The sequence below is a fragment of the Ixodes scapularis genome, unplaced genomic scaffold, assembly GCF_016920785.2.
Source record: "Ixodes scapularis isolate PalLabHiFi unplaced genomic scaffold, ASM1692078v2 PGA_scaffold7__128_contigs__length_106722199, whole genome shotgun sequence".
Taxonomy (NCBI): domain Eukaryota; kingdom Metazoa; phylum Arthropoda; class Arachnida; order Ixodida; family Ixodidae; genus Ixodes; species Ixodes scapularis.
The window spans coordinates 51,714,688-51,845,386 of record NW_024609882.1 but is presented as its reverse complement, the minus strand read 5'-3'; the positions used below and the strand labels follow the sequence as shown (position 1 = coordinate 51,845,386).

Here is a 130,699-nt window from a genome sequence, read left to right as displayed (position 1 = left end):
TTCGTTTGACCTTAAAAACGGCCGCAGCCAACGCTACGATTCAATGAAGTCAACAAACGAGTGCCAAAAATGCATAATCACGGCGCTCGTTTTTTTATTACCGGCTAGATCAATTAGCCGGTAACTGATTCAGCCGGTAAATAGCTTGGTCGCGGTATCAGGACGCATTCACCGTGCGTGATTGATATGGTAAATCGTCCGGTGATAGCAAAACACAACAATCAGTTAGCACCGTGACAATGCAATTTTAAAGGCGCCCGATGAGATCCATAGGGTCGTATGGTCGGCCGCGATAGGACTTGAAAGTGAAACTATTTCATCCCACATTTGCGCTATTGCCATAGGGAAAATAAAGCATCTTTCTGTATGGTACAAATTAAACAAGTCCGTTGTTACTTTGGAGATTCATAGTGGCATATTATATGTTTCTGGTTCCTGACCCTCACATACTGGTTACATCTTGCGTCTTTCTGTACGGCACTCAGCCAGTAAGATTCAAAACCAATATTGCTTCGGTGTTCCTTTTACCAGATCTTTGTTTGACGGTGACCGATTAAGAATGCAGTCGCCAATTGGTCAGAGGTGCTCCAGCTTGCGCTGGAGCACTTACTGACCGGTTAAAATGCAGTAGGTTCCTCCAGCGTAAGCTGTTTGCCTTTGATAAGACTTCGGTGAACGCGGAGTCAAAGGTCAATGGAAGGCAACGAGCTGGCGCTGGAGGAATTCTTAATTAGCCCGTTGCCGACTATGTATGGTACCGACCGGTTTATAGCCAGAGTGTAAGTTCCTGGACGCAGCCTCACTGATTTACGAGGAACTATAATGTCCCTACACTGAACAAAAACGAAAATATTTTGACGTTTCGAAAATACGCTTACCCACAAGGAACAAACGCCGAAGCATCTGATGCAGTGGCAGAGCAAACTGGAGGCGCATCATGTTGTCAGACAGCACGCCGCACACTCTCACGCTCGTTTGTAAAGACTTCGCTGACTGGGGCTCCTTATATGACTCAGATGAAATGTTCACAACTGGAAGCGATCAAAGAATTTCAAGGTCTGCTGTCAAGCCTGATGTTGTCGAAAGCCCGGGGTCGACGAGATCAGCACTGCGAGAGAGGCAGACGCTTTCGTGGAAACAGCCTTGGGCCGCTCGTTTCGCTCGGATTTTATAAATAAACATCGCAATGTGGACAGTTGCAAGAGCTGCGCTTCAAGAGCTAGTGCCACCGAGGATGAAACGTGCTTTTGGTTTGGGCGCCGGTCACGCAACCGCGGGCACGCCTTAGCGAGGCTTCACTACCAGACAGACACACACGCCAGCAGCAACATGGCGACGCCCAGAGGTCTGAAGGCACTAAAAGCCGTAGTCATATTGCTAATACATGATACAAAAGACGGTCTTCAGTCATTGTGTGTATCTTCCTTGAATGAAGCTCCTGCCACGTTGGCCAGACAAACTATCCGCGGACATATTCGAAGCACACATATATGTATGAAGAAAACATGCTTCGAATTTGCTTTAGGCGAGTTTACAGAGAGGTATACTCTATAATTCACGTAATGCACGAGCAGTATAACTGCAGCTTTAAAGTTCAGGACACGAATTGCGCTCTGTTGTGAACAATCTAACATCCACCTACGATAAAGAAAAAGTATTGATAGCGTGCGACGAACGACGACAGATATCAACAGAGTGTACTTTCTTCGACAAGAGCCTGGACAGCCGTCTGCTTTCTGGAGTAGTACTTGCAAGAGGGCCGATATCGCTGGTTTACCTATATAGGCAGCGATTTTGATCGAGATTGTAAGGTCGATGACATGCCGGGCTTGCGGCGAAACAGATGAAAGCACCGAACACACTTACCTTTTGTCAAGGCTTACAATAATGGCATTCGATGGAAGGGTGGCAAGCGCAGGACAATACATTAGGGTGTCGACTACTTTTGTAGATTCTAGATATCGAAGGCGCAGCGGGTATTGGCTTTACGAGTGTCCACTGCGCCTCCTGTTTTGTTTGAAGGTGGTAAAGTTGTTTGCCTTGATATAGGCAGGTAAAATCACGGGTTTATTTCATACAGACATCATAAGATCACTTCTGAAAGAAGATTCTGAATGAGACAAGGGGATGATGACGTGCCAAGATGATTTCTGTGGACGAGAAAGGTTCTATTCTCGATGAAGCGCTTTAAACATATTGAAAACTCGCTTGGTTTCTAAAACAATACAGCTAAAAGCAAAATGCCATGCGTGAAGATGATTGAGGCTTGCGCATCACCACGTCAGGTTTCAAGCTGCATGGTTTTTTTAGAAACATCCTATATTTTATACTAATCTAGACCATGTTTTTGTTTCTCCATAGACCCTTTTCACGAGGGCGCCGCCACGTGGAATTGTCGTCACTTCCAGTATGAGCGAAAACATTGTCGTGCCGTCGCCACGCCAACCGAAGACATTTAGGATATAAGCGTAACCGTCACCCATTCTCGTTTTGCCTCCCCTCTATTTTTTACCATTTACAGTTTGAAGCGTTTTATTATTTTTCCGTCGCCCATATATACTGGATACGCCTATTAGGTGGCTGGGAACGAGGGTACACAGAAAAGCTCCATACACTAGCCAGCGGAGCACTCTTAAAAAAAAGGTTAGCAGTATTTACTAGCATAAAGCTAGTAACTGCTTGTCATATATGTTACTAGGTAAGTAGTAACCGTAGGTAGTAATGGTCAAGCTAGTAACGGTTACTAGGTCAAAAAGCAAGAACTCTTTCTAGCCTCAAAGTAGAACCATTGGTAAAGCCTGTGTATTTTACTGCCTCTAAATAGTAACTCAACCTCCCGACAGAAGACCGAAAACGCAACGAGTCATGTGATTTCTGGTGAAAAATAAAAGGCGGGCGTGGTTACACCACTTAAAGGGACCATGAAATGATTTTAAAATCGAGTTTCATCCACCGCACGTCGTAAAAGGTGTGAAAAGAAACACAAAAACACAAAAATAGGGAGCCAAAAAAATTATTTGCTATAGAACTTTTAAAAGAAAACTGCTCTTTTGCGCCTTCCTTCCTTCGCCTGTTCACTACGATGCATCCGCGGAAATGGAGCACGTCAGCCAAATCCAGGTCGCCTATTGGGTAAGAGCCTACCTCACCAGCACCGCGATCGTAAACAATAAATAGCCGGCGAATGTCTCCTAAAAGTTTTGTTAAATAATATTCAGATCCACATTTTGTAGCATAATTAGAGATGTGTGGCGAAAATTGCCAAATTTGATAATGCTGAGAGCCAGGCGCCATCTATCGTGTGGTAAACGAAGCAACTACTGCGCGTGCGCAGTAGGGCAGGGCCGACAGTTACTTGGGTGGCGGCCAGCGGCGAACGTTTATTTTCTTTGTTTTCCTTCCTCTCAAAACTCTGACTGACTGAACGTTTATTTTTCTACGTGTTCTTCCCGCGCGTGCCGACTTCAAGCAGCAAGAAAAAAGTACTTAAAACAGACCACGACGAACAAGAACGCTGGATCCACCGACTCCGACGAAGCGTACAGGCCTAGCAGGCATTCCGACTCGGCGCTGCGTTGCTTCGTCGCAAGACCGTCTGCCTACGATCGGCTGGCGTGCTAAATGGAATATGCCCGCGCGACCCTTGTGGACCCTTCCCGTATTATAGTTTGATCACTGACCTCAATTCTAGATTAAGAGGTGAGGTCAATCTCTTCCCCTTGTTTTCCGAGGCAGTGTTGACGAACACTCGTCGAAAAGGGACTCTCGTCGATTCTATCTTCTTGTTTTGTGTGATATAGAGCTGAAATAAACGCCGTATGGATTACCTTCGTAACACGGTATGTACACTTTGTTATTGGTATGCCATTTTTATTCTGACAGACTGCACGTCACTGTCGAGCTGTAACAGTTCGTGGGAGGTATACGTACAACCCCGGTCCAACCTTTCTTTGCCGAGTGTCGCGTCAGTATCGAGTTGCAATCGTAAAAGAACGGTCCCGAAGCGCTTACCAACAGCGCGAATACAAGACTTCCATCAAGCGCGCGCGTCCGCTCCGAGTGTAAACAGGTATTTACGTGGCTCTTGCTGACACTCGTAGTTCAAACGTATCTTTTTTAACGTCGGCTCGCTCCTGCATCTCCGAGGCCGCGAAAAACGCCATCTACGTCGCTTTGCAAACGACTGACACGGGCCGGCCCTTCTGCCAACAATGACGGGGTGGTTGACTTCTGGAGTCTTCACCGGAAGACTCGCTGCACTTCCCAACAGGCATACCGGCGTATGGGACTAGTCCCATGCTGTCGCTAAAGCGCAACATATCTCATTGAATTTCGCTCAGCTGCGATGCGGCGATGAGAGGCGCCGATTCAGGAAATACGTCGGTGACATCTGCGCAGTAAAACCTACCGGCGCACCCCAACTCGTTGCCGCTAACACTCCCATTCTCCTACTGCCGAGAGAACTTCCGGTTCCGGAAACGGTCTACGTCACGGCTTCTTTTGCGGTCAGTTGGAGAGAATGAAAAAGTCGATATTTCAATAATTTTTTGTGTAGAAGTTAATAAACCGAGACGAAAACGGATGCCTGTTCGGCATTCTGTGAACATTGACGGTTTAATGTAAAAGTTATCTGGAAAAAGTGAAAAGGTCATTTCATGGTCCCTTTAACACCAGACGGCAGGCGCAACAAGAATTAAAACTGGAAATTTGTAATCCAGGTGGCGTAAGTCATCTTCCATTTAAAAGTAAAAGAAAAAAAGAAAGCGATTATATAGTTCATTTTAACTCTTCTACATTTGCAACTAGATAGACATCTTGCACTCATACATTTTCAGCACCCAACTGATACAATGCATTCAACACAGATCCCATACAAATAAGACGAACACACGTGACACGTTTCTTCTAATCACTTTAAAGGGTATCTCCCTTGACTGCCCATGGGGCTTTTATACTGACCATTTGTGTACACAAACTTGTCGTCCTGCTTCACCACGTCGGTGAATAATGGGGAAACTATAGTGCTCATTTCGCAACAATATTCATAGTCAAGGAAGTTTTCAAGTGATTCAAGGCTTCTATCTCCTAGTAGAAAATAAAGGTAAACACGGCACTTATTTGTGACAGTCGATAAAACAACCCCCCCCCCCCCCCCAACCACCGGTTCTCAGCATCCATATGTCTCCGCTTCGCTGCATAGCAGGCGCCAACCATCTTTCTCGTCGGTTACGTTAATCGAAAATAAAAACGAATGAGGTCGCCGTTGGCGAGAGATTGCTTTCTTGTTGTCACCCGCGGTGAACGAAGGCTGTAATTGACGGCGAGTGCGACGGCAGTTGCACTTTTTTCGCACGTTGCGCGACAGCAATGAACGCCAAATTAATACCGCATGCAGCTCCCATCTTAATTTGTGTGCAGTCCACTGACGAATGCTCGCGTTTCTGGGAAATACACCAGCAAATTCAGAAAGACTCGTAGAATGCCAAAACATTTTATTCCCATTAGTCCTAAAGCTAGAAACACTATTTATGGCTCACATGCATCAACGGTCGTGAGAGTGCACTGTCACGACCAAAGGCAGCTCAATAAGAATCATTCAACCACCGAGCACACACAGACCGTGAAGAAGACGTTCTCAGTTCAAGTAGAAGCGAAGCTTCTTAAACGGCGAAACCTATGCCACTGAGCCGGCCGAACGATCGCCGTCGAGCGGCGGATCCGGTGACGAGTGTCTGCTCTTCACCGGCTCGTTGGAACTATCGTTGGAGCAGTACAGGTCCACGCACGCACTCGTCCAGTCAAGCGGATGAACGCTAACTCTGCACACCGACACGGGAAGACGAGAACAGGACAGAACACAGGGCAGAACCGGCAGGTTCAGATCGCAGAAATGAGCGTCTCGCAAACTCCGACTGGCCCAACTAGTGCTACTAAATAAGCTACGCTCGAGAGTGACGACAATTGACCATATTGTGGCTGAAAGTTATGGTGGCCAGTTATCTGAAATCACAGGAAACACTTTTCCGCCCTCCACAAATGTTTGAACAGTTCGCGACAGAGCAAAGCAATATTACATAAACTTCCTAACACAGTATCTAATGCTGAGGAAGTCGCACTTTTGAATCATGACGATCGCCAGTTGCGCACACAAGCACCAAAATGGCGGCGCCCACAAAAATGTCGGGAAACAGAGTGCCGATACTAACGTTGGCCGATACTCTGAGCGCAGCTCCATTTAGTGGCTCTAGCCCCAACCTGCTTGTCGTACAATGTTGCAAAGCGCCTTTTGTGAAAAAAACAAAAACAAAAACAAACAAACAACAACACATATTTTAAAAAATAGAATAATTTAAAAAAAAAAAACGTAATGAACTTTTTTGTCTTGGAAAACGTTGTTAGCACGTGTTAAAAGGCTATTTTCATCCCAGTTAAAACCAAAATGAAAATATAACCGCTCCCCAGAGAATGCAAACGGGAAGAAAAGTCAGAAGCCTCATATGGCCGTTGCATCAACAATGGCTGCGCTCGCGGCAGCGCTGGCTTCTAGGTCGTGTTGGAATAGAAGCTGCAATCGCTATAAAGTCAGCTCCAACCCTTAAACATACCACCTCCTCAACGAGATAGCGGTGCTTAGAGCGATAAACCAGTGTTCCGGTCTGTACTCAGAAGTGATCCCCCCCCCCCTCCCCCCAATGGCCGCTGCCATCGTACGCAAATGTGACTATTTGTCACGTGACCAAACTAAATACATGACGTCACAGGAAAGGTGGCAGCGCCGGAAGTTGTCGAATGCGTTGTTCGTTGACGTTGGTCTCGGCGAGTTGATTTCAGATGCGGGAGCCGTCGTATGAGGCTGGTCGTAAACGACTTCAGAGTTCAGCGTGGTCTCCCACGTAGGTATAACGTGGAAATACGGAGGAACGGTGAGCATTTCGCTGGTAATCGACGGGGATATTGCTGATATTGCCACGAAAGAGACAATCGGCCCTGCGTTGCTCGGACCTCGGATTGATTCGGATATCGCTATAGGATAAATTTTGACGCGACGTCTTTGTGCTCTTGTTGACCATTGGAACCTTTGTGGTCTGCAGTGAAGTGTGTGCAACATATGTGGATGCACGGTTTAGCTACGGTAATTGCGTGAGTTGTGCTTGGCAGTATACGTAATCGTGGTGCCGCTTCGTTCAAATTACAAAAGGCTCACTTTAGTTGTGCGGCGCACCGGAGAGATACCTTGAAGCTGGTAGTTCAGGTGCTGTGCCAGATGATGCTGTGCTGCTTCCTAAATTGTTCTGGCGCAGATGTGCACTTCCACGGAGCACAGGTGTCGCAGTTTGTATTGAATCCGTGTGTCTGCCGCACGTTTCGTCCAAACAAACGTTTTATCAACACTCGTTACGCAAATTGCAAGTTGTATGGACATTTCATCGCGCGTGTATTCATGGGGCGTGTGTTACCTACCCAGCCCACCCGTCCACGCCGCTTTGAGGCGACAGTCTGCAGCGGATTATTACCGAAAAAGTGGTCCCACATTCATTTCAGTTCAGTTCGTCCGTGGAAGTTTTAATAACCCCGAAGCGGAGTACTTTTTTCGCACAGGATGGCACCAAAGCAATGCAACTTCTTTACTGCTCAGGATAGACTCTTTTCTGTCAGTTTTGTTAAATTTTCACGGATGCTTGGTTTAGTCTTCTATCAATCTCTACTATTCTGCAAAGTTCCAGGCCATGCTCGGCTGTCATCATATGTTCTGTTGGAGGGGTTGGCTACTTTACCTTTAGCCCTTCACTCTGTGTGCACCCTGGCGGCTCCTCAACCGAGTTGCCCGACAACGGGACACGGGTGGCGGACTGTCCCGTGTCCTACACTCCCGGCGAACCGTGAACCAAGTCCAATCGCGAGCCCGGCAGAAAAACCGCAAGACGAGCGAGTCCCACAAGGGCGAACCCGTAAATATACCACGAAGAACCTGAAATCCGAGCCAGTCGCTGCTACCAGGAAGAACCACTGGAATTCGGTCCCCCGCCAGAGAAACCGAAGGGGACTAAGCCAAAAATGATGACAAACCCGTAGCAGCAAACCGCGTCCGCTCCCACCATTGTTTGCATGCCCGTCACACCTCACACTCTAGTTCCCTTCACGGCAAGGTGTACGAGGACGTCGAGGACTTTATTGAACAATAGAATCGTGTCGCCCGCCACAATGGGTGGATAGACGACCAGCACCTACAGAACCTATACTTGTGGAAGAAACGGCCTGGCACTGGTTTGAGAACCACGCATCCTTCTCAGTGTCGTGTGGAGTTTGAAAAATCGAGCTGAAACGCACGTTCGTCAGCCAACATCGACGAAAAAGGGCCGAATACTTAATGCGGTCCAGGACATGGCCCCAACGAGAGCATTGCCGGCTTCGTGGAGACTGCTTTGCAGCTGATTGAGCGCCCCCGCCGACCCTCATGCTACAGAAGACAAGAAGCTGGGAATCCTCATATCCCTCATTTGAGGGACAACATCTTCAGCAGCCTTGTCCGCAGCCCTCCCACAACAGTCGAAGGTTCATCGCCGAGGCTTCCAACATTGAAGGTGCACTGCATGCGCGAGTACGTCACTGTCAACTCTCCAGCGTCTCAACACTCGAGTCGTCCAGCTGGAACTTCGACGCCAGCCTCCCAGGCATCCGCGACATCATAAACAATGTTGCCTGGGATGAGATCAGGAAGCTGCTTCCTGGCACCAGTCACCCGGCTTTTACTTCGATTTCCGAGATTGTTCGGGAAGAAGTTCGATAGGCATTTCAACCGGAGACTTCTGCTAGCGAAGCGGCATCTGACGAACCATGGGTGGCTTACGCCGCAATGGCACGATGACCATCACCGGCTGCCCATTATTATGCCAATTCGACGAGGCACCCCAACGCCGCAGTATTCCCGACGTCGGGAACGACCAGTGCAGGTCCGCACTGAACAAAGTACACCGAGGAAGACGGAAGTATTGCGAACGGCCGACCGACGACCAGTCTTCTACCACCGCGTGAGGCCGACCATGCTTACCGGAGGTGCCCGTTCCAATGAATGGGTCTGCGAGGGTTCGTGCCGAACGACCCTCGACCACGTCTCGACGAGCGACCGGGAGACATTGAAGAGCATCTTCGGCGGCCTCTGTCTCTGGTGCCGACACTACCCGAAGCTCCTGGTTCCTATCATCTAGAATGGAGGTAAGCACGACACATGCTTCTACACTAAGTACGACAAAGCAGGCGAGCGGCAATGCGGTGACAGTTGATTTGGTGACGGTCGTCGTTCAAGGGCAATAAGAATTTGCCGACACCAATTATCTGCGTCCACTCCACGAAGCACCGGAATGGAAGTGAAGTAGCTTGGATAGCAAACAAACATTGCTGCCAGCCATTAAGTCAGCGGTACAGCAAAAGGCACAGCCATATAAGCAATACATGCCCGAACTGGCTACATTGACGCAGAGAACTACCAGGAAGATTTGCGGATTAGAAGCCAGCCCTACAGCTTCAATGCAGCAGATGTCAATGGCGGCACATGACGTATGACCGCAAGACGGCATCAGTCAATCAAAGTCGCCACTCGACCAAACTGAACACCGACGTGGCAGGAGCATCATCCGACAACAGCACGGGTACTACGACTGAACGTCTGACGCGAGATTGTCGCAGAACGAACTCGCTAACCCCTTACGTACTCATTTTTTTCTTCAAGGAACAAACAGCAAAATTTTAGTTTAGTTGCAATTTGCATCATTATAGGTGAAAAATATTTCCGTGACTTTTAGGTGTCATATCTTGCTCGAAATCAGGACTTCTGATCCGAGTCCCACTGACGTGCAGACGCCAAAGTTGATGGAATGCTTGCAGGATTCACATCGTTTTCATCACTCCTGTCACTGCCCATCAAACTATATCGTCCGATTCCTAAAAGTCGAAAAGGCTGAAGGATTCGTCGTCACATCTGCCTGAGCAGTCATTAAAGAAAAAGGTTTTGTATCTTTTTGTCGGCTAAAGGGGACCTCAGTACCAAAGTCATGTTGTTTTAGCATCAATACTCACAAGTGACTGCTCTTTTTTTCTTTTTTTGCTAAATGGAGCTTCTTTTTTTTGTCAAACAGCAAAACAAACGAGCAAACTGCCGAAAGTAAATAGAGTAACAGGGGTGGTTTAGTCATATTCAATAGCCGGCTAAACAAGCGCCGAAACCGTAACGCGAGTCACACCCGTGGTCGGGCTTCATGGCCCGTAAGGGGTGGCACGAGTGACACTCCTTACTAGAAGGCAAGGGGTTAAGGAACCGTTTAATAAGAATCAATAGAATTATGCAATCAAGTAGAGAGAAACCTCATTCATATATACTAACGAAGTATGCATCATATTCACACTCCAGCCTTTACGCCTTCAGAGTCTACACACCAAGAATTGTGTTCACTGCATGCGGTGGATCTTTTGGGGACAGTTGCATCTCTGGCCCCTCAAGGTTAATAAATGGTACAAAAAAGGGGCTCTACTTCTTCCACCTCGTTTGGTTGGCTCGCCTGAACTTGTGGTGCGTCCGAAAACGAACTCCAGTGATGTGAAAATGTTATTTATTCATTTATCCATGTGTCTTTGTTGGCATTGCAGAGAGGATACTTAAAACTATACTCGTGATAATTACATCATAGCAGACTGTCATTAATCAGCACAAAACGGGCCCAGCTACTGAAAATAAATATTACTCCTAAGAAATAATTACTTTCGTTAATTGTTAATTACAAAGACAAACACACCTCTAAGCACCTAGCAGAATAGTATGTGTTGATGCATTCTTGTAGAGCAGGGCATTTCATATACATGTGACACAATATAGCCTTTGCACAACCCCAGCAGGCAATATGGACTTTCACCAAACTTTTTTTTGGCGTAAAGCATGTGAATGGGCCCCCGCAGCTACTTTAGTTCGTTTCATCATAATTTGGCAAACGGCCAAGGGTTCAGTCCCAGTGAGCCAATATGCACGCTGGGGAGAGTCAAGTGACAACACATCATCAGAGTGCTCTCCTTCTGCAGGGATTTATCACATACCTTTACTCCGTCTCTCTGATTGGTTCGAGGGCGCTGTGGCAGTTGCCCTTTGGCAGGTTATGGCGAAACGAAATATAGAAAGCACACGCTTAAAAAGAAAAAAAACCTCTGTTGAAGATATTGAAGAAAATGGTAGTCAACACTTTGCAACAAGACTGCTTCTTCGGTCAAGGGGCGAACAGAAATACATCTTCTCTTGTCCAGGTAATTATAACAAGTAAATAATCGACCGACCAATACTACGCACTCTTGACAAAAAAAATATATATATATATATATCACTGCAATAAATCTAAGAAAAAAAATATGCAGTTAATCTTCTATTTCTGAGTTGCATTAAATTTAACAAATTGTTTAAATGACTGACAACAAAATAATAAAACAAACTCTGGGCGAAGGACGACATTTATTTCAACTAGCAACGACATGAATCATGTCGTTGCTAGTTGAAAGATGAGGCTGCAACTACCTAAGAGGTGTCTGATCATACACTGGAGGTAAGTGTGGACAATTGATACCGATCGGCAAGGTCAAGAGGTTACCAATACTAATTTCTAAGGAACGTCGGATGCAGTAATTTGTACACTGATCAATGAAAATGTGAAGACTTGCTAACAGTGTTCTGAGCTCGAAGGGGATAAATGAACTGATTTATGAACGTTAGTAAAGAACTTTTTTCGGAATGATTGGTTCGAATGCTTTGTTAGAGTTCGGGTGCACGTCACTTAAGCAAATGCCAGCTTTTCACTGAAACAAGAACAAAAACAAAACCTGCGGTTGAAGCAAATGCCAGCTTTTTACTAAAACCAGAACAAAAACAAAACCCGCGGTTGAAGAAAATGCCAGCTTTTCACTAAAACAAGAACAAAAACAAAACCTGCGATTGAGTGCGAACTTCCTCGCCAAACGTTGCTGAGATTATGCGGTTGCCTAGGGCTAAAACAACTTCCCCTAGGCCCTACATGCGACGCATACATTTCACATCGATTCTCAGACATTAAAACGTTCAAACAGAGCTGGGGAAATGCGAAACGTTCATGCTAGAAACACCAAAAGTTCTATCGATCCTCAAACACATCCGAGAATCTGAGCGCAACTACGGTGATACTTCTGATGCAGTCTCAGAGGTGTTCATATCCAGAGCGATCTTGCGCAAAAAGGGTATAAAGCCCCTTTGTTTCAGATCTTCACGTTCTACGTACGTCAGAGAGCACGAACAAGCCCGAAATCGTCGGCAACCTGCGGCACATCACAACTCCGCGCATCGAACAAACTCGCATCCACCAGCTCTGGGCGCTGCCATCATACTAGTGACGTCGCGGCTATTGTGAGGTCACGTGACGAGCAGTCACTTTTGCGTACATCATGTCGGCAACCCGGAGGAGGGGGGGTGCCACTTTCGAACTTCCGGTTTATCACTTTAAGCCCTTCTACCCCGTTGCCCTTCCTACAATATTTGATGATACGATTGTGTGTGGATCAGTGTTGGACAAAATACTCGATAAAAGTATTGAAGTTGAGTTACGAAATACCTGCTTTACAAAGTATCTAAAATACTACTCAAGTTACTTTCACTGTAAAGTATCTTGAGTAGAGTACAAATACTTAGAAATGTAATTCAGTTACTTTGGAAGATACTTCTGCATTGCATAATTTGAACCAACGTCAGTGACAACGACAATTATACAGATGCGAAAATCTGGTTTACCAGAATGGTTTATTAGCACGCAACAACACAAAACGGCAAATAAAACAAAGAAAAACATTGTAGGGCTATTTTATGCAGTCCAACTATAAGGAGTAGTATATTATCAGGAACGAAAAATGATGAGGCGGCGAATAACTGAAGAAACTAAACGTCTGATGGGGCGAACTTGTGCCCAAAACAAAGACTAGCGTCGATGTGGGCGAAACAACAGAATCGAGCACACAAAAAAATATATATCCGACTCTGGAAAAAAAAAGTATGGCTTGCTTTTGTATGTTTATACAGACTTGATGTCGGTACGGCTTCAGCGGATGACCGGTCTCTTAGCTGTAGATGAGAAATTTATCCAGAGCAGTACATCCGCTAACCTGGTGTTTTTGACGTGCACCACGCAGTAGTGATTAAACGAACGCGTGCCGGTACGAAACTCATCCGGATGGAAACCGGCAAGGGCGGTGGGCATCTAACCCAGGAGGTTCCCAGCGCAAGCTTTCGCTACCGCCATGTGGAGCACCTTTTGTACGCGCGTTGGTTTCTGGAACACTCGGCGTAGAACGTTTCGCGCGCAGAACATTCGTAAGTTGATCACATGACAAGGCTCTCGAACTTACAAGAATGTAAAGTCTAAAGAATAAATAAAAGAGGATTCCGCTCCCTGGATTCGAAACCGGGGTTAAGCGCGGTAACCAGGCCAAGTGCGGTAACCATTCGGCCACGCGCTCGCTCGGCGACGCGGGTGGCAATAGGGAGTTTTCGTAGATCGTTTTCGCCGTCCCGCAAGGCCCTCCGCAACCCGCTACGATAGCGGGAACTTCACAGTCAAGGCTATCGGCGCGCAGGCGCAGTAGCGACTTCTTCGTTGCGGAACGCTTAGCGGAGGGGGCAGCGCGGTCTACGAAAACTCCCTAATATCACTGATACACGTTACAAGACATTTCTGCGACAAAAATGAAGAGGTCGATTTAGCTATAGTGACATCGCTGAATATCACGTCCTGCGGCGCACCTTCGACGCATCTTTTAAGTATACAATTCATATTCCCATTATGTGGAGTTCACTATAAATGAAATTGGGATACGGATATGAGTGAATGGATAACAAAAAGAACCTACATAATAGTCACGGCAGTGGTCTCACCTTCTTCAAGTAGGTTGCGTTCAGAAAGGCATTCAGCGTTGGGGGACGCTTTGTTGGGATTTTGATAGATTATCCAGCTTTTAGTTCGTTTCCTGTCCGGCTCTCTGCTTATCAATGTTCGCTTACAGACAGTGTTCGCGAGAGAAATAAGTGACGGACTGACGACAAAAAGAAAATAAAAAAACAAAGCCGCGACGTTTTGCCGTTCCGGGTCAAATATAGAACAAAACAAAAATGTTTTTTTTTGTCCACTTTTTTTTTTTTGTTATTTTCTTGACACTCAAGTCTGCGTTGTTTTCGTAGGTCGTTTCTCGGTCTGCGTTGCGCCTCAGTGTGGCAATCCTAACTTTCATAAAACCCCCCTTTTTGTTTGGGGATTTTTCGCGGAAAACTCTAGGAAACAAAGCGCCTTTGGGAAGGCGAAGGGAAAACCTTTATTGTACGACCTTTGAGATGAAATATGAGTCACAATCGGCAAAAAAAGCGATATTTTTTCACGAGCTCAACCAAAGTCACCGTAGCTAATCGGAGTGAGCAACAAGATTTGGTAGCTCGAAAGAATATTCACGTTTGCTCGTGCCACGCCCACGCCACTTCATACCGAAAAACTCGGAAAATGGCGGAATGTCAGAAATATATTTGAGATATTGAGTGCAAGATACTCAGAAATGTAATTAAGATAGAGTATCAAATACTCTCGATCAAAAGTATTTGCAAGATACCAAGATACTTCAAAAGTATTTGAACTACAGTGTCTTGAGTAAAGGATTTGAGATAGGCACAAGTCTTGTGTAGATACATCCTCCTGTGGTTCGAAACAGTAGGTGCGTCGCTAATGCTGGCCGTCGGCGATGCCAACGTTACTGGAGTAAGCTCAGTTTCGCCGAGTGGTCCAGGTGGCGGTCACAAAAACTAGCGGCTTTGCAGTCGGATCTTGCTTCCCTGTCTCACGCGTCGTCTGCTACCACCGCGTTGAGAGCTTTCTTTTCTTTTTCTTTTCTTCCTTTTTTTACTTCCATGTGTATAATAGCAAAAAAAAAAAAAAAAAAGATGGTGAAGATGAAGTGTAATACACCACAGAGATCAGTCAGCGCATTGTGAGTGTTCTTTGTGCTTGAAATTTGTTTTTGTGTGCGTCTGTTTCCTTGCGCTGTGAAGTGTTAGTATGAATCAACAACTCGCCCAAGCTCAAGTATTGCTATTCAAACTTGGCGGGATAGACAATACGGAAGCAAGGCTCGACTGCAGCGCTGCTAGTTCTCGTGACCGCCGCTGAGCCCACGTCGCAGGCGGAGCTGTGAAACTGAGCTTGCTCCAGTAACGTAGGGCGATGCAGCAGATGCCGCCATCTTGTCCGAGCGTTTGGGTAGTATCTAGTAAAAAGGTAGTAACGGCTGTATTTACTATCATTTTACTACCTATCGCGCATTTGAGGTAGTAAATCGTTAGTGAAAGGTAGTAACGAACAGAAAAATGTAGTAAATGCTCCAGTTACTGACTTTTTACTAGCCTTTTCTTGTGAAGAGTAGGATAAGTATCGGCCCTGTTCTATAGGTAAGCGAACACTGAGCGAGGTAAACAAATATGCGAACAGCAATCACATTGAGATTTTGATTGCAGAACAAGGAAAACGAGGGCTGATCTCAAGAACGTGGCAACCAGTGGATACTTAAAACCTTTATGAATTAAAACACCAACAGCAACGAAGAAAAAAAAAACTTATCTGGTTTTCACATTCGAGACCAAAGTAATGACCCGTGCATGCTTCAAGAGGTGGCTGACAAATGAGCTTCGTAGAAGCTATGCCTCCTAAAATTAGGGTATAATATCTTCAGCGAAGTCTCAGCTCTGGTTGACTACTTTGTGCTAGGCTTAAAAGACGTTCCGTAAAAGAGACGACGCACGGGCATTTTCTTTTATGTGCTTGAGGAGTGGCGTTTTTTATGGCTATAGACCCGTTGCTCTGGGGCAGGGGGCGCGAGCGCATCCGCAAGACGCGGACATGTTATGATGGCTGAACCATCCAGGTGGCTATGTAACGTTCGATTTTGCACGTGCCACGTTCGAATGCAAGCATCCGAAGATGCGATAACAAAACCTCGAAAAAATAAAAATTTAAAAAATAATTATGCAGCTCGCGGCCACAGCGTCCCATTAAACATGCCTTTCATCTTTGCCTTCTTTCATAGCTTCCGCGAGCACGTATGTTTCACTTAACGTGATAGCGAAGCCGAAGCTACTCGCAAAAGCACGTCCTCCTGAAAGATGCTCGCACTGCACGATCGCGCGTGCTTGACAGGGACGCTGAAAGCTCGCAGCTCGCTCTTGTAGCCTCTGCTACGCTGGCACTTAGATTGGAACGGAGTAGAAAAAAACTCTAGTGGGGAAGCGTATTGACGCATGTTCGAAACCCGAGCCAAATATTCTATTTTGCTCGCCTGGAGCGCTGCTCAAAACTTGAGAGCTACGGGCCTATATAGCGACTGACAGAACGAGGGCAGCAGTGCATGTCTTTTGAACGCCCGGCCTCCTGACGCACTTTATGCCTTCCGCGTGCTTTGCTTGCGCGCGCGCGGATTCAATATGAACTGCACATCTTTCACTTTTATAGGATTTATTGCAGATATAATTGATTTTTTACATCGAGAGTTTATTGGCTTATTCGGTTGATTACTTAGTAGTTCTAATTACCCGGACAACATAACTCGTATTTGTTTTCGTCCCTTGCCCAAAGAAGCAGTCTTGTAGGAAAATGTTTGACTACCATTCCCTTTAATATGCTTTTGTTTTTCCAAAGTGTGTGCTGCCTATACATCGTTTCACTCTAACTTGGCAAAGGGCAAACGCTACAGCCCCCTCGAACCTCGGAGAGACGGAGCGAAGGTATGTGACAGATGTCCGCAGAAGGAGAGCACTCCGATGATATGATGTGACGTTCCTCTCTCCAACATGCATATTGGCTCACTGGGAATGTAGCGTTTACCGTTTGCCAAATTGTGATAAAACGTAGTATAGTAGCTACTGCGCTAATTACCCGAGGCCTTCATACTTTGGGCAGGCACTATGGGCATGTATTCGACAAGACGGTTATGTCATACATCTCTGTGAACTCAGCTGTGCCTATTGGACATAGAGTTGATAATAACCTAGAGGAAAAGGTCCCATGCAATGGGGCCACTTGGGAACGGCGGGGCGTAGATGAGGACAACGGCGGTCCCAGTTGGTGGTTCGGCTGGGCCCATACCGCTGGCGTTAATATGTACAAAGAAGCAGCAAAACATCACCTCTAAGGTTTGTACTTGTCATTTTCTGCCTTACTTTGCAGAAAAACCACTGGAATCGCGCATTGTATGAAACTAAATAAAGTTGACAAGCGCTCGAGCAACTTCAACTCGTCGCAACAAATTTTGTATGCTTTCGTTTGTCAATAAATTTCTTGTTTTTCCACTCGGGACCGCCGATATCAGTGCCCAAGATTTGTCCGTTCTTCTCCGAGTGCTGCATTAGTGTTCGACGTGAACTGGGGTCCATTCACGTCAAGTTTACTAGAACAACTCAGTTGGGAAAGCATCATAGGAGCCTGCTTTGAAAAAGTGACCCCAATCTGTGCTCGAGAACCCAACTAGACGCGATCACGACACCGCGCTTTCTCCCGCACTGGCCACTCCGGGAACTGCACGGCTACACGTACCGGTCCCAATCGAGTCGCGAAAGGGCCGGTAGCGCCATTCCGCAGCGGCATCTTGCGGTAACTACAAGATAACTGTATAAAGCAAGTTCCATGTTTTCACTTGCAGCTAAATGGCGGCTCTGTAATCGTATCTAGTTTATTCTAGTCTGATCTTGGTGGACGCCAGTTGTTCGGGCTTCAAGGATGAGTTTCCTAAATGATTTGTTAAAGTAACGCTGATTCACATGGTTTCCGCCGGAGAAAAATGGCGGCAGTAAATGTTGCTTGATGGGGTTTTCGAAATAGTATATTGTCATATGTATATGGAATATCCTGCTATATAACGGTTGACTTTAAGTGTGACGGCACTGCTCTAAACAAACCGTTGATAAGGGCGTTGTTATGGACGAATCCATGGGACTGGATTTTGCTTCGAAAAAGCTATCGGTCAAAAATCAGGGCATCGAATTTAAACGTCTAAAATTAATAGATGTAGGAAGCCTAGATTTCACACTAGCCGTGAGAGAAGTGCGCTGAGAATCGGATGTTTTCTTTGACTTACATGTTAATTTCTGCCCCAGTTTCTGGTTTATTTAACATGATTAACATTCACGAGCTCGCCTGCACCCTTACTATATTATCTCTGAGAACTATAACAATGAATGGATATAGGCTCGCCACCCAATAACTGCCAAAAATTGAATGTTGGTCCAAATCGCCAATGCCCGAGAGGAACCTCGCGGTCATGACCCCATTTTCCTATTGCTTGCCTTTGCGTTCTTTGTACCTAAACATATAGAGAGAGAGTAGACATACGTCATGAAGAAATTTGCGAAGACCAACGCGTTTAATTCAAGTTTCACTCTTGAGACCAATTTCAAGTTTACGACACTAAGACGAGACCTAGACCATTTTCAAACCCAGACACGAGAACGAATTCGACCTTTTAAAATATTTTATTTTGTTTTTGTTTAGGTGGAAGTAAACCATTCGATGACCCGCTATTCGGTTCCAGCGAAGAGGACAGCTGGCAAACACGGACTCAATATTTGCTGCGACAGAGTTTCACTTAAATTCAGACTACAGCCGATGCTACGCCCCGACGGAGCAAATCAAGTAGTGCGGCACTCATCGCCCTTGTGCGTTTGATATACTGATCACACGCATTTAAATTTTCCGCGATCCTGCGCTTTTTTTTTGTGTGCGTGATTGGTTCAGTTTGTGATGGCATACACACAATACAACGAGCTCCGTGAAAATACACTTTTAACTCTGCTTGAATGTTCCATCAGATTGTAGCGTCGGCTTCTATCGAACTTAAAGTGAAACGCAGTATATTTGTTTACTGATAGGAAGCCCATACCTTCCTAAAGACGGAAATCAACTTGGAAAGGCACTCGTCGTCAGCACTCTTGGTTGGCGTTGTAGCGTCTGCGCCATCAGACCTTTGGTGAACGACCTTCTCGTCGGACCCCATGTACACATTGGGAATCTTAGCCACGCACTTGGTGGAGAGTGTTCCGTTGATAAATTGGTCCTCACTGACCTTGAGGCGGAGTCTGCTGACAGACTTGAGGACGCCGTGGTGCGAAATTGAAAGGTTTCTGATTTCGAAGTCGGGAGGTTCGGCGGGAAGCGCATTGAGGTACCAATTGAAGTTGACCGCTGGCTTGGACCAGGGGGAAACGCAGTCGATGTCCACTGTGTCGCCTATGTTGTAATGCGTCCGGGCGTCTCTTATATATGGACCCTTCTTCGGTAAATCTGAGGGGAAGCCGAGAGGAAGGGTATTAGGACAATCAATGTACATAAAACATCTTATCTTGAAGTTACGTTCGAGTATATTGGCCAGCTCTGGTCTACACGCGCAAAATTTACTCTCTTAGAGGAGCACTGACAGGTCAACACAATACAGTTTTTTTTTATCATCCGAAGCGATTGAAAACGATGCCTGGACATTACCCTCAAAATTCGAAGCCTGGGAACTCAATATTTGCGAAGTAAAAAAAAAGAAAGAAACAGTTTTTATAAGCTGAATTTGGAGTTCCCGCGCGATCCGCGTCAGTGCAGTGACGTCAAAGATTGAGTCGTTCTGCAAACCGAGCTTCTCTCAACACCTCCGAACCATCCCGTCCCAAAGTGTCGTGTTCGCCCGCGTCCTGCGATCAACCGCTATTTTTCTGCGTGCCCTGTATCGCTGTGAGTAGACGACGCTTCACTTTCGAGTTTGAAGTTCTTTTAGGGCCCTATCAGCGATCTCATATTCTCTGAAACGGTATGAGGTTAAAGAGAACGCTCAGTGGACTTTTGTGAGCGACGTGGGGGTCCACGTCGCGCCGGTTCTGCGGGGAAATTTGCCCCGGCGGAGTCACAACCGAGACTGCGCTACCCAGACCCCAGACCCAGTTGTTTTGACCGTTTGCCGATTTCCTTTTCGAAGTCTGAGAGGTCGTCGGGCACCTAAAGAAGAGAACTTCCTCCGATACCCCGATTCGCCGATCATCCTCAGTGCTACATGTGCCCAGCGCAGCCGCGCCGCCATGTTTTCCTTAGGAGGATAAAACGCCAGGAGGCGACAACACTCCAGATTCCGATTTTCGGTATTTCAAAAAGAAGGACCATACTGCGTTCGCGATTGCGTTAAAAAGCATGTTCTACGGATGCCGCTAATAAATATTATAGGAATGTCACTTACGAAACTTGTAAATTTTATAATCGACTACGTGACAAATATAAGAAGCGATGAGGTGGGAAGAAAGAGAGAGAAGTACGCCAAAGATAAAAAAGTGCGCACGCGCGTGGAGAAATGTTTTTTCGCGTCGTGGTATTTTTTGTTTGCGTGTCTATGACTACAGCTTGCATCGTTTTAGACACAAACAAAAAACTACCTTCGGCATGTCAGTGCCCCTTTAAGGGTTTCATCAGCGGCTAACGCTCTTAGGCTACTGGCGAACACCTGTAATGCTAGAAATCTTTGCAACCCTCTATGGACAGTGTTTTTGGGAGCAACGAGTTTAAAAGCAAAACTCAGCTTGTGTGATTCTCGCCTGCGCAGAAACAGCCAATACAGATTCAGTAAATCAAGCATAAGAGAGGATTTACGGCATTGGTGACTGCTCCATAGACATGTACACTTGACAATTCAGACATTCATTCGCATTGCGTCTCACCGTCTCCGCATTAAAGAACGTTACAACTGGTGCTTTGTTCTAGTCCATATATTGTCACGAATGACAGACTACGAGGCAGGAGAAAACTCAATGAAAGGTTGAATGAAGGCGAACTTATTCTAAAATAAAAGATGCGATAACTGGGCGTCGATGTCGGCGTAGCAGCACGGTCAATTCGTTGGCGAAACACTCACTGCGTTCGGCGCGGCTTCTTTTGAGCCTTCCCTGGGTGCCTAGAACATTCTATCTCATCCTTTCTTGGAGTATATATACAGTCTGAATATAAACAAGCTACACGGCTCAAGAGTCTTTTAAAATCTTCTACTTACATAAAGAAAAAAAATGACAAGCAGTGATGGGGTTCGAATCTTGAACGGGAGCTAAGCGCACCACCTAGTTGGCTAGCCGCGCGCGCGGCATTACTCCCCCTTTAAAACACAATAACCCGATGTGTTCACGGGTACAAGAACACTTGATCGTGGCGTCAGGTTCACGTGGTCGGCAGCGACTCGGACGGTGACTGACGTCGTTTGGAGTTCCTTTGGAGGCAGACCAGGTGTCCGCAGCGTCAGTCTATTCTCTCCAAGGACGATGAAGGCGCCGTATTTAGAAAGTTCGTGCCGTGAATTACGTCTCAGGCACAGTGTTGTAGAACGACGGATGTTACAGAACACGTCTCGCCGTGAATCTCGACTGTGGCAGTGCACCTTCCGACCGGCGTAAAACATGTCCTCCGGCGGTTCAAATTTTTCGCCCACCCCAGGGTGTCGTGACTTTTCGGAGGCGGCGAGAGAGCCTCTCACTCAACACTGAGTAGTCTGCATTGGTGTCCACCAGCGCCGACGCGTCGTGGCCGTCGATAACTACATTTAGGTTGTTGGCCACCGTTGCTGGGGCATCGTTCCTATGTGTGACGTCGGGAGAGTGGTAGCGCTCCGGTGTTCTTTAAGGCTCTTTACTTCGGTAGTCTTCGGCAACGCCATGTCCAGGTGATGCCGCACTTAGTTTTCCCGACAGTAGATAGGGGGGATAGGCTGTCCCGACGAGACCGGAGAAATGGCGACAGCGCACGTCGAGGCGAAGGCGAACAGAAACCTCGGGGTAGAGTCGGCAGCAGGGAATTGGTTCGTCGGAGATGCTCCTCGATGTCGCTTGGTCGTTCCCGGGCTCAAAGGTGGGGTCGCGGGTCGCTCGGCGCAATATCTCGCAGATCCATTTGTTGATATGGGCACCTCCGAGACGTGGTCGGCCTCGCCGCAGTGATGGCACAGCGGTCGTTGATCGTCTGTGCGCCACACATCCGTCTTCCTTGGCGCCGGTTGTTCGGTGCGGATGAGCTAGGGCTGCCCTTTCGATTTTGGAAAATCTGTGGCGCTCACAGCTCACGTCGAGGCGGTGTCGAATACTGTCACGCAGCTGGTGCCGGTCTTCGAGCTACTGCGGCGTAGGTCAGGGTGTGCTCCTCGCGGACAACTTCGGCTATCGATAGCAAACCCGATTGCTTGGCAGCAGGCACGAGCTTCCTGAGCTCTTCCCAGCCAACGTCGCGAATTATCTCGCGAGTGCCTGGGATGCTGGAGCCAAGATCGCAGTTAGACAGCCCGAGGGCAGCGACGCCGGGTAATCGCTGGTAGTGACTGGTTTGGGCTAGCAGGGCACGCTCGATGTTCGTGGCCTTGGTGACGATATCTTTGACTGTTTTTGGAGGGCTGCGGACGAGGCCTCCGAAGATGTCTTTCACTCTGCGCATGAAGACCCGCAGCGTCTCGTCGCCTGTGGCTTTCAGGTCAGCAAGGGCGCTCAACGCAGGATATCTGCCACGAAGCTGGTTATGCTCTCGTTGAGGACCTAGGTTCTGGTTGGAAGTAGGTCTTCGGCTCTCTCGGCGGTGTTGGTTGACAAGCGTTCCCTTCAGCTCGTTCTTGAAAACGTCTCGCCATGTCAAAGAAGGCTCGTGACTTGCGTACCAATGCCTGGCAGCCTCCTCCAGCGAGAAATACACGCTTTACAGGCGCTGCCCGTCGGTTCAGCCATTGCTGCGGGCGACGCGTTCGTAAGGCTCGATCAAATCTTTGACGTTTTGGCATAGTTCATCGTGAAACGAATCAGTCGTCCGTTGTGCGACGGGCAGGTGAATGACGGCAGATGCGGCCGGGGTCTGCGACCGGTTGGCCATCGTTGTCTTCGTCTGCTTGGGAGTCTCCAGCAGCAGACCAAATTCAGGAGCCTTTCGCTGGGTGCGGCGGCTGGGCAGAGTTTCAGGTTCCTCGAGAGCGGTCTTCTCGCCGGTCTTGGAATTGAACTCTGTTGACGGGTACGCAAGGGCGAAGGAATAACCTTCGGCATAGAGTGCTACATCGCACTTCCACCAGGAGGTCATCAATTGCAGACAATCAGGTAGGAGAAAACTCAATAATCGAAAGATATAATGGGGGGTACTTGTGCCAAAATAAAGGATACTATAACTGGGCGTCGCAGGCATCGATGTCGGCGTAGTAGCAAGATTCAGAGCTGGCGAAAGACGGACTCCGCGCCGCGCGGTGCGGCTTCTTTTAAGCCTTTCCTTTTAGCCTAGAACATTTCATCTTGTTCGTTCTGGAAGTATACAGTCTGAGCATAAACAGGCCTACACGGCTCCCCAACCTTCCAAAATATTCTACTTACATAAAGAAAAAGAACAACAACAAAAGGTGGCGGGATATGACCCCGGCCTTCAGTGCGGGAGATAAGCGCGCTGCAGTATCACGTAAATCCCGATTGTATCTAACTCCAAGTAATATACCTCTAAGTACAGATAATTTGTACAAGCAAACATTATTTGACACACTGTTTAAAACGACCTCCGCTAAATCATTTTTTGAAGGGCGAACACCCGTCGAAAAAGGGTGCTCTCGCTTGACGATAATGCACGTTTTCACATCATTTTCACACCCTTAAACATATAAGGGTGTTCCTTGCGACAGCACCATACACTCTAAACAAAAATGGTATCACCTTGCACCCTTTTGTCCGATATAATGTACGCCAAAACTTCAGCTCGACGTACAGAGAACCTAAAGTCGAACAGACGGCCCCAAATTTTACGAGGGACTTGATAAGGGTGCGATATAAGTTATAACTTATTAAGTAACTAAAGTACGTATGAAAGACCACTGAAAGAAACACAGAGGTTTTGCAATACGGCCAAGAAAACCCCGGTTATTTTTTATTTTTTTTTTTGTAGTCCGTAATACGTACATTAGCTATTTTAATTAGTTGTACCACACAGTTATCAAGCCCCTCGTGAAAGTTAGTACCGTCAGATCGACATTAGCGTGCTATACGTGGAACTGAAGTTTTGGGGTGTACTAAATGGGGCAAAAGGCGTAAGAACACACCCTTTTTTAGAGTGTATTTTACGAGTAACTGTACAGTACCTTAGTGTGCATGCTTAATTCTGTCATGTGTTTGCGTGAGTGCCTGTGATTGCATGTGTTTCCTTCCTATGCTTTCCAGAATGCTGCACGGCATGTTCGTCCTATTTGAGTGGTTTTATAAATGAAAGTTCTGCGTCTTTACCTGTCACGTTAAGGATCCCTTCGCCGGCCACAACTTTAAAGGAAGGAGCGTCAGTGGAGACCTCGCATTGGTATGTTCCCCCGTTGTGCAAAGCCAGATGTTCCAGAAGCACCGACGACTCGTCACTTTCCGTAACCTGCACAGTGAGTCAACGCCGGCTGTCAACACAGGATATGGACGCAGAAGCACAAATTCGATTTGCTTTTTAGTAACGAGCGCCTTTTGGGGTATTCTCTGTGAACTGCGAATGAAGGGCAGCCCCACAAATACGTTGATATTGTGCCATTGCGTCGGTTTTCATTACTTTTTGTGCTCCATACTGCGGGTGCTCAAAAACTATATTCCTGGAGAAAGACGAGGTATGCGCCAAGATAGGGCCTGAAAACGTCAATTGTTAGGGAGGGTGCCCTCCGAGAATTGCGACGGCGGGAAGAAAGGGTTTAGGGAGGAGGTGTACACATGCGTGGGGTCATATAGGTAAAGGTTCATGGCAAACTTGAAGCATCGATGTCTGGTATTGCTGAAAATATACAATTTCCCTCGTCTCTTAAGAGAAAAAGAAGATAATCCCCTGCTTCATAGAGGTTGACTGGCCACGTGCTTTTGGGGGTAATAGCCGCGTGGGCACTTCTTTAAGAGTGCATGCATATGCCTCTTCAATACTACAGGTGAAGGGCAGGTAAAACGTGGAAGCTGGTAATTATGTTTTTTTTTTTGTTTGGTGGTGGGAGCGCAGTGTAGCACGCAATTTATATTCATAGGTAGTAGCAAAAAAGAAAGTATTTAGCCTATTAGCTTGCTCTAATCACAAAAACTGCAGATTTCTCTTGATCAGCTGAGAATTAAAGATTTGCATAATGTAAATCGTGCGGCATTTATTATCTATTAGGTCCAAACAATTTTTACTAAGTAGTGTTTATTCTTAAAGTACAAAACAAACAAGGTGTGGCGGTGTTTTAAAGAAAAAGAATGCGGTACTCTCCCCCCCCCCCCTCTCCAATAAAAGAAAAGAAAGATGCATGACCGAAGATGAGGAGCCATTTATACATTCGTGATTCCTTTGTCATGAGCCACTGTGCATAATATTCCGATTGGAAGTGCTGCTCGTTGTAAACCCCAGCAAGTGCTGCCTAACTTTATTGCTTTTGACAGAATACCTAGGTATATATTAATATATATATATATAGAGGTGGTGTCTGAGAAACCCAAGCTCAACGAGAAGAGATCTTATAGCTGCAGCTTTATGCTCTCTGTACACCAACATACTAGTTACAAACAAGCCTTTGTTTGCCCAACCAGAATCGGGTGAGGTGAAGCTTCTGCGCAAGCGCAGTGCCTACAGCAGCGCCACCGGCGAGGTGTGACTTCAGAGAACTGAGTTGGTGTATACCCGGAACACCACCCTCACTGAACTGCCCACGAGGCTGCTCCATTTCTCGGGAATCATACCACTTATCTTGTTTCTGATCTTATTAGTACAGAGACGTTTTCTAATTATTGGAACCATCGCGCATGCTCCCTGGACTTTGGAGAATTGCATGCCCTAGTTGTTTGTTCGTCAACAGGAGCACCGATAAAGAAAACGATTTCTTGAAAGGTGTGGTTGTGTTGCCCCAGTTTTAATTGTTTTATTCTTTCTTCAACCATGATTTTTTCTCGTACGGCGAAAATTGGCCCCGATAAAACATGAAACCCCTTAATTCAAGAATAGAAATAAACCCCGAAAACAAGGAACACTATGCATATGGAGGGTTTTGTGTTTTCGGGTCACGCATACGCGTGACTCAAATACTCAAAAAAGGGCTTTATAAAAACTTGGAAACGAGACAAAGAACGAGATTTTAAAGAAAAGAGCAGGTTCACTGACAGTTCAGTGAAGGCCGTGTTCCTCGTCAACACAAAATGAAACTGTAGAGAATTTTTCTTTTCTTGAAGTTTGGGTTTTTCTTGATTAGGGAGAGCTTTATTTCGAGGCTTTTTGGTTTTCGCCCATTTAAACCGACTTGGATGTTAATTATGATTTTTTGGTATTTACGATAAAAAAGAGAATGAGCAGAGCTTTATTTACAAGGTATGAAATGAGGTTGTTATAGATGCACGTACGTTTACCCGAATCCCGCTCAGTATAAAATATTTCTTGGGTGGGTTCTCGCTCGGGACGTAGCGAAAGAACTCGCGAGTTCCTTTGTACCACTTGACGGAGTAGAGTGGGGAGTCCCCGAGCCTGAAGCGGCAGCGCAACCTGGCGCTTCCTCCCGAAACGGCGTACGCCGGCACATCCAGACCGAGGAGCTGAACGTCACCCGTACTCGTGGCATCTCCTGCATGGGAAGTAGGTCGAATGTTACGTGAACATTTTGATCTTGTTCAATAATTGGTTCGTGTGCTACACCTTATCGCTGGAAGGCTGTCAGGTGAAAGTTTTAGCATCGTGCATCAACACACTAGTTACAAGCAAGCCAGCGTTGTCCACATTGTGCGTGAACGCTGTGCTTGCGCCGGAACCAAATTCGCCTGCGGTGAAGCGGTGTGACGTCAGAATCGCATGTTGGTCTAAGGCAGCAAACGCAAGCACTGTGCGTTAGCGTTACGTACTTCACACTGCGGATATGCCGTACGCAAGCAAAGCAGCCAAGGCTTAAAGTCTGGGGGGTCGCAAAGGGTCTCGGACCTCCCTAACCCCCCCCCCCCCGCCCCCCCCCCCCCCCCCCCCCCTAATTTTAACGGATGGCCTGAGACCCCCTCCACAGCCCCAGCATTAGTGAAATCAAAATCATATCTTGAGATAAAATAGCTTTTTCTCAGGGATGTGACATTTGGGGACTAGCAATTTGAGGGTTGCAGGTACAGCGTGGGCAGAGTCAGCAGGGGGGCTTATTTTATGTGCATCTAGTTCTAGTACATCTTGTCAGAACCCCTCCTCGCCCCTACCTTCCTGTAGGGACACCCCTCGAATTATGGGAGGAGCTTCTGCTGCAGTCACGATTGTAATTATGCACGCTAATGATTTCTTCGAGTTTTACTTTATAATTTATCGGTTAGCAGAATGGGTGGCCTAGCTTTGTGTCTGGCTTCCAAGTGCGATTCTATGCTCGTGTAATATCAAAGCATAACGGGATTTATGTAATATTTGATGTCTCTCATGTTCGTTTATGACTATAGCATCCACACGCAGGGGCTCGCGTGAGCTGTCAGCACCGTATGCAGTTCTCGATAAACGCTCCCACTTGTCCGAAGAGAACGAACAATATATATGCGTTTTCTGCCTTTCATTTGTTACCGCAACAAATCTTCAGCAAGCTAAAATTGCAGATGAATACTGTGCAACGCTTATTTCTTTTTGCATGAAAAAAATAGCGAGCAGAATGCTAGACATCAAGACTGATAATACATGTAGTTGGTGATCACAGGACCCGACCTTTCTCGTTTGCTACCGCCACCTTCTCCGTCACCTCTCGTTGGTGGATCTCGCGTAGAAGAACATTTGCGTTACAACAAAGAGGCATTGGAGTTTTCAAAAGTGGTCTTTGCACCCCAGCCTTCCTATGACGCATTTTCAGGGTAGCTAAAATGTATTTATTTTGGCTTGAAATAGATATCGCAGAAACGTCACGAGATCAATAAAACAACCTTAGCATTTCTGGACAACTACAATGCTAAGAAAATAGTAGTTAACAAAAAGCGAATTGAAATCAACGCGCGCTTATAAACACGCCAGCAAGCATGTTTCTGCTGTCAGGCTCATGGAGCATGCACACACTTACACAAATGAACTCGTTTCACATAGTCAACGAGGGTATCTCACAATTCGTGCACTGTTGCCGCGAAGCTGTAGCAGGTACTGTAAAACAACGCTTCTTATATCTACCGCACGTTCACACGTAAATCTTCAAATATACACGCACGAATCCGCGCTGATCAGCTGATCGGAAGTAATGTCTTGAAATTCTTACTCAGACACCTTCGAAATGGCACGCACACGCAAGGGAGCGAGGTTGTCACTCAGGTAAAGAACACACGAGAGGAATAACTCAGTTGTTTCCACCAGTAGCAGGCCTCAACGTAGCCGAATACAAATACAAAAACAGCCCGATTCTTTCGAATGACGAAGACGTCTTCAAATTGTCATTCGTTCCTACTGCGGCTTTGGTATGTATGCAGCAGTTTACGCTTGAACTTCTGACACAGACACAGAACAGCAGCAGAGGGAAGTTGCCAGTATTTTAGTGCGCAAAAGACCAAAACACAACGGTCCATGTGCCGGAAAGCACGAACGATAACGCAGCCATTTCTCCGAGCTGCTTGTCTTGGTGCCGAATGTCGGAAAACTGCCAAAACTAAGAAGGCCCCGCGGGCCTACATTTTCCTCAAAAGTCCCAGGAAATGTTGTCTTAATCCGGACGTTATTACACTGCCAACAGTGCTTAGTAATACACTTTGTGAACTCACTCAAAAACGATGTTTCACGGCGCGTCCACGGTTACCGAAGCCAGTCAGACCGAACGGGTCGGGCGGGCTTGGACACGAGCGCCGCTACGAGGCAGTGAATGGCAACGCGTCACTTTTTTCTCGGAGCTTGTCAACTTCTCCGATCCAGTAACGTTAGCCTGATTAGTCCCATCAGATCGTACCGTCGGCCGCGTCTGGACTTTAGGTGAAACCATTGCCTCCTTTATACTGACAAAGCCTGGCAGATCGCCACGAGATGCGGCCGCCGAAAGTGAAAAGGTAGAGCGGCAGACAAGAGTCGTGTAACGGGCGCCCCGCTGCGACGAGACGCCGAAACACACTTGTTCCGAGCGATTGAATGTCCACTTGTGCTTCTCGCGTTTCTCGGGCTGCCGCTTTTTTTCTCGTCGGGTTTGAAAACCAAGTTTCGAGTCTTCGCCGCTGCAAAAGCTGTGCGCTGAATACCAGACTCCCCGAGAAATGCTCTGTGCTACCAGATCCTCGCGCTCCAAATCTGCGACCGGGCACTCTATGGCCTTGTCCTCGAACTTTCAGGCTTTGTAAGTATAGAGGAGGCTATGGTGCAACAAAGTATAGCTGAAGTATATATAGTTACGAGGGGAGGACGTTTACCAGGTTTATCGCTGCATATGACGCATGATGTCATGCGCGAAGTCCTAACGTCGTACGTTCGGTGAGCTATGCGTTGATGTGTTATGCAATGATCCATGCGTGACGTTTGTGGGAAACCTGGCGATTCCAAGCGGTTGGCCCAGGCTGCCCCTCCGACAATCATAAGTGGTCATCTTGACCAAGAGGGGGACAAGGGCAACTGGCCACCCGAGCGGCGCTGCGCCGCTGATAAAAGGTCGTCGCAGCGGATGCGCGGAGGCTGTTGGGATCGCGGCGCAGGCGATAGCGGTCATTAAATGTTCACGTGTTGTTTAACCAGTGTGCTGTGTCATTCTCCGAGACGGGTAGCAGCAAGGGAATCCCACACTGGCGCCCAGACGTGATATGCTGCTCGTCTGGGAGGATGGCAGCAAACTGGGTTCGTTATTACGTTTTACATAGTCAATTTTGCGTTCCTGAGTTTGCCCACAGTTGAGAGGGCGTTTCTTCGCAAGCCTAAGTTCATCGACCTGCGGAAGCCTCCACTAAAGCACGATGCCGTCTAAAGAGGACGCCGACGAAAACGTGAGTGAGGACGACCTTTTGACGCTCGGTGCACTCGCGGATAACGCCGCCAGCGACATAAAACCAGACGCCAAGCCTGCAGTCTCAGTCCTGGCAGGCGCATCATCAGAGGGTGGTCTAGCAGAACTAAGAGTGGCCATGACCATGCTTCGCAACATACAACGAGAGCAGATGATGCGCTCAAGCCCCACTCCTGCTGGAAGCACGCCCCCCAGGAACCTCCTAAGGCTCTCGCTTAGCGCTCCGGTTTTTTCGGGGTACGCAGATAGAAAGTCGGTCGCGATGTTCGTCTCGGAACTGCGGGACTACCAAGCTGCGTCGGGAATTGACGACGAAAGCATCCTCACCCGCCTTTTGCCGGTTGCACTGACAGACAGTGCAGCACTGTGGAGGCAAAGACAAACTAAATTCGCAAGTATGTCAGATTTTGAGGCACGATTTAGGACGGAGTTCCTGCCTCCGGATTACAGCGTGCGGATTAAGGACGAGCTGCGCGCGCGCACACAGCACCCGGAAGAGTCACTTATTGAGTTTGTAAGGGCTCTCCAGGGCCTGTATGATATCGCCGACGCCGCGGCACCGGACGCGGAGAAAGTACAACGTGCCGTCCGCCAGAGCCACCCGCGTTTCCATCCCCATCTCAGGGGACGTACCTTTACGAATTTTGACGAGATGGCACGGGAGGCGATCACCATCCAGGCCAACATCCTCGCGGAACTAAGATACCGCACCCCTCCACCGCAAAACATGACTCTGGAACCATCATTTGCGTGGTCTGGAAACGCACGTGTACATAGAGTCGAGAGAGAACAAGACGATTCCACTCAGGCGCCCGTTCCCCGAACCCCAGATCCTCGTGCATACGAATCACGAGCCCTATATCCTCGATCATACGAATCACGGAGGTGCAGCGGTTATGAAGGCACGCATTCACAACGCTACAGCCCCTCCATTGGTCAAGATGAGCTCTTGTCGTCTGGACCGGTAACGCGGAGCTTGGGAGAGGCAAAAAAGAGCGGGACACCGCACGAAGCCAACGGGTGGGCCACGCCCCGTTGTTTTCGATGCGACCAGCCAGGAAACATACACCGGCACTGCAGCGAACGGCAGCGGCCGCCTCAGACACAGGGAAACGGCTACGGCCGGCGGTGGTAAAAAAATTTCTACTCTCCGCCGGCCGCACCGAAAACACAATCCACGAGATCGAGCCGCCAAAGCCGCCTCCGGGCCTCCCGGAGGCTCGCACGGGCTCCGGGGACAGGCGCTTTTCTGTCGACCTCTCGGTGGCCCTCCACCACCTTTTCTTCCTGATAACACTCTCCGTTGTGAGACTCCCGGCGTGTCCGATTTTGCATGGACACCCGGGAGCCCAGCTCACACCGTTCGCGGCGTTGAGACTCCCGGCGTGTCTGCTCTCGCATCGACAACCGGGCGGCCAGCTCATAACACTTTTACTCTTCGTTGTGAGACTCCCGGCGTGTCCGATTTTGCATGGACACCCGGGCGCCCAGCTCACACCGTTCGCGGTCTTGAGACACCCGGCGTGTCTGCTCTTGCATCGACAACCGGGCGGCCAGCTCACAACACTTTTCGTCATGAGACTCCCGGCGTGTCGGCTTCCGCGTCGACACCCGGGCGCCCAGCTCACACCGCTCGCGGTTTTGAGACTCCCGGCGTGTCTGCTCTCGCATTGACAACCGGGCGGCCAGCTCATAACACTTTCACTCTTCCTCGTGAGACTCCCGGCGTGTCAGCTTTCACACCGACACCCGGGCGCCCAGCTCACACCGCTCGTGGTCTTGAGACTTCCGGCGTGTCTGCTCTCGCATCGGCAACCGGGCGGCCAGCTCATAACACTTTCACTCTTCGTTGTGAGACTCCCGGCGTGTCCGATTTTGCATGGACACCCGGGCGCCCAGCTCACACCGTTCGTGGTCTTGAGACTCCCGGCGTGTCTGCTCTCGCATCGACAACCGGGCGGCCAGCTCATAACACTTTCACTCTTCGTTGTGAGACTCCCGGCGTGTCCGATTTTGCATGGACACCCGGGCGCCCAGCTCACACCGTTCGTGGTCTTGAGACTTCCGGCGTGTCTGCTCTCGCATCGACAACCGGGCGGCCAGCTCATAACACTTTCACTCTTCGTTGTGAGACTCCCGGCGTGTCCGATTTTGCATGGACACCCGGGCGCCCAGCTCACACCGTTCGCGGTCTTGAGACACCCGGCGTGTCTGCTCTTGCATCGACAACCGGGCGGCCAGCTCACAACACTTTTCGTCATGAGACTCCCGGTGTGTCGGCTTCCGCGTCGACACCCGGGCGCCCAGCTCACACCACTCGCGGTTTTGAGACTCCCGGCGTGCCTGCTCTCGCATTGACAACCGGGCGGCCAGCTCATAACACTTTCACTCTCCGTCATGAGACTCCCGGCGTGTCAGCTTTCACACCGACACCCGGGCGCCCAGCTCACACCGCTCGCGGTCTTGAGACTTCCGGCGTGTCTGCTCTCGCATCGGCAACCGGGCGGCCAGCTCATAACACTTTCACTCTTCGTTGTGAGACTCCCGGCGTGTCCGATTTTGCATGGACACCCGGGCGCCCAGCTCACACCGCTCGCGGTCTTGAGACTTCCGGCGTGTCTGCTCTCGCATCGGCAACCGGGCGGCCAGCTCATAACACTTTCACTCTTCGTTGTGAGACTCCCGGCGTGTCCGATTTTGCATGGACACCCGGGCGCCCAGCTCACACCGTTCGTGGTCTTGAGAAACCCGGCGTGTCTGCTCTTGCATCGACAACCGGGCGGCCAGCTCACCACACTTTTCGTCATGAGACTCCCGGCGTGTCGGCTTCCGCGTCGACACCCGGGCGCCCAGCTCACACCGCTCGCGGTTTCGAGACTCCCGGCGTGTCTGCTCTCGCATTGACAACCGGGCGGCCAGCTCATAACACTTTCACTCTTCCTCGTGAGACTCCCGGCGTGTCAGCTTTCACACCGACACCCGGGCGCCCAGCTCACACCGCTCGCGGTCTTGAGACTCCCGGCGTGTCTGCTCTCGCATCGGCAACCGGGCGGCCAGCTCATAACACTTTCACTCTTCGTTGTGAGACTCCCGGCGTGTCCGATTTTGCATGGACACCCGGGCGCCCAGCTCACACCGTTCGCGGTCTTGAGACACCCGGCGTGTCTGCTCTTGCATCGACAACCGGGCGGCCAGCTCACCACACTTTTCGTCATGAGACTCCCGGCGTGTCGGCTTCCGCGTCGACACCCGGGCGCCCAGCTCACACCGCTCGCGGTTTTGAGACTCCCGGCGTGTCTGCTCTCGCATTGACAACCGGGCGGCCAGCTCATAACACTTTCACTCTTCCTCGTGAGACTCCCGGCGTGTCAGCTTTCACACCGACACCCGGGCGCCCAGCTCACACCGCTCGCGGTCTTGAGACTCCCGGCGTGTCTGCTCTCGCATTGACAACCGGGCGGCCAGCTCATAACACTTTCACTCTTCCTCGTGAGACTCCCGGCGTGTCAGCTTTCACACCGACACCCGGGCGCCCAGCTCACACCGCTCGCGGTCTTGAGACTCCCGGCGTGTCTGCTCTCGCATCGGCAACCGGGCGGCCAGCTCATAACACTTTCACTCTTCGTTGTGAGACTCCCGGCGTGTCCGATTTTGCATGGACACCCGGGCGCCCAGCTCACACCGTTCGTGGTCTTGAGACTCCCGGCGTGTCTGCTCTTGCATCGGCAACCGCCCTGCTGGAAATGGCAGGCCTGTTCCAATTGAAATGCATAGCCAAAGCCTATGAGCATGAATGTGCAATTGGCGCCGATGAGAAAATCCGATGTTTTGCACATTGGTGCAACTGGAAATGCTGCAGAGAAGCCGCAGCACGGGGGAAAGCCAAAGAATCGGTTGAGGGAAAGTCAACTTTAGGGGGCAAGCGCCATGATGCCAATTGTGTCAATGTGCACGACACTCAGTTTGCTCATTACCGCTCATTGCAGCCAGTGGCGCTATGTGGCAGAGCCATTGTACGGGAGATAGCAAAGAGCCATGCACTGCAGAGAAGCGAACTCGGTGCAGTATGGCAGTGACAATGCTCAATCGCCAAATTAGCACACCTTGCAAAAAGTTTCTATGGGACCGATAGAGATTTTTATACGATCAATAGGATTTCATCGTACCGATGGGCATTTCTACTGGGCCGATAACAAGTTATATCGTACCAATACAGACTTCTCTTGTACCATTAGGAACTTCTGTGGGACAAGCAGGAACTTCTATGGGACAAGTAGAAACTTCTATGGGAACAACACGAATGTTTTCTGGTCCGGAATACAAGTGCCTATTGGTCCTTCAATAGGATCAATAACAAGTTGTACTGGTTAAACTGAAAGCTTCATTGGTGAAATGGAATGCATTTCGGATCGAGAACTTTTAATGGTCGACTGGGAATACAGAACATAAAATCTATTAAGTAGGCATCTATCAGGTTAAACAGTATGCTTAGTGGAGAAATTAGAGTTGTTATATACTAAAGTTTTATGTTTTGAGTACAGGAAAATAATTTTTGCCGCAAATATACCCGATGGCAGGCACGCAGCCAGGATTTTGATTCGCCCATGAGAAAATACTGTATGAGGGGGAGGGGGGAAAGGAGGCCCCACCAAATGAAAGGTTTGGGAGGAGGGGGGGGGGGTCCCATGGTCCCCCCCCCCCCCCCCCCGTGCAGATACGTGCGTGCCCAATGGGTTCCTCTCTGTCAAATAAACATTTTTTTTAGCTATATAACTTGGGTTGGGCCATGTAGACACTAATTAAATAAAACATTCAGTTAATAAAGTGAATATGAACTCTTTTTTGTCACGTGTTTTAGAATTTCCTGATTACGTACTGTCCTCCTTCGTATTATAAAACATGCGGCTGCCAGTAAAACATAAAGAAAAGACTATGGGGAACGGGAACATTGTGTGTGCACATAGTATGCACAAGATTCATGAATAATTATATAGAGGCAAGCCACGAAATTCAGGTATCATCGGAACTCTGCGGTTTTAGCGGTGTATTCTGTCCTTTTGTTTTCCAGGATGTTTCAGTAACAGTAATAGCGTAAACGATTGCACCAACTGGATTATGTATTCGCATTAGACTTTGCTCCGTTTTATTCAGTTTTACCTGGTTTCGGAGTGGAACGTTCTCGTTTTTGTATAAATTTCGCTCCAGAACCGAGCAAATCAGAGTAAAACCGGGTCAAAAACAGAATAACACTGACTCAAAAATCCTATTATCATCTTTCACGATTGGTCCAAAGCTCTCCGACTTCCGACGTCGGGACTTTAAAACTTTGGCGGAGTTGGCGAAAAAATGCGATACTTCAGGCTTCCATTTTGCCATGTGAACGTATCCTGTTTGAGCCCTAGCAGAGGCTACGCGCTCGTTCTGGGGCGGCAGATCACGTGCACATTCTATCGTGGGCATGCTTTTTATTAACAGAAAAGAAAAGCCGGTAGTGCCGAACAACATCCAATAATTATTAACACCATAGAAGTCATTAAAACAAAAGCACATAAAATGCGCGCACACACACACGAAATAAGGATGACCTTCCCGAAATTATGATTGCACCTTGTTTCACGCACAGTAAGTGTCAGGCAGCGCTTTCCACTTTGTAGTTGAGCACGGAAGTTCCTTTTTGAAAGGCATTTTACGCGCTTGTTGGCAGTTTGGGCCTTTAGTTTGGCTTCTGGCTTCCCAATGTTGTAGTTTTCCTTGATGCCGGGAAGAGTGTACACTCCAGCAATGAAGTTTTCGAGATTCAAAAGCCCTTCATTTTGCGTCCAATTAAAATGAAGGCCAGCCGAAACAGGGTACGTCAGACTCGTTACATTCGTCTTCGCAGTAGCCTTTTCGGAAACTTGGACAGGAAATTGGTCTTCAAATCTCCCGTCACTTTCACAATTTTATCACTTGTGTCTTCACTAACTGGCCCAGTACTGTGACCGCTTCTGGTTTCATTGGTACTACTTAGTTCACGGGGAGTTTTTGTCTCGCCGTGTTCCGAGACAACCGAGCTTACAGAAACTGCTGTCGGCGACGTCGGTTCTGGTCCCTGGCCTGTTGTAGCATTTTTCAGGACACAACTTCGTCTCAGGACTGTTGTCCTTGGCAAGCTGGGTATACTTAGTGGCTCCAAGTATATTTTTTTGTTTGGGTTCATGGTCGCACAGCGCGACACCCTACGTGTCTCAAATCCAAATTTTAAAATTCGCACCGACGTCGTCCCGCAGCAAATGCAATTTGCTAATTAAAATGACAAATAAAAATTACTCCGTTATAAGTTTAATATATATTCAGTATTTACATTTGACAATTAAGTAATACCATAATTTTTAGAAACGTTTATTATTTTCTTAAGTGCATCAGTCACACTTGCGGGCTTTGTGTTTTGCGAAATACACAGCCTACACTAAAATTGAACGAACTGCAAGGCCCCTTTGACCATTGAACATTATGTGTTGCCACTGGGTGCAGTATAATCGCGATGTTTTATGACGCGAGCTATGTATTAAAACATGTTTCCAAGTCCGGGAAGCAGACGACACGGAGAACGATCGTCTTGGTCCCGTCTGCGGCGCTCGCGGAGTGATACGCGGCCGGCCGGCCAAAATAAGTTTTCAAAGTGCAATTTATGCAAATTTTTTGCTAAATTAAGGTCAATAAGTAAATTTTTTAAGTATTCGTTTACTTCAGCAAACAAAAACAAGAGTTAAAATACGAAGTATTATAGTCACGTGATACATCCCCTGCGTCAGGAAGTGGTCCGACGTGATAAACCGAACGGTCCGGCCGGAGGACAAGGTAGCGTGGAAGAAGAACCGAAGCTGCCGAAGCAACGTTCGCGGGAAGTCTAACCGCTTGAAGCACGTTGTAGAGTCGAGACCAGGGTTGTAAAGTACCTAGGTACAAGTAACTGTAAATCGGTATCTAGGTACTTTTGTTGTATCTGAGGTACAAACCTAGGTACTTTCATTTCTCAGTATCTGTATCTGTATCTTAGGTACATTTTCCAGTAACTTGTAACTAAGTGAAGTTACTTTTTACAGGTACTTTTCTATTCACTTCGTCAAAATCATAGAAATACAATATAACATGTAACTGAAAATAAATTATAATTACAGTCGTAAAGCAATTTAACATCACATAGTTTTTCCATGCAATAAATTGAACTCAAATTTTGCACTTTACAAAACTGAAAATGTTTGTGAAGAAAAAAAACTGGGAGGACGATTAATCTTCGCCTTTAAGAGTTGAACGTGATAGAGTTATCGGGCCCCGTTCGCATGGCCTTCTCAATCGCTTCTCATGCTCTTGAGTCACACAGCGACCTAGTTCTTATGATACAACACTCCCGGTGCGATCGAGGAGCTTTTGCCAGTGCTTTGTGCCAATTTACCCCGCAAGGTATATTTATGTGTTTGCTCGGCACGCGCAGACAACACTCGATGCCATAATGCCTTTACCCTGACACAGGCAGACATCGAGGCACTCGAATGACGGCAGGACCGCAGTGCCATTCCCAAGCCCTCCGTTGCCTAGTCGGTAGCATGTCTGGCTCGCAACCGAAGGGTCGTGGGTGCGATCTTGCGTAAATTCTTAAAATTTTTCTTTAAGGCAAATTAATTAGTTTATGAAGTGAGATCATTTGGAACATGCGGCGACCATTAATTCGTGTGTCTTTAACCACCTTCATTCCACGCGTGACGTCACGTTTCACATGAGCGTTGTGGGTTGTTTGAAATTCCCGCGCGAAGTCAAGTGGCGGTGACGTCAAAACCCTATCGACCATTCAGGAATTTCCCGTCACGCCACCGATGCCACCGACATCTGACGGATTTTCTGTGACACGAGCTCCTAAACGCGCTCGCGTTAAAATATTCTCTTCCTTCCTTAAAGGGATACTGAAGCGAAACTTGAAATACACCTATCATGGTCAGAAATAGGTTCAATATGATCAATGATATTCATAAATCATAATCGCGCGTTTGTATTTTGAACGGATGGCTATATTTTTCACCCTAATGGGCCCGATCGGGCGCGCGCTCAAAAATCGGCCATCGGAGAGCGCGATGCGTCTTGGGATATTGGGCGCATTCGTGACGTCACTTGTGCCAGACGGGAAAGGCTACGGCGTGAATGTTGTGGTTACGAGCGTTGCCACTTGGTGGCGCGTCGACGATTTACGACCTGTGAGAACGTGGCCGTTTGAGATGTGCAAGGGCTGCACGCACGCTGCACCACGGCAAGTCGGCAACCACGGCAAGTCGGCAACCACGGCACCACTGACAAAACCAGCTCTGAGGCCGGGTTCTCAAAGCGAATTCACGACGAAAAAAGTGCGTACGACAAATTTAAGAGAAAACTCGTACTCTCGAAACGAAATTGTCGTAACCTTTGCGCAGGTTACGACAGAATCCTACGACAGCTCCGAAGCTATCTTACGCACTTTTTACGATCAAATCAACAAGGCCGACAGCGTCGCTCAGTTACTTGATATCGGCCACCAACGGACATTTATTTTTTTTCGTGCTCTTCTCGTGCGCCCCGACTTCAACCAGCAAGAAAAAAGGAAGGAGTACTTAAAACAGACCACGACGATCAAGAACGCAGGATCCACAAACACACGAGAAGAGCTACAACGGCCACGATTCTGCCGACCGAGCGAGCTCGGCAGAATATAGTAGGCCTAGCAGCAACATCGACTCGGCGCACCGTTGCACCGGCGGTCCTTGGCCAAGACCGTCTGTCCATGGCCGGCTGGCCTGCTGAATGGAATATGCCCGCGCGACCCTTGTGGACCCTTACCGGATGAGTAGTTTGATCCCTGAACTAAATTGCAGAGGTCAATATTTTCCCCTTGTCATCTCGATCTCCTTGTTTTCCGAGACAGCGGTGACGAACGCTGTCGTCGATAAGGGACTCTCATTGATTCTAACTCCTTGTTTTGTGTGATATAGAGCTCAAATAAACGCCATATGGATTACCTTCGCAACTCGGTATGTACAGGGTGTCACAAAAGAAAATTTACACGCTCTTTTTTATTGCAAAAATAAACTAGGCATCGCCGAACGCTCATTCTCCCCCCAAAGGTAGAGCTAGAGGTCACAACCAGATTCCAAAGTTTCAGCCCGATCCGATAACTTAATCAAAAGTTATAAGCGATTTTCTGAAAAGTTCAATGGGAAAATGGAGCCCATTTTTGCCCGTTTTCGGTTTCTGGTGCCATAGAGCCCCATGTTTTTGAAAACTCCGTCGGCCGCCATTTTCCCATTGAAATTTTCAGAAAATCACTTATAACTTTTGATTAAGTTATCGGATCGGGCTGAAACTTTGGCATCTGGTTGAGACCTCTAGCTCTACCTTTGGGCGGAGAATGAGCGTTCGGCGATGCCTAGTTTATTTTTGCGGTAAAAAAGATTGTGTAAATTTTCTTTTGTGACACCCTGTACACTCTGTTATTAGTATGCCATTTTTATTCTGACTCGAAGCTACGTCACTGTCGAGCTATAGCAGTTCGTGGGAGCTACGCGATGTCGGTCTAACCTTTCTTTGCCGAGTGTCATGTCAGCATCGAGTTGCAATCGTAAAAGATTGGTCCAGAAGCGCTTACCGAAACGCGGTCTAACAGAGCGAATCCAGTACTTCGATCAAACACGCGTGTCCGCTCCGAGTGTGAACAGGTATTTGCGTGGCTCTTGCTGACACCCTCGTAGTTCAAACATATCCTTTTTAACGTCGGCTTGCAGCTCGCGACTCGCAGCAACTAATACCGGCCGTGCCAGAAGCATGCTCGGGCCGTGTCGTTGAAAGAGCCGCAACGAGAACGAGCTCACTGTGGCCAACTACGCTTTGGCTTTCTCCGCCAAGGCTTTGCAAACGCGTTCAGGCCTAGGCAAATTCTGTCGGCACGCCGTATTGCCGCAGAACGGCGCTGCTATTTTGCCACAAGTGATGTCACGAGAACTTCTCCCCATCCACCAGATGAGAATTTGAAATCGTTTAATTATGTTTAAAATTAGTTCTCCTGTGTTTTACAGCGCAGTATTTATATTTCCGAGGTGGTGCCTGTCCCTAGCCCATATTTATGCAACAAGATCGGCGCTAAAATTTCGTTTCACTACCCCTTTAAAACATTGACGTCAATAAAGCATGTTTATCAAACTTGTTTTTGTGTACATCCCAGCATACAAAGGATTTACTTCCAATAATAATGTGACAAATTTGAGAAAAATACTTGACGTGAAAATAAAAAGTATCTTTGAAGTAACTGTACCTGTACCTAGGTACATTTTTAAGCGAGTAGCTAGATACGCACCTAGGTACATTTTCGTATGAGTAACTGTAACTGTATCTTAGGTACATTTTTGAAGTAACTTTAACAACCCTGGTCGAGACCAGTTGAGCCGCCGGAATTTTACGAACGATTATGCAAGCGTACGTCTTGAGGACGACCATGAGCCACATATCATCTCAAATTTCTGCCCGTCAAGCCTTGTGACGAAACGGAATCGGACTTCTTCAAGGCGCGGATCCTAAAGTTGTTTGGTAAGTTCTAGTCTCCACACGCGTTGTGCCCAGTCTAGTGACCATCTCCTTTAAGTTAAAAATTGCAGCTTTAAGCACAATATGTGGGAGTAACTCTCGGCGCCGGTTGTTTCAGGATCGCAGAGTGACGCGGAAACCCAGTGACAGTAAGCGGGTGCTAGTACCTCCGACGAGATGAGTGACTGCCCGGGAGGGCTGGAGGAAGCTTGTATGAGACAGGTAATTGTAATTTCATTTTCGCGCTTGCGAAGCAATTCATAAGACGTATTTTAAATTTGAGATTTTCTTTAGTTATGCCGCCACAAGTACAAGGAATTTCATTGATAGGGGTGCCGTGTGTTTGTTTTCATATGCCCAGAAACTAGGTAAAGGTTACGTGTTTTAACATTTTTTCTGTGCTGATAGGCTTAAGGTTAGAATGAATTATATCTGTCAAGGCGTGGCGCAGTCTGTGTCTATTTGGAGAAGAGGTATGTGCGTGCGTGCGTGTTCGTTTGTTTGTTAGTTAGTTTGTTGGGGGAGAGAGAGGAGATGAAGAAGAGGAGGAGGGTGAGGGATCACGTCGAATCATTCAAATCGTTAACTCTGACAGTAATGAGGTAAGAAGGATACCTGCTAGTTACACCGGTTCGGTTTTGTGCCAAACTCAAATTGCATTTTGCCGCGTAAATATTGCTACCATTTTTTTTTTTCATCAACAAAATTAATTTTGAGGCATGCCGTTGACAAATAGGACCCCTGTTTTCAATCCCAGTCCAGGTTATTCGCGACTCCAGCGAACTATAGATGGCGCGCTGCTCAGGCGAAATTCGGACGAAAGAAGGTCGTTTTCGTTGTTCAGCATGCGGACCATCACAAATTCCTGCACTGCAGCGTAAAATCGGTGTTACATTTGAATGCAAAGCGATTTTTCGTCCCTAGAAACGTTTGTCTACTCAGTGCGTAGGAAGGACCCGGTGGAATCATTAAAATAATTACTGGAAACAATGTTCGTTTCTATGCTGCCTACGAGAACCAAGCAGCGATAGCAGACGACAGAGTCGGGACAACCTCCTCTTCTGAGCTTCTCGGCGCTGCCGCTACGCCGTGTCGATTTCGCTGGAGTCACGAACATTGCGCTGGTAAATTTCCTGTACATAGTGCTGCTTCGAAGATGAACTGAAATTTATGTCTTCTATGTGTGCATTGGCAATGGCATGTGGCTCAACAAGACTTCACACACGAAAATTCTCAAATAGAAGAGGGAATCAATGTTCATCCGGTAAGGTTTGGTAATTATCTCCGCCACAGATGGCCTCCTTGGCGAATTGTAACCGGCAGACCTTCAAACCGCACAAAGGCTAAGCAAAGCCACAACTGGATGTAGCAAGACTAAAAGCTTTATAATATACTGTAAGGACTATGGCTTTATAATAAGCCTTTTATAGCAAAACATACTGATCTGAAAAACGTTGTTTGTGGTTAATTTAAAGTGGTATACGGAAACTCCGTCGTATTGTATTAATTCTGGTTCACTGCACAGTTAAAAGGTTTGTCTTCGTTTGCTGCCAGAGAAATATAGCTTGCGATGAACTAAATCAAAGTTATGACTGCTGGTGTCATGTACATATTCAGAACTTTTTTCATTAAAATAATTGTAATCAAGTGTTTTTATGGGTTTTAGCACTGTGATTAAGATACGTCAATGTGTTTTCTAAGAAAGACTACTAATTTGCAGTTTGTATCTTCTCCTAAAATATTTTGTAGATCTGAGCATGTATTCATACCTGAATATGTGCCAGGCATTCCCCAGTATGTGTATAATTGTTTACTAGGCCTGTAAGCTTCCCCACTACATCATTGCCGCTATGTTAGCGCTTCCCAGCTATTATTCGAGAGAGATAAGTGTTTCTCATGATCAATTAGGTTGAGATTGTTTAGCGTTAATGTTTTTGAGTCCCCCATTTTTAATTCCTGACAGAGCGCTTCAATGTCCGTTTATTTTTGGTTTGCCGCTATTTATCACCACAAGCAAAAACATCACGCCACTGGAATTAACCTGAAGCTCACCTCATGATTAACGACGCTGCCGTCCACTGTCTTAAGGTGGGCCTACGTTCATGGGTACTTGTCTAGTGGTTCTGGAGTTGATGTTGCTGAGATAACCGAGACGCCGATTTCTACGATGGCCTCTGTCAGCATCATGGTCAATTACAGCTGGCCCGAGCCCGAACCAGGCCAATCAACGTGCTGGCCCGAGCCCGGCCCGGGCCCACAGTCAAAAGTCCGAGCCCATCCCAGGCCTGGGCTTTCGGGTAAGCCCAAGCCCGTGCCCAGTGGTATAATCTTTAATCCAATCGCCATATTGAGATAAAGACGTCAAAATTCCTTAGTTTAAATGTCGGAAGTGCCTCAATAAGAGCAGGTATAAATATTAGTAGCAAATTTAATGATAAAAAAACTGCCGACTTTACTCAACAAGATTAACAATTTAATCAAGCGTTTCGTCTCCCATGCGGGGAACATCATCAGTGAAACCTTCAAGCAGGAATGAGCGAAAAAACTTCAACAATCTTATTTAAGCAAGTCCGCATAAACATCGGGGGAGGGGGCCGCGGTTGGAGTTGCAAGCTGATGAGTCACTTCAGATGAACCATGATTCCACCAACCTTCGTGGACCCCACCTTTGTTCACACGCCAGAGTGGACGCATTCTCAAAGTCGAAACTGTGACCCATATTCCAACAATGGTCTACGAGTTCCGTCTTCGCTGTGTTTGTTTAGGCGAGTGCAGCGCTTCCAGCCTGTCTCCCCAATGTAGGATGTGTCACAGTCTAGACAGTTCACTTTATACACAACACCGCACTGGGACTCTGGGGGGGGGGGGGGGGGGTGTAATCTTTAGGTTTAGAAATGAAGTCACATAGTTTATGGTGGGGTTTAAAAGCTGTGCGGATATTCAAAGGGGCGAGGGCCCTGCGAATGGACTCAAAAGCACCTCTCAAATAGGGTATTGTTGCTTGCCCTGTCCTAAGTTGTCCATTATCCTGACTTCTTTGTCCCATCTGTTTGTGCGTGTTATCGATAAAACGTTTCGGATAATTCCGCTTCATCAGCAGGTCAACAATAACAGCATCCTCAGAAGCGCGCAAGCCGCCTCGGTGGCTCCGAGGCGAGAGCGCTGGCCTACGGATCCCCATGTGGCGGAGGCTTATTGCGGAGCAGGCGCCGTGTAACCGAGCTTTCGGTTGCACGTCGAAAGATCCCCAGGTAGTCTAAATTAATCCTCAGTCCTCCGCTGGGGCGTGCCAGATGCCCGTCGTTGGTTTAGCACGTAAATCCCCCAAATTTTACTTTTTTCTCAGAAGCGCGCAATTGAGGATTAGAAGAAATGCGTTCGAACCGGTGTAGTAGGTTTTTTACGACAGCCCTTTTATGTTCGACAGAATGATGCGAGTTAAAGCTTAAGAGGTTGCCTGTATCACAGCTTAGCGGTACACTGTTGTATATAAGCGACCGGTACTATTCCGGAACACATTAACATACAGAAAAGGCTTTGCACCGTTCTGTTCAACTTCATGTGTGAATTGGATTGATGATTCAATGCTGTTTAAAGCTAAATGAAAGTCACATCACAAAAGGGACATGGCAAAGGCCACGCATGCGACAAGAGCGAAGACGGAACTCGTAGACCATTGTTGGAATACGGGACACAGTTTCGACTTTGAGAATGCGTCCACTCTGGCGCGTGAACAAAGGTGGGGTCCAAGCAGGTTCGTAGAATCATGGTTCATCCGAAATGACTCATCAGCTTGTAACTCCAGCTGCGGCCCCCTCCTCAATGTGTATGCGGACTTGCTTAAATAGGACCGTTGAAGTTTCTTTCGCTCATTCCTGCTTCAAGGTTTCACCGACGATGTTTCCCACATGGGAGACGAAACGTTTGATTAAATTGTTAATCTTGTTGAGTAAAGTCGGTGCAGTTTTTTTTTATCATTATGATTCCCGGCTTTTGCAATATTTTTGCAGCACATTTAATGAAGAAATGGAGGCCGATAAACACCTGCGAAGGTTGACTAAAAATGAACAGAAACATCCAATCAATAGTTATGATTGCACTAAGCGGTTGCTATGTGGATGTTTTTTTATGTTCGACAGCTCAGCAAAGTCTGCGGATCTGGTTATGCTTCCTGTACGGGACAGATCACGAAGCGGTTGCTGACTGACCAGTTGGGGCGAAAATATTTGTGGGAAGGACGCAAGAGAAAGTTGACATTCAGGAATCTTCACCTTGCTGAGTGCATCATAAGTAAGTAATCTCTGGAACAGTAGTGCAGATCGCTTCACATGGAACCAGATTTATGGAATTGTTGGTGTCATACTTCTGTTGCTTTCTTTTATCAGATGCAGTGCAGAGCTGCCATAAATGTGAAGACTTCAAGGTAGAAACCATGGTCACGGATTAACTTCGCCACGCACCTGCCTGACATCAGTCATCTCAAATGGTAAGCTGGTCTTATTAAGCTGATGTTAGCACAAAAATCAAACTTTTCTTGAACAGTAAGTATGGTGTGCAATTTCTTCAAAGCATAATTTCTCTATGAGAGTATTTGAATGCTTTAACTATTAAAGCCAATGACACCTTTTTTGGTTTAATTTGAGAGCAAATACTACAGGTGTGAACAGTATTGAATAATTTTAAATAAAAAAAAAATTTTGTTTGGAGTGTTTCTCTAAGAGGAAAAATGTCATTATGTAATAGTACCTTATTATGGATTAAAAAGAATGCATAGACAACGAATTTTAAGAACACTGATATTTGATGTAAATCTAACAAACAAAAGTTGGCAATACAGTACACACATCCAGCATGAATGTGCTTTAAAAACAAGGCATAAAATACTTGTGATTTATTTACATCAGTTCCAATTCTTGCATATTTGAGTCACTTCACATTGAACTTCACTGTTTTATTAGTTTTGTTTCAAAGAATGGTAAACCACTGCTCACATATCTTTAACGTAACATTTTTTCGTTGCTTTTCAGGAACATTCTGCACCACAGGAGAGAGAGATGTGAACTGCCTTAAGTGGGCCTTGAATGCACTGAGCTTTTTATTATGTTTATCAGACATTTTTTTTAAGCAAAGTATCCTGCATTGTTCAGTAAGTATACCTTATTTTGAAAACCTCATGCTGTCTATGCAGCATTGTTCAAAAATTATACTTTATTTTAAAAGCATCAAGCACTGCTCGTCTGTCTAACAGTAACAATAAGGAGTAATGGCGATTTGTTTGGCACTGCAACTTTTTCTACAGAACGGATGTGCATGCCTGACAGGCTGGGCAGGAATTTAGTGCGCTACTCACGTTCAAAGTTACGCTGCAAGACTGCAGCGGCATCTTTTGCCATGCAGTCGGTGCTACAGCTCTCATGGAATTCTGGTGTCCTAGTCACTAGAGCATATGACTACTGAAGCCTTAGACTTCAGTAGTCAATTCCTCAGGGCCGTTCGTCATAGCTTATGACAATGTTTGTGTCCAGTATTTCAGTTCTCTCGCATGTGGCGAGGTCCACCTCACTAAAACGAGTCAGCATCAGTAGTGTCGCCTTCCTTGTAGGTGTCGTCTGCATTGATCCTGTGGTAAAGCTTCTGAGCTTGATGGTGAAAAAAAAAACTTCAATATAAAGAATGTCTGCTGCGGGCCTGATTGCTACATTATACATCTGTAATGCGCCATTTGGGTACACATTGAGAGCATGCACGGGCCATACAGCAAATCTGCCCTCTGAGCTCTTGTTTTGTAAAGAATTGGACTCTTATCCGTTTAAATTTTTCTGTAGGACAGTTTACACGCTATATGCTAGCATAAAATGAAGGCTGCTTAGGCACTTCCTTGCCCTCCTGGCATAGGGCTGGTCCCTATACCAGGAAAGGTAATATTTCTGAGGTATGTACATGGTACATCCACAGGATCAGGCTGAACATCCTACAATGGTCCTGAATGTCCAGCTGCATCAACCAGATTGCGTTAGTGGTACGTTTTCTGGGGAACCATTTTGCACTGCACAGTAGATACTTTCAATGTTGGATGAATCGTAGCAGATATCCACTGGATATGTTAAATGTCCGAACAACACATTTCTCGGATGTTTAATAGACGGTTGCTGGTTGACTGGGTACCATCAAACCAATGTGCACCGGGGCACCTGTTGTCAATTACCGCTCATTGGTTTTCGCCCCCTAAACGCCATCAACCCAATGTGCACAGGGGTGCCTGTCGTCAATTGCCGCTTATTGGTTTTCGCCCCATAAATACCATCAATCCAATGTGCACAGGGGGGCCTGTTGCCAATAGCCGCTCATTAGTTTTTGCCCCATAAATACCATCAACCCAATGTGCACAGGAGCACCTGTTGCCAATTGCTGCTCATTGGTTTTTGCCCCATAAATACCCTCAATGCAATGTGCACTGGGGTACCTGTTGCCAATTGCTGCTCATTGGTTTTTGTTTCATAAATGCAATCTGCACAATGTGAATTCTCTAAAGGATTGCCAATTCAGCCCAATGTCAATCCCCAAAGGATTACCAATTGGTGCACATAGGTTTTTGTTTCATAAATGCATATTGCTCGATGTGTCTGGACCTACAGTTGCACATTGGTTCAATGTGAATTTTGGCCTCATTTCACATCGCCCATTTCCAGCAGGGCGGGCGGCCAGCTCACCACTCTTTTCGTCATGAGACTCCCGGCGTGTCGGCTTCCGCGTCGACACCCGGGCGCCCAGCTCACACCGCTCGCGGTTTTGAGACTCCCGGCGTGTCTGCTCTCGCATTGAAAACCGGGAGGCCAGCTCGTAACACTTTCACTCTTCCTCGTGAGACTCCCGGCGTGTCAGCTTTCACACCGACACCCGGGCGCCCAGCTCACACCGCTCGCGGTCTTGAGACTCCCGGCGTGTCTGCTCTCGCATCGGCAACCGGGCGGCCAGCTCATAACACTTTCACTCTTCGTTGTGAGACTCCCGGCGTGTCCGATTTTGCATGGACACCCGGGTGCCCAGCTCACACCGTTCGTGGTCTTGAGACTCCCGGCGTGTCTGCTCTTGCATCGGCAACCGGGCGGCCAGCTCACCACACTTTTCGTCATGAGACTCCCGGCGTGTCGGCTTCCGCGTCGACACCCGGGCGCCCAGCTCACACCGCTCGCGGTTTTGAGACTCCCGGCGTGTCTGCTCTCGCATTGACAACCGGGCGGCCAGCTCATAACACTTTCACTCTTCCTCGTGAGACTCCCGGCGTGTCAGCTTTCACACCGACACCCGGGCGCCCAGCTCACACCGCTCGCGGTCTTGAGACTCCCGGCGTGTCTGCTCTCGCATCGGCAACCGGGCTGCCAGCTCATAACACTTTCACTCTTCGTTGTGAGACTCCCGGCGTGTCCGATTTTGCATGGACACCCGGGCGCCCAGCTCACACCGTTCGTGGTCTTGAGACTCCCGGCGTGTCTGCTCTTGCATCGGCAACCGGGCGGCCAGCTCACCACACTTTTCGTCATGAGACTCCCGGCGTGTCGGCTTCCGCGTCGACACCCGGGCGCCCAGCTCACACCGCTCGCGGGGTTTGAGACTCCCGGCGTGTCTGCTCTCGCATTGAAAACCGGGAGGCCAGCTCGTAACACTTTCACTCTTCCTCGTGAGACTCCCGGCGTGTCAGCTTTCACACCGACACCCGGGCGCCCAGCTCACACCGTTCGCGGTCTTGAGACTCCCAGCGTGCCTGCTGTTGCTGTGACACCCGGGCGGCCAGCTCACAACGCTCTCCGTCATGAGACTTCCGGCGTTTCGGCTTTCACACCGACACCCGGGCGCCCAGCTCACACCGTTCGCGGTCTTGAAACTCACGGCGTGTCTGCTTTCGCACAGACATCCGGGCGGCTAGCTCATAACACTCTTCGTCGTGAGACTCCCGGCGTGTCTGATTTTGCATGGACACCCGGGCGCCCAGCTCACACCGTTCGCGGTCTTGAGACTCCCGGCGTGCCTGCTGTTGCAGTGACATCCGGGTGGCCAGCTCACAACACTCCCCGTCATGAGACTCCCGGCGTGTCGGCTTTCACAACGACACCCGGGCGCCCAGCTCACACCGTTCGCGGTCTTGAGACTCCCGGCGTGCCTGCTGTTGCAGTGACACCCGGGCGGCCAGCTCACAACATTCTAGGTCATGAGACTCCCGGCGCGTCTGCCTTTGCACTGATCCCCGGGCGAACAGCTTCCACTGTTCCCGGTCCTACGCTACCCGAAGCAACTGCATTTGAGTTGGACCCTAATGCGATTCCCTTTCAGCCAGGAGGACGACGACGAAGCGCTCGTTCTAACGGACGTGTTTTTTCTAGCTCCGCCGACATATATTTATAACTCCGAGTTTAAAAGGCACTCGCGCCCCTGAAAAGGGCCCCATGGATCAAGGGCAACCCCCCGCCACCCTCCGACCGTCGATTTTGGATCCGGGAGGGACCAGTTTGGTGAATATGGAACCCGAGACTATGGACACCTCGCTAAACCTAACGTCTGGAATGCGAGGCACGGAAACTCAGGCTCAGCTACAGGGACAACCGCGACCACGGCGGGCCCATCGACGGAAGGCCTCCAAATTGTACTGGACCTGAACACCCTCGACAAATTGAACGAATTTGGAGTTGCGAAGGAAGATATCGGAAGGCTCTTCGTAAGCTTCTTGACCTAACTCGCTACCACACAGCAAGGAAAAGGCGCGCAACCAACCGCAGCAGAAAAGGTGAGCTCATGCCTTGGACAAGAATATCCCACGATTGCTCAAGCAGCACGATTGACAAAGACCCCGCTAAAGAGCCAGAATGCTAAACCTAACGGGACAGAAGCCACCCTTTTGGCGGAAAATATCGAGGACAACTCCTGGACACTAGTCCAGAACAGGCGCTGCCGTAAACGCTCGCTGACGTCAATCGAAGAACCCGAGAAGAAAGCCGCTGCTGTGTCCATCGATGAGAGGCCAGATAGTAAAACTACCAGGGCCATTGTCCTTAAGCCGGTATGTAAGGAGGCAGTAAATGGCTTCAGAGCCAGGGACATCAGGCAGGCTGCGGAAACGGCAGGAATCGAAAGCCAAGAGGATTTCGAAATCCAGTATCAGACAAAGACCAACACTATTACGCTCACTACGCAAGCAGAATGCACGGCAGAAAAGCTGCTACGGCTTAAGGCAATAGAGAAAAACGGCAAGCAGTATACAGTTTTCCCCTACAGAGCAATGGAGAAGAACCAGATCCGCGGTGTCATATACCCCCCGGGAGACAACAGCGAAGAGACACCAGAGACGCTGCTCGCAGACATGATATGCGACAAGGCAAGGATTATTGCTGCCCGACTTATGGGTAAAGGCACAAGTGCGGTGTTAGTTACCTTCGAAGGTAACACACTGCCCAAGAAGGTCGTCTTCTGCCAAGCAATCTTGAGCGTGAAAGAATACCGCCCGCGCCCGATCGTGTGCTTTAGCTGCCACGAGCTCGGGCATAAGGCGGATGTCTGCCCTCGCAAGGAACGAAGGTGCGGTCAGTGCGGGAACGTGCACGACGAAGGAATGGACGAGTGCGACCGAGAACCAAAATGTCGTAACTGCGACGGCCCACATCCGGCCACCAGTAACGACTGTCCAAAAAGAAGAATTCCCGACAAAAAGATGATGACACCCAAACCTCCGGCGCAAAATAAGGAGTGTTACGCTGCAGCTGCCAAGTCCATCACGGAGCGACCCAAGGCATCGGGGAAAAACGATCAAGACGAGCTTCCCACATGGATACCGGAATGGGCGAAATCTAGCTACCCAACGACAACAGCCAAGCCAGCAGGCATCAGACTTCGACGCCGAGAAAGAGGTGAATAAACTCAATAACGACGTACACATCGGCTTCAAGATGATCTTCGAGGCCATCGGAGAGATCAAGAAGGAGCTGGCGTTGCTGCGACATGGGAAGTAACTCCCATAGCAGTACAGGACAGGCCACCACGGAACAGACCCGCATTGTCCAATGGAATCGCTGCACATTTTCGACCAAAAGTGCAGAGCTGAGGTTGAGATTCGAGAGACAGCCGCCGCCGGATGTACTCCTTCTTCAAGAAACACGAACCCGAACCTAACGTTCCCCTGCTATAGTTTCTACACGAACCCGACCATAGTAACTACGCCAAGGCCGAGCGAAAGGAACCCAGAGACGAAGAAAGGCTGGGCAGTAGTAGCAGTCCTGCGGCACATACCACATGCTCAGCTCGATACGGCGTCACTTTGCACTGGCAACAGAGAAGTGGTAGCCGTAAGACTCAGTCACAAACGGAAGAGGATGACTTTAGCCTCCGTCTATTTAAGACCAGGAACGGCAACGGAAGATGACAAGGAAGCAACGGCATGGATAGGCGAACTTGTCGGTCTAGCCGAAGGGGATCCGATTGTCATAGCCGGGGACTTCAACGCTCGACACAAAGATTGGGGGTATTCCAACAGCACGAGAAAAGGCCGTTAAATTAAACGCGCAATGAAAACTGCGGGCCTTACACTTCGGAACGAGCCGGGAACTAAGACAAGGATTGGAATGCACAGTAGGCAAAAGGACTCCACCCCGGACCTCTCCTGGGCCACTGCAAGCCTAGTGCTCGACTGGTCAGCGTGGAGAAACAACCTTGACAGTGACCACTTTCTGGTAGAAATGAAAATCCATCACGGACAACGCAACAGAGGCAAAGAACAAAGACCAGTATTCAAATGGGATTGTTTTAGGGAACTGCTTGAGACAGAGGACAGCCGAGACATCGAGGAGTGCATTCGGACGGCTCTGAGCGAAGCGAAGACGGAAGTTCTAGTAAAGCCTGGAGACCCAACACCGGACAATCACCTACTAAACCTCTGGGCCAGCCGTCTACAAGCACTGCAGCGGTACCGAAAGAACAGGACACTGCATCTAAAAAGCAAGCTCAAACGAGCAGCAGCGAAAGCGAGGCAGTACTCTAAACAGCTCGGTCGCGAAAGGTGGAGGTCCCATTGCGGGTCCTTCAACGCACGAAACGGGCTGGGAAGAGCTTGGAGAACTTACAAGGGACTGAACGGAGCAGAGCGCAAGACAAGAAACGCTGCGCAGAACCTGGCCCTCAAGCTCAATATCAGCGAGTCAGAGATGACGATCAGGGCTGGAGAATTGTTCTTTCCCCAAGAAGATGATAGCGCAAACCAGAGACCGGTTGCAATGAACATTCGCACGCCAGAAGAGGAAGGAATGGAAGACCCACTAAATATGGGAGAACTAATCGAGGCAATCTACAGGGCGAGGACCGGTAGTGCTCCTGGCCCGGACGGGGTGACGTACCAAGCTCTCAGAAACCTACCGGAAGAATCGAAGCAGAAACTTCTCGACAAGTACAACACAGTATGGGAAGAGGGTATTCTGCCGAGAGCCTGGAAACTCTCGTGGGTCACTCCAATACCCAAGCCCGGCAAACTGCTTGATCGCATTGAAAATATGAGACCTGTATCTCTAACATCTAATACCTGCAAGACGATGGAGAAAATCGTGCTCAGAAGGATACAATGGTATTTGGAAAAACACGAACGCCTGGATCCCCGGCAAACGGGCTTTCGCGAAGCAATGGGGACACAAGATAGCCTCAGGTTGCTCTATGAAGAGGTGCTGGCTGAAAAAGACAAACAAGACCCACGGCTCGTGGTCGCCCTGGACATACGCAAGGCGTTTGATTCAGTGCCGCACTGGGCAGTCGTCCGGGAGGCAAAAGCATGCGGCATCCGTGGAAGAACTCTGAACTTTATACGAGACTTCCTGCGCGACAGGAGGTTCCAGGTGAAGATCGGAGGTACCATGGGCCCAGAAACGCCGATTAAAAGAGGAGTGCCACAGGGGGAAGTTCTATCGCCGACCCTTTTCAATATGGTAATGGCGGGTCTCCCAGCTCGGCTTCGAGTCATTGAAGGGCTGGGATTCACCATCTATGCGGATGATGTGACGCTCTGGACCCGAGGGGGATCCCTGGGGGAACAAGAGAGCACGATGCAGCGGGGCATAGATGAAGTAGCCACCTACCTGGCAGAGGTGGGGATGGAAGCGTCATCAGAGAAAACACAATATATGATGGTCGCTCGCCCTAGGGACCACAGGAAAGGAATAGCAGGCTCAGTACGGCTAGAACTCAATGGACAAGAAATCGGCAAAAAGCCACATATCAGAATCCTAGGAGTCACCTTCGAGCAGACGGCAAGAAGCACGAGATGGATCCCGGAGATGGAAAAGACGTGGGCTCAGGGTCTCAAGCTCATAAAGAAAACAACAAGTAAGTCCTGGGGAGCAGATGAAAAGGCTCTGCGTATCCTCACAGAGGCCCTTCTCACGTCACGAGCACTGTACAGTTGCAACTGGCTGAATCTCAACCAGACCAATGGAAAAAACTCGAGAGACTTAACAACCAATCGAGGCGAGTAGTCACGGGCCTTCCCAAATACACGCCACTCGAAATGCTAGAAAAGGAAGCACAAATGAACAACATAAGAGACAGGGCCGAAACCCAAGCAATCGCTCGGTTTCAAAGGCTAGAGCGCACTAAACATGAACGTAGATTCCTGCAAGACCTAGACAAGCAACAAGCCGCCATTGGAAGAGGCGCTACCTCCGTGGCAGGACGAGGTGATAACGGATCATCGGCCTCTGCCTCAAGTTTTGAACCAAGGAAAGAGGGCTAGAGCCGCTAAGATGCACGCGGCATGGTGCGAAACACATGCGCCAAACGAAGAAGTGCGGTACACCGACGCCGCAAAGAACGGTGACAAAGTGACATCTGCCTGGCACGACGCAAGGAGAGGCAGGACACAAACCGAATTACTGCCGTCGGGCACGACGGTGAGGGAGGCCGAATTGAGGGCGATATTGGCGGCGGCCCAGGATATCGCAGGAAAGAGCGCGACGGCACCTCACGCCAGAATTTTTACAGACTCGCAAGCAGCGATTAACGCAACACGCAGCAGCAGAACAAAGGGCCGAACAATAAAAAAGATTAAGAAAGTGGCGACGGAGCTTCGCATACGTGGCACCAGACTTGTACCGTACGCATTACAAGTAATCAAATTACTTGTAATCGATTACTTTTTGGAGTAATTTTGTAATCAGTTGATTACTTTTATTAGGCAGTAATCACAAGAGTAATCTTATTACTTTTTGAAGCAATAAAATTACTTGTAACCGTTACAATTTGCCTACGCCCCCCCTCCCCTCCCCCCCCCCCCCCGGGCACACGCCTTTTTTTATGAAATGACAAAAATAAAATTTGCTTTTTTTTTTCGAACGGAAAAAAGAAAGATTATTGCGTAGCTGCAGGAACTTGAGGCCAATTTCTTTCTATGTACAGTTTCTGTGAAATGTCCGTTTCTTTTTTTTTTTTTTTTTTAGCTGGGGCTGGGAGAGGGAAGCCCCAGTGCGTGACAAAGGCCATTCAGGGCGAAGTTTGAGGAAGCAGAATGTAGCTTTGTGAGTCCTTCGTTCAAACTAGCCCCCTCACGCACACACACACAGAAATAAAAAAAAAAATCCTACTTAGGGTACCTGTTCGCAGCCCGTAGGCGAACCAGAACCGAAGAATGCCTGAATCGGATGCAAAATATAACAAAGGCAGTTAAAATATTTCCCCACTTCCCCTACGTCGTCTTTGTGACAAGCAATGTTTCGAGTTGAGAAGTGGTCGGGGCGATCTCTTCCGCTAATGGATACTACACATGACCCGTTTCAAATCCTGGAGCTGCTGCTCTTTTGTATAACATGCGAGCTCATCCACATGTGAATAATAAAATGAGCGACGCAAACTTTGAGCGACAACCCTTGCTCAAGCTTAACAAGATCTAGAACCCTCTCCGCTCCCCCCCCCCCCCCCACACACACACATACACACACTGGCGAACGCCCAAATCATTAAACGTTTTCAAACGAATTCTATGCTTGTGTCCACATTGTGAAGGTGCAACGACCACGAAGAGGGAGCCAGTTTTTCTTCTTCAATACTTGTGCAAATGTGAAATATAGGTTGGAAGTGGTTCATTGTTACGAGCGCCAAAGATGTGTCTTCACACAATAAAGTAATCGGAAAAGTAACGATTACTTCTTTAAGTAATGTCCAATTACTTTTGCCGTCGAGTAATTAAGTAATCTAATCGAATACTTTTTAGCCAAGAGTAATAGTAATTGTAATCGATTACTTTTTTTAGTAACGTGTACAAGACTGCGTGGCACCGACCTGCACATCACATGGCTTCCCGGGCACAGCGAAATCCCCGGGAATGAGAGGGCACACAGGGCCGCAGCGGAAGAAATAGTTCACGGCTCTGCGACTGGCCCGACCTCTCATTCTGAAACGAATAACACGGTAAACCCGGAGGAACAGGCTGAACTTGCCAGGCAGGCGAGAAAGGCCTACCTCAGAGGGTTGCTACCGTCACAAGATGACAACATGCCTACGAGCTATACCAGATGGGAAGCTGTCCGAGTCCGACGGATCAGGACCGGAACAGCATTGACACCGGCCAAACAAGCGAGCTTCGGGCTCGTCGACATCGAGAGCTCCAGATGCAAGGCCTGCGCTGGGAACAACACAGCCACACTACGCCACCTCCTCTGGGACTGTGCAGGCCTGGAACGGCTGAGGAAGAAAGCGATCCAATCTCTTCGGGAAGAGGACAGACCGGCGACGCTCGAGGAGTGGTCCCGACCCCAGGGAACACCGCAGCACAGAAAAGCAGTCCTCGATTCCCTGATGAGCTACATCAGAGAGACGGGGACACCTCGTCACATTTAATTTTTTTTCTTTTTTTTCACAACATTCATTTCCTTTTTCCCCTAAAACCCCATGCCCCTCCTTCCTGTCTCAGGCCACCCCACCAAGACAGCCGAACCACTCATCTCATCAATAAACATAATTCAACAACAACAACCTTTCAGCCAAAGGCCGGCCCGATCCCGAGCGTCAGAGCCGCTTTGAAGTTCTCAACACCAAGGATGGTCGCTCTGGATGGCCGGCCGCTAATGGATCGCACCAGCCGACGGGGGTAGGAACAACTTCACTAAACGAGGAAACGACAGTGCTCATCCCAGTTGTGAGTAGAATCGAAGCTACACCCAAGTCTCTTGAACCTCGTATGACTGTGAATGTACTAGGTGCACCAGTAGCCGCTCTTTTAGATACTGGGGCAAACATATCGCTTATTGGGGGTGCTGTATTTGCGGAATGCAACAAGAGAAAGATACATCTTCGGTCAGCAAACGTGAAATTGCAAGTAGCATCGGGGTCCGTACTGCCTGCTGCCGGCGCAGTCAGGTTACGAATTTCCTTTCATGGTAGAAAACGAAGACAACGGTTTGTATACCTCCCGGAACTGCCGGTGCCCATGATCCTGGGTAGAGATTTTATTGCAGCGGAGCGGGTTTTGCTCGACTTCGCCCAAGCTGAATATTGGCTGGGTGGCGAAATGAAATTAACGCCGTTTACCAGACGGCAGGGTTGTATTCGCGGCCAAGCGTTCCCGTTAAACTTTGCCGGGCAGATGCCTTTACTTCCAGACAACGTGCTCAAAGCCGTGCAAAAGTGTTCCGGTGAAGACAAACAGAAGCAGCTCCGGCAACTGCTGGAACCCTTCTCGCCGATGTTCACGGAAAGACCTGGGAAAACCGATCTCCTACAGCACCGCATCGAAACCAAGGATGCACCTCCGCGGAGGTGCAATCTGAGACCCATAAGTGCTTACAAGCGCGAACTTCTTGATGTGGCGCAATGGGAAATGATCGACACAGGCGCAGTACGTCAGTCAAAAAGCCCGTGGGCTTCCCCGGTGGTCCTTGCTCCAAAGAAGGACGGCACAACAAGGCTTTGTGTTGATTACAGGCGCCTAAATGAAGTATCAGTCAGAGACATTTACCCGTTTCCTAGTATTTCCTCAGTAATGTATGCCCTTGGAAATGCGACTGTTTTCACAACCCTCGATTGCAACCGCGGATTTCTTCAAATGGAAGTTCATCCGGCTGATGTAAACAAGACCGCATTCCTTTGCTATAGGCGATTGTTCGAATTCACTTTCCTTCTTTTTTGGTTTGTCCAACTCTCCCGCCAGCTTTCAACGCCTAAGGGACGTTGTCCTCGGTGACGCGAAGTACGAGTTTGCGACGGCGTACATGGATGACGTAGTGGTGTTTTCACGAACATTCGAGGAGCATGTCGTGCACCTTCACATCATGTTCGAACGAATGCGTCAAGCCTGCCTTACGATTCATCCAGATAAAGTCCAGTTGGCATCGCCTGTAATCAACCTTCTCGGATTTGTTGGGGATAACGGAACGCTGCGGCCGAATGAAGATAAGCTGCGCGCAATAACGGAGTACCCACCCCCTTATGACGTCATAAGCCTACGGAGACATCTCGAGATGATTGCGTTTTATAGAGATTTTATTCCGCAATGCGCTGAGATAACTGAACCTCTGAACCGATTGCTCCGCAAAAAAAAACGAAATTGTGCTGGGGGCAAGAGCAGCAAACTGCATTCGCGTGTCTTTCAAGGGCTGTGACTGAAAACGCGTGTTTAAACCTGCGTTTTTAAACCTGCAGACCGACGCAAGCGATTACGGATTAGGAGCAGTCCTTCTGCAGGAACATGACAGCGTTCTTTGTTCCGTAGCTTTCGCCAGTCATACGTTAACCGGAGCGGAGCGAAACTACTCAACAACCGAAAAAGAGTGCCTGGCAATTATTTTTGCGCTTAAGAAGTTTGACATGTACCTTGACGGCGCTTCGTTTAGCATTCAAACTGACCACACGGCTGTCTCGTGGCTCAAAGGGCTTCAAAACCCTGCAGGACGACTCACTCGATGGGCCCTTTCGCTCCAGCGCTACAAATACACAATCGAGTACAAGCGTGGAGCGGCTAACCACGTTGCAGATGCGTTGTCCCGTGCTCTACTTCTCGGGCAGGAAATGCAGGTGGATCCCGACTTGGTGGCACTGGCCAATGCGGCGCCCATCACACCAGAGTCGCGGTGGGGAACCCTGGTGAGCAGAGAGGAGCTCCTAGCGGCCCAGCTGTCCGATGGACTTTGTCAGAAGGTGATGCACCAGCTGGCAGGAGAAAACTCGGCTGACGCTGGGAATCCCAGAGACTTGGACTTATACCTGCTCAGCAGCGACGGCATCCTGCTGCGATACATCCCCCAGGCGGACGATGGGTCCAGCGGCCCGCCATTCCGGTCTGTAATACCACGTAAACTGCGTAAGTCATTTATAAGATATATGCATGATCCCGCCTTGGCAGGCCACAGCAGTGGAAGCAAAACTTACGAATAGTTGTCCCAAATTGCAACGTGGCCAGGTATGAGGCGGGATGTGATGAGGTACGCACGTAGCTGCCCGGTTTGTCAGAAGGCAAAACCCCGAGGTGGCCAACACCAGGTTTAATGCAGTCGGTCGAAAGCAAGTACCCCTGGGAGTGTGTTGCCTGCGACGTTGTCGGTCCCTTTCCCCGTAGTCCACGCGGCAATCAGTATTTGCTAGTAGTGAGCGACCATTTCCCAAAATGGGTCGAAATGTTTCCTTTGCGCAAACTAGACTCTAGGAGAATCTGGGACTGTCGTCTCGAGACGTTCGCGCGCTTTGGCTTTGCCGCAACGCTTATTACAGACAACGCTACTTATTTTGTTAGCAAGGTGTTCGTGGATGCGTGTAAGGCGCTAGGCATACGGCACAAACGGACTTCGCCATACCACCCACAGGCGAATATCACGGAAAGAGTGAACTGTAACCTGAAGCAGATGCTTGTATCGCATACAGAGCGACACAAAGACTGGGACGCGAAATTAACAGAAATGGCATTCGCTACCCGCAAAACAATCAACCGGTCCATAGGTTTTACTCCGGCCCAACTTAACTTTGGGAAAGAGCTCGTGTTTCCCCTGAGAAACGGCCTCCTTTGCACAGATCCTGCAAGCATGCAGCGCACAATTACGCAGTTCGCAGATCTCCGGAAGCGTTTCACGGAGAACCTGCGTGAAGCTCGAGCGAGCCTCGACGTCTCGAGACTGCAGCAGGCAAACCAGTACAAGGGGAGGCGAAATCTGCAGTTCAAGGAAGGAGATCTGGTACTGAGGCGAACTCATCCGCTGAGTGATGCTGCTAGAGGCTTCACGGCCTCTTTAGCAAAGAGGTGGGATGGCCCCTAACGCGTTAGTAGGAAGCTCTCCAACCTGTCTTATGAGCTGGTGCATTGTGAATCTGGTGAAGTGTGAGGGTCTATTCATGTCGCCGACCTAAAAGCTTTCTATGAACTTGAGGAGGTAGATGTGTCGCAGGTTTCAGATGACTATCCGGACCACCTCTCGGAAGATTCCACACAGTCTCTACCGCGGTACAACTTGAGACGGCGGTGAAGACGACCGGGTGTAGCACGAGCTCTAAGTGCATTATGTTCATACCCTCTTCGGTGTTTTTGGGGGGGAGAAGAGAAAGGGGCCGCGCTCCCGCATGCACAATGGGGTAGGCATCTTTCGTGTGCGCGGCTACTTATTCCTACCGCGCCATGGCCTCATGTTTTTAATTTCTAGTTCCTCGTGCCAGACAACGGCGACGCAGCTCCCATCATCAGACCCCCCCCCCCTCCCCCCCCCCCCCCCCCCCCCCCCCCAGCTGCATCGGTACTGTCCGGAAGTACTGATGTCGGACCCGTGCTCGCTCATCTGAGAAGACCCTTGCTGACCCAGGAGGACGGCCCCCCCGAAGACCATCTAAGACGCCCTCTGTTTTCGTTTTTGGAAGGGGGGAGATGTGTGGGCAACCTGGCTACTCCAAGCGGTTGCCCAGACTGCCCCTCCAACAATCATAAGTGGTCATCTTGACCACGAGGGGGCCAAGGGCAACTGGCCACGCGAGCGGCGCTCCGCCGCTGATAAAAGGCCGTCGCAGCGGATGCGCGGTGGCTGTTGAGATCGCGGCGCAGGCGATAGCGGTCATTAAATGTTTACGTGTTGTTGAACCGGTGTGCTGTGTCATTCTCCGAGACGGGTAGCAGCAAGGGAATCCCACACGTTGGGAAATCACGTAGCGAGCGACGCTTCGTCATTCGGAAGCCACTTGCGTATGGCAACGGTAACCTGCAGGCGCCCGTGAGTCGTTTTTCCTCCTGCAGCCGCCCCCTTTCGTCTCCTTGTGGGGCCGAGCATAGGGGTCGTGCCACGGGTCATCGATTCCCACTGAGCGGCGTGGTAAGTGTCGCTTGTTGCGATTAATTATGCCCAATTATGGTTACGTGTGATTTATTCACGCCTTCTGTACGAACGCTCATGCATTGCGTGTTATGGACTAAGCCCTTGGCCTGCGTTTTAAGCTTTCTTACAGAGTTAGTGTCTCTTTCTGGCAGCAAATGCTCACATACCAGGCACTTAGCCAGGATTTTTTTTTTTTTTTTGGGGGGGGGGGGGGGCGGCGTTCATAACAAAATGCTGTATGAGGGGGAGGGGGGGAGAGGAGGGTCCCAGCAAAAGGGGAGATCTGGGGGGGGGGGGCGGGCGCCATGCTCCCTCCCCCCCCCCCCACCTGTTTACGTGCCTGTCACAAACAAACGCAACACTTCACTGTATATACAGCAGAAGCACTCCTCTCCCACTACCGGTCGTCCCTCAAACTTACGCTTACTGCTGCAATGCTCGCTCTCGCCCTCCCCCCTCCCCTCAAATACCCCATGTAGGCCGCCGGTGTTACGGAAAACCGGCGTCTGCGTGATCGCGGAAAGAGCGCTCTCCGGCGCCCCATCGTTCCTGCTGCATGCACATACCTTCCAGCGACGCAACCCCTTCCTCTCCCTCACCCCTCCGGCAGCCATCGTTCCGAAATACCAACGTAGTCGGGCTGTGCCGACACGCTCCCTCGCCTCCCGAGTCCCGACTGCCGCCGCCCGGGTTCCGTTCTCGAGTGCTCTCCGTGTCTCTACACAACAGCTCGCGTACGTACTTTCGCTTCTTCCACCGCAGGCGCGGTCAAGGGAGCCCCCCCCTTTTTAAAACAGCGTCTCAGCAGAAAAAAATAACAAACAAACACGTCTTTGTGATTGCTTCTAATAGATGTAACCTCTCGCGCAATCGTTCTATACCAAAGCACACATCTCGTCACACACGTCTCCTACATCCATTACATCGAAAGCCAAAAAACCTCTTGCAAAACTTGTACACTACACTGGCTGAAGGCAAATCTCCAACATGCCTTTCTACAACGCAGCTGCTACTGCTGTCAATCGCAACACACTTTGTGTGGGCGTTTGCAATTGTTTTGGTTTCACTCGAGCGCAAAGCTTTTTCGCGTAAAATGCACCGTACGAACACATTCGGTGTTAACAGACATATTTAGTTATGCGTATAGGAGCAAACGCGAGCACTGTGCGTTCGTGTTGCGTGCTACAAGCTGCACATGAGCATTGTCACCATGCACCAATCCAAGACTGCAGTTTGGGCTCCGCGTACTAGCACTGTAAAAAGCGTAACACTAACACTAACACAGAGGGCTTCCGTTCACACGTATACGCAATAATAAAACTCAGAATAGTACTTCCGACAGTCATGGCTGAAAATGAAACATGGGGTGCTATTTTGGTCTCAAACGGTCATGTTCGGGTTTCCTGAAAACTCCTCCCCCCTACGAACCGGGCGCTCCTATTGGCCACTGCGCGCGTGATAATTCCAGCCTGTTCCCATGGGAACGTTCGCGAAACACGAAAGCAACCGTTTGCCGTTACTGTCGCTTTTCGAGTTCGGACCGTGAAGACAATGTAACGTACGATCACGTACGACCCACGCAGCACATAGCGGAAGTCGCCTAACTAGATTAACTGCGGCGACACACTTTATTCTCCGTTTCACCATGAGTGCGAGCTCGTGCGTGTGTAGGAGCTACAAGAACGTGCTCCGGGCTTTGAACGTCCCTGTCGAGCAGACGCGCTTGCGCAGTGCAAGCCAACTTTCGTGCAAGCATCGTTAAGAATGATGTGCTCCTGCTTGTAACTTCTGTTTCAATTGCACGAAGGGGAACAAGCTTTGGGCAGGATTCTAGAGCGTAGAAAATGGCGGCGATGCTTGCCCCGCAACGATGGCTCATCCAACGCGCACAAAGACAGGTTTTCCGCGAGCACCCGGTTGCCTTCGCTACGCACGACGACGGCTTCTGAGGACTATACCGCTTGTTGAAAAGCATTGTGTGATCGCAGTGTGCCCAGGTGCGCGACGAGAGACGGCGACCATGATGACCGTCGAGCAGCAGCCACTAATCGAATCGCGCTTAGATTTTTCGCAACGGGAGCTACAAGGACGCGGTTGCCACCGATGATCACATAGCTAATGCCCAGTCGATGGTGATGATAGCCGTGGCGGCCGTCGAGATTGTCGCTGTCAACCGGCTGAGAAGAGACGGCTGGGTCGACAAAACCCTGGACCGAGACAGCCGAGGAGTGTGCGAAAGAAAACTTTCGTCGCCGCCACGACAAGCACACTGACGTTGTGGGGTGCGTTGACTGAACCTAGGGCCTAACTGAACCTTCGTCACCATCATCGGTCTGAAGGATACCGTCACCATTCTGAAGGCCTTCTATACTTTGCCGCAAACACAACTTTGCCATTAATATCATGGTGGTAAGATGACGTTAAAACTTCAGGGTTTCTACCGCTTCGAAGTTAGTGCACGCTTAGTACCTCTGTCTACACTTGACCATTTGTTGCGGTTTGTAGCTACTTTCAATGACCCATTAAATCTGGATGGGTTGCTGATGGCCTTTCATTGTATCAATTAGATATTTTACCTTTTCACGTCAAGCTTCTAGAGTTGCATGTCAGTCATCTGACAGCCCCAAGAAACACTCTTCGATGCCCTGCAATGAACTTTACGAAGAGGTATCCTAAAATGAATCGTTAGCTGTTTAGACAGCAGGAGTTTAGTCTGCCATAGTATGGCAACATTGTCACCCACTGTAGTCGAGAAATTCAGCCAGTGCAATCCTTTGGATGGTTGTAATCTCCGTGACCAAGAAAAACAATAAAATATATCATTGCCTTACATTCAACACACGTATGTTTAATGTAAAGGTTATGATACCAATTAAATAATTTGTCGTTTCAAAACTGACAGCCACTCTTTAAAATTAAAGAGCATAAATGACAGGTGGAAGCAGAGCAGATGTGGGAAGGAAAGGCGAGCATATGTACTAAAGAAAGAACTGCTTCGGAATGTGAAGAATATCTGCATCTATCTTGCCATTGTGGTACGAGCTCAGTGGCAATGCACATGCTTATGGCAGCCTGTGGATGTAGGATGCTCCCCTTATGGTATCAACCAGCGGCGAAGCCAAGGGTGGGGGGGGGGGGGGGGGGGGTACTTATGGGGCTTCGCCCCACCCCCTCCCCAAATCCGGCGGGCCATAGAACATACACACACATTTTGACATCACGGTTGTGCTGCCACCACGACCGCCAGCGATCGCCCCAACGACAAGAAAACAAACGACCAGTTCATTGCGTTTTTACACCATAGCACCATCTAATTTCCTCTTCTGCTTCTTCTTACACTGCGTTTTACATCATTCACCTTTGTCGTTCGATGAATCAGAAGTCAGCGCTACATAAACCTCAATGAGCTTGTCGTTTGTTTTCTTGCCGTTGGGGCAATCGCTGGCGGTGGTGGCGGCAGCACAATTCTTTCTCAAACCGTTGGCTGCTGCCCCCTTCTTGCAGAAGCGCGTCGGTCGCTTTGTGTCAAGGTGAGGTTTTGAATCTTGACGCATGGCAACGCTGAATGAAGGTCTATTACCGTCTTCATAATCTCAGCAAGGTTGCCGTTACGAGCCACAACAACACCACCCCTTTCAAGCTTCATAACACCTTCACGTATAAAAGCCACGTTTTGCATCTCGCCAAGTGTTATATCGGAGAGGTTGAACACCAGCTCACCATGCTGTTCGACCAGGTCCTGTCGCCGAATGGGCTCATCCAACAGCACGAAAGCATTCGTGTGCGCGTTGATCAAGTGACCGATCGCACGCCAAACCCCACCCGCGGTCGATCCGACGAGCATCGCGAACATGTTTTTTTTTTTCGAGTTTATTTCGGCTGTCGACTTAAAACAATACAAACACTCCCGTGCGTTCTTGTTCTTACGTCATTTTTCCGTCAGAACCCAAACTCAAAAAGCGACTTTTAGCGGCAAACAGAGGCTTTCTAGTTTCATGAACGTTCCCATGGCAAAAAGCGTTGAATACGCCACGCGCAAAGAAGCCAGTGTGATAGCGAGGAACCTATGTAAGTACCTGTAAAAACGTAAAAGTACCTTTTTTTTTTCCACGAGCTTTTGTACAAATAGAAAAGCAAGTAAAAAAGACTGCCCGAGACGCGCCGAAAAAGAAAAAAGAGCACAGCTGATTGGGATTACCGTCGTAATCACTGCAGTGAGCAAAGGGAGAAAGCATTATTAAAACTGCCCGAAGAAACTTTCCTGTACACTATCCACAGCATGTTCACAACCGGTGCACTCTGCGTCGATCTTACGACCTGTCATATATTACAAGAGTGTCGTCGTAACGCTGTATTCATTTGGAGTCTCCTTCACAGGCAAACAGGACATTTCATTTGCAGCTGATGCTCACGGCGGCTTCACAAAGGATGTTGGGTGTAGCGGCGTACCTTGAAATACTATTTTCTTCTCGTAATGCCATCCGTGTCGTGCAGAAGCAGGGAAAGCAACGGCGCAAGCGAGGCACAAACACCACAAGGTCTTTATTGACCTTGTGGTGTTTGTGCCTTGTCTGTTCTCAAGACCTCAATGTGTTGAAAGTCGAAAGATGTTTGTCCTGTCCGTCCTCTTCGTCTGACTCTTTCGTATATTTTTGAACCACAAGGGCCGTTACCGCCGTTTTCGCCATGTTTGTTTTGAAAGACCGTAGCGGAAGACCTCGAGAAAACAAGTTGAGATATCTTAGCTAAATTTACTTTACGTCATAATTTTTGGTATAATTTTTTTGTATTTTATGACAAAATAATAATATTTTTCTTTGTTTCCTTCCATTGTCCGAAAATTAGGCTTTTCTCCGATATTCGCTCGTTCTAACTCCCGGAGGAAAGAAAGACTATAACAAAAAGAACAGGGGGAAATGCGGGAATTTCTGCGCCCCAACTGCGTGGCCACGTCAACGTGACGTAGGGGGATGGCCAGATTCTAGCTGGCCGCGGGCGTGAATTCGAACGTTGGGGCGGAGCCTCAAACAAGAGTCATTGTAGTTTGAGGCTCCGCCCCAACGTTCTAGAGACGCCACTTTGTTGTTTGCGAGCAGGATAGCACCCCAGAGGCTGGTTGTCTGTCGGTAAGGCGCTTTGACGTTTCTCTCCTTGTTTATCCGGCATGCCGTACAGTGGGCTTAGGCATTTTCTGAGCTGCGGTGTGTCGATGCGCGCATGAATCCTATGTCGGCTAAGAGAAAAAAGCTTGCCTTTTTCGACGACGCTGATTGGCCCGCTTCCTCTAACGACGTGGAAATATGGCGCTGCGGTGACAACTTCACAGCCGTACTTTCCTTCGAACTCCTTGGTCACGTTTTCGAGTTGCACGGATGTCGCGCTACTTTGTTGCAGCTGGAAAAAAAAAAAAAAGAGTCACGCAATAGGAAGTTTTAAAACGACCTTGAGGAAGGAAGTCTCCACAGAAAGACCATATTCCCGCGGCAGCTTATGCAGCGGTGATAAGAACATTCTGGTTAGAGGCACATTATTTTTGCACTGAACTAAGGCTCATTTTTTAGCGCAGTATATGTTTTATCAGCCGAATTCTTTGATATGGGCGGCATGAAGAACCGCGACAAAGAGCTCTCACTTCACGTGTCACCATGGCGTCATCAAGACATCCCAGTGGCGTCGTTCATGTCATGGTTACGTTATCGTGAAATCATCACGTCGCTTGACGTCATGATTTCAAGGTAAGTAATACTTTTGCATGACTCTGTGACGTCACGTAACACCATGACGTCGTCTCACACCATGACATCACGTACACAATGAATCCGTGGTTCGTCAAAGTCATGTGACCTCATGACAGAGGGAGTTTGTTAGCATTGCTAACATATTTTACTTGAAAAAACAGTTAGGGCGCAGGCGAGCTGGTGTAAGTTTACCATTTTTCAGTTCAGTATTCAGTTCTCCCTCCAAAAGGAGGGAGAACTGAATAAAGTGGTTAGCTGTGTTTGAGACGTCGTCGTGTTTCTTCCACCCAGTCTCAGGTGGTCAAAAAATGGTAATATTTTACTTGTTTTGGGGGATTCTAGGGAGAGGTATTCAAGTTATCGGAGCATTCCGCCTGCTTCCTCCTCCCCAGCCCCCCTTTCCCTCGCCTTGAAGTGTTAACCTGTCACCGACTATAGTAATGAGATGCTTAACAAGTAAATATTGTCACCTGCTTCTAATTTGTCTTCTCTAATATTAATTTTAAAAAGTGTCAATTTGACACCGCGTACTCATAGTCAGGATTACATTGACAAATTCAATTAGAGCTTTTTCTTTTAATCCTTGTTTTATACGTTTTTTTTAAATAAAATGTTTCGCGATACAAATAATTTACTTTTAAAAACACTCTTTTAAAGAAAAGTTTCGGAAGAGCCCTCGTCCGCTTTTTAATTGTAATACTAAGAACGCGATGTCAACTTATCATCCTCGTAACCTTAATATTGGAGAAGAACAGTAAAAAGCAAGCGCCAATATTTACCCACTTATTATGGTATTGAATAATTAACTTTTGACTATATTCGCTTCCATTAGAACTGCCATTCACTCAAGGAAAATATGGCAAAGTAAATTTATAGTATGCATTTTCAAAGTTTCCCTAATAAAGCTGAATGCTGGGCTAGTTGGTATTGGTCTTGGGTTGCCAAAGGCATGGTACCACTTTTTTGGACGAGGACAAAAAAAAAATAATAATAATGTTTTGTGCTTGGACCAGATGGCCGCTCTAAGACTGGAGCATTAACGTCAGTTTTTAGATGTTTTCTCCTCTTTCTTTTCCTAATCTATTGATATAATTCTAACGCACAGTTATTTCTTAAACGAGACAGGCAAGTTTTTGGCCGGACTGATGCAGTGGGTAGTCATGGGTACAGCGATAACTTTTGTCTCCACTGTCGAGTCGCAGCTTGGCCAATGCAGCATGACCGCCCGAGTGGGTAAACCTTCGTATCGACGCAGGAATCACACGAACACACGCCGTGCGTTACAGTGCTCGTAAACTACTGCCTGTTGTCCTCACCTTGTCAGTTACTATATAAAGGAAATAGCCGCAAAAAAAGAAAGCCTTCCACATGCAAGTGAAGGTTGGATCGTGGTTGGCCTTCACATCTATAAAATTATTTTTATCTGAAAACTCTTTTATTGTTACGCGCGCTGCGCGCATCATCCAGACTGGTGACATCTATCCAAATCCTCTGAATTAACATACGTTCAGATCAGCTCCAGACAACTGGAAGAACTTTCCGCCTGATTGAGTATGTTGGTAGAACTCCACGCCGTTTTTGGTCCACGTGGTTGAGTAGGGGAGTTCTCCCTCCAGGTCATGAGCGCAGCTCAGCCGAACCGCTTCGCCCTCTTCGACTGTCCGTGGTATCTGAACGTCGAGGAGCTTCAGCGACGTCGCAGTCATCAGCGTTCCTGCGTATTTCAATTCATTTCTAATTATTGAATTGGATATATTTGACCTCAGAGGCACATAGCAATGCGTCATAAGAGAATTAAAGCCCAAAATTGGGAGAAGTCATATTATATATACATATATTGAAACAAAAGTTTTAACTAACGATAGTAGTCTGCTCACTTATATATATACGAAAGTGGTGACAATGGAGCTGTCAACACTATACGACATATGAGAACTAAGAAGAATGGACAGTGATTTCACAACTCAACGCATTAACACACGCAACAAACACTATTATTTAAAATACAAAAGTCTTTGAGGAATTAACACTGTAACCAATAAGCTTCCCAGAACTTAGTATAAACAACATCATATCTGTAAAAGGAAAAGTGACAACATTTTACTTCGACTCAGATTAAAAATCGACATACATTTCGCGCTTTCCACTTTTCCTCGCTTCTTTCTTTCCAATATTCTTTCCACCTTTCAACTTGCCTCAACGCCTCAACATAGCTCCCCTCGCAGGTTAGACGATGAGGGCGCTGACGGGATTATCTTCCCTGCAGAAGACGAAGCTTGTATACGTCGGCCTCTAACTACAGACGCGGCCGACTCTACGAGGTAATGGAACCAGTCAAACAGCTTCAAAAGCGCAAGTCTCGAGGCCTTCCCTCTACATGATTGGTCAAGCGTTGATAGAACACGTACAGAAACGTGACGAACACCATAAAGGCGCATTCACACGCTTGCGTTGGGAGCGACCACTATGCTTACGAACGAACGCAACCGCTGCGACTTCAACGACAACGGTGCGCGAAGTGTATACACACATGCAACCACATGCAACCATACGAAGCAACAGCCAATGAGAAACGAGCTTCAGCTCTTGCTCCTAGCCAATAGTAAGCAACCCAGCTACGCTTACAAACATGGCGGACGGTTTCCTGCCCGACGCGGGGTTGGCGGGGTCCTCACCGGAGCAGCCGGAGGTTTCGGCTACGGCGAACAGTCACGAAGATCTGTGGTGCGCCTACAATAGCTGTGTAAAGGCTGGTTCTGACATCTGCAACGAACCCGTTATCCACGACTGCGTCCGTTGTGACCAGAGCGACCGCTCTGCGCCACGCGTACACTCCTGCAACCACTGCAACAAGCGCAGCGGGTCGGCAGAACGGCGACCGCCTCTCCGCCGCCGTCAACTGTTTCAGCGGTGCCTCTAAAAAGAAGGGGACGCGCTGCCACTCACTTGTGTAAAAGAAAATAGACATACCGTCTTCTATGACGTAAATATTTTTTTTTTCGGGATACACTTGCAGGGTAGCGCGTTAAAAAATAAAAGAAACGATGCAGTACGCCGTCCTGCACGATCACGATTTTAATACACAACTTTGCCAACAGTACAAATCTCGCCACACGCCTTTTCTACGATCATAAACGACGATGTAATTTTAGCAGCGATATAGCAACGTAGAAATATAATTTCGTGATCAGATAGACGTTGCAAGCGTTCAGGATTGCTAACACTAATCACCTTTCTCGGGTAATGAAAACGCCTGAAAACTCGCATACTTTATACGGTACGCACCAGTAATACCTTGAACTTGAGCACACGCATGGAATGCACCAAAAAAAGAAATCCGGGCGATGTTCGAGGGCACAAATGCTGAGAAAGCACCACTGCAGTCGAAGTAAACAAACACGACGGCACGGGCGTTTCTGCTGTCTTGAGAGTGCCGCTACGAGATCGCCGCACGAGTAGGTGGATCTTCCCTTCTAGGACGTGCTGGGTTATCATAACGACACACGACGAAAATTCAGTCAAGGATAGCGCTTTTACGGGGAACGATGAGCGTCCACCACGCCGTCCATGTCGACGATCACCACCGATGCCATGTTTGCCAATAGAAGGAGCCTGGCACGACCGGCATGCAATGCGCGCGACCGAGCTCCTCGGCCTGTGATTGGCCTGTCGCTCCCGTCGTTCCCGAACGGAACGAAAAAGTTCAGCCCGGCTCAACTCCTTGTGTTGCGAACGAACACGAACGAAACGACCGTTTGGCGCTTCGTTGCTATGGTAACTCGTCGTTCCAACCGGTTGCATTCGCTCCGAACGCAACTGTGTGAACGGGCCTTAATGGTGAACTTTTGATGCCACCTGTCTTATTGGTACCATCCGCTCGTAGCGGAGGCTGTGTAGTCGTGTATGAATAGGGGGAGTGGGAAAACGTAAACAAGTTCGTTCGTGTTATAATGGGTTCGACTTTGCACAAATGATCAACCCTGGCGGATGTGAACCGAGCAATTGTGAAGTTGTTCGTTTTTAGAAGTGATACGGTTTTATATACTTTCACAAAAGAAAACACCTGCGAACATTTGTTTTACGCGCGAGCCAAAGTGCAACACGTCGTTTTTGGGCCGTGTTCGAGCTGCTAAGGTTGGTTTACACATCTGCATATGAGTGGGATCAAGTGCATTGCTCGCAGCCGCTTACGGCGAGAGAGAACACACACTACCCCACTGGCGCTATCTTCAAAGTTGTCCTGGAACCATGGAGGTCGGAAGTTTTTGGAGGCGACATGACGCCATCAGAAGTGAATCCGGGGGAGACTTCCGGTTCGGAGGGACACAACCCCAACGATGGCCGGACAGGAACAAAGAAGACTCTATTGGACGGAAAGGACAGCTGATTTAGCACCGAAAGCTCTTTTGGTCACCCTTGAGGGCATTTCCACCGACTGGAACCTCTACTTCCGGTTTCACGTTGGAGTCGCTCGTTTGGCTGGCTTGAGCCGGTATGTCGCCTCCTGTTCTTTCTACATCCATGCCTCAAACACTTCCGACATGGATATAACGAGACTGAAGGTTTTGTCATACCTACGCCTTCAAATCTAGGTACGATTTATGGGAAATGGTTGCTCATAACCGTCTCTAAAAATTTTAATCTCACGGTACAAAAATGGTGCTCAAAAATTTAAAGAAAATATTTACACAAATTTGAATTGTTCCAGGGCTACATAGTAGGCGACGCCAGTGTCCTAATGTGTTGTCTAAGCGCTTACAAGTGGGCAGAGCACACTCGGCCGCACTCAAACGGGATTGTGTGAACCCGAAACCGTTTCACACTTGGGTAACACTGTGGCGACATCGCCACAACCTGCTCGTCACGATGGGCTCAACTTGTTGCTTGTTCGCTTCGTTGCCCCGATAATCCTGTCATATTAGAGACTCATCGTGGACTGTGTTTCCTCCTCTGCTAAGCCCACCGCAACGAAGAGTGTGGGGAATTTTACGTGTCCCCCTCGAGCCCTCGGGCCTGTGGTTCCTCGTGCCTGTGCCGCTCGAGCGGATTCCGCGTTCTGTACCACTTTCTTTTCCTCTTTCGTTAATAGATCAGTTGTGAGTGTGCGCTTGTCGGTCGTCTACGTGTTCTTCCTCTTTGTCCTTGTCCTTGTGTGCGCAACTGTAACTATGTTAAAAAACAAAACAAAAAAACACTGCAACTGTGCGCCGATGGCCTTAACAGTGGAGTTCCGAGGATCGTAGAGGGTTGCGGAGAGCGTTGCAGATCGGCGAAAACGATTTACGAAAACTTTTTAATGCGGAAACGTTGACGCAGTTAGGAAGACAGCGGCAATGTTGCCTTAGTTTGAAAGCTTTCGATAATGTAAACTGCACTATCTATGTGCTAAACAACGCGTGTTGCCATGGGCTGTGTATTCGAAAAAAGCCTGTGGGGTAAGTCAACAGGCGAGGATTGGCGTTCTGGTTGGCGCGTTTTCGTGGACGCCACGTCGCCAGGTGTCGAGAGGGAGAGGGACGAGGGGGCCCGAGGTTTAGGTAAACACGCCTCCGGGATTCGTTCGCTAGCCTTTAGCCAGTTCCCAGATTCGCTTACACTTTTCGGGTAAGCATATCTGGGAGTCGTCCTGTATTCATGCAACCTCATGGTTGAAGAATACTTTTCCTGGATTGTGTGCATCCTTCTGAGAAGATGCTCGGCAGGGTGTCGAACCGGAACCGAACCGAACCGAAAACCGGAACAGAACCGTTATTTTTAGCCAAACCGGAACTGAACCGAACCGAAATCTTTGCCGCCATCTTGGAACTGAACCGGAACCGAACCGAAAAAAAATATAACGGTAACCGGTTCAAAACGGTTCAAGGTAATATTTCTTTTTTGTCTCTTCTGTTAGTATTACAAAATGAACATATGTGAATAAAAAATTGGCGGCTGTATTTCTATCTATGGATCAAATCGTCATATACAGAACTGAAAAGTATGGTAAGTTGTGGGCTTTCATGACACTAGGATTAACCATGTGTCACGTTGTCACGTGACGCCATGGTGTCAATACATGTTATCACGTGACCTCGTGACGTCACGTGACTCACTGCGTCAACTCGATTTCATTTGAGAAAGTCACTATATTTATTAACATTGTTGACAGCATGACGTAACATGACATCACGATTTCGCAACGAGAGTCACGTCACACCGTGACGTAAGCGATTTTCATAACCCCTAGTCGATCGCTCTGGTTCATGAAAATCAGCACCGCCAAACATTCGGGTTACGGCTCATGTCAATTACTAATGATAATAGCCCAACCCTGACCATATCTGAAGCTCGGCCCAAGCTTTTGCTTTCCAAACCCTAGCCGCCTAGAGCATGACTGTGATCAACACTGGCGGTAGAGGAGATATCGACAGCTGTCTCTTTCTTTTATTTTTTCTGCATCCGCTATTAGGGGAAAACTAATGGATGTTTCCTCAAGCTATCAACGGTGGGGTTTATTGCTTAACGCTATTTATTGAAAGTATAAGAAAAAATGTTGCAAGACCCATTTTACACTATTGAGGCACCCAAATATTTTTTTCGTTGTTGCTGAACTGCATCCGAAAGACGTCCCTGAGAATAGAAGTACTGGAATTACTAAATACGACTTATTAATATGACGTTACATAGAACTAAACGTTTGTACGGAAAGAATTAAAAAAATAGGATATTTTAGTGACCTCAGAGAGACAGCCGAACGTTGGCAGTCGCTGTAAGTCTCACACAAGCGTCGTTCTAAAGTTATTGCACAAGTTTCGACTCTTTCTGCACTTTGCTTAAAGGAGCTATAAAAATATTTCTATACATTACTAAATACTACTCAGGATAACTCCCTAACGTAATAACTGCTTGAACTTGGCTTTGCTCGTTTTTCTAGGCAATGGCAGTCGCCAAAAAATTCGAAAAATATGAGCATCGTTCATCTCCTCAACTCGGAGCCAGAAGCGGCCACGAGGCCTGGTGCCTATCTTATGCCGCCAACGTTAATCATACCCCCGCGCTGGAATTTTAAAGGAAGAAAACGCGTGCTCAGCTCCAGGCATTGTTAGAGTTTGGCTATCTTCATCACCGCAGTGGTTGGACACGAGCCACTACCCAAATGCCTGCCAAGACATTGAGTGTTACGAGCCGATGTACGGTGCTCACGCAGTCCTCCTGTCCAATCCATGAGCCAACCTCGACTGTCGTCAGGCGGGTGGTTATGATTCTACAATAGCGACATCAAGCAAGCAGGGAAGGCAAGACTAAAAGAAATAGTCTCATTTAATCCTCGCAATTTCACCGCGACAAAGAAGCTTCTGACTTGGTGGTGGCCTGTGCGAGTATACTTGGGCCAGAGGACCAGTACGCCTCGGAAAAGTCATGAACATTCCAACCCGATGTCGTTTTACGACCTATCTAAACTTCACGTGGTGCAAAATAAAAGCAATGAAGGGTTGCGGTTAAAAAGTGTCAAATAAAATTGTCGAATGAACACACACAAATGGAGGAGGCAATTCCTCAGAAATACTTTCAGCCTTTCCACTGTGGCGACGAAGGAAGACCAGCGAAGCTGTACTGTCGTGGGAATGAAGGAATGGCCGCCCGCAAGTCGGCAAGCCCGAGTGGAAAGGCTGGACAGCTACCGCTATCTATGAGCGACGGTGGCAACCAGACAACCGACAAGTCGGTTGTCTGGTTGCCGTCGTCATTTATAGATGGCGGTAGCTGTCCAGAGTTTAGTGTCATCATTTGTTTGCTGACGGTCACGACACTGAGGAAGCTAGCCCTTAACAGCTCTGCTCTATAAAGAAGTGCGCGCGTGTGTGTGTGGGGGGGGGGGGGGGGGTAAGCGGGAGAGGGGGAGTTTTAAAAGCATACTGTGTTGTAAAGGTTCCTCTTCCCTGCATCTTTGGCGCAGACCAAAAAGCGTGACTCCGGAAGCTACTTTGCTTGCAAAAACGCTCTTACCAAAAAGCACGTTTTTGTCGTGCCAGACGCTCGCGCCGTTCCTAGTGAAAATCGTCTGACTCGCAACTAAAGGGTTGTGGGATCGAATCCCACCAAAAAATTCTTAATTTTTTTTCGTTAAGGCGAAATAATTACTTTCAAAAGTGAAATTATTTGAGACATACGGCGACCTTTAATTCGCATTACATGTCATGTTTTAATCACTCTCATTCCACGCGTGATGTCACGTTTCACATGAGCATTGTGGGAAACTTGAAATTCTTGCGCGAGGGTATGCAGCTCTCACCCCATGAACCTATCGACCCATCAGGATTTTCCAGTCACGCCACCGACGTCAGCTTTTTTGCGACATGAGCTCCTTAACGCTGTCGAGTTAAAATCATCAGTTAGCAAAGGTGATGCTCATTTGCAAATTAAATTGACCGGCATGTTGTCAAGAACAAACCTCAACTGCCAGGCTATGCCAGTTTGTTCTGCAGAAGAAAATATTCACTTGGGCAAGCGCTATTTTGGGCCAGATTCGATCTGAGTGTGAAGGTGAGTATAGATTAGAGTGAATAATTGCGATTACTTCTTGCTGCATGATTAGTGGCACGCATGCGGTGCTGAGTGTAAATAATGTTTGGTTAGAACAACAAGCATTTGGATTGCCGCACGGTGTTTCTATAAAAGAAATAGACTGAAAGGAATTATCCTAAAACTTTTGTAACATTCTGAAAATTTCATTGCTTTTAGCTCAGTTGTGTCGTCATCATATAAATATATATTGTGGAGTGTATTTTGTAAACCTTATTTCATAAGTAGCATGAGCACCGAGGTGCTCATTTCATAATTTTATGGGATGTAATTAGTTCCGTAGTTCAAGGACAGAATCGCGATTTCATTTTTAACACTGCGACACAAATTTGTACCAACCACGGGTATTTTAGGCGACCTACCACACTTTGCGACACCATTTTATACCGTGTAAATAGATCAGCTTGAACTTTAGAATTTTACTTAAACACGAAGAAAGCACAATAAAATACAGTATAGTTCTAAATTTGAAGATGATGTATCTACATTTGTGTACCAACCAGCTCAACTTTTTACACTTGTACTTAAACATTTTGATTCAGGTAAAATATATGTTACTGGTAAACAAAGGGATGTTGAGTCGTATGAACACGACGTTATGTACGTTAATGTAGATTTTATTCCACTCTTGCGTCAAAATTAAATAACTGAATTTCATATTTTGGTACCTAAAACAAAAGTAAATTGGACAGACGATCGAAGAAACTATATAGCTTATCGTTTCCCGGCGCAAATAGTGTATATTGCAAGAACAACGCGAAAAATATATTCTCAATTTAGCGGTTCAAACCGGTTCGAACCGGTTCGAACCGGTTTGAACCGATATTTTTCCTCCCCGGAACTGAACCGGAACCGAACCGAAAGCCGTGAACCCGAACCCGAACCGAACCGATAAAAATTTCGGTTCGACACTCTGATGCTCGGTCTCCATAAATTGCACTTCCCGGCTTCGAGAGCGCGGCCAGCGGAGGTTCTCTGTCGGTCATCGAACCTCACACACGTGAAGTGTTGTCGAAGTTGTGATATACCGGGTGTTTTATTACTATTATTTTTTATTTTTTCTGAAAGAAATGACACTTTAGGTAAAGAAATAATTCCTACGGGATAACATTATCGGCTGCGGCAGACGTAAGGGAGCGAGCGTAAATTGACAAATCGTGGCCTAATAAACTAAAATTTGCCATTTAACTTTTTAATTGGAGGTTCTGTGGTCCATGCAGCAGTTGCGATTTTCAAGACCATTAGTAAAAGGTTTCTGACAATGACACCCTTGTGTAATTACGCTCGCGCCCTTATGTCCGCCGCAACTGATGTTATCTCGTAGGAATCGTATTTTAATCGCCAGTGTCTCTTTTTTTTTTTTCAATTGATTTTCACTCTTAGTAAAGGTCACTGCCGTTTATCAAGACTATTTTGAAAATTCGTGGAAGTGTTAGCTGCTGCCGTGGGTACCCGGAGAGCATTGACAAAAACACCGCGCCTCAGGAATTTCGGATCGTGGATCAGAGGCAGTTAGTGTTGAGCCAGCCGAGCGCGGTAAGCTTTCACTCTCGAAGAATCGAGTAACGGGTGTCCCTTGGAGTACGCCGCTGCAACTCCGTTGGGTCGCCCCGCTCCGTTGAGCCAGCAGAGGCTCACCAGCGGACCATGTGGGGCTGGTTACGGTGCCTTCATGTGGGCTTTGCTAGAGTGATGACAACTGCCCGTTTCCCTTTCCCACCGCCATTCTGTTCCTTCCATTGTTTCCTCGTGCGCGGGAAAGTGGCCTTTGTGTCCACCCGTCCCCCCATAAAACAAAAATAAAAAAAAAATTGGTTTGCTTTGTATGTTATACAGCCTTGATGGAGATGCGCCACAAGGGGTAATCGGTCTCTTAGCTGAAGATGAGAAATTTAGCCAGTGCAGTACAACCGCTAACCTGGGATTTTTAACGTGCATCACGCAGTAGTGATACCACTAACGCGTGCCACTACGAAACTCATTCAGATCGAAACGGGCAGGGGCGACGGGGACTCGGACCCAGGAGGTTCCCAGCGCAAGCTTTCGCTCCACGCTCCCAGCTGAGACGCGTTAGCCCACTCCGCCACTTCCTCCCCTCTCCCCCCATCCGAGGGGGAAAACGCTAATCCTCCCTCCGTGACTTCCACAATGCTGCTCTGAACTTGTGTGATAAGGCATCACCCTAGCAAAAACGCACATGAAGGATCCCTAGGGATGGCTAAACGGAGCGGCGGTGAGCAGGGTGTCGCCAGCGCTAAACTGCCGCCATGTTCTTTTTAAGGTACGGGGGGGGGGGGGGGGGGGGGGGGAGCGTAGTCGTGGTTTGTGGCTCTTTTGTGAGCCGTTGGTGGCTCACGCGAGGCTCATCAGCGCACAAGTACCACAACCGCCTTGAACGACACTCGCAGCTTGATTCCCCTAAACCAGCACTGTCTGCTGGCTCAGCACCGATTGCCGCTCCGTTGAATAATTCCAAGTTCACTTCAAATTCGTAGTTCTCGCAACGTTTCTAGTTGTAAACAAAAAGAAAAATAGCACCCGGTAACCCGGTAACGGTGTCCAATTTTAGGTGAGATATCCCATATAATTATTACACGAATGGAAGTGCCACAATTAGTTTCATAAAATTGTGTTTTATCGCGATTAAGATATATATATATATATATATATATATATATATATATATATATATATATATATATATATATATATATATATATATATATATATATATATATATATATATATATATATATATATATATATATGGGTGGTTTCATCTCAAATCGTGCAGGCAAAAAGGGTCGAATTTTTAATTTCGATGAAAAAAATATATGTTATCGCGCCGTTTCTAAAACCGCAATCGACACAAACCGCAAGTTCGTCGGATTTTTTGTTCTCGACTTATGAATTTTTAAAGAGGCCGCGGCGAAAAGTAGTGTTTTTCACACCCGTCGTGGGTCGGATGTTTCGCTTGATCTCCCACCATGGATTTTCAGTCCACATTATATTATCTTTTTTGAAGCACTATGTGGACCCATTTAAAAGGCTCCAATACCATGAAATAATTTTAGGCCTTTTGCTTTTTGTCTGTAAAAATGTCAAAAACGCCTCCTCGGTCAATTGTTGACGAACTTTGACAATTAATTACTGGCGATCTACTTGGGTTACATCAATATTTTTTATGTCCACGGAGAGCCCAAAACACGCTTTTTATATTTATTATAAAATTCCTTGGCTGTAAAAATTATCCTTTGCGGTACGTTTACGTTAATATTATGCCAAAACCAAAAAGTACCATTTTTGAAAATGATTTTCTCAAAAAACCCATTTTTTATTTTTTTTAATTTTTTGTTCAAATGTAGATATGATAGTTGTCTACACGAAAATCAAGCCCAGAAAGTGTATATTTTGTTTGCATGTTTTATATTTAGGCCTCAATATCGAAAAAAGACGTCTTTATTTTGCAAGACCTAAGTCAGACATAGCGACCCATGCGTCTCTATGAATTGTGAAAAAGTTTTCTTGAATTTTCTTCTGCATTTTGTAATCAATTATAAACGAATTTCGTGGTATTGAATATTTATGTATTTTTTGATAAGATCGGGAACTACGAGATACATATCTAACCAAATCAGCAGGCCTACTAGACTTTCAATAACCAAAAGGCACACAGGTTGTATTGTTTCGATTTATAAACCTTTCACAGTAAACTAGCACGACTAGCTATTAGCCGTCATATTACTAAGACAAAGAAAGTCACCACATCCGTCGATATATGTTATATACAAATCTTTCCGAAACCAAACGCTGGGGGTTTGTTCACCGCACATGGCACAGGTCACCAGGGAATGTCCTTTCACTTCCGTAATACACAAAAGTGGTGACACAGAAACGGTCCGAAACGCACAGTGTGTGTCATGGAGAGGGGTAGGAAATAAAAATAAATAAATAGGAATTAAATTGCCCAACTCCGATCTTAACGAAAATTGCGTTAAAAAAATTAAAAGTATTTAGGTTCGAGCGGTGGCAAGGCGATAGGTCCACGCCTGGTGGAGAGTCAGAGAAAGAAGTCGACGGCACGTAAAAGTAAAACAAAAAAAAAAAAATCAATAATTCAATAAAGAAGGGAAAACTCAGCCGCACATGGCAAGAACAAAAACCAACTCCCCCGGGCATTCCCTAAACGGGACGCAACCAAATGCGTGCGAACACGCTCTCTACATCACCGCCAGGCCGCTACGCCATGACGAAATAAACCCAACAACTGAACAGTGCTAACAAACAATTAATAAAAAAACATTGAAAAAAAAAAAAAAAACGTTTAGAAAAAATCGCACTTGAGAAACAAAGTTCAGCGGGGCGGAGAAACACACACGAGTCGGTCCCACGACATTGAAGTCTGGCAGGATGACGGCGTCCAGATGATGCTCGAATCTGTTCCTCCCTCTATCCCGCACATCCACGACGGCTGTGCGGAACAGGGGCTGTACGAAAGAAAGTGAAGAATATTCGAGCAAGCGATGCGCGAGAAGGTAACTGAGACTATGCTTCAAGCTTCATATCGGGAGAGGAGCTTTCGAGGTAGTTTCTGCAGTTACTCAAACTTTCTCTTTCCCCTTCCCTTTTTCAAAAGAACACGTCAGCCGGTGCTAACGTTTCATCTCGGGAGAAGCCCACTCTTCACAAACGGTTATAGTTGACAAGGAGGCTGACTTCGAACCAATTAGTCTCCGGGCAGAATACAAACAGAAGTATATTTACCAACACGCTCGTTTTAATGTCAGTCTCCGGGCTTTGCTGGTTCCAAAAGAGATAACCCTTTATAAGGACAGAGCAAGCGGGTTGGTGGGGATAATTTAACTTAAACTGTTCCTTCTCGTTTTCTTCCTCAAGTTTAATAGATAACCCTTCGGTGCTATCGGATCTCCCCGGAGAGAGAGAGCACGGCCGTTTCAAGGTAAGGATACGGCGCTCGAAGCTAGGGAAACAGGCGGTATTGTTTCACGCATGCATGGATGGCTGGTTTCAAATTTCCCCACATCCCTAAAGAAACCGGCCCATCTTCGTCTGTGCGTCTGCGGGATTTCTGTCCCGCGCCGCCGGTTTTAGCGCGCACGCGGCGTTGTTTGGGCTGGCAGAACAGTTGTTGACCGTCGACATTGTAAGGCCGTGGTGTCCTCATCCTTTCAGGCAACGATTCCTTTGCTTTCCCTTGTGCAATACTCTGACTGACTCCTCCTGGGTGGCCGTCACTGTTCGCCGCGTCAACGACACAATCGTACCATTGCACTCCTTGTGACACAGGGTGCGCTGCTCGCTTTACTCTCACGGGCCGTCCCATCTAACACAACGAGCGCGAAAGGTCGTGGTCATCTGCTGGCTCCGAAAGGGCGGGACGTTCATGCAGGCCAAGGAGGGCCCCGAATCAAAAAGACGTCTGCCGACGCCTACACGTTAAAAATTTACGACACCTGCTGGTCTGTTAAGAAGTGTTGCTTTCTCTTTTTGGAACTCCTCCAATGTAGCTTGCCCCCTATAATAAAATTTAAATAATCAATAAATATATCAGGGTGGAAATACTGTATTTCATTTTTATGTGGGAACGTTGAAAAAAAGAAAAAAAACTATTTCCAAGCTTGTGAAGACGCGCAATTCGGAAGTCCATTTCGAGCCGTAAAAACACGTTTTTGTACAATATTGATGCTTAAATGTAGAACATACAAACAAAATATACACTTTCTAGGCTTGATTTTCGTGTAGAAAACTATCATATCTACCTTTGAACAAAAAATAAAAAAAATAAAAAATGGGTTTTTTGAGAAAATCAATTTCAAAAATGGTACTTTTTGGTTTTTGCATAATATTAACGTAAACGTACCGCAAATGATATTTTATACAGCCAAGGCATTTTATAATAAATATAAATAGCGTGTTTTGGGCTCTCCGTGGACATAAAAAATATCGGTGTAACCCAAGTAGATCGCCAGTAATTAATTGTCAAAGTTCGTCAACAATTGACCGAGGAGGCGTTTTTGACATTTTTACAGACAAAAAGCAAAAGGCCTAAAATTATTTCATGGTATTGGAGCCTTTTAAATGTGTCCACATAGTGCTTCAAAAAAGATAATATAATGTGGACTGAAAATCCATGGTGGGAGATCAAGCGAAACATCCGACCCACGACGGGTGTGAAAAACACTGCTTTTTGCCGCGGCCTCTTTAAAAATTCATAAGTCGAGAACAAAAAATCCGACGAACTTGCGGTTTGTGTCGACTGCGGTTTTAGAAATGGCGCCATAACATATATTTTTTTCATCGAAATTAAAAATTCGACCCTTTTTGCCTGCACGATTTGAGATGAAACCACCCATATATATATATATTAAAAAAAAATGATATCTCACACAGAATTACACAAAAACACCCAATAAGGTGTACTCAGATTACAAATTTTATTGTTCGGAAATCGCATAGAAACGAGAGTCAACCCTATACCTATGATTAGAGTATCTTCATAGATTGTTTCCGTTTCCCGGTAACGCTCCCCGTAACTGGATGCGAAACCCTGCAGGCAAACCTAGCGTGCCTTCATTGCTGGCATTAAGCCGTAACGTAACAAAACAAAAAGTAGTGAAGGTACGAAAAGTCCTTTACTTGTGGCGAAGACTGATAATGCAATGTTCCCCTTCTCCAGGGATTAATTTCGTCACTAGTTGCGAATTCCACTCCTTATTTTGGAGCAATGGCGAGATAGAGCTGAGTCATGTATTGCGTTCTCCGAGATGGAGAACGCAATGCGTGCGGAGTTGCTCCACGTATACACCAGTCACCAGTGAAAAACAACCTGTTCTCCTAGGTGGTCGAGCGAGACGCCGGCGGAAATGGGGGTCGGCCACCTCACCACCGTGTACCGTGCCTTCAAAAACACGGGGCGCGATGTTTTTCTGCAGCATAACAGAAAATTCAACAAACAAGGCGCAAGCTTTTTTTTTTTTTTTCCTAGGTGTGGTTCGCAGGGCTGAACAAAATACAAAAACGATATGCCGTGCTGGGATGACCTCGACTACAACGGTACACGATCATAACAAGAGCACGAATCCTGTCACATGCTTTTGCTACAGTGATAAGAGCAGATATATTTTTGTCCGCGATGCAGCAAGAGACATTATTTTCAAATTAGATTTCGAAGTAAGCCTTCGATGCTAGCACTAACCACTTCACTTCACTCACAGGATGAAAACGTGAAACTTCGTATCATTCGGACAGAGATCGAAAAATAACACGCACCGCTTGAACGTGGACACACAAAATAAAGAGTTTCAGTGGATCGTACGCAAAAGCTTCGCGTACGCAATAATATTGCCGGTCAGAAGTATGCATGCGCAACCGAAATCAACATATGAGTCATCAAATGATGAAGAAAAAGCAGGTGTGAGCGTGCCAAAAATATTCGACATTGAGTGTTGTCAATATTTGTTTTTCTATCCACGTGCTTATGTCGCAGTGGAAAGCCGTGAAAATCCACATCAAATTATTTTGAGCAGTGTTTCCGATGGCAGTGCTCGCTCGATCGTAAAATGCCGCTTTGTTGCTACTTTGACGAATCAAACCAGGAAGCCACGTTCACCTACAATGTCCCGTTCACAAGAAGGGAGGTTGGAATTTCCGCTACGTTAAAAGTATTGCCGTGAGTAGTCGTGATTGAATGACGGTATAGAGTTGCTTCTCTTCAATATTTTTAAAATATTATTCTCTTTTGCACGACATCCGGGACAGATTATCATCCTTCCCTGCACTCTCGCTGTGTCGAACAGTTCGATGGACGAGTCACCCTATGACAAATATTCCTATGCGAAGAAACATCCGGTTACCAGTCAGCCCGTGTGACCAGTGCGCATTTGAAGAATCGCCTTTGTCTTTCCTGAACCCTAACCAAAACACCCTCATAACATTTTTCCACTGTTCAGCTACGTTGGCATAGCCTGTAATCGAAATAATTTTCGCGAAAGCCTACTTTTACTTTATAATTATTTGTAACCAATTCTAATTGAAGAAGTGACAAGTATAGTAACTATATTATGATTTCATATCAAAGTTCGACGAATCGGGAGATGTGAAATTCGGTGAAACAGCGTTTCAATATATTATCTGGTGCCCGAAACTTACTTATATGAAAATGTGTAACATGTGTATGTGTTCTGACACAGAAGATATGTGCAATGTGGGAAATGAATGGCCTCACGGACAATTGTCAACCAGTTGGAATTTTTGATGAATAACCCTTCGACGAGTCATCCTACTACCGATTGGCCTATTCAATCAAATGCCCGTCGGCAAATATTGTTCTTGGTTTATTTGCCATCTGCCACAAAGGGGGAATGTGGGGCTCGTCAAGCCGACATCTGCCAGCATTTTTCTCACGCCTCCAGCGCCCGTACCTACTGATGCCGACAAGTTAGTCTGAAAATAAATACCCACGGACAATTCTATAGCCGGTAAATATCTCTACGTGAGCATGATTTGTTTTCAAAGGGGCGCCCGCCTGTCGGTGCTGCTTTGAATTATACATACGTCACGGTCAAAACGTTTCGCAGCTAATGAGCGAAGGCCGACCTACCTATTTTGTCCAATTGTCCGTGTATGGGAGAGGAGAATGCCGTTGCGTCAAAGACAAGCACATCGTTTACGTGTGCGAGCGTTGCTAAAAAGAGAAACAACTATCGATGTTTTAGTATACTTGGTTTCACTCTTAGTCAGAGCGCAAACAAAGGCTAGATTTCGCAGAAACACATACACAAAGACAAAAAGCGTTTTATCACAGCGCATTGGGTGCGTTGTTACATTAGTTAGTGGAAACACTCAAACAAAGATAGTGAACGCCGTGGCGTTTAGGTGCTGAGCTGTTGGTGATGCTTGATCGGCGCAATGGGTCGGCCGAGCTCCAACCGAGGGTGAAATGAGGCAGGGCAGTTCTGTGGTTTTACTTGTTGTTTATTCTGTTTTCTTTCTTTTTTTGCACGAAATATCGCGGCTCACAACAGCTTGGCATCGTCTTTCGATGAAACTCTGTTTTATTGATTGGCGTTTCATCGAATAGTGGACATTTCATTGAACGCCGTTTTATTGAACGCCAACTCATCAAGTAGCTTGACAACGCTTGATCGAATTACGTTTCTGCTATCAAATTATTGCAAATATAATAACTACGCTCGTCATATTTTGTAAATAAAATTATTTATTTAAAGCCGTTAGCGAAAGTTATGTTGCTTAGTTTCAGCCGTCACTAAATAGTTAAAGAGAATAAATATATATGTGAGGGTGTTTATGAGAGACTTATTTGATGGTGCAATGTGGGAAGACCAGAGGCGATCAATGGCGGAACAGCCGAATCGCTCCTAGCTCGCGTGTCGAAACATGGAACGCGCGCCCCTATTTCCTAAAGATGTGCGTCGTCGTCTTCATAACAGTTCTTCCCGGTGGTGGTAGTGCCGGTCATTCGGTACTGTAGGGTTGTTAGGGTTGGGGCGAGTAAGGCTTGATGTGGGAGACGTGTACGATGTCTTGTGTTCTGGAGCGGTGGTCGCGGGGCGGAGATATTGGAACCAGCTCGTAGTTTATGTCGGAAAAACGACGTATGATGCGATATGGACCGGTGAATTTAGGTAGGAGTTTTTCACATTTTTCAGTCTGGCGAATTGGGGTCTTGAGTAAAACAAGGTCGCCAATATTATAAGACACTGGTATGTGGGTGTCCGCGTGACGAAGTGGCTGTCCCTTAGCGAAAACTAAGACGTTTGAGATATACCACATTCTAATTTGAGTGTATTTGAATTTTAGTTCATAATTGTAAGTACACAATAAATAGACCGAAAATATACACTTCTTTTTTTTTTACTTAGTACTAAAATATATTTCTGAAAATCTTTTAAAAATACCTTTATTTAAACTACATTTGAAGTTCCCTTCATGCGTTCCGAAATATGTTAATACTAAATTAGTAGGCCCAAAATACCTTTCACATAGATTTTCTAAAATATGTATTTATTTCATGCAAAATATGCTCCAACCCTAATAAAAATGCAGCGATGAAAAATATGTGCAGAATACTCTTAAAATACTTGGAAATTGTAAATACTGTTGTCTTATGCTCTAAGTATCTTTTGAGTACAATACTTCGATAGTCTGACTTAAACTACCAATGTATTGAAAAGCTCGCCTATCAGAAGTTCACTTGAAGCAGATTTGGAGTACACTGAAGCGCCTAAACAGAACATTTGATTAGTTTGTCAATTGAGTTGTGCAGCATCGTAACATAAACCGGGGCATAAATCAGCCCAGTTTATGTTATTGTTTCCTTTTTTCTATCAAGAGCAGACCTGACAAGTTTCTTGCGCACCAATCACAAACGGGGTTCGGGAACTACAATTACAACACTTGCTGATACTGGAAAGCTTCAGCAAGTACTGTGAGGAGATATGTTTGGCGTGTAATTGTGTTAGCAAATGCTAGTTCACTGAATGCGTATACTCACCATTGTATGTGATGTGAGCAGTGACTTTAATATAGTGACGTTAATGACCATATTAAATAGTCAACTAGTAAAGAAAAGCAAAATAACTATTTTAAAGTGAAGAAACTAGCTTCATCCTGGGTGGTGCTACGCAGAGAAGCTATAAAATTGTTTCTAGGAGCCGTTTTTATGGATATTGTTTCAGCGACTGCGCCGAATTATTATTAGCTCTATTAATGCTTGTAGTAAGATATATCGTCCACGAACTTCAAAACACTGTTTCCTCCTTGACAGACTCTCGAGGAGAATATCGAGTACTTGGAACCTTAATAAGTGCAGGGCTGGTCACCGGCCAAATGATTGCCTTCAGTATGTAGGCTATATAAGGCTCTCGAGCAGCCAACGGGTTCGTCATTCAGGTGTTCAGTGCGTCATGGTGTTTGTGTTTGTGTTCGTTTCTAATGGTTATTTGTGGGATGTATTTAGTAGTGCCTTCAAATACCGCAAGGACACTGTTACTAACAAAATCTCCCCCAAAATGTGTAGCTGGTGTAGCTCTGAACATTTGTGCACTAAAAAGTGCGCAAATGGCATCTTGAGGGGCAAGGAATTATATTTTTGGTATATCTAAAATTTTTTCTGATTACTATTTATGTTATATTTTGAATACCTTTCGCACGTATTTCGATCGAATGGGAAAAAAATGATACAGAATGAATACAAATTGAATATTCGTATTCAATATATTTCAAGTTCGTTTCGAGTACGGCCTTTTTTTGCTAAGGGGTAGCTGTTGCGATTCCAGAGTTTGTAGCCGGGCGAGTCGACGGGCGTCTTCGGCTCGACAAATGATCTCAGAGGCGAAGGGGTCCAGAGGTGTGGGAATATATGGCAAAACAGTGTCGAGAGTAGTTAGAGGGTCGTGAGCGTAGAGGAGATAGTAGGGAGAAAATCCTGTAGTTGTTTGACGTGCGGTATTGACGCGTAAGTTACGTAAGAAAGAATTTCATCCCAGTTGGTGTGGTTGTCGGCAATGTACATGGACATCATGATAGCTGGTGTGTGATTCAGCCGCTCGGTGAGGCCCTTAGCCTGCGGATGATAAGCGCTTGTCACATGATGAATCGTACTGACGAGCCTGAGGACCTCATTCAGAAGTTTTGCAATGAAGGGGGGTGCCACGGTAATGGACTGCAGAGCGCCAAGGCGTAGTAGTATGGAGGTGAGGAAAAAGTTCGCAACTTCTCTTGCGGTAGCCTCAGGAAAAGCTTTGATTTCTGCATAGCGGGTCATGTCGTCAATAGCTACGATGATCCACCGGTTGTTATTAGAGAGTTTTAGTAGATCGTTCCTATGACTCCGATAACGATACCCGATACTCCGCCACCGCCTCCCTTGTGCATGCATAGTATCGTTATCGGGGCTATCGGGGGTATCGGAACGATCTACTAAAACTCTCTATTGGTGGGAACGGGAAATGGGCCCAAGAAAACAATTCCGACTCTCTGAAAAGGATGATCTGGTGGGGAGATGGAGTGCAGTGTACCAGATGGTTTTGTTGCTGGACTCTTCCTGGTTTGGCATCGGTGACAAGAACGGACATATTTGTTGATGGCACGGTACATTCCGGTCCAGAAGTAGCCGGGTTCGGATTCGAAAGTACGTTTTGGAGAAGCCTAGATGTCCGGCCGTTGGGTCGTCATGATTTGCAGGAATAACATCTTTTTGCAGCTCTCGTGGAATGACAAGAAGCCATGGACGTCCTTCCGGTTCGTAATTTCGTCTGAATAGGTTGCGGTTGTGAAGGGCGAACAAACTCGCTGAGCATGCTGTGCTCTGTGAGACATGTGGGGTTACGCCAAGAAGGTAATCAGTTATCGGTTTTAAGTAAGGATCAGACGCCTGAGCTGCGGAAATGTCATCTGGTGTCAGAGGTGCTGTCGTGAGCACGTTTGTTGTGTCTTGATGAGGAGCGACGAGCGGTAGAGGGCATCGAGACAAGCCATCGGCATCGAGGTGTTTTTTTTCAGACTTGTAGAGGACGGTGAAGCTATAATCTTGCAGTTTGAGGGACCATCGCCCAAGGCGTTCTGAGGGGTCTTTCAGACTGGCGAGCCCGCACAGTGCGCGGTGGTCGGTCACTATATGGAAGTGAATTCCGTAGATATAGGGGCAATATTTTGACACAGCCAATACAACAGCCAAGCATTCGCGTTCAGTTATAGTGTAGTTCCGTTCACATGGGTAAGAGTGCGACTCGCGTAGGTGATAGCACGTTGGTTGTTTAGAACGTTTTGAGCCAAGACGCACCAATACCATGTCCACTAGCGTCTGTACGTATTTCGGTTACGGCTCCTTCAGTAAAATGGCCAAGAATGGGACTGTTCGTCAAGGCCGATTTAAGGGACTCAAAAGATTAGCGTTGAAGTGGGCCCCATGCATTTGAATGCGGCGTTATGGCGAAGGAGTTGATTGAGAGGTTCAGCGACGTGAGCAAATCCAGGGATGAACTTTCGGAAGTATGTGCATAGTCGAAGAAAAGCACGGACGTCTTTTTGAACTTGCGGAGCAGGAAATTCAGAAACGGCTCTGAGTTTGTGGGGGTCCGGGCTGATGTCAGTGGCACTGACTACACGGCCAGGTACTTTCAGCTGTCGAGCAGCGAACATACATTTCTTCGAGTTTAATTGTAAGTGTGCGGAGCGAAAACAACCAAGAACTTGCCTCAGCCGGTGTAAATGTTGATCAAGTGTGGTTAAGAAAACGATGACGTCGTCGAGGTAGCATAGACATATATCCCAGGTGAGGCCGCAGAGCAATGTATCCATCATCCTTTCGAAGGTCGCTGGGGGTATTGCACAGACCAAACGGCATACGTTGAACTGGTTGAGGCCGTCAGGTGTGACGAACGCTGCTTTAGGTCTGTCAGCATCAGTGAGTGGTATTTGCCAGTAGCCGGCCCGGAGATCCATCGATGAAAAGAAGGATGACCCTTGGATGGCGTCTGGGGCGTCGTCGATCCTGGGCAGCGGGTAGACATCTTTCCTGGTTACTTTATTCAGACGGCGGTAGTCTACACAGAAGCGCCAGGACCCAACCTTCTTTTAGAGCGCAGCTCTTAGGCGCCTGTTTCCGGCTTAAGCGGCGTCGGCGTCGCCGTCGCCGTCGCCGCCGGCGCCGGCGTAACCGCGCGGTGCGTTATGGGTAAATTTTACCGAAGGAACCCGAGGTCCTCCCGAAGATTTCGGGTTCCTTCGGGGGGATCTCGGAAGAACCTCGGGTTCCTTCGGGAGGACCTCGGAGGACCTCGGGTTCCTTCGGGAGGACCTCGGAGGACCTCGGGTTCCTTCGGGAGGACCTCGGGAGGACCTCGGGTTCCTTCGGGAAGACCTTGGGAGAACCTCGGGTTCCTTCGGAAGGACCTCGGGAGGACCTCGGGTACGTTCGGTGACCTCGGAGAGGGGGGGTCACGTGACCCCTCCCCAGGTCACGTGACCCCTCCCCAGGTCACGTGACCCACAAGGTCACATGACTCCCCCCTCTCCCCGAGGTCACGTGACCCCCCAATGTCACATGACTCCCCCCTCTCCCCGAGGTCACGTGACCCCTCCCCCCCAAGAACACGTGACCCTCAGTACCCTTCCCTCCTCCTCCTCAAGGGCTGCGCTCTAATTCGGCGTTACAGGGATTTGCAACGGCTTTCATTTTTTTACGAGGACGACGGGTGACGACCAAGGTCTAAAGGAAGGCTGGATGACTTTATTCTCCAACATTTCGGTGACGTGCTGTTGGATGACTTTGCGCTCTGTGGGTAAAATTCGGTATGGTGTGCTTTTCAGTGGGCGTGCCTCTCCAGTGTCAATGTGATGATGGACAACGGATGTTTGAGCAAGGGCTTGGCTGCTGAAGTCAAATAAATCAGAATAAGGTTTAAACAGTATGACTAAACGATGTTGGTCGACGGGAGGCAAATTAGCGTCCACCATCCTTGTAAAGTTTTCCCTCATATCGCGTGCAGAAGCGGGCAGGCAGGTGGGGGCGGACAAATGTTCCGAAAGAGCGGCGATGTGGTGTTCCTCATACATCGTCATATTGGCGACACGAGTGTTCCAGGGAAGTATTTGCGACTCCGTAGATGCGTTGGTGAGGCAAAGACAGACACTGCCATCTACTAGGGACACGATGGAGTATGGGACGACAATACTTTTCTTCGCAAATAGTGATTCAACAGGTTCCACTAGTCCAGAGGTGCCTATAAGCGACGGGTTGGCTGCGAGCGCTACGGCAACGGCAGATAGTCGTGGCAAAAGAAGGTCGTCGCTTGTGCGAAGGGTCATGTTTGTCGAATGGGCGTGATCAGTGACGGGGTCGATGCAGCTCAGTTCTAGTTCGCTTCTAGCACAGTTTATGAAGGCGTCTGTGGACGTTAGGAAATCCCAGCCTAAAATAACGTCAGCGACGCAGTTAGAAACGACGAAGAATACGACAATATAGGATATGTCTGCAATGAGAATGGGCACTGATGCACATCCGAGAGGTTGCACCAAGTCGCCGTTACCCATGCGCAATAGGTATCCGTTGGCTGGAGTAATTAACTTACGTAAGCGGCGGCAGACATTGTCTGATATGCATGATTTGGCGGCTCGTGTGTCGACCAAGGCGACGAATGTTTGTCTTGCAATACGAACGTTGACTGTCGTCGGTCCAATAAAAGGAGGATTTTTGGCAACTCGTGGCAGTGCAGCCTGACCTCCGGTGGCAACAAAGGCTGTCCTCCTTAGTTTGACGGCAGGGTCGACGGTGCGGCTGCGTGGGTGAAGGGTGACACTGATCCGCGACGTCTAGGGTACGGCGAGGGTGATCGGCCGCGGTGGTCTCGAGGTGTTTGTGAATCATTTGCAGAGCGGCGTGCGTCGGAGGAGCGGCTGTCGTCAAAATCTCTCGGATAGGGAGACGAATTGCCAGGGGCATGATAAGAGGCGTTATTATCAATTTGTCGACGGCAGTAACGGGCGATGTGACCAGCTGTGTGGCAATAGAAGCACACCGGGCGCTGGTCTTCTATTCTCCAAATGTCGGTGCGTCGTTGTTGTCCATAAATTCGTCGGGGGGGGGGGGGGGTTAGGGGTGGTGTAGGAAGAACGTCTGGTAGCGGGGTTGCGTGTCGTACAGCATTGGGCAGCAGGGTATGGGTGCTGGTGGTGCTGGCACGTACGTAGGGGTAGGCAGAGCGAGTGGTTGGAGACCAACTCGTACTTCGTCCTGCACTACCTTCTGTATAGTTTCGGTGTCGCTTCGTTGGTTTGGGGTGACATCTGACGATCGTGGTGTGCCGAAGTACGCCAGCAGTTCCTGGCGGATGATTTGCCGAATTAATTGTGGGAGGTCGGACGCCGTTGTGGTTTGTGGGGATACTTCGGCAGGCGTTCGAAGAATTCCTTTGTTATGCGGGCGCCTTGCAACTCCTCGTACTTCTTGCACTCTGTAATGAGGTGCTGAACAGTTGGAGGGGATTTCGGAGCCATGATTGAGAATAGTTCGTGTGATAGCCCTTTGAACAAATGCCGGATTTTGTCTTCTTCGGTCATGTCAGTGTCGACTCGCCAACACAGGCAAGGACGTCCTCAATGTAGGACGTGGAGGATTCGGTTGTAGTTTGGTACCTTCGGGCAAGCTTCTCTTTCGCCTGTTGTTTGCGGCGTTCGGGTTGGCCAAATGCTTCCGCGAAAGCCAATTGGAATCCGTCACAGGAATTTATCTCTTCTTCGTGGTTATCAGACCATTGGAGTGCGGTATCCTTCCAGAAGAAAACCACGTTCGCGAGTTTGAGAGTATCGTCCCACCTGTTATGTAGGCTAGCCCGGTCGTAACTTCTTAGCCAGTCGTTGACATCGGCCTCTGGTGCTCCATTGAAAACTGGTGGATCTCGCTGGCGGTTCTTGATGGGCGGTGCAGCGAGTGGTCGTTGTCCGTTGGCATTGCCCGCCTCGTCCGGCATGGCGTTGTGCGTTGAATGTCCGCTGCGAAGCTCAAGGGCCGATCGCGATAGCACAGGAACCGAGAGGTTATCGTCTGCACCTCCACCACTTGTGAGGGTGTTTATGAGAAACGTATTTGATGGTGCGATGTGGGAAGATCAGAGGCGATCAATGGCGGAACAGCCGAATCGCTCCTAGCTCGTGTGTCGAAACGTGAAGCGCGCGCCCCATATCTTAAAGATGTGCGTCGTCGTCTTCATAACAATATATATATATATATTACTAATAAGTCTGGACATTTACACTTACCAAGTAAACATTTTCAGCTGTGATCTGAGACTGTGTTGTGTTTATCCCGCTCTTATTTATTTATTTTTTGTTTCTCCCGTTTCTGGTCTTTTTGGTATAAACTTTCACCAGCTCGCTTGCGCGTCAACTCTAATTTCAAGTAATACAAGTTTGTAAATTAGAGTGACACTATAGTTTTGGAATCCTATGCCAAATTTTGTTGCCGTTTGGTGGGCCACGTACAAATTTTGAAATATATCCTTTCATACTAATAATCAATTAGTAAATCGAATAGCGATTGGGACGAATTTACTAGGATTGGAAGAACGACTTGGCAAATCACACGGCAATTAGGAAATTTCAGCTATTCTTGTTTTCCGATCGGTCGCGTTCAGTAGCGGCTCCCTCAGCTCCGCACGGAGTACCTCGAGTCGGAATTTGCGGAGTCTCTACTGACCGGCAAAAAAAGTGCGGCGCTTCAACTGCTCCCGTGCAGACGACCTGATATATTTGTATACACCCATGACATTGGCCGCGATCGGCGATTGAGGTTTTGTTAGCCGACGCAAGTGTCAGCGGACGTCTCATATTTCGATACTCTGATTTAGCTACAGAAACAAAAAATCATTCAGATCATGTTCACTATGTTCACCATTGACAAGATAGTCGGTAATCGCAGAGTTTCTGTGCAACGCGATCAAAACAAGGCACCAGATCAACGTTTAGCTCGCTTCCTTTGACGACTGCCAGCAGGATAGATCTGGCTTATCGCGTTCCCTCAACGTCACTTCGAATATTGTTTGTGCCCCGCGCACCATGCTGTTGTAGCAATCTTTTTATTCTGCCCATGTGATTTCTTTTTTATGTTCTGACTGGTGTTTGATCATAATTCGGGCATTTAAATAGTTTTTGCTGCCGACCCTACCATTCTTTTGACCCTCTCGCAGCAAGGGAATATGATGCCGGCATTACACACGAAATAAGAATGTAGATATTGCGTCCCATTTCTCAAATTACATCGCAATGTGTTTACACAACTGTAGTGCAGAGGTACCATGAGCAGGGTCTGAGAAAAGGTTAGTTTCAGTATTTTCAAAAGACCGACGAAACAAAATAAAAAAAAAAAGAAAGAACCGCCAATCAGCGGCACGTGCAAGCAGAGACAGTGGTGACAGGAAGCGCCAGGTGTGTCTTTCGTACGGCCGGCATCCAGGGCGCGCTCAGATATATACTGTTGCGTTCACGAACCCATGAGATGTTGACGCACAGTCGAAGGTGTACTCTTTTTTATTCGTAGGATTGCAACGCTGGGGAATGTTGGCGTATGATTTCAGAAAGCAATTCCTACCATTTCTACGCGCGAGTGCTCCTGCTACCCAAGGATTGAGTTACGTCCTCGTGCCCGTGCCTTTGTCAGCCCTGTACACACCTTATGAAACATCGAAAAAACATAGTTCAAAATTGGGGGTCCCACTTTTCCATACCGCTTCAAAACCCCATCTCGCTCAGCTCACTTGACAGCCGGACAAGTTGAGGCAGGGGTCCTTCCGTTGGGGATTATCCGGTACATTGTCCTCCCAACAATGAACGTACGGGCGACGGGCCAGAGGCTGAACACGTGAAAGTAGGGGCGTAAGAGCGGAGAAGGAAAGTCAAGGTCGGAAGCGACGGGAAAAAGGGTTTCGAAATTGGCACGTAGGTTCCGCAGCATTTGCTCACACGGACAGCCAACGCCGCACTGGTGATTCAACTACTGTCTTGTTCAAGATGGCCGCCGTGGTACCCAGCCTACAAGCGCGAGCTAACTCGCGCTCCTGACTTTGAGACGTGCATTTCCAGCGCGAGTGCTTATTCTGGGGAAAAACGCTTCAAAGCAGCAATTGCGATCTGTCGTGTTTGTGGCACTGGCTGCAGTCTCAGCGTAAGGGTCAATGGAGTATAGGCAGTTACGGCAAACGATCGCCGAAAAGGTATCAACTACAGCTATGAACGTTTTAACTGCCTATAAACTTAATGCTCCCCGCAATTATCGTCCCAGGTTATCCAAAAATAACGTAAAACCTTACTCATAAAAAAGGGTCCAAAATTCGAGCGGCTGCATATAACAAAGCATGGTGAATGCAGCCTCTGAGCTTTTTTCCGCAGGGCGAAGGTGGATCAGTGACCGAGTGGGGTAGCTCCCACCAGCTCGGAGCACGTGGAGTGAAAGCTCCCGCTGCAGAACCCAGAGATCCTAGGTGCAATCGCCACCCCTGCCCGTCTCGATCTGGATGAGCTTTGTACCGGCGTGCGGTCGTGTACCACCCTCCACTGCAGTGCGTAGTGCACGTTAAAGTCTCCAGGCTAGCAGTTGTGCTGCACAGGCTAAATTTCTCATCAACAGCGAGTGGCTCGTCGCATCTTTGAAATGGCTGACCAACTACACGCTGTCTAAATATCCCCACAACCCCAATTATTAATATTTTTCTACGCTCCAAGTTGAGACGCATTAGCCCACTCCGCCACAGAAATAGCTCATACGCTTGAGGAAACCTCTTTTTCGATGGCGAGGCAGTTCGTTTCGGCCTTCGAAATGGTCCTGCTGGCGTAGGCGAAAATATTGCTCTCATGTTCGGGCTTTTGTTGGACCTGTACCGCACCTTAACTAAATCCGCTAGCGTCGGTGTTAATCGATGTAGGGGCGGTGTTGTCGAAGTGCCGCAGTATAAGTCTCCTGCGTTTCCCAAGGGGCGCTGTGAAAAGGAACTTGTTAGAACTACTTTTGGGTAGTGTGAACTTGAGCGTCCCAAAACTGTAAAACATGTTGAAGCGTGCCTGCTATGGTGCGGAACGCGAGATTGCGAGGAAAATAGAAAGCATTAACAAATGCCAACGCCGTCGAAGCATATTTCAAGGCTAAGACTCTAAGAACGTGAGCCGAACGATGTCGTTTTACGCGTTCCAAGGTAAAAAAAGCAAAACAAAACCGTCGGGAAGCAAGATAGTTTGGTTCTAATATAAGAGACACGTACCCTCTATAGCGGTGGTGGCATGAATCTGACACTTCCCATTGTCTTGCTGCGCTGAGTATAACCGATTTTAGAGATCGAAAAGTGATTTTTCGTTCTTTAGCACAACATAGAATGAAAAACGGTCAGCGAAAGGGGCACTTGTAGTGCGGGGATCCATCAGTTGAGCTTGTGCTACCCAAAAGGAGGGCGCGATAGTTTGTTCAAAGCTTCAGAGCAGCAAGCGTATGGGGTCAGACGATAATACTCCGGCGATTTTGTTTAGCTACCTTAACTAACTATATTTTCGGAATCTCCGGCCCTTACCCTTTCCGGTATGCTATTTAGTATCGCCAAATTCAAAATAGTTATGGTGAAATCAGCAAGTGAGATTGATGTCAAGACCAACATTCACATTTCAAATGTATCCGCGCTTTTCAGTGAAGTGACGTCAAGGGAAGGCAAGCTTGCAGGTCGAGCGGACACACTAAAAATGAACTATGCCGATAATTTGTTCCGTGATGCTGCGCGGGTGCTGCCCTTACAAAAATCCGTAGTTAAATTCTTTTGAATTTCTGTTGAAAATTTCCTGGAATCGAATTGAATTTTTTTTTACTTTTTGATGTTTTTTAGACTTTATTTTGCAACTTATCTAACTCCTAGGTAAAATTGGTCGCTTAAATTATTTTTTATAATTCCTTCTTAAGTACATTTTTAGAATTACTTCTTGCATACATTTTTTAGAGTTCCTGCTTAAATATATTTTCTTTACTTTCTTTTGACGGAACCGCAGTTTAACGTTAAAAAAACACTCAATTTTCTTTTAATATATGGTTTGAGTTTGGTATGAAAATGGTGTCCCTTCGGTACGTACACATCCCACATATAAGCATTGGAAACAAACACAAACATCATGAAGCACTCAACACCAGAATCACAGTCCCGTTAACTGCTACAGAGCCCTATATAGTCTACATATTGAAGGTAATCATCTGGCCGGTGATCACCTCAGCACTTACTAAGGTCCCAAGTGTCCGACCTCCTTCTCGAAAGTCTATCAAAGGGAAGACAGTGTTTCAAAGTTCGAGGACTTCTCTGCACAGCATCACTCAGGACTAAGCCAGTCAAGCCGGTTGCTCCACTTTAAAACAGTTATTTTGCTTTACTTTACTAGTTGACTAGTTGAATAGGATCAATAAAGTCACGCTAGTCACTTACAAAATGAAAACGGCAGGGCGTGTTTTTCGAACGCCTGGCCTCCAGCCCGCGCCCCATGCCTTCCGTCGTGCATTGACTGCGCGTTTGAGCTCAAGGGGCGCTAGACGTCGAAGCGTTGTCAAGGATTGAAGGCTCGCGCTAGAGGCAGGAGAACTGAAGATCCTCCCTGCGGTTCTAAACTTGTCAGAGACTATTTTCAACACAAAGTAAACAGAACGTCTGCAGTATTTCTGATGACACTTTCAACAGGAAGTCAGCAGAAAAATATCAACGTAGAGTTAATAAAAAGTCAACAGCTTTTCTTTCGACTCGGGCAGAAGAAAATCACCAAAAAAAGTTTCACCACAAAATAAACAAACTTTCTGTTGACCATGTCAACAGGAAGTCAAAGTCAAAAGAAAGTAATCAGAGTGAAGAAGTCAACAGATTTTCAATAAAAAGTCAAAAGAAAATTTTTAGAGGGGTTTGTAGAACCATACATTCATCGCCGTCATGCCGGACCCCGCACATGTCCGCAGACCTTATAAAATAATAAAATAATTTTTCTATTTTTATAAAATAATATAAAAAAAGTAATGTCAATACGGTTTCCTTTTAGAAAATAACCTACAAAAAACAACGTCGTTAAAACTTTTTTATTTTTTTATAAATAAGTCTACAAAACAAAATCTTGTTTTTCCTTTTGAATTTTTTTTAGAAAATAACCTACAGAAAAACGTCATTACAATTATCTTCCTTTTAATTTTTATAAATACGTCTACAAAAAAAATTCAGTATCTTTTCTTTTGAAAGCTTTTTGACAATAATCAAAACAAAGTGCGTTTAAAAGGAATTCAGTAGGATCCCTGAAAGTCAATAGAAAGTCTAAAAAAAAGAAAAAAAAAAGAATGTTGAGACCTGTTTTCGAAATGATGGAGCGAGCTTCCGAAGCAATGATTTGATGCCATAAAGCAGTTTGTCACCATTTTACACCCTTCAGTTGGGCACAAAGTCTACAGTCCAAGAAGTGTACCCCTGCAATCCGGTGACGTCACTTTTTTATTGTTGCCAGTAGAGACTTTTACTTTGTTAAACACGGTGAGGACCGAAATTGTAAATTCAATAAATTCGCAAAAACAAATATTTGGGCTCAATATTTGGTCTACTATTTCAGCGATGTTTGTTGATGTGTCAAACAAATTTTCAGGCAAATCGGGGACAGTAAAGAAAATTCCGGAGAACCCCTTGAACCCTTCCGTTGGGACTGAAGAACTCAGTCACAGTTATAAACAATGTCAAGGATGAACCCGCAGCGACTCGGTAAAACGCATTGGGGTGCTCTTAGCACTAGAGCCATTCTATTTAAAGTAATTGTGTTGGGTGCATGCTTAGACAGCGCTACGTTAGTCAGCTCCGTTTGGTGTCTGATATCTCAGCTGTGGATGAGAAAGTTAGCCACTGCAGTACCACTCGTAGCCTCTGGTATTTGACGGACATCACGCAATAGTGGCACACGACAGATGGCCGCTACAATGGTACAGCAGATGGGAATGAGCAGGAATTGGAATAGAACATTTTGCTGTGCTCCGAATGGTATACCACTTTACACACGCTGGCATAATTCAGGAAAATATCAGAGATATGATCTTCCCTTGAAAGGCCTAACTGCTTCGTCATCAAATGGAGAGTGTTCTAATAAAATAGACAGCGGAAAATGAAAGGTTTTTAGTAGAAAAAACATAAATTTTTTTACCGTAAAAATGACTTAAGCATTGACGAACGCTTAGTGAGCATTCAAATGTAACGCGAACTGTTCGAACTAGTGATCAAACATTTCAAAACTCACCGTGGTTTGATTCAAATGCTACAAGCGATTTTCGGGTGTCTCAACGGAGAAAATTTGGTACATTCCCTGTAGCAGACGCCTTTTATCTCCCAAGATTCGTATTCTTATTGGCCGCCATTTTTGAAATGAATATTTCCGTAAATCAGTGATAACCTTTGAATCAGGTGACAGTAAGTTCTGAAATGTTGGCCGTCTGTCCCAAACACTAGCGTTATAGACTCAAGTCGAGACTGAAGGCCCCTGCGCACAGTTGCGTTTAAGAGCGTTTGAGTGTGTTTACTTGCGTTGCGGATGCGAGAAACCAGGACATTCCTGCTTCTCTTATTCGCATGCCAAGCTATTCCTTGAATTGGATTCCACGCTTCATACAAAGCACAGATGTGCCGGTGACTTCCTTTCGTTTCTCGACGCAACGCAGTCAAACGCACTTAAACGCTATTGTGCGCAGGGGGGTGAGCGTTGGACGATGGGAAAATCTGTTTTAAAATAAAAAAGTATATATATATATATATATATATATATATATATATATATATATATATATATATATATATATATATATATATATAGATATGGTAACGCTTTGATTCTGATGCTATTAACAACGCACATCCCTGACGTATGTGCTTTGCATACTCGTTCGTTCGACCCGATTAGCTAAAACACTGAACACGCAGGATTACTCTTATTGTGCGCAATGTGCCGCGATGCACTCCATCGACACGAAACGTAATGCTGCTGGGAACGATGAGTTACTGAAAGTCTCAGGAGGTTACAAGACACCGAAGAGAAGGTTACGCTCACCCGTGAGTAGCAAAAGATGCAGCAGAAGCTCTGCCAAGTAGATGCGAGCCATTCTGTCGCGCGATATCCGCTTCTTTGCGTGTATGAGATGCTGTGCGAGTGGGTTGCTCTATATATCCACCGCCCCCGCTTTTCTGACATTATAAAAAAAATAAAGTAAAAGACGATCACGGGATAGTCATTGACGGCAACCGGCCACGGCTTCCCTTGACCTAGACATCATCCTGATCAGTGTATAGCAACGTGGGAAACCGGCGGGCGAAAACACTTTGGCACCGAGGGAACGAGAGGACGTCTCGACGAAAACAACCTTGACGCCTCAATTTTTCCCACTATGAAAAAAAAAAAAAAACTTTTAAAGACAAGTTTATTAAAAAGATGGCGACATTGATGAGGCAAGATTCAGCACTTTTACTTTTCGCAAGCTTGACTCGTTTATGTCGCGAGACCGTGTAATCAAATACAAGCAGATTAATCCTTATGTCACGACAATTCTCCATCGGGGGCAGGTAAGAGGTTTGCACCCTCCCTCGCCATCTCTCTTTCTTAATCAACCCTACACTCGAGCTTTGATCGATACCGTCCAGAAGACAAGTCCGACGACTGACTTAATCGTTAATGAATCCCTGAGCTACACCAAGTGGCAAACACCCTGTAGCTTGATGACGAGAGTCGCAGCAGAGGGCAGACGGATCCGTCTTGGCATCCCCCTGTGCTAGCGTTGCGCTCATTTGTGAGACGCCGCTAGACGCGCTGCCAGCAACGCTGACTCAAGCCTTGTTATGGATTTAAGTTCCATAGCTCGGCTCTTGAAGGGTTAAAGCAGCTCTGACATGTTTAACTCGTTAACTCATTCAAGACGGAAATTCAACAGTGGCGTTATTATTGCGAAGGTCATGGACGAAGAAATAATTTACTACTTACATGATGTGAAGAGGGCACTTTAAGAAGCGCCGTTCTTAGATCTCTGGGCCGGCAAGATCATGGCCTTATCGCACAGAAAAGTTACTTTCATTTCCACCAAATAACAGTTGAACGAATGACATTTGAGGGACACAGTGCGATGCTTGTAGTCAATAGAGTGCAGTGACTCGCCGGTCAGTTGTGGTACGGGTATTATAGGTAAAGGGTCTGTTTTGTTCTAAAATATTTATCAGACCTAACAGTTTGAGTGAAAAAGAAATATTTCAAAAGGATTATGGTTCATATTCTTTTATGCGCGTTCTGAAAATGAGGACAACCTAAATCTTGTAATGTCGAGCTTTACTTCGGTGACTGCCTTTGTATTGTTGTGAAACCTTTCCCACTCAAATTCGCAACTTCGGGTTGTAATTCAACGGGAAAAGAAGTGATGTAAATGGTGAGGCGACTACTCAAAACTACGTAAAATGAGCGCTGCATTTAGACACATTTTAAAACACCAAACGCGTCTAGTTTCCCTAGTTGCACTTGGAATGCATGTCACGCAATTTACGGCGCAGGTAGTTGGCGAATGCTCAGCCACGACTTTCATCGAAAAGTCGAGTGCACACTGTGGCACGCACTAAGCTTGACATTTCACATGGTCACGTAATGAACAGTGTCCAAGTATTGACTTCTTTGTGGTCGGAACTTTTTTAGAGCGCAGCTCTTGTGCGCTCGTTTCCGGGTTGAGCTGGTTGAGCTACAGTGGTTGAGCGACGTCGTCGTCGGCGCGTTGCTTTATGGGGACGCCCCGCTAAATTTAGCAGGAAAATTGTTCCGCTAAGTTTAGCGGAGAAACTGTCCTGCTAAATTTAGCGAGAAATTTAGCGAACATTTACCGCTAAAAGGGAGGCAAGGAGGAGGGGAGGGTACGGAGGCGGGGAGAAGTATCCCTGTCCTCCTCTCCTCAAAATCTGTGGTCTAATTTCGCATTACTAAAAATTGTAAACGTCTTTAATTTTTTACCTTTCTTTCATTAATTTCTTATTGTGTTTATTTATTTATTTATTTATTTATTTCAAATACTTCCAACCCTTGCGGATTATAGCAGGAGTGGATACAGTAATACATCAAACAAGATGCAGGTGACACAAGAAATTATACATAGAACAATCATTCTCACAGGAGCAACTACTCGTCAGCAAACCAGTTCATCAACTTTTCTTCAACAGAAGTGACGTCCGAAAAAACACTTGGGGGTAATCTGTTCCATTCTTCAGTTGTTTTGACAAGCAGCGAATATTTAAAAATATCAATATTGGGCATTAATAGGTCAACTGACAATTTATTGTTTAGTCGTCGAGACCGTCTTCCTGGAGATCTGATATGAGTTTGCGTGTCAGTATGGAGATACTTAAAATACAACAGATGAAAAAACTTCAGCTGCGCAATTCTTCGTCTTGACGCTAAGGAGGATAATTGGGCTTCCCTCAACAATGCCGGAACAGATTCGTGTCTATCGTATTTATAAAAGATAAACCTTGCTGCTAGCCTTGGAATGCGCTCCACTTTATCTATTTGAGTTTGTGCGTGAGGGTCCCCTATTATCGATGCGTATTCCAATGGTGGGCGCACTAGAGTTTTATAAACGTTGGTCCGGATATCGGAGTTCGTCCCTCTTAGAGATCGCCTCATAAAACAAAGTTTCCTATATGCTGAATTGCATACATTTTCAACGTGCGTATTCCAGCTGAGATCACCCGAGATAGCAATCAAAAATCAAGAATCAAGAATAATTTTTATTAGGTGTCCAGGAACGACCATGCGGTCTTGGTGCTGGCACACCGAAACTTACACACTACAAAAAAGTAGGAAAAAAACATAAAAAACTCAAAACATTGAGTAAAAGATATGATACATATAACGCATGCTGACACAAAGATACGATATACACAACAAGGAAAGAACGGAACACAGGGTCCGAACGCAGAGTAAGAAGACTACCACAACAACGAATATACCTTCTTAAAATAATATATAATAACATCACAATCACCGACAGGTTTAGAGAGACCCATACAAGAATCTGAGAGATCTGACAAATTCAGTCACACAAAAAATATCAAGATCACTTCCAATGCCATTATATGCCCGACACATACGAAACATCGGATCCAAGATATTTAACGTTCGAGGAGAGTAAAAAGACGTTGTCAAACGGGTCGCTGTCCGAGGAACTCGCAAAGATATCTGTGAGAGCAGTTCCGAACAGTCGGCCATACCATGAAGGACTTTGAAAAGGAAAACCAGATCTGCCTTTTCTCGACGGTGATATAAGCTGTTCATTTGTAGGACGTCCAATACATTGTTACCCTTTGATAGAGATGTTTCATCTCGCAGATATCAATATTGATAAATAGATAAAAAATTGTTTTGCACTCGCTCCAGCCTTAGGAGGGTAGTTTTACAACTGCCATTCCATACAGGAGATGCATATTCGAGTTGAGACCTTGTCAAAGAGCGGTACAGGGTTACAAACGTTGTGGGGTTTTAAAATACTCTTGTCGTTCGACAAACGATACCGAGCGCGCGCAAGGCGCAGGTACTTATACGAGCCACATGGCTATCAAATCTCAAGGAGGAGTCAAAAAGCACTCCCAAGTCCCGTACTTCACTAGAACGGCACAATACGTCTGAGCGAACACTGTAAGGGAAACACGTCGTTTGCGTTTTGCGACTATAGGACATGACCTTGGTTTTTGAGCTGTTTAGTAGGAGACCGTTCAGTGAACACCATTTGCTAAATGAGTTTATGTCCTCTTGTAGAAACTTGCAATCTGAGATAGTTCTAATCTCCTTAAATATCTTAATATCATCAGCATATTGCAAAAAAGACGAGTTTACAATCTGCTTACACTCATCGTTCACAAAAATAGAAAAAAGAAGCGGGCCCAGAACTGATCCCTGAGGTACCCCAGACGTGGCCGTGTACGTAAAAGAATACGCGCCGTTCGCACGAGCAACACATGTTCTATTAGACAAATAATTCTGAAACCAGTTGTGTAGCTTTCCACAGACACCAATACCACAAAGTTTTGATAAAAGAATGTCATGGTCAACCACATCAAACGCCTCACTCAGATCAAAGTAGACCACGTCGAGCTGGCCTCTTTGGCACACAACTTTGGATGCAATGGACATAAATGAAATCAAATTTGTTGTTGTCGAGCGTCCTGCTACAAATCCGTGTTGGTTGGAACTTAATACATTTTTTGAACGAAAGGACAATGTTTTGGGGACCACCATTTCGAAAAGCTTCGAAAATGTACACAGCAGAGACACTGGCCTGTAGTTTGATGCAGTGGTACGACTTCCAGACTTGTAGACTGGGACTACGACTGACTTCCTCCACATATCAGGGAACACTCCTGCTCTTAAGGAGTTGTTGAAAATATTATAGAGGATGGGCGTAAAAATTTCGTGAAATGCTTTTACAAGTGTTGCTGGAATACCATCGTGGCCTGTGGACATGGTAGGCCTCAGTTTTTTTATGCATTCCTGAATCATTCCCTCATCTACAGGCAGGGAGGAAATGGATTCGTTCACGTTAGGGGATGGCGGCTGTTGGTACCCACTCCTATTGTGTTTATATACAGAACTGAAATGACGCGCGAATATATCGCATACGCTGGACGTGGTCACATTCTCCTCATTAAGTATAATATCAGGATGTATCAATTTTCCTCCTCGAGAACGAACATGTCGGTTGAGTTTTCTTGGGTTTCTCCTCAATTCGGACTCCACTGACTCCACATATATCTTATGATCAATCCTCTGATGTTGCTTACATAGGCGTCTATAATGAACGAACTCAGCCTCCCACCTGAGACTGCCAGTCTTTTTAAATTTGCGATGAGAGAAGCTTTTTTTCTTCAGCAACTTTTTTAAATACGGAGAAAACCACGAGGGAAATTTTGAATTGGTATGCTTCTTTAGAGGAATGTAATGATCCATTCCCTCCTGCACCGCCGTGGTGAATTGAAGAACCTGATAATTGACGTCAGATGATTGCAGGATAGGGGACCAGTCGAACGTAGAAAAGTGGTTATATAATCCCACATAGTCACCAGCAGCGAAGTTATGCAGTTTGTCTAGGTAAGTGAGACTAGCAGCCGGTATACGGCTGACAGGTACATTCAAGGTTATAGCCACCTCAAGTGCAGGGTGATATTTGTCTGTCGGTACTAAAGGAAATTCACTCTTAGTTACAGAAACGTTATCAATGTTTAAGAAACAAAGGTCAAGCATAGCGCCTTTACTATTTTTAACCCTGCTGAACTGATTCAGGGCCATGAAAGAGGCAAAGTCAACAAGATGACCGGCCTTCTTTGCACCGTAATAGTTATTTGAAACAGCACTGTGAGTTTCCCAGCACACACCTGGTACATTACAATCGCCAATTACGAATAGTTTGCATTCACCCAGTTTGTCTGCTATATCCTCAATTCCAAGGAGACAATCATTAAACTCCTCGGGTTCAATGTATGGAGGAAAATAAAAAGTACCTATCAGAACGCGTTCTCGATTATCACACTCCAGCTCTACCCACACAGATTCCGAATAAGTCTCTAAATCGGCGCGCCTGGTGCACTTCAAAGACCTATCGATTGCCATCAAGACACCGCCTCCCGTTTTCTTTCCGCGAGATAAATCACGATCACTGCGATGCACAAGGAAATCCGACGAAAAATACTCCCCAGACAGTATTTCTGGGCATAACCAGGTTTCCGTTATACAAAATATAGAAAAGTCAGTACATATAGCATTAGAAAAGAAGTCACTGGCCTTACTTAGTACGAAGGCCGCGAACGTTTTGATAGTAAATGTGCGTGCTAGTCATTTCCAGGCAAGATGGTTGGGGATCACTCTATACGTTCACTCTATACCAAGATACTTAATAGTGTTAGAACGTTGCAAGACTACACCATCTATTTCATACAAGAACATCAACGGAGACTTCTTTTTGGTTATGCTTAAGACAGTAGTTTTATCAAAATTAATTCGCATATCCCATTTTTCACATTAGTGAAATATAGTGGTCAAAGAGTCATTCAATATTTCTTGATCATCTACAGTTACTACGGGGATGTAAACCAAACAATCATCAGCAAACAAACGCACTTCTACAGCTGGGTCGATATCTTGAGCGATATCGTTAACATAGACTAAAAACAAAACTGGCCCCAAACAGATCCTTGGGGTACGCCAGACGTGACCGGTAAAACAGATGACGCATGACTGTAACGGGAGCGTGCTCCACCAGTGAACCAAGCTCGTGCCGGGCAAGCTCGTGCCCGGGCAGATCACGGAGGCGCCATAATAAAAGGCTAGCCCTAGTTGACCTCCCGCTGTGCGAACCTTCTTCTCGCGCTGATACAATGACCGTCAATTTCAACGTACTGTGTCCTATCAGATAACTATGATTTGATCCAAAGAACCAAGTTCTTATCAACAGCAAACTGCAATAACTTTTTAAGTAACTTTGAATGCGTGACTCTGTCAATTGCTTTAGATAAGTCGAGAGTTACATCTACTTGGCCACGAACATTTAGCACTTTTCCAAACTGATGAGTTGATTCAAACAACTGGGTAATAGTCGATAGCGTCCTGCGAAAACCGTGTTGTTTATCATAAAAAAAAGTTTCTGTCTTCTAGAAAATCAACTAGATGTTTAGAAATGATGTGTTCGAGCATTTTGCATGTTGTTGATGTCAACGATATTGGCCGGTAGTTTTTAACTTCACGATGGTTGCCCAATTTATGAATGGGTACAACTTTGGCATTTAACCAATCATTTGGCAAGCGACATGTATCTAGTGACTCTTGAAAGATAATAGTCATAAAACGTGAAACCGGTTCGCAGTAACGCCTCAGGAATTCATTTGGGATTTTATCTAGTCCTGGGGATTTTCTTATGTAAATATTTAGAAGTAAGGCTCTCACTCCCTCATTAGTAATTTGAATAGGCTGTATTTGCAGGCTGAGTTCTTTGTCAGTCAGGTTATTTACAGATGTGCCCGCTGAAAAAACCGAGTGAAAGTAGTTATTAAATTTATTTGCTACGGTAAGCGGATTATCGCATACAGCATCATCCACATAAACTTCTTTTATAACTTTTTGCTTAGGGGACAGATGTTGCCAGAATTTATGTGGCGACGTTTTTAAAATCGTAATCATCGTAGTTGCAAAGAAGCGAGTTTTGGAATCTTTGAGTTTCTTTTTCACATCACGGCTTAAAGAACTAATTGCTGATAAGTTCCGGTGCTTACACAGTCTTACGTTTTAATCTGCGCTTTAAGTGGATGATCTCACCTGTGACCCAAGGATTTGTCTTATTAATCTTTTTTTATTCTCTGAGGAACATACGCTGTTAGACAGTAGTTTACTGCTTCCTTAAAGTGATTCCAGAGGCTTTCAACGTTAGCGTCCTGGCGAAAAGAATCGAGAGAGTATTCGAAATAATCTAAGACAGTTGTGTCATCAGCTTTTTCAAAGTTGTAAACGAGGGCCGTATTCTTTTTCTGTTTTTAAGGGGGGATATTTTGTGTTACCGTCACACGCACCAGCTTATGAACTGAAAAGCCGTCTGCCACAGACACCTCGTACTCACGAAAGCACGTCGAAAGAAAGCAGAGATCTAAAATAGAATTTCGTGGCCCACACGTTCTTGTGGGTTCCCGGACTATTTGATCGAGGCCGTGTTTTAACAATATTTCTAACATGTAATCGTCTTGTTTTCCACCTGACTCTTCGAGAATGTTTTTTGTTCCAATTAATATGGGGGAAATTAAAATCTCCAAGAAGTATTAATTTAGGGCGTTCATTAGCATGGAGTGTAAAAAAATCCTCAATTTTTTCAATAAAACTGATGCCTGAGGATGTCTTTCTATATACTCCGCCGACCAGAATGTTACAATGTTTTACGAATATTTTGCACGATACACTCTCATGGTCTGGGATATGCGTTACAGCTTGATACCTCAAGGATCGCTTTATGAGCAAGGCAACCCCCCACCTCTAGTGTCTCTGTCGCGCCGCAAAATATCGTAACCGGGAGGGAAGACTTGGAAATCCAATACGTCGTCACGCAACCAAGTTTCCGTTATCACGACAAGAAGCGGGTCATGATCCAGCAAAACAGCTTCCAGTTGGTCATTTTTATTCATGACACTTTGCGCATTTAGCGTAACTATTATCAATCTACGAATCTTCTGATGTCAGTCTTTTTCTGATGCAGACGTGGAACTGGCCATGTAGGTTGTATTTAGCCTTTACCCTCCGTTCTTTTTCTGAATCCCAAACGTACGCCACGTCATCAACGTAAAGTCTGTCATGAACAAGTTTAACCTTTGCTCCTCCCCGTTTTTCGTCGTGTGCCGACTCCCACAGTTTCTTCCTCGTCTGCAACTTTTCTTTTGAAAAATCATCAGAGATTGACACTGCAGTTCCTTTTAGTTTCTTACAGTTTTTAAACACCGACACTTTTTATTATAGTTGAATACACTCAGAACCACAGGTCTATTTTTGCCTTGGGTGATCCACCCTATTCTGTGAATTCTTTCGACTGATGTTAATGACACACCTAGCTGCTTGTTAAAGACGTCATCGAGCACCTTTTGCTCCAGGCTCCTTCTTGTTTCTCCAGGTTCCTCGTGAATGCCGAACACTATAAGGTTGTTCCGGCGGGATCAATCTTAGAATTCAAGAAGCCTTCCGTGTTGGTGTACTATAGTGTTCTTCAACAACTGTACTTCGCTTTCCAATTCACGAGTTTCGTTTTCATTTTCGGTAACTGCACTTAGAACCCCGCTCAGCCTATCTTCAATGCTCTTGAGTGTCTTGTTTACATTAAGGTTGTCAGTTTTAAGCTCTTTCATGTCATTGGCTATTTCAGTCTGTTTATTCAATATATCCAGTAGCATTCCCATAGTCTCCTTATCGGGCCCGGGTTTAATTCGATATCACCAGAAAGTCCCAAAAGCAGTCTACTAACAGCGAAGCATTCACATACGCATTGCAAAAACACTCGTGACCACGGCAGGACAATCAATCCTACACAATTGCTACGATTGCCCTTATCGTTACTGACCTGGACAAGAATGGCAGTAGGCATGTCAGCTGATGCTCTCACGGCAGAAGCGCCGTGCCTACTAAAGTCCGATGGGGGGGGGGGGGGGGGGGGTGTCGTGATGGGGAAAGGCGGGGATAGGAGGAGGGGAAAAGATGGGGCTTAGGTGAGTAGGGGGGGAGGGGGGGAAGGCAAAAGAAACCAGCAGCATTCATGTCTCACTGAGCCAGCTAGGGAGTCCGAACTGGGCTAGTGGCACTTAGCGGAAGAGCAGGAGGGGCATCATAGTTGCTCTGCTAGACCGGTCTCTCGTAGGAAACCCAGTAGGAGGGACTGTATGATCCGTCTTTTATGCCTGGGACCTTCAGGGAAAACTATGTCTGATGCTGTCGTTGGTCGGATGTGTTGTGAGTATAGGGCGGAGAGAAACGTCCTCCGAGCTTCCTCGTGAAGAGGGCAGCCCCAGACTATGTGAACCTCGTCCTCGATGACCGCACACCGCTGACAGAGCGGAGTGTCTCTGCGTCCAAACCGGTGGAGGAGCCTCCCTGTGTATGCGCTCCCTGTTCTAAGTAGGAAGAGCAGCGTCGCGTCGGACCGTTTCAACCCCTGGGTCAGGCAAGGTGGCCGCTTTGGGCTGCTCCAGGGGGAAAGATCTAAGAAGAAAGCCTGGATGGCTTGCTGGTAGCGCTTGGGATCAGGAGGCGCCCTTAGTGTAGGAGAGAGGTCGTGGGCACGTAAGGCTATGCGGTTCACGATCTCGTTTCCGCGGAGGCCCACATGGGATGGGACCCACTGGAGCGAGATGGAGTGTCCATGTTCTTCAATCTGGCGGACTACCCGTCTCACCTCGTTGGCAGTGGGGCATGGACCAGGTTTGCGTATGCGCTGAATTCCTCCATGTGAGCCCGTGAGGACAACGATTTGTTGTGGAGGCAGCGACTTCGTCACAGCCAGGGCTTCCGCGATCGCCAGCAGCTCGGCAGTCGTGGACGACACCATGTGAGTTGTGCGGGCGCTCCAGTCTTTTTGTAAGTCCGAGATGTGGTGGGCTGCCGTGCTGCTTTGCCGAAACCTGTCCACCGAACCGTCCGTGTATATGTGTAGATGCCGAGGGCGCCTTGCTGCTAGCTGTTCTTGTGCAGCTGCTTTGAGAACCAGAGGGGGCGTGTTGGCCTTCTTGCGGACGCCGGGTAGGAGTTCGGCTAACTGCAGGCCTGCCTCCCAAGGGGGTGTTGTGCCGTGCGGGTTGATTATCTGGGGGGGTTCCCATCCAAGTGCGGCAAGGGTCTTGGTGGCGAGGCTGAGTTTGGATTGAGTTCGGGTCCTGAGCCTCTTGACCAGGGACTGGCCAGGATGGGTCTCCCCTAGACGAATGACCTGCAGCAAAAGGCGTTGGGAGGCTTGGAGGTGCAAAGGAAGCGACCGGGCCTCCTCATACACCCTCTCGTTTTTGGCGCTACTGGGAACGCCTAGCGATGTTCGTAGGCCCGCACGGTGTAGCCGTTCGAGTTTGTCGGCCTGACTGGGGAGGAGGTCTATGTATTTTAAGCTATACATGAGTCGGCTCACCACCAAAGAAGAATGAGGGGTCAGCATGGATTGGGGAGAGTTGCCCCAGTTCTGCCCTCGGACCCGGCACACAGCGTTCCGGGAAGAAATGGTGGAAGCCGTGACGGCCTTTATCTGGTCGTGCCACTTGCAGCGGTTCTGAGGAGTAATACCGAGAAAGCGGTGCTTTGATACAAGGCGCAGGGGCTCGGAGTCCAGTTGGAGCTTGACCTCCCGCAACCGGCGGTTCCTCCCTGGGAAGACCATGGCTGCTGCCTTGTGACCGGAAATCGAAAGACCTTGGCTCTCGAGGAAGGCCTGGATCTTGTTTATGGCAGATTGCATTATGGCCCTCAAGGTCGGGTGTCGGAAGCCAGAGACCCAGATGCATAAGTCGTCCGCGTACATAGAAATGCCAATCGGGATCCTTGAGTTGGGAAGAGCGGCTGGGAGGCCCGCAATGGCGATGTTAAAGAGTACCCTATTGGAAAAACGTACAAGAAACAAACCTGCCGCTTTTACAATTCTGGTATGACACCACCATAATTTCTTGGTATTATGTATGCAGCTAGTTTGGTTCGTCGTTATGCATAACTGGAGATACCGGCACCGTTATCGCTCCGGGTCTGTCTATACTGGCAGCCAGTTTGCTTGCCGATATGATTCCGTGTGGCTGGTTTGATTTTGCGTCCGATGACGTAGGCGACCACCTTCTTTCCAACAAAACGCTTACACCACAGGACCACCGTTATAACTAAATCATACATGCAGAAAGACGACCGACATCTTCCAACAAAAACGTCCATCGTTCACCACCGGTATCGTACATACACCATGTATGTCGAAAAAGAACATAAGCCGCGTTTACATGAATGCGACTTAGTCGCATTGAATCCAGTTGCCGCATTCAATATATGGTCATGTAAACGGCATAATGCGCAAAGCGCATCGCATTTTGGAACGGGAAGGATAATCGCAAGGCGCTCGCTGCGGGAGCGAGTGAACAGCTGAGAACATGGCGGCGGCCAACCTCGTCGGCGGCGCGGAGAGCGGTCCCGCAATTTTTTTTCCCGAGAACAAACGCAAGCTTTTGTTGCGATCATAAGTAAGCGGAATATAGCGGAGCTGCTCGGTGAGGGCGGCCCTGTCCAAACCTTTGCGAAGTACGACTTGCGCTTCCGAAGGGGTCACAATGGCTTCAGTGCAAGCACGAATGACACCGAGAGCTCCGAGCACTGTAGAGCACTGCATGGTAGCGCAGAACGAGCAGCTCCTACTTCGGTGCCGTTCCTGGCTGCGCAAGAGCCTCTCGGACTCGGGGTCCGGTTGGTCCGGTCGCGATCGGCGAGGTCTGGCGCGGCGAAACGCGGAGGCTTCCTCAAAGCGTGCGCACACACGTCGCCTCCAGTTCAGAGTGAACCGGCGGCCCGGCCTGGAGTCCTAAACGCCTTGGTTTTGATGCTTCTTCCGTCTCGCAACTTCTTCCACAGCACCGAAGACAGCGGACACGATCTTTACTTTCACTCAATGCGTCGAAAGGACTCCACGTGCGATGCACCGGAAAACGTGGTGCGGCTGGTGCCGGAACGGAACTGCGGAACTTCGAGCTTTGAGTTAACGTGCACGGCAAGAAACCGATCGTAACACCAAGCCGCGGATACCGCATCGCCGGTCGACAGCGGCAAACGGCCCGTTGCTCGTACTCGGCAAACTCGGCGTCTTTTCGTGGCCCCTCGCGTCCTCGCAACCAGCCACAAACTCACCAGCCCGCAACCGTAGCTACCGTAGCCGGCGTTGGAGAAAACGAAACCGAAACTTAAGGCTTCCGTTCAGTGGCTTCGGTGCTTCCGCTGCCGCGGCTTTTCTAACTTCGCGGCTTCCACTTCCGGTCGTCGCGGAGATGGCGAACAATGGTGAAAATAGCGCGATGTGGTTCGTTGGCTCGTTTACGGTTACGGGACAGATGTTTTGCGGTCCGTTTCTACTGCGTCTCTGGTTCTAAACTCGACGGCGCCTCTCATAGTTCAACCAGGTGTGGTGGGCCTGGGTCAGCGCGGTCGGCTCGCCTCGTCCGATCTCCGGACCGCCGGCGACTTCCCAGTTCTTTAGGCCTGGGATCCGAAGGCGTCTGTCTCCGTGAAACGGTAAGCGAATCTCGTCCCGTTTTCGTTCTACTTTTAAATTACGTTTGGTGCGCTACAGTGTAAGCATGCGTGCCAAGTGTTCGTGACAATTTTGAACTAGAATAATTGTGCTTCATTGCGGCTTGTCATTTACCGCAAATGTAAATCGAGCAATGAACGAGGAGTAAATCGAGCAATGAACGAGGAGCCATGCTTGAAAACGATGTATGTACGACGTTAACTTCTACCTGTGCGGCTTTAAAGGAAGTCAAGACTGGTTACGGTTGGATGCGAGGCTGGTCCCAATGCAATGTTAAGCACTTAGAGCGCCTTTCTGAACGGCATGTAAGCAATATAGCGATCAACGAGACGAGCGACGGCGAGAAGCTACGAGTGCCGGCGCCGAGCGACGAAGATTTCTCACTCCCGCTGCTTGCGCCGCTCGGTTCTTGGGCTTCTAGAAAACGTCGCTCATCGCCTTGGTCGCTCGCACCAATCGCTTTCATAATGTGTGTATCGTCGCGCGGCCGTGTTTATTCGAATATAAGTCGACCTTTTTTTTTTTTTTTCGGAAATTGTGACTAAAGAATTTCGACACCTGCATTCGCGACCAAATTTTGCAACCCTACCGGAAGCATGAAGCTATCGAGTCACCGAGCCGGCGTTGCCGTAGAGCCGCGCCGCTTCTTGTTTCAAAAGGCTTTTGGTAACCGAAATGGCTCGCCGCCCGCGGTGGCCCGTGCCGCTCCTCGGGCGTCGGATTTCGACATAGCGCCTCTAGCGTTCCCCTTGCTGGGCAACGGGGAAGGAGAGGAACGCGATGCGCCACGCACTTTACCCTCCATCCTTGTAAACGCGCACAAAAAAAGAAAAAAAAGGAAAAGTTACTTTCGTTAGTTGCTTGAGGCGGCTCGGCTCGCGTGTTGCTCATGGCGACACGGCGGCTTTGCTTGCGTCTTTGTAGTTTGTCTTCCGCCGCTTCGCACCTTCTTTCGTTTCCTGTCGTCATTTTGCAACGGTGTCAGTGAAGTATTGCTGCGAATATGCGAGGATGTCTACCCAGCGGAAGAAGCTTCGGACGACGATGACATGTCCAGAAGTTCTGACGGTGATGAAGTTTTTGGCATCGCCCCGTGATTTAGCTGAGAGTGATGTAAATAAAGGTTTGTTTCTTTCTTTTGCCCAAAATTTCCCCTGTTCTTAAAAAAAAAAAAAAAAAAAAAAGTCGACCTATATTTGAATTATTTTTTTTTATTCTCTATGGACCCAGTAAATAGGGTTCGACCTATTTTCGAGTAAATACGGTAACTTTAATTTTTATTTTGGTTTACGTCGGACGCAACTCGAATGCTTGACAGTTACGTTGGGCGTAACTTTAATTTTTATTTCGGGTTCCGTCGGACGTAACGTTAGACACTCCGTTACACTTAAGGAAAATAGGGGCTGCTGGTTCCTCATATAAACCAACCATTTGTGTTTAATTAAAATGCATCACTGACCTCAAAAAAAAAAAAAAAAGATACTGCTATCCTAGAGTTTATGCTATAGGAATGTAGCGCTTCAGATAAATTTGTTAATTTTTACTTTTAGTCCCTGCCCCCTCCAGATACCACATCTGGCCTAGCAGTGTTCCGGATCTCCTTCCAAGACCTCAGGCGGGTCGTCATTCAATCCATGAGTCGGCGGCGTCTCATGGGCGTGTTGCTGTTGCTTACTGGATGGTGCTACCGAGGGAAAAGTGGTCATGCTTGGGAACGGCAAGTATGGCCGCCGTAAGTATACATATTGTCTTTACCTTTGCTCGAATCCACTTTTAAGAAATGCTCAGTTCGCATGTGTGCATCTCTCAATGTTTCCACAGTCGGCTGTGTTTTTTTTTTTTTTGAGTGCTCCAACTCTGCTAGTGCTAGTTTCTCTAGATCATGCAAATGGGATGCCACACTAAACCACATGTGCTCTCGCAACAAACAGTGCTGTGCAGAAGCACAGTGGAATTTACTCTAGCTTTATAATGCAGCACAAAATAGTTGACTCCAAGTATAGCTACTTTTGTGACTCCGTTTAACCAAAAGCTCTGCCGAAACAAACTTGCCGCCTTATAGGTTGTGCAAAAGAACCTCGCGTGCCTAACCTGGTGAAGGGCATCTTTTTATAGGTCAATTTTTCCTTAAACCAATACCTTCAGCCTCCTTGAAATGTTAACATCATGGGACACACGGAAGAACAGTAAACTCTTTAATGTTGGCGAACCTTTAATTTTCGCGGCCTTTAATTTTGCAGAATTCAGTGGCTGCGATTATGTGCTCTGTGACCGATTCGAGAAGAAATAGGGGCCACGAAGATAAGGGGGTTTTACTGTACATCGGAGGAAAGAGGAAGTCACTTTGGTTTGTATGCAAGAGTAAAACCAACAACAACAATCATGGTGTCGACACTTTGTGAGCCTGTGTCTATTGAATGATATCAATCTTGTTTTAGTTCGTTAAACATTGTTGCCTGTACACTGTGGGATGTCGTCTTCAACACGAGCAGTGGTTTTCCCTGAAGCAGGCAGCATGGACGCGTGCCGCAGTGCAACATAGTTCATTTGCAGGTGGTACCGCAGGTTGAAGGATGGTTGGCACAATATGGGGGAATCACAATTCAATGTTCTACTTGGGCGTAGACAAGATTTGCTTATCCTAAATCATTTTGTCTAAAAATCTGGGATTTGCAATGAATGTACCCGCATGGTTGGAAGGGCCAGACAAGCCTTGTGAGCGCTTCATTTTCTAGCGTCTCAGTCCTGAACCCACTCACGCACCACATGTGTAGATGTTCCGATAGGTGGGACCACTTATTTGGAAAATGGTGAATGGCAACTGTTATCTTTATCAGACTTCTGTATTATGATCAAAGTTGGACTGCATATTTGCAATACTTTTTCTCACTTAAAAATATGTCATACTAAAATATGTAAAATAGCCGATGACAAAAAGAGAATGGCTGGGCGTCCTCCAGCACGTGCTTGTGCTTTTCACCCCGCTTTGGACAGATGTGCTTGCTCCAGGCTCATGAGGCGCTGAAACGTCATCGAAGGTAGCAGACGGGCTGGTGGTGGAACAACGGAGACTTCTCCCTGCCTTTCTCATGCTGTCAGTGAGCGTGTACCTCTATACTCTAACTTAGCTTAACCTGCACAGAGCTGAAGAGAATAGGCCTGGCGAGTGCCCTTACTGCATATGCATTTGTACAGCTGAGGCACTTTCTGAATCAAGAACATTGTGTATCTTACCTTCAAAAAAACATCATTTTGGGGGTGCAAAAGGAAATGTAAGGCATATCTTTGTTTGTATTGTCCTATTACGCATCGCAGGCACGTAGCCAGGGGGAGGCTTATGAGGCCCCCCCCCCCCCCCGATATCTTCCATTTTGCATGGGTCCTCCTCTCCCCCCTCCCCCTCATACAGCATTTTGTTATGAGTGGGTCCCCCCTGAAACAAAATCCTGGCTACGTGCCTGACGCATCGACTCCAACTTAATACGGAGTCGACCCACCCTGTTGATAAATTTAATGCCTGCCAGGTAATTTGTTTTGCATTCAGTTAATATATCAGTATTCAGTTAGGTACCCCAAGTCATTAGTCGTTGAGATGCAGTCTCTCTGTAAGTCAGTCATGTTTAACATTCATAAAACTGCTTGTCAAATAATGGCACTGTCGAGGACATGTACTCTGCTCAAGCAATCGCTGTGCACAAGCTGGTCGTGTGGATACAGGCAGCAAACATCCCGGTTGAAATGTCCTTCCTCGCAATGTAGCTCAAGACTAGGTCAGGGCCCCACTCACAAACGTCTATACTTTGCATCTCTTTAAGCTCTACCACTTTTGACACTACAAGCCATTGCAGCAAAAACAGTGTGACACATGATTATAAGCTCGACGTACCATGGCATCCAACTAGAAGGTCACATGGCTTGCAGCTTCTGCTGTGGTTAATTTTAAACTGAGATAGTTTGGAATAATGCTCTCGGTTTGTAGTGTTGCCCGGCACGGTTAACAATTTGGCGATATAGTGCTGCATTGAAAAATCTGCATTCGTGACTGTATCACCTTATGAATGCATACTATCTATTAAACTCTCCATTCTGCAGAGAAATGAAATGCGCTTTGCTTCCAATTGCAGCTACTTCTGGAACTTCATGGTATGAAGCACCTTATGGCTGCAAGCTCTGACCGATCTTGTTCTCTGGTCTGCGCAGGCCCATTGCAGGGAGTCACTCCGAGAGGCTCACCAGAGGTTCCTGCCCGTGGTCGTTCTAAATTTTTTTTCTTGTAGGTATGCATCCTTTCTGTCTTTCCCTAATGTACTCGGGCGTTTTCTTTTCACTGTCGCAGATTTGCCTCAAAATTGGTTCAGCACACAAATGGATGCTGTACAACTGTATCCCGCATATTTTGTTCAAGTTAACTTTTCTTTGCGAAAGTTAGATTTTTTTATAAAGGTTAGTCTTTTTTGTTTTTATTTACAAATTTATTTGAGTTTCCATGGGCAACACTAAAACGTTATGCCAAGGGCAAGGCCAAGTTCACTGCTCTAACTTCTTCTCAACTGATTGCAAGAAATTTTGTTAATGTCGTGAAACCTCTTTCCAGCACTTGCTTTGCAGCATGGAAACAAATTATACATGGGACATACTCTTTTTTAGACTGGTTGCTCATTCTGCAGGTCTGCCTTCTATAGATGTCGTGCTATTAGAGAGCAGGCGAGTTCGATTGTTGGTTTTGCCATTGCTTTTTTTTTTAGCCGTTGTCTTAATAGTTCTTGTAAATTTAAAAATTTTCCTAAAAAGCAAGTCGGCAAGAATATCTAGTTTGACTAGTTAGCTGAAAATAATGATCTAGTACCCTTTAGTCAGTAAAATAGATAGTGTGTGCCGCTGTTAGTGTCAAGTAGAGATGCACGCTTTTTAGGCACTTTGCGCAGAGTGGTACCCATTTTTATTGGTTAGCCTCTTGGTGCGCCAACTAAACTCTTTCTATCCAGACACCTGCCCTTTGCTTTTATTTGGCAGGCTTTGGCAATAAAATAATATAGTGTTATTCCTCGGTGGCTTAAAAACCTAAAAAAAGAAGTTTCTTCATGTTTAAACGCAAAGTTTTATAAAGGCAAAAATCAATTAAGCCAGTAGCAGACGACACATAGCCTCAACAGTGCTCCGCGCCAACAGCGTTGCGTCAAAATAGCGGTCGTCTCCTTTTTGCTGCCTGCTCTCTCCCTCCTTCGGCGCTCTCCTCCCTTTCCTCCTCTCCGGCACCTTTGTCACCACACCCACTGGTTAAACTCTCCCACTATACGGCTCTGCATTGCAGTAGTAGTTTTTTTTTATAGTCTTTAGAGTTAAATGTGAATATTTGACAGAAATCTCCCAGGTTGGGGTGAAAGAGGGTTAAATGAATGCATTTGATCATTCGCCTTAATTCGGTACCCATCATTTCAAGGCCTGTGTGGCCTTGTCCTGGGGTGTGTCTATGACTGTGGCTGTGAAGGAGCAGTTTTTTAATAGGTGCACGTACAAAGTATAAAAACAAAAGGATCTATGTGCTGATCACGAAAGAATATGCTAGCCATTCTAATGTAGCTCTGCCAAGTACTTGATTGTGATTTGTTTTTATTTCCAGCTACTTGGTTGCCTCAAGATCTGGAGATCCTAGTGGCCACAAGCTTGGACTCAATCTTCTTCTGTGGTCCGGCCAGGACCATGGGGGAGGTAATCCCAGCAACAAGAGCATCAAAGTATCTCCCTGCCTGTGACTTTCGATTAGCATCACGACAAGGGAGTCCTCATGCCACCAAGTGTTAGGTATGCTACTCGAAATAAGCATTCTTACCTCTTCTTGAAGTGAAACAGCAAAAGCACTACTAAGCCTAAAATGCAAAAAACATTCAAATCTCGGGTTGGATGGAGTTCCAATTACAAAAAGGCGTCTGCAGACATGATTCACATGTGAACTTAAAGCCCACGGATGTAGGTTCGACAGAGTCACAGAAATAACTTCCCGCAGATGGCTTCGCTAGTGCTATACACAAACAAATTCTTAAAATAATCATTGTGTTACGTTGGTGTCATCAATCTTATGTACCTACCCCACCCAGCAGTCGGGAGATGTGAAATATAAAAAAATGGGAACTTGCACATTGTCAGCTCTGCAAAGATAATATATTGAACCGAGCATAGCACGTTCAACTTAAGAAAGCAATTCAGTGCAGGCCTAGTTTTAAGCTTCACATATTTGTTATTGCCCTTCATAATGAAGTAAAAACTGCTTAAGTTGTGGCCCACTACAGGCTTTCTATTAGTGTTAAAAAGTGTTATGGCAGTTTAAACAGCTCGCTCCAAATATTTTCTTGAAATGCATAGGTTTATGGAAATTATTATGTGAATGTTTGCAGACAGTCATGGTGAGACCAATCTTTAGTGCCAAGTGTTCCACTTATTCAGAGTTGGTTGAGTCTGTAAATATTGTAGGTTGCAAATTAAATTTTTATGGTATGCAATGGGCACAATCATCCGTAACGACTAGCTCTACCTAGGGGAACTTTATATGTTTACTACGGCAAGATGGTTTCGCAAAACTAAGTATTTAGTTTATTCAACTCCTGCACTAACCTTATCTCTAGAAACTTTTTATATTCTTTACGATACTGAGTTAGGATTCTGGAAGTAGTTTTTCTAGAACTACGCTAGACATTTCCAGTTGATAATTTTTCTCGCAAAGCATTCGAGAGAGCCAAACCCTGTAATATACGGATGGAATTCCAGAATGATGCGACTGGCAGTTTGAAACATTCGGCACTGTAACAGTAACAATGACATGTCACTTGCCTATGTAATGCTCATTGTCGCAGATCAAACTGCTTTTTCCGTCTGCACTCATTTTCAGTGGACTCATTCAGCGAACTCGCACCCGAGACTGCAGCGCTGGGTTCTGCGAAGTAATTTGCATGAATATAGATGCAACAGGTTTCTTTGAGCGTGCGTCTAACACATATTCTTCATATTGAATCTGCTACTGTATTCATGACCATGTCCTTAATTGTATCCACATTCCAGCTTATTTTTATTTTGACATTTGAGTTTTCTTCAGTACTTTTCTCAACATCTGTGCTTGTTGGGCCGTACTCAAGACCATACATCTTGTCTTTCACTATTACATCAATATATAAAACTGTTGATGCCGAGTGAGAATTCAAGGTACCGAATCTGTCGTGCGAGTTAAATAAGAACCAATAAAAAGCTCTACAAAGGAAATTTTGTTAAAGGAGGCTGTATAAGCATTAGAATAGCACATGCCATGCTAAAAAAAAAAATACAAATTCTTGTTAGGTATGCAAGGATGACACTGCTGTGCTGTTTCTGATGTGTCACAAAAAAAATCAGTGCCATACAGTGTTCCTTATGGAAGTACAAACTGTCGAATTCAAAGCCCAGAAGTTTTATTCAAGAATGTTCCTCAATACAAATGTATTTAGAGATCTGAGCCACTGACTCATACATGACTATGTGGCGAACATTCATTTTCATGTGCGTTATAGTTTACAAGGTCTAGTCTGCATTGATTTATTGCATTCATGCTGAAACTGGGAGGGGTTCTCTGGGTATGAATAAAGATATAAACATTTCTTAAAATCAAAACATTTGAGAACAGACTATACGGCTCTGCATTGCAGTAGTAGTTTTATTTGTAGTCTTTACAGTTGAATGTGAATATTTGACAGAAGTCTCTCAGGTTGGGGCGAAAGAGGGTTAAATGAATGCATTTGATCATTCGCCTAAATTCGGTACCCATCATTTTAACGCCTACGTGGCCTTGTCCTGGGGGGTGACTATGACTAAAATAAGAGAATCTATGTGCTGATCACGAAAGAATATGCTAGCCATTCTAATGTAGCTCTGCCAAGTACTTGATTGTGATTTGTTTTTATTTTCAGCTACTTGGGTGCCTCAAGATCTGGAGATCCTAGTGGCCACAAGCTTGGACTCAATCTTTTTCTGTGGTCTGGCCAGGACCATGGGGGAGATAATCCCAGCAACAAGAGCATCGCAGTATCTCCCTGCCTATGACTTTCGATCAGCGTCACGACAGGGGAGTCCTCGTGCCACCAAGTGTTAGGTATGCCTCTTGAAATAAGCATTTTTCTTACCTATTACTAGAACAGCGAAAGCACTACTAAGCCTAAAATGCAAAAAAACATATTCAAATCTTGGGTTGGATGGAGTTCCAATTACAAAAGGAGTCTGCAGACATGATTAACATGTGAACTTGAAGCCCGCGGATGTAGGTCACAGAAATAATTTGAAGCCCGCGGATGTAGGTCACAGAAATAACTTCCCGCAGATCGCCTTGTTCGTGCTTTACCCAAACAAATTCTTAAAATAATCATTGTGTTTCGTTGGTGTCATCAATCTTATGTCCCTACCACACCCAGCAGTCGGGACATGTGAAATATAAAAAAAACAGGAACTTGCACATTGTCAGCTCTGCAAAGATTGATATAGTAAACAGAGCCTAGCACGTTCAGCTTAAAAAAAAAATTCAGTGCAGGCCTATATTCATGGTTCACATATGTGTAATTGCTCTTCATAATGAAGTGAAAACTGCTTAAGTTGTGGCCCACTACAGGCTTTCTATTAGTGTTAAAAAGTGTGGTAGAAAACTTGATTGCGCTTGGAAGATGGGGACATAGGAAGGACAGAAACAACAGAGCACTAACATTCAACTGATTTAATTCAAGAACCTCAGCATAGAAACGGACTTTGTCACCGCACCACATCTCAACCAATCCGTTCTGCCACGGACCACAAGTACGCCAACTCCTTATCCGCCAAGTCAATTGACGCCATACTGACACAACTTGTGCCGGAACTATTTATAGTGTCAGCCTCCATAATCTCGCTAACAGTCCTATCTTTGTGCCTCTCAAGAATAGTAGACGAAGCAAATAATTGTTTGCACCCGCAGTCATGACAGTGACACGACAGATCATCACTGCGAGTGCAAACCATTATTTGCTTTGTGTACTGTTCTTGCTAGGCACAAAGATATGACTGTTAGAGAGATTATGGAGGCTGATGCTATAAATAGTTCTGGCACGTGTTGTGTCAGTGTGGCGTCAATTGACTTGGTGGATAAGGAGTTGGCATACTTGCAATCTGTGGCAGGGCCACGGATTAGTTGAGATATGGTGCGGTGACGCAGTGTGTTTTTACGCTGAGGTTCTTGAATTAAATCAGTTGAAAGTTAGCACTCGGTGGTGTCTGTCCTTCCTATGTTCCCGTCTTCAAAGCGCAATTATGTTTTCTAACGTACCGTACCAACTTGCCCAACAATCAGCACTTGTTAAAAAGTGCTATTGTGTTTTAAGCAGCTCGCACCAAATATTTTCTTGAAATACATAGGTTCATGAAAATTATTATGTAGATGTTGGCAGACAGTCATGGTGAGACCAATCTTTAATGCCAAGTGGTCCACTTATTCAGAGTTAATTGAGTTTGTAAATATTGTAGGTCGCAAATTAAATTTTTATGGTATGCAATGGGCACAATCATCCGTAATGACTAGCTCTACCTAGGGGAACTTCATACGTTTACTACGGCAAGATGGTTTCAAAAAACAAAGTATTTAGTTTATTGAACTCCTGCACTAACCTTGTCTTTAGAAACTTTTTATATTCTTTGCGATGCTGAGATAAGATTCTGGAAATAGTTTTTCTAGAACTACTCGAGATATTTCCAGTTCATCATTTTTCTCGCAAAGCATTCGAAAGAGCCAAACCCTGTAATGTACGGAGGGAATTCACAGAATGATGCGACTGACAGTTTGGAACATTCGGCACTGTAACAGTAGTAATGACATGTCACTTATGTAATGCTCATTATCGCAGATCAAACTGCTTTTTCCGTCTACACTCATTTTCAGTAGACTCATCCAGCGAACTCCCACCTGAGACTGCAGCGCCGGGTTCTGCAAAGTAATTTGAATGAATAATGATGCAACAGGTTTCTTTGAGCATGCGTCTAACACATATTCTTTATATTGAATCTGCTAACTGTATTCATGACCATGTCCATAATTGTATCCACATTCCAGCTCATTTTTATTTTGACATTTGAGTTTTCCTCAGTACTTTTCTCAACATCTGTGCTTGTTGAACCGTACTCAAGTCCATACATCTTGTCTTTCGCTATTACATTAATATATAAAACTGTTGATGCCGAGTGAGAATTCAAGGTACCGAATCTGTCGTGCGAGTTAAATAAGAACCAATAAACAGCTCTACAAAAGAAATTTTGTTAAAGGAGGCTGTATGGGCATTAGAATAGCACATGCCATGCTAAAAAAAAAAAAAAATACAAATTCTTGTTAGGTATGCAAGGATGACAGTGTTGTGCTGTTTCTGATGTGTCACAAAAAACAAAAAAAATCAGTGCCATACAGTGTTCCTTATGGAAGTACAAACTGTTGAATTCGAAGCCCAGAAGTTTTATTCAAGAATGTTCCTCAATACAAATGTATTTTGAGATCTGAGCCACTGACTGATACATGACTATGTGGCAAACATTCATTTTCATGTGCATTATAATTTACTAGGTCTAGTCTGCATTGATTTATTGCATTCATGCTGAAACTGGGAGGGGTTCTCTGGGTATGAATAAAGAGATAAACATTTTTTGATATCAAAACATTTGAGAACGGACAAAAGGAAGGATCTGAGAACGGTATCTTAGATTCTCTTCTTTTTCTTAGAGTATATCTAATGTTCACTTTATTTCACCTGATGCATTTAGTTTTTAGCGCAGCTGTTAGCACCCGTTTCCACGTTTCGCGGCATCACTGTCGGCGTAACCGCCCAACTAAGCTTGGCAGGAAATTGAATTAATGTTGTGGTCATGTGACGTTAATATTTCCGCTAAGTCTAGCTGAGAAACTGAATGTTTTTATGGATGACGTGACACGGTCATGCGACGTCATTTTCCCCGCTACTTTTAGCGGAAAAACTGCATTTGTGTTGAGGTCATGTGACATCAATTTCCGCGCTAAATTTATTGGGAAACTTAACCCGCTAAATTTAGTGGGGAAATTTCCCCCTAAATGGGAGGGAGCAGAAGAGGAGGAGGGGGGGGGGGAAGGAGGTGCACACCCTCCCATCTTCCTCTTCGAGAGCTGTACTGTATTTTCTCATTACAGAGAATTGTAAACGTCTCATATTTCATCTCATGTTTTTTCAACTTTTATATTGCAGGTGCGCTTGCAGCACAAATCTGGGTTGTGCTGATCCTCTACGCACAAGTTAGGAACTCCTGAGTGACAAGAGTGGGAGTTTGGTCTGACAGCTCAAGGGACACCATTGTTCAGTATTGAATTTTTAATTATCTTCTTTTGAGCAAAGTTCAGCTTTGCTGCATGCAGTTCTTCTAAAAATAAATACCTGCAACCAAATTTACCAGGTCACGACATTTTGCCTCTGCTCTTAGTGCTCCTGGTGAGCCTCGGATAAGAGCTTACTTGCGTGCAAACATCATAATTGTTTGAAACCACTCACTGATGTAGAGATTCATTGACATCCAGCATTCCAATGAAACGCTGGATATCCACAAGTCTTTCTTGAACAATGCAAGCGGGAAAGGAACCATACAATCATTGTATTGGGGGACATTCTACAGAGTGTTTTTTTGTATATTTTACAGATTTTTTTAAAAAAAGCCGTAAAAGCTACATTTACGCAGTCTGTACACGTGAGTTATATGGCCAGGGCGGCATAGTATAAAAGGCTAATTTGTAATGATCAGTCGGCTTATTACAGAGATGTGCCAGACTTCTTTCAGAAAACTAGATGGAGGTTCATTCTCGCGTGGTTTTATCCCGCGAATCTGAATATCCCGTTCGTTTTCCACAAAGATATAACTAAACGTGAGAAAACACAAAAAAAACATCCTACCAATAGTGACATCGTAAGAACCCTTAGCGAAAACTAGGTTACTTTAAGTATACTTTACGGTCTTTTAAGATACTCATTCTCAAGAAGTATACTAAAATTGTCCTTAAAGGATGCTAGCCAGAAGTAGGCTTGTACTATTAGTGTCCTTTCTTAGTATGCTTGAAGTAAGTACTGTAATAGTATACTTTTAGTAAACTAGCTAAGACCTAAGTAGCTTCTAAGTTCATGCGAAGCGTCTTACTAGTAGCCTGTCCTGGGTATCTTTTAGTGCACTAGAAGAACGTTATGGAAGTAAGCTGGAAGGATCTTGTAAGTATTCGTGCAGTGACTTATCAGTTGCCTCTCTAAGGTTTCTTTTAGTGAACGAAAAGTTTACTATGGAAGTGCGCTGAAAGGATAATCAGAGCATGCACCGAGTATGCTTAGCTGCGCTCACCATGAAATGAGGACAACATTGTGCTTCGTCGCTGTGTCTGTGTCATGAAATGGCGTCAGCAGCTCGCGTTGTTTCGAGCGCTGTGGCGTTTCAGTGCTGTACGTGAGCCCCCTGATCAAGTTCTCAGCGTTCCGGTGGCAGTCGTGACCGACTACGTCTGCGATTGCACCGTCCCAGAATGAGTGTAGTGACCATTATAAGTTGCGCACACGCTGTGGACGCGTAGCTTCCCGGCGTGGCGATCAAGAAATGAGCCGCCTGGAAACGACAACAATAGTTGCGTTGACGCAGTGGTTACCCCTCACAAGAGCGCAAGAAAAACTGTGAAAGGTACGTTTAGTTGATATCTTCAGGAATATGAAAGGTAGCCGCTGCAGTCTCAGCGTAGTTGTTGTCGTTTCCAGTTCGTTCTGGTTACACGGACGCGGTGAGCAGCCTGCAACAGCGAGTGAGATACGCTATTACCGTTTGATCCACCAGCTTCGGGAGGCTGATATCACATCGCAACCCGCAAAAGTCAGGCGCTTGGCGGATGAATCCGAACACCGCGTACAAAGAAAGTGATTGCTTGGTGACAATCAACAAATATGCGAGCATGACCGACTACGTCTGTGATTCCATCGTTTAATCATCAGTGCTACGTGTTATTTGCCCCACCAACATCGACGAGCAATCTTCTGTCGCCGATAGTTCTCAGTCGGATTATAAAGCAGTGCAGTTTGTGTAGTGGTGCACCGGGTCGCGAAATCGATGCTCCTGAGTTTCGTCGACGCAGAAAAAACAAGCTTCATCGTGTCTGCGTCTGAGAGCTCCGCGTGGTTTCATTGCAGTGTTAAAATTCGAATGATTTGGGGTCTGTTGCTGTCGTGACGCGTTTGAGTTCTTGGTATTTCTATCAGTCGCGAGCGTGACCGACCACGTTTGCAAATACGTCGCTTTTTAGACTTAAGCTAGGTGGCGCAAGCTACCGCCCGTTACAAAGTGCGTTGCAAGGTGCCGCAGTAGTATCCATACCCATACAATCATCCAGATGGTGCCGGATTGATCAGCCGTCAGTTTTGTTGTCTTTAAATAAACCAGTTTTTTTTATGAACGTTCGATGATGTTACTTCGAAAACTTTAGCATTCCGAAGTGGGATTACCGCTGAGCCTCCCCGGAACAGTGGTGGCTGCGACAGCCACGTTCACGCCGACGAACGTGAGTCTTCTTCGCGGGCGGTGGTGCGCGTCCATTGTTTCCGCCACCGACGAGAGGCCGTTCAGTGTTCCCGTTGACTCGACGAGAAAGCACAGCCATGGCCGCGGACCGTGAGCTCGTACGGACCCTGGCGTCGCAACCGGGCTTCGCATCGGTGACCGCGATGCCAGACTTGACGGCGTCCATTCCCGCCTTCTCTGACTCGTCGTCGGCAGCGAGCGCCATGAAGTGCGCGGGACTGGGAGGCGCATATCAACACGGTGGCGGCGCAACGCAGTCCGGGTGGAGCGATGAAATAACGCTCGCTGTTGCTTCATCGAAGGTGAGCGGGACGGCTTGAGTGGCATCCAACGACCGGGAAGCGACTGGAAACTTGGTCGAAATGGGCTGAAGAACTACAGATGGTGTTCCCCAATGATGACGATTCGCACTCTACGAGATGATGCTCCGGCGGACACAGACCGGGTGAGTCCGTCGCTGATTATTTTTTCGACAAGAGCTTCTTCTGCTCGAAGTGTGACGTCAAGGAAATGAGTTTACAATGGCGCAGCTTATAATCGCGGAACTTCGGAACATGAACCACGCTGTGATCTTGCGGCTTCAACAGCGACGTTCGCAACGTCTTTCGAAATTTTGCAAAAACTTGCTGATTTTTTTTTCTTGAAATCACTCGTTGCAGAACAAGCAGCCCACAAGAAAAAAAAAAAAAAGACACTGTGGAGGACAAGCTTCTCAAAAAGCTTCGCCAGGAGCTGAAAGGTCACAGGGTATGTATAACAACATTTTTGTTAGAAAGTGTTAGCTTTATGGAGAGCGCATCAGATTTATATAATGTTGCCATTTTGGTGCTTGGTTAGATATATTTTAATCAATGTCATTATTGCTTTTTCAAGTGTACTTATCAATTATTCATTCATGCAAACTGCAAGCTGTTCAGAATGCTGAAGTAATTGGAGAATAGATATACTGTTTCAGTAACCTTTGCACTGTGAGGGCAGATGACATATGATGTTATTTTCCTCAGCATTAGAAAAAGTTGGTGGCAACGGGAATGCAGCTTTGCGGGTCAGTCAGAGGTCACTTCTGGGAAGCAGTTGCTTAGGACTTCCAATGTTATACTTTGTTGTACAACTCTGATAATCTATCATTACTGCTTATATTTTCTGTTTATAGCTCCGTGCATCTTCTGGGGATCCTGATGACGTTGCATCACAAGCTCGAGGACCTGTCTTCGCTGTACCTGCCCTGGCCTCTGCTGAAGAGGCCTCTGCTAGGTCCAAGGAGTCCCGGATAAAGGAGGGCGAGACCTGGGCCAACAATGTCGAGACCAGGGCCAGTGAGCCTCAGACCGGGGCCGAAGCCAGGGCTAATAAGGTCAAAGCCTGGGCCAACGAGGCCGAAACCAGGGCAGGGCCACCGAGGCTGAAGCCAGCATGGAGCAGGTTGAGACCAGGACCGACCTGACTGGGGGACGCTGAGGCTAGGGCGGCCGAGGCCAGAGCACAGGAGGTCGAGGTTGTAACGTAGCGTCCTCTGCATCCGGATGTAAGGTGAAACAGTATAACCTATTTGTCCAGGCCTAACTGCTCGATGTCGCAAATTTGCAACCTAAAAGATTTTTTGCTTAGAAGTTCATTTGCACCAAAAATAACTTTAGTGATCGATTACATATACACATTTGCAGGTACGTCCCCTGGGCGCCGCCATCTTCCTAGCTGGAGAGCGCGTGAGCTGCGCCATAACCTAATTACGATGCCTTGAGAAGAAGACGTAGTCAGATTATGGCGCGGCCCACAGTGTACCTAAGTACCCCCCAGTAAGCAAGATGGCGGCACCCATAGGCCATACTTACAAAGATGTATACAAAGCAAAAAAATAAAGTTTAAAACATTTTTCTTATCTACACTTTGCTTTAATTCCCTGCAATAAATGGTCAACAAGCTTCTTCATATCCCAAAATGAGTACTACTGCTGCTACCATTCTTTGTGATTCTGTAAGTTTTTTTCGTTAAACTGAATGCTGATACAGGAGAGACTTTTTCAAAATCAGGGTAGGCAATATCTGTGATGGTAAAGCACTGAATCGTGATGCGAGAGCTGACCCTGCTTGGGTTTGGAGTTTGACTGTCTCTATGTTTACACACAGTGTCAATTTTCATGCCTCAATTTGCTGTTCTCCTTACAGGAATAGCTTGTGCATTTCTCTTTAAAGTTGCAGCTGTACATAGGTGAAATGGGGCCACCCATAGTATGATATAGAGTGGCAGCAGCATTCTTACTCGATTTGGGAGCGGTTTGTGAAGCGGCATGTTGACAGTGAGTGCCCGTGTCGAAAGCAGTGAAATATGCACAAAAATACTGAATGTGCACTAGGAGAGAAATTTTGAAAATAAAAGTGACAGCCACTGAACTGAGCTGACTAAGATCAGGGAATGAGATTTGAGGGGTATTGGGGTGGCGAAGCAGTCTGAAGGGAGAGCAATATTTCTAGTGCAAGTTAAAGGGCTCGGATAATTTCACAAATGGTTTCTTTATGGTGAGTATACACATGTCCAGCATGGGATTTCAGGCTTGGATTTCACAGCTTCATGCTTTCCCACCATTCATATTAAAAGTTTGAAGTCTAGGAGCAAGTTTGGTGCAGTGTTTGCTTTAATCGTGTGCACTTTTAATTTTCCTTAATGTTAAACCAGGTGTCACATGTGTGTAACTTCAAAGCGCCTGTGATTTCAGTGTTGACTGTTGGACCAGTAATTTTCTTATAATTTGATGCTTCCTACCGGCAGGTGTGCCACCCCTTGTTGCGGCTATGGAGACTCGTGGAGTGGCAGGCCCTGTGGTTCAAGAGGATATTGTGTAGAATATGGTATGTAACAATTTTTTTCTTCACATCGCAGTTTAAGGTGTGAATCTTTTATCTTGTCTTTTTCCTAACCGTAATGGCTCATTCACACGAAATTTTGACGCTGGGCGTCAAAATTTGATCAGATTATTTTGATGCTCGAACCACAATCGCAGACTTTTGACGCTGGGTGTCAGAACTCTGTGGAATATCCTGTGGCAAGCGGATCGATCAAAGACCTTTTTGATCTTTTTTTTTTCTTTTTTGCTGGAGAAAACTTTTTAATTTGAACAAAAGGCAGGAATTCTATTGCCATATGTCACACCAGGGAATGTCAGCTTATGTGCAGCAAGAAAATGAATTTCGGCGGCGCGAGGATGTCTCGTGCAAGGCTCTGTCACATGCCTCCTCAGCTTGCAATGGCCTTGCCGCTTGCCTTCCTTGTCTTGCTCGGCCTTTTCTGTCCTCAGCTACAGTTGGTTTGCGACAGCACACTGCCTTTTGGTGCCAGGGTAGGTAGATGCAGCTTTTAAAAAAGGTCTATTGCATCCTTTGTGATATAGCAGACGTTCACAAATCATTTTAAATCTCGTTTAGCAGACGATACATCAATGTCTTTTTTGTTCTGTTTTCGTCGGTGATTGACACTTCATGGCAGGCGAAACCAACACAATTTAGACGAACTTGAGGTTTTAGCACCGATTTTCCATGTTACCTAAAAGGAGTCAGTGTGAAGCGCGGATTGAACACGAGTGTCATGTCAGCCTTGACTGCCCATTCGGTGAGAACACGAGTCGCACCTGATTGATGATGCTTCACTAATTATTAATCTTAAATCTGTGCTCTGCTCGGTCCCCCTTTTGGTCACAGAAAATCCAGTGCGTTGACTTCCCAAACTCTTCTTTTTCTTGCACTGACAGGCAACATATTTGCAAACAGTCTTTTAGCTCCTTCACTCTCGCCAAGACGAAAATCAGACCCCGTGCTGTGGACAGCTTTCGTTCGGTGCTCGCATATTTCTTGGTTGTCACTGAGCAATGAGCATAGGTAACCTACTCAAAGTAATGCATGGTGTTTGTCAAAAGTTGACCTCCTAACTTCCTCCGCCGACGCACACTGGCACGGCAGGGTTGTACTAAGGAAACTGATTTCCCAGATACATCATATGAGAACGGCAGGGAGTAGTAAGCCTCAACATTATAACTTACAGTGCGACTAGGACAAAGACAGACAGAGGAGAAAACACAGGACAAGCGCTGAACTGGCAACTGATTCTATTGAAAAGAAAATACATATGATGCTGCTGCTGCTCAGGCAGGCATGCCCCTCCGTGGCCCTGGCGCTTCTTCTTTTACTCAACACGATACCAGCCGAGTTATCCGAGATCCGAAAAGCCGATCTCGCTCTTCATCAAAGTCACTGTGGGCTGGCTCACACACAGAGATCCGTTTTGTGTTATGTAGTATGTCTCCATCATTTCTCGGGGTAGTTTTTGGTTGTGTCGGAACATCACTGTCGTGTTGTTAAAAAAGGGTTGGCATCCGCAATCCCGGCAATGCATCGCGAGATGTGTGTGAGCGGTTCCTTTTGTAGAACTGTGGTGTTCTTGTAGTCTTATCTTGAGGCAACGCCCAGTTTGTCCTATGTAGGCACGCCCGCAGGAAAACGGGATCTTATAGACCACACCTTTTATGCAGGCGACAAACTGCATTCCGTGTTTGATGCTGCTGCGGCTGAGATGTCGGATCGTCATTTCTCTCACGTTTGTTGACTGTGGAGCACACAGAGCCGAGATTGTGACAGGCGGAAAAATCAACATTCACATTGTATCTCGAGGCAGCTTTCTTGAGTCCGTGGGAAAGGCGGTGGATGTATGGTATGACTGAAGTTTTCCTTTTCTCTTTCTGCTCGAGGTCACATTGCTCGATCTCTGGATCTGTTTTAAGGTATTTCACAATTTTTTCGCAAGTTGAAGTAATGACCGAATTAAGATACCCCAAATCCTTGAGCCGTTGAATTTTGGAAATGAAGTGGGAACTCAATTTGTGGATGCATGTGCTTGTTAAAGCTGTCCTCAGACAGGGAAATGCGATGCCTTGTTTGACGAGTTTAGAGTGGGCTGACTGAAAGTTTAGAAGAGCCTTTGCTGTTCTGGGACTGTAACACCAGCAAACATGATCATCCCCCTCTTTGATGCGGAGATCCAGGAACTCAATAAGGTTCTTTTTTGTGGCTTCATAGGTGAATCGAAGTCCTTGCCTTTTTTTCGTGAAGATCTTCAGCACATCGTCAAGCTTCTGATGGAAATTAGCCCTCTCAACGAAGACCAAATAATCGTCTACGTACCTAAACACTTTTTTGGTGTTTTTCTCCAAGCAAGGTTCCAGATCCCGATGGATCTTGCCTAGGAAGATGTTACTGAGCACAGAGGCTACCCTCGACCCTATGCATACTCCGGACTTCTGTAGGTACACCTTGTCCTGCCATCCGATGAATGTGGACTTCAGCCCACTCCAAACTCGTCACACAAGGCATCGCATTTTCCTGTCTGAGGACAGATTTAACAAGCACATGCATCCACAAATTGAGTTCCAGCTTCATGTCCCAAATTCAACGGTTCAAGGATTCGGGGTATCCTAATTCGGTCATTACTTCAGCTTGCGAAAAAATCATGAAATACCTTAAAACAGATCCAGAGATCGAGCAATGTGACCTCGAGCAGAAAGAGAAAAGGAAAACTTCAGTCATACCGTACATCCACCGTCTTTCCCACGGACTCAAGAAAGCTGCCACGAGATACAATGTGAATGTTGTTTTTTCCGCCCGCCACAAGCTTAGATCTGTGTGCTCCACAGTCAACAAACGTGCGAGAAATGACGATCCTACATCTCACAGCCGCTGCAGCATCAAACACGGAATGCAGTTTGTCGCCTGCATAAAAGGTGTGGTCTACAAGATCCCGTTTTCCTGCGGGCGTGCCTACATAGGACAAACTGGGAGTTGCCTCAACATAAGACTACGAAAACACCACAGTTCTATGAAAGGAACCGCTCACACACATCTCACAATGCATTGCCGGGATTGCGGATGCCAACCCCTTTTGAACAACACGACAGTGATGTTCGGACACAACCAGAAACTACCCCGAGAAATGATGCAGACGTACTACATAACACAAAACGGATCCTTGTGTGTGAGCCAGCCCACAGTGACTTTGATAAAGAGCGAGATCGGCTTTTTGTATCTCGGATAATTCGGCTGGTATCGTGTTAAGTGAAAGAAAAAGCGCCAGGACCACGGAGGGGCATGCCTGGACGAGCAGCAGCATCATCATATGTATTTCCTTTTCAATCGAATCAGTTGCTCGTTAAGCGCTTGGCCTGTGTTTTCTCCTCTGTCTCTCTTTGTCCTAGTCGCACTGTAAGTTATAATGATCTCTATCGTAAACTCGCCCAATTGTCCATTCTGCTAAGCCTGAACAGTTCGGTCTTTTTTTGGTGACCAAATTCGGTCGGCAGCAAGACTGCTTTTTAAAAGTGTGAACGAACCATATGTTCTAGCAAAAAATGTGCCTATTAGAGAGGTTCAACTATTAGAACCATAGCTATACTTACTGACCTTTTAATGTGAGGCCTAAGTTTCCACATTCCACCAGGATATGCGAAGAGGTAAGCATTGGAATCTATGGAAGAAGCTTAGCAATGTTGAGGCATAGAAAGGTAATGGTTCTTCAAACAGTGCTAACCGTATTGT

At 46.7% G+C, this 130,699-nt stretch overlaps 1 protein-coding gene and 1 long non-coding RNA gene across 3 annotated transcripts; one reads left to right on the top strand and one right to left on the bottom strand.

Annotated features, from left to right (window-relative positions):
* Positions 1-18,534: 18,534 nt before the first annotated feature.
* LOC115311214 (signal-regulatory protein beta-2-like) lies at positions 18,535-97,870 on the bottom strand. Its single transcript, XM_040218335.1, has 6 exons — positions 97,787-97,870; positions 67,117-67,325; positions 65,126-65,267; positions 26,429-26,646; positions 24,326-24,461; positions 18,535-19,361 (listed from the first exon to the last, which is right to left on the bottom strand). Exons 1-6 carry the CDS (start codon positions 97,836-97,838, stop codon positions 18,940-18,942), a joined length of 1,179 nt encoding a protein of 392 aa, XP_040074269.1. The 5' UTR covers positions 97,839-97,870; the 3' UTR covers positions 18,535-18,939.
* Positions 40,424-45,649, top strand: LOC121833095. Of its 2 annotated transcripts, none has more exons than XR_006076550.1 (6): positions 40,424-40,575; positions 40,691-40,794; positions 42,772-42,869; positions 44,712-44,862; positions 44,958-45,058; positions 45,600-45,649. It is a non-coding gene; the product is annotated as an uncharacterized LOC121833095 (long non-coding RNA). The 2 variants fall into 2 exon arrangements; XR_006076551.1 differs by having other exon boundaries at positions 42,754-42,869.
* Positions 97,871-130,699: the final 32,829 nt, after the last annotated feature.

Bases quoted from the DNA above. Each gene is read 5' to 3' on its own strand.
- LOC115311214 (XM_040218335.1), bottom strand. From the start codon at position 97,838: ATGGCTCGCATCTACTTGGCAGAGCTTCTGCTGCATCTTTTGCTACTC. The intron at 65,268-67,116 runs GTATGTTAATTC...TTTTTTTTCCAG, and splicing joins TGTCTGGAGCTGATCTGAAC to CTGCAACAAAGTAGCGCGAC. The intron at 24,462-26,428 runs GTACGTGCATCT...CTCACTGTGCAG, and splicing joins TGAGCGGGATTCGGGTAAAC to GTTACGGAAAGTGACGAGTC.